At 39.8% G+C, this 144,179-nt stretch overlaps 2 protein-coding genes across 3 annotated transcripts; both read left to right on the top strand.

Moving 5' to 3' along the window:
- The first annotated feature begins 36,405 nt into the window (after window positions 1-36,405).
- On the top strand, window positions 36,406-120,362 carry CNOT2 (CCR4-NOT transcription complex subunit 2). Of its 2 annotated transcripts, XM_088522937.1 has the most exons (16): window positions 36,427-36,553; window positions 82,873-82,995; window positions 84,225-84,272; window positions 94,328-94,394; window positions 97,486-97,633; window positions 98,283-98,465; window positions 100,443-100,522; window positions 101,666-101,791; window positions 104,216-104,340; window positions 106,227-106,347; window positions 106,474-106,630; window positions 110,473-110,534; window positions 110,632-110,681; window positions 111,414-111,514; window positions 112,087-112,231; window positions 119,216-120,362. In XM_088522937.1, the coding sequence occupies exons 2-16, from the start codon at window positions 82,885-82,887 to the stop codon at window positions 119,300-119,302; spliced, it is 1,611 nt and encodes a 536-aa protein (XP_088379063.1). In that variant the 5' UTR covers window positions 36,427-36,553; window positions 82,873-82,884; the 3' UTR covers window positions 119,303-120,362. The 2 variants fall into 2 exon arrangements, with proteins under 2 accessions (XP_088379062.1, XP_088379063.1); XM_088522936.1 differs by lacking the exon at window positions 84,225-84,272 and having other exon boundaries at window positions 36,406-36,553.
- Window positions 120,363-126,456: 6,094 nt separating this feature from the next.
- KCNMB4 (potassium calcium-activated channel subfamily M regulatory beta subunit 4) lies at window positions 126,457-143,955 on the top strand. The gene is made up of 3 exons (XM_088522913.1): window positions 126,457-126,795; window positions 134,801-134,928; window positions 143,131-143,955. The coding sequence occupies exons 1-3, from the start codon at window positions 126,457-126,459 to the stop codon at window positions 143,297-143,299; spliced, it is 636 nt and encodes a 211-aa protein (XP_088379039.1). The 3' UTR covers window positions 143,300-143,955.
- The last annotated feature ends 224 nt before the right edge of the window (window positions 143,956-144,179 follow it).

Genomic DNA, 144,179 nt, shown 5'->3' with positions numbered 1-144,179 from the left:
AATGCATGACAATGACTCGTGTGCTGGTGCAGTAGGAATGAACCTACCCTCCAGTTAAGGATTGCCAGAGAAACTAGGCTCTTCCCTCATGAACTATCTATGAAGATGGCTGTGCAAAAAATGCTGCAACATTGGAAAGCAAGTGCAAGATGCCATGTGCCACGAGAGAAGCTGGAAGAGCAATGTCAGTAGATGTCTGGAGGTAAAAGTGTCTGGGTAGAGTGAAGAAGAAGGAAGCAAAGAAGGAAGTAAAGGTAGAAATTGGTAAGGTAAAGTTGTGGTAGCTGAGTTTGATTTTAATCCTAATATATTAATGTTGACTATTTTCATCATCGCTTTATTATGTTTGTCAAATAAATGAATAAGAGCAATTGGCAGCTAGCATCCTAACAGAGGCTGATAAAATAATTGATTAAGGAGAAAATTTAAAAATACATTTTTCCATACATGTAGTTAAAAAACTACAGATACAATAGCCAAACTTAGCAACAAGATACAGAGATAACACGATATCATTATGTTCTCTCTGTGAGGAGATAAACACTATTAACCTAAAACTTGCTGTGCTTTCCTGACAACTATGTTGTTATTTTTATCACCTGGCAGGATACCTGGGTGCTACAGTAATATCTTTTTTTTTTTTTTTTCTTTTTCCTCCAGGAAGAAATGAAATAAAACAAACTTTTCTTTTGCCTGTTTACTGTCAACAAGTTTGAGTTTTTACAGAATGTGTCTTCTGATACGTGTTCTTACAAATTGAGACAAGATGATGTAACCAAATAATACTGCAAGAGCTATGAATATTGTAACATTTGTGTCTTTCTTGCTATTTCTTAACCAATGCAAGTATTTTTTTTCATTGCTTATGACTAATTGTTGTTGTGTCAGAAGCAGTAGACAGGAAAATTGGTATTTCTTCCAAACATATCATTATAGTCACTAAAGTAATGAGGAATACATCAGATATTTTTAGGTCATCATTTTTTTTTGTCAGGGCAAATAGCAACCTTTTTAAATAAACTGGAAATCATTATTGTTTCCACTGGGATTCACACTGAATACACTAATTATGCTGGTACTCACAAAGTTTCAAGTAAAGTAATTTCATGGACGTGCCATTACAAACTGCAATGGGCCACAGATTTGTTTTCAGCTACACTGTGCCGTCCCTCCCCCGACAGGCTTGGACGGAGGATCAAACTAATCACAGGGGGTGTAAATCCCATATCCTAAAGATCCTTTCGGATCCCTGTGCTGGTTCTCATGCCCTTGGGCCCTGCAGCTGGAGAAGGAAGGGCTGTGCAGAGAGCCCTTTCCTCTCTGCTGGCCTGGGAACAGCTCCCTGCCCCACCATGGGGCTTCCAAGCACATCCAAGAGCAGCACTCCATGCACAACAGTGTTCAGGAGCTGCCTTTCCAAAACAGCTTTACATATAGGCCATTATCCAGGAAATTAATCTGCATTAAGTAGAGGTAAGTGCTTAAAACACCTCATTAAACACAGCAGACTACTGTGCATGAACGTTAACTTGACTTACAATGAACCAAAATAAAACTTTTTTACTCACAGCTAGGAGATTCTTGATGCAAGACAGTGGTTTTGTGGTGGTCGGTGCATTGAAGACTCTGAAATGCTCAGGCACTCTGCAATACAGACACTCGTCCAAAGCTAAGTATGCAAGAAGAAACGTCCACAGAAGCAATATTGTGGTCTGATGCCTTCTCATAATTATGTAATTATGCCTTTCAGAACCACCTCTCACTGGTTTCCCTTTTTCTCCAGGCCCAAGAATTACCACTGCATGCATTTCCCTGCTTGGTCCTTCTCATTCTTATTTTTTCATTTGTCCTGAAATCTATTTATATCATTCTAGATTTCTGTAAAGGCAGTTCTACTACTCGGAACAGTCTTAAGTGAGCACTGTATATAAAATTTCCAAACTGGAATAAAGAGTGTTGCTCATCAAAAGCGGCTAAATATTCAAAAGTACGAATATTTAATGAAATACAAAATTTCCAGAGATGGTCTTAGGAGAAACATTTTTTTTCTGTTATTCTTCATAAATTGAAACATCTATTGAGCTTTTCCTTGCTTACTCTTATATTCTAAACTAGTAACTTCTTGCCTGGTCTTGAGCAGTAACATTTTTCTGAAGCTGAAAGCATTAAAAATGTAAATCAGTGGGGCTTGTTATTTATTTAGAGCAAATATTTTGGCATTCACTGAAAACAACATGTCAGATGTTTATTTAATTCATACCATAGCCTTAGACTCTATTACTTTTAAAAGCTTAGTGGACTGAGAGGAGAATAACAAAAAGTTGTTAGACCTTGTTCATTAGCTGAAAGGCAATTCTGGAACCAAAAAAAACTATAATGCACACTTAAGAAAAACTCCTGAAAAAATGTGGAAAAACAGGAGGGTAGATTTTATTATAGTATATGGAGAAGTAAATAGGTGCTGATTCAGCTTAGCATTGCAGAAGCAAATTCATTTTACAAATAGTCATTTATTGCAATTGATGAATACTTACCTCCCAGAAGCTACCTTTCTTTTCTCCAGGTTCAGTATTTGGAGGCTCAGAATTTGGTCTTTCATTGACTCTCATTGAAGTTAAAGGCAAAATTATCTGTCAATATAAAATGTTCTTTTCTCTGGTCACCTAACCGCTACTGTTTGTAAACCTGTCTCCTTCTGCTGCGTTAGTCATTATATCTCAGTGCTGTTGTCTGGGCCGTTGAGGATCGAAGGAGCTCTCCCATCATGAAACTTTGATAGACAACCTAGGGCTTCCTTTTCTTTCTTTTCTTTTCTTTTCTTTTCTTTTCTTTTCTTTTCTTTTCTTTTCTTTTCTTTTCTTTTCTTTTCTTTTCTTTTCTTTTCTTTTCTTTTCTTTTCTTTTCTTTTCTTTTCTTTTCTTTTCTTTTCTTTTCTTTTCTTCTCTTCTCTTCTCTTCTCTTCTCTTTTCTTTTCTTTTCTTTTCTTTTCTTTTCTTTTCTTTTCTTTTCTTTTCTTTTCTTTTCTTTTCTTTTCTTTTCTTTTCTTTTCTTTTCCTTTCTTTTTTCCAGCATCAGCCTAGAGCCCTTTGGAATCAGTCTGTAAATAAATAAGCGGGAGCCACAGCTTCACTATTTTTTTGATGTACCATATCTTTGCAGCCAACAGTGAAGATCGCTGCACTGTAATTTAGAGAAGCTTGAAGACTTCTAGAAGTAAATCTTAATGAGACCTATATCCTTCCACCTTAACTTACACTCTTATATCACATATTGGCTTCTGAAGATATGACACTCTTAGGTAATATAAATTCTGTAGAAGAGGTCCAGATCACTTTCTATGGAGTACAAGGACTTCCCTACAGTACTCAGGGGCACAACACCACTTCTTGCTGTCTGCCGAGCTTGCCATTCAGATACCAATCTGTACCATTCCAGTATGGACCAGATTTTCAATCTTTTGTCCATGCATGTGAATGAATTAAAAGACAACTAAGAAATGCAAATGGATTGCCAGTACAAGTATATTCACTATGCAAGGATCTGCACCTCAACTGAATGTTATCAGCATACACTTCACTATCTGTAACCAAATGTCTTTACATCTCCAAAAATGTACTGCATTTACAATTACCTAATCATCATTAACACCCGGATGAAATCTTGGTGCTGCTGAAGTCAATGAAAGCTCTACCTGTGATTCTTCTAGGTCTTTATCATTAATATTACTTCACTTGTTTGAGGTAAAATGAAAAGGTCTGGTAGTTTTATGCTTATGTAATAACACAGGAGAATTACAAGGCTGAAAATATTAATGACAGTTAACTTAGGAATACTGTTAAGGCTGAGTATAAGACAGTATTTAGAGATATAAGAAGATGGATTAATTTCTTGAAAGATGTAGAATTAATACAGTACCCTAATAAGTGCATTTTGAAATAGATTTTCAGCATATATGTGGAATGGGAATAAAAAGAACATTTATGTGTTGTTCTTAATGCTTTGTACTTTTTACGCATGCACCTGCTCTTCACATTAATTTTCTCTCTGCTTTCTAAGCAGTTACATGAAGTGACTTCTTATCTTTGTAGCACAAATAATAAACTCTTTCAGTACTCTTTGTACTTTTATTGGACACGTGAATATCAGGAAAGCCTTGTTCAGGCCTTGTTCATATCAGAAGTTGTATTTTTTAAAAAACTGGCACCCATTGAACAATAGTCACGAGCTATGATTTAACTTCTCAGACCCCTGGAAATGTAAATAATGAGGTTTCCTGACATTCATGAGGGTTTGCAGAGAGAAGCATATAAAAAGAGGAGACACACATGATGTGAAATGTGCTAAAACTATCAAAAGTGCTAATGACATAGCCAGCTTTAGACTAAGAGTCCAGAGTTCTTGGTCTTCACCTAACGCCTAGAACATAACATCTCCCATAATGCTGGAGCCCTACCTCTATGAATAGATATAACAACTTGAAACAACACTAACTAATAATAACACTAATAATAAAACTATAATGATAAACACTAATAATAACACTAATTGCACTAACTGTGTAAAGACCTTGCTCTTCTCACATAAACGCAGCCAGAGACTCACTTTGGTGGAGGGACTCTGTTTTCGTGCCATCTGACAATACAGATGCTCACAGCTCTCAAATCAATTTATCATAGTGTTATATGTAAAAGGATATGTGATTTGGGCTTTGCTAACTGACTGCAAGGACAGCCAGCAATCATAATAAATCAACTGCCCATCTCTGCTTAAAGATGCTGTTACGTTTTCTCTCAACTGGTGTTTCTGAAATTGCAGAAACAAAACAGCAAACAGCAAGACCTGAAATCTGTAGAGGCGCAGAGGCAGCAGGAATAATACAGCTTGCTCCTAGAGGTAAATGAGAAGCGCAAATTGTACCTTTTCAGCTTATTAAGTGCTAATTAAGGGTTGCGAGCCTGGCATTCTTCTGCCAGGCATGTGGAGCCGGGGATGCAGCCACCCGTGTGTCTGGAGGTTGATTGCTGTCCTGTGATTATAAAGAATCCAATCAAAGTCTTTTCGCTTGCTGGTGCTGCTGTCATTTGCATGGCAGATCATCAGTATGCCTCACTGCCACCATCTATTATTCAAAAGCAGTTATCATCCAAGGAAGGTGTTTGACTTTGCTCTACAGGACTCATGAGACATACAGGCACTGTGCCTGTGTGTGACCCTTGTGAAGGACTCACTGACCTCAGAGGACTCACTGACCTCAGAAGAAGGAAAAAAGAGTCCTCAGCTATCTCCCAGAAAGAGTAGGAATGAGCCGATCCCTGATACTGCTGGAAACAATACCTCTCACTTTGAATGCAGGCTGTCAGCACTGGATATACTGGAAATCCTGATGCAGCTCCATATGAAAAGTACAAGCTCCTTTAAATTCTCCTCGGACTGTTTCTGTAGAGCAGCAGCTAGCTGAAACACACCTGCAGCTTGGCTGTGGTCAGGTCTTCTTTACATCAAAGAAATGGGAACTTTTAAGAAAGGGATTGTAAGAGGACCATGGAGTAGCTCTGTAGGTGTCCACAGGGAGCCTCTTCCAGAGTGGCTTGAAAAGAAGCAAGTGAATGATGGAAGTTAGCAACATGGGCCAAAAAAGAGCAAAATGTCGCCTCTTGCCGTAAAACGAGAGGAAATTTTGCAAGGGGTAGATGGAAGGCTGCAGTAGACCAAGGGAAATGGAACAAGCACTAAAATCTTGTGTGGATGCTGGGGCTGAGCCCGGGCAGGAGCTCACACCCAGAGTACAGCCCAGCCACATGCAGCCAGTTTGGTCTTGCAATAAAACATCTTCCTCCCACATTCTGACCAAAAGAAAATGCAAAAAACAGAGCCAAAGACTTTTTAGTTCCAGTGGAGCAAGTCTGAGATTAAGGGTGGTGAAATGGGTCAGGCACCACATGAAGAACTGCAAATTTCAGATGCAGGAACCAACTCACACTTGATGCTTCCCACTATTTCCAGATTTGTGCAGTGGTTCTGTGCTGCCCTGCAAAACCAGCTCTGTTTAAGCAGTATCTTATCCATACTCTGCGGATGCTTGCAGGATCTGCCTGTGGATCTCACAGGCAGGGAAGTAATGGGCATCGATCCCATGCCAACTAACCCACAGCTCGCTGAACATCTTCCACATAATTCCGAATAGTTCCATTTGACTGAACTACAAGTAAACAGAAAAAAAAAAAAAAAAGAGAGAGAAAGAATTACTCATTTTCTTCCAGTTTTTAATATTTTGTTTTTACTTAAGTTGCTTGTTTAATAAAACATAAAATTATTCCTTCTTCAGTGATTAAAACTAATGCTATATGGCTGGCTGATTTTTCAGCTTACTGGCAAAACCACCCCAAAATCACAGGAAAAAAACCAAAAACAAAAAAACCCGCATTCACTTCAAGATTCTCCAAACTGTCTTCCCTTACTGGAAAAACTGAAAGCACTTTTTAAAAAGATGTTTAAAGACAGATGAATTTTGCTCACAGTTTTATGTTTCATAATAAGACAAGGAGAATGGTTGGGCTGAAAAACTTAATGACAGTTAATTTAGGATCATTTAGAATCAACCTAAGTATATGATAGTATTTAGAGAGTAAAGAAGATGGAAGCTTTCAGGAAACATATATGCTGGGAAATAATGTTCAGAATTGCAAAACTACAGTGTGTAGTACATCCCTTAACAGATAAAACCGCAAAAATCCTTCTTGGTGAAACTGCAGTCCCCATGGTAATATTTGTATACATCTGTATTAGCTTTATATTTAACCAGGAAATAATGGAGAACATGATCATAACACTGTTCATTGGGTTGATTGAATATAAGTTGGTATATGTTAAAAAAAAAACACTATATCTAGTTACAAAAGGGCATGATTTCAGAGATGATGATTAAAGGAAAAGCAGGAATCTCTAATTGCGTAGAGTTTCTTTCCTATATTCTGGATACCTCCAACTGTAAAGCACTTAAGACTATTTGCTATAGCTGTAAAGTTGTGTTAATTGTATTCTGCACATAGGAATTACTGATTCTTACTGATTTGTAAAGACCACCACATTTTGAAAATTATAATCTGAACAAGGATAACTAAATGATTAATGGATAGTTATATATTTAACTTCAGTCAGACATTTTATTTCTATTTGTTTAAAAAAAATGAAAATAAAAGAGCAGGAATTTTAAAGCAAAAGAGAAATTTGAATTAAATAACTAGAAACATTTATTTTAAAATATGTGAAAACACAACCTGCTGACTATCTCAATTTTTGATTTAAAATCAACAAAAATGAAATAAACCCATGATGCATTTTTCAGTAGAAAATGTAGATTTTTCATATATTTTCATCCATTTTTTTTCTCCACCACAATTTATCTCTGACAAATAATGTCAGGCAACAAATTCCCACTTCCAAATTACTATAATTATTATGCCAACTAGGAGAGTAATAAAAAAGTATAAACAAACCTAAACATATGAAAAAACCTCTTTACTATGTTACTCGGGGGCAGATGACTTACCTGGCATTCAAAATATAAGTAACATCAAGATAAGTCTGAATTATTTTGAGGTGTTCAGATGAAGACTTTGATCCCAACCCAGCTTCCATCATTATGCAAGCATGAATGTAAACAAGCAGACTCACTCATCTAAATCAGTATAGGCAGAAGGTTCCATACTTGGCTTTGTCGTTTCATAGTTTTTTTCTTTAAGGCTGCTCTTATAATGCCAGGTACCTGCCCTTTGATTTTCTGTGTGAAGTGCCAATATGCCATGGGATACAGAAATGGACTACATGGTCTTCTTTAACAGGCTTTGCAATTGGGTGATTATTAATTTACCTTACCCAAGAGATTGGCCTCTTGCACCATGTGTGAATTTCCACTATAGCTGCTGCCCTTTGCATGAGGGAGGAAGAGACACAGAAACAGTGAGATCAGGGGAAAGGAGAAGTAATGCTGTTGAAGGAGGAAAATAGTCAGATGGAGAAATTCAAGTTAGACCACAATGAATCAGCCCTTCAGTGAGAAAGGATATTAGTTACTGAGTACATGTACATAGTGACAAATGACAGAGAATTTGGAAAAAAGATGAATTGTTTCCCTAAAATGTCACATTCATTGGCCACAGACTGCCCGCTCAGCTCTCACAGACTCGTGGGATGGCTGCCAGACAGCATCAGGGGCCAGGTGAGAAAAACCAGGATTATCCCTAAGGTTGGCTTCCTGTAGCCTTACCTTGCCATATCCCTGAATTTTAGCATCTTGCTGTCCCATGTCCTTAGCTTTCTGTTTCCCCAGACAGAAAGCTTTTGCATTTGAGGAATATGAAGAAATGGAAAAGCTGGCAAATAAATAAGAAAGATATTTCTGGAGAACTTCAGTATTTACACTTTCGGGACTAGTTTTCTCTAAGGAGCTTGGTAAAGCTGCTATTTTGAAACTTCTGCTTTGACCTTGACACGGTCCCTGCCCAAGATTGCTCTTTGAGTGACGCACGGCATGAAGGAGGCATTTTTCAGGTTTGTGTCATTCACAGTTAATTCTTCGGCAGATCCTCGGTTTCCCTCTGACTTGCACCACTTCTGCACTTGGTGGTTTCCTCTAACTTCAGTGAAACTACTCCCCACTTACACAGTCATCTTAGGGGAAAGGAGAGTTGGACCATGTCACAGTTGTGAATATAATTCTTATATTTGAACTAGTGGTATCTGCTATTCCTTATAGGACTAGGGGCTACTTTTTAGAAACACAAAGAGTCTTTTCAAAACCTGTCAGAGTCTGGAGTCTTGAGCAGGCAGATCACTAATGACAGCTTGTTTCCAAACTGGGGCAGCAAGGAGGCTGAGGTGTACATTTCCTCAATTTAAGCACTAGGAAGTTCTTCGTTATTCTTTTATTTATTATTTGAAATCCTATTCTTGCACTGAAAATGTAAATACCAATACCAAATAAAAAGACAAAGCAAAAATGGCTGGAATTTAAAGGGACAGATCTTCCTAAACACTGATATTATTTTAAATATTCTTGGTGAGCCAATAATTTCATGTTTCACTGGACCCCAGAGATGTATAAGGACTTGCTATGTTAATGCACAGGACATCTATCAAAATAGGCATCTTTAAGAATATATTTTTAACCCCTCTGATCTAACTGTACAATTGCAGAATGTAACTCAGAATTTTACTAGCAGGAGTCTACATTTGTCAAATTATAATTGCATCCAAAATTGTCTTTATACATGCATCTTGTTTAATCATTCCTGGGGATCAGATTCCTGTCTTCTTTCAAACAACAGAAACAGCCTTATTGCAGAAGTGATCCTCCTGTATTTCTAGTGTGATCCAAGGGTTAAGGTGATAAGGAACACAGGTAACGAGATTAGAACCTGGCCCTAAGAATTATGTTGTGCTCTTGGCTGCCTAGATAAGATGGAAGAAAGCAAAAGCAAATTGATGTGACTTTCATGCAGCTACCTCCACAGCCCAAATTATTATGGGTCTTCACACAAGAGATATGAGGGCCTAAAGGTAAGGAAAAAAATAATCCAAGAAAAGTTTGTAAGACCAGTAGTCTGTAGTTATTTGTTCAGAATTTAATGAGGTGCATACATAGTTACTTTAATTTTAAGCTAGGGCTCGACAGATTGTCAATAGGGACTATCTGTAATTGAGACTTCTTGCAAATTAAGATTTGTAAATTAGAACTTCTCACTGTGCTGCTTGCAGAGCTGTTTGATTTGAATCCAAATCTACTGCTGTTTCATTAAGACATGGGCTTTAGCTGCAGTGAGTGGTTTGATAGCTTCACCAACTTTATTATTGCTACAAAAAGTTACTGCTTTTCAGTGTCATTTAGTACTTATGGTTATTAATGAATCCCATGCATAAGGCCATCTATACTTACGCATGAGTGTTGATAGACCAGCATTACAAACCTTTCCCTTGTAGTGGTGAAGATATGTTACTTCAACATGTAATTTAATTAGCACTTTAAGTAATGTGGGGTTTTCTGCTAAATGAGTTTGGATGCCTGTCTTATGATTTAATATTATACACGTTCGGTGCCAAATTCTGCTCTTGGGTTTAAAGTTTCAAGCTTGCTGGTACATAATGCATCTTGCTGAAATGAGGCAGCTAATTAAGTGAAGCATGTACCTGATTCCCTTCCTAGTCAAGAGAGAGATTCTCAAATGGACTAATTAGCCAACAGAGGATGTTTATGTCCCTTTTTGATGACAGAGCATGACCAGACCCCTAAAATACATATGCTGATTCTGGGCCATTGACTCAAGATGATTTGTCCTTATATGCCTTTAGGATAGAAGGCAGCCATTAGTAGAAGACAGCCCTTGAATTGTTCGGTTGCAGAAAATTTATATCAAACGTATTTAAAATAGAGTCCATCTCTTTTGGAAAGAAAGTAGACAAATTAAAGTTAGGGTTGGTTTCTTCTCATGTTGCTGCCTGTGATGGTTGCGTGAGTCAAAGGCTGGTATACAAATTCTTTTTTCTTCATTTTCCTTGCTACTTATAAGTCTAAATTAAAAAGTCTAATTACTCATGGATTGTGTACTCCTATCTCAGTCCTGTGAGGAGGATGCATGTTGTTTCACCTCAGAAAGCAGAGCCGAGAACTAGGCCTCAGCATGAAAATTTCCAGTGTGTTCCTTTAACGCAAAGTATCTCGATCACATCAAAGGTCACTTAATAGTGCATCTAAAAGGAGTAATTTAGGGCTAAAACCTGACAGACAGGAAAGATGAAAACCAGCAGGAATAAAAAAACCTGTGTGTGTGTGCTGGAAACTCCCATGCAAAGTAGACACCATGCAAAAGATGATATTGCAAGCGGGCAAAATTAATAGTTAAGCGCTGTACGAAGGTAGTACTCTGGCGCACAGTTCATTCCTGGCTGTCTGATCAGCCTTCTGCAAGCTACTCTATTACAGCTCCCCACTGAATCCATGTGTTGTCTAGAAACATGCTTTGCAATATGAGGCTTTACAGCATGCACACATTCCTGGCTCCAAAGAAGAGCATGTAAATCTTGAGGTGGAGTACAGCTTGGTGGCCTTGATGGATCCCCCTGCGCTGACACCGTACGGGAAGCAGCAGGGGAGGTGGTTGGCCTCGTTACGGTCCCCTTCGTTAGTCACAAACTCACAGATTAGTATCTCTCTTCCTTGTCCTCTGTTCTAAATGACAGAGTATCAGTTAATACATAGAAGAGGCGAGGTTTGTTTTCTTGCAATCTTGGCTTGTCTTAAAAAAAAATCTCGATTGCAGTCTCTGATTTAATATGTAACAACAGCTAGTCACCATTTCCCTTGTATTTTCTGCCATTTCCTTTCTAGGATACATGGTGTTGGCAGTTCAGAAGTTAACAGATCTGTGCTACTCTAATATCTCTAAATAAACTAGACTCAGGCTTTGAGCTGCAATTGGTCCCTAGGTCTAAATGAGTTGTTTTATGAATTTCCTGACTGCCCTCAGAGTACTGAACATAGTATTTCTTTCACTCAATGCTTATAGAATATGCCAAGTTCTTAAAATCTGATAGTGCTATTTGCAGAGGTCAAATGCATTGCTTTTCTTTTCTTTTCTTTTCTTTTCTTTTCTTTTCTTTTCTTTTCTTTTCTTTTCTTTTCTTTTCTTTTCTTTTCTTTTCTTTTCCTTTCTTTTCCTTTTCTTTTCTTTTCTTTTCTTTTCTTTTCTTTTCTTTTCTTTTCTTTTCTTTTCTTTTCTTTTCTTTTCTTTTCTTTTCTTTTCTCTTTTTTTTTTGGTATTTTGCTCTTTTTTCCCCAAAAAACATGGTATATAAGAGAAAACTATGAAATTTAATGAACTGCTTCTGATAAAAGAGGTATCCTCAAAAATCCAGTGGTAGATTGGTAGATTCAAAAAAAAAATGGGTAGCCTTTCCTCCAAGTTAAGTGTATTAAAAAAAATACACTAAGGCAAGACCCTACACTAAGTCAATACACCACCATTACGGTGGACATACAGGACATTTGTTAAAGTTTTTGCTATTTTTCAAAAGGGTCCTAACAGTGTCCAGTTACTTGTGGGACATTTTTGTTCATCTGCATTTTGAATTTCATGATGCTGACTGCCTCTACCTTTTTTTATTTTTAATGTCCATACCCAAGAACTTGGAAAAGCCTTTTAGAGTTTTAATAAAGCAAAGTCTTGCAAAGTCTTACAAAAGTTGGAGAAAAGATGTATATTTTGTTGTTCCACAGGCCTTGAGTACCCAGTTACTTTTAAAATACTTCTGTGTGTAACTGCTATCAGTCAATGAAGAGAATGAAAAATATAAGATATTAGAGATGATAGAAAGAAATAAAAATCATAATTTTAAATATGAATTTTGCCCCGGACCATTGCCATATTTGTGTCTTTTAATCATAAATATTCCCTTTCCTTCTGACCATATTGATGGTATACAGGGATTTTACACTTTTCTCTTGGAAAAGAGATGTTACATTTAAGAAAAAAGCGTTCCCCATCCATATTTTTCCTTAGGTGCACACACGATTTCATGAGAGCAATAGAGCAATCTACTACACGGGAATTCCAAATGTTCTCCTGGACATTTATCCTAATCCTAATATCCCTTGATGTCAATTGGAGCTTCACTTACATGTGAAGGTGGTACTTTGTCACCTCTGCAGACTTAAAAGTGAGACTCACCGTCTTCCCCAAAGGGGAGCAGAGCATGTTCTATGCCAAGTGAATCAGAAACGAACAGCAGACTGATTTATGAATGGATAAGAAAAACAATTCCTAGACTGAAGAGGCATAAAACCAGCTGAAGCTGAGGGAAAGAGCAATACTTCTCCTAATATGGACTTCCAACATCTGGCAATATTTGTGTTAATCTTGGAGCTGCTCCTGACCAGAATGTATCAAGTTACTTGCAGCAGCTGGAATCAAGTAGCACACAATGGTATGCTAACCAGCATTTAAAACACCAAATGCATTTGCCAGTATTATGAAATACGTTTTATAGCAGGAACTACTGCATTCTTGTCCTAAACTTCTGTTTCAGTTGCTAACAATGTGGAGTTGATCAGATAATTCCTCTGCACTGGCTGGACTTTGACCCTGGAAACTCCCTGCAACAATGTAAGACTCCAAGAAAACAAATCAATGCCCATGGGTAAGAGCACTGAAACTACTCTGCTTTTTAAAGGTGCCAAGAAGTACTCAATGAAGCCATAGATAAAGTTAAAAAAATTATATTATGCATTAGTTTTCTCTTTTTTTATAGGGAGACCTGTGAGGACAAACTCAAAGGAGCCAAGGTAGTTTTTTCAAATAGGAAAAATCATCATAGGTTGCGCACATCAGGTGCACAGTGTATTTTTGATCTGGCACTAGGAACCTGACAAACCTCTTTACTGTGCTGTCCAGCCTCAGCCTGAGTTTTGCTTGTACAAGTTACATCTCCGTTCCAAAAGGACAGATGGGTAGCTCAAAAGGGAGGGTGGCCAACGCCCAAGCACTCCTAATATTCTCAAAAATGGCTACGTTTAAATACAGGTGATGCTCCCTTTGTCAGTTAATCTTGCTGTCGCAGTGTAGGCCGTTTTAAGATAGCCTAAAAGAGAGTATTTTTGACATTTGTGTTCCTAGTTTCCCTATTGCACACATTAAGTCCTTTATTTATTTATTTATTTACTTGGGTAAAAGTGGTTTGATTAGGACTGATGTCTAGCACATCCTTTGCAGGGAGGAGGCCAAGCTGAACTGTGAAATCTGCTTCTTATTTCAAGCTCTTCTGCTGCAATACTGGGGGGTATTTGGTCATGCCACTCAGATTCAGGATCTTCCAAAATAAATATATCAAGTGGGATCTGTGGTTCACCACATATATTAAGAATCGGGTAGCAGAGAAGTCAAAATGGATAAGTAAAACTAGTGATCGGGGCCTTTCAACAACTTGTCTGTAAGCACTCTCAACTCCTCCATTTATAAAACAGGGAAACAGACTTCTTTGTAAAACAGTCTAAAATCCACAGATGAAAGTACCATAACACAGAGCAAGTTTTAGGTACTAGAAGACAGCTCTCAGGGAAGGACTGTATACATTTACAATAAGACAAAGAATTTTCTTCCTTCCTGCTAAGATTACTCTGCTGCACTTTCTTGTATTTGACAAGTTTTCAGTATTTCTGAGAGGGTCTGGGAGAGCAGAGAAGATCTTACAATGGATTCTTTACAAGAATTTCAATAGTATCAAGACGATTTATGTTTAATAACATAAACTGCATGAGATTGAGGCTCTCGTCTTCACATATCATCAGCCTCACATGGAGGACTTTCCTGGGCTATGTAATGTGATTTCCCATTAGTGTCTCTTTGCGGCCTGAATCTTACCTGTTTTCATGTCCTTTCCTGCTCTTGAACACTGTGGAGGTTGTCTGAAGCCAACAGCAGCTGCCTAAGTTTTTCACTGCTGGTATCTCTTCCTCAAAGACCCATGGGCACAGCCACTTAAGTCTCTGATAGCAGAGGAAGCCTTTGAAATGCATAAAGCTCCACAGCATAGCCAGGGTAGTGACCTGCACAAAAGAAAACCCTTGGTGTTGTTTGCTTAAATTGTCAGTGTATGTAATTAAAGAGACGAGACCATCCGTGTTTGAAAGGAAGGTTACCCTCACACTGGCTTCTGCTTGTCTACAGGTTGGGCCAGCTATAGCCTGCATTATTAGTGCTTCCCAAACAAGTTTGGCTCTTGCGCCTTGGCACAGCTCGGGTATGTGCTGGCTAATCTGTGAATGTCTGCTGTAGAGTCAATGTCAGGTAGCCGAGATAGTGAGCTACCTCCTCGTGCGGGCACAAGGTCAGGGCTGCCAACTGCCTGTTGACATTAGAGTTTGACCAAGATAGGGCAAACGGAGAGCTGGGTTCAGTCTTGGCCCTGAGGGGTTCGCTCTCATTCAATAAAGGGGATAAAAACTAAAAATATCCCCCTGACCTGGTAAATAACAGGCAATGGGGCGATAGCAACAACTGTGTGTCCAGCTGCAAAACCCTTCGAGGTGCTCAGAGGTCACCACGGCTTCAGGAGAACAGCAGTGAGGACTTCAGAATTAAGTTTATTAGCCCCTTTAGTAAAGTAGCTTTAGGTAAAATGAGAGAGCATTATACTCAATCTATCGAGCTAATCTACTGCGCTAATACAATAATCTTGGAGAGACAATTTGTGGAAGATCTCTAGAAAAATGGTTTTTCCCTTTTTCTTTTCTTTTTTTTTTTTTTTGATCTGTGAAGTTATATGATAAATATGTGAAATATCCAAGTCCTGAGAAACTATTGAAATAAAAAAAGGATGCATAACTCCTGAAGAATTATAAAGGACTTCACTGTTCCAAAATGATCGTTTTGTTGCTGTTATTGAAATCCTTATTTCATACCTCATTTCAGAATGTAGTCAGGGAAGATTAGACAAATGTGCTAATAAAAGTGGAAAAATACATCAGATTTTATATGAATACAAGAGAATAATAAAAGAAGTGAGCGTTAAACAAGTGATTCTCTTGCCCTGTTCTGAAGGTTAGTCTCTCCTTGGCATCTGCTCTGCCCTGTTATATCTGAGAATCTTATTTGTAGATAATGCAATGTACAGATTCAGAGTTATCAGGATTTTTATTTCAGTGGGGTTTGAATTGGGCTTGGATAATCAGGGCTCAAATATTCTGTGGGGAAAAAAAGAAGAGATTTTGAGTCAAATGATCAAATACATCTGGAGGGAAACATCTTTATGAACCATATGGATGTGGTTACCTGCCTGGTTAGGCTTTGCCACAGGCCACCCAATGCATGGACAGGTAAACATTTTGACTCACTGGGCTTGCTTGAGGATTCCATACCTGTTGAAAGAAAAGCTCATCTTATGCTTTCTAAAACACTACTGCTATGGGTAGATTTCCTCTCACTTAACTTTTGCAGGCAAAAACACGCAATAATCTCGGTTGCTGCCTGGAGTCTCCTTCTAGTCCATGGGACCCAGCAGCTCAGAGCCCAGAGGATGGTTCAGCCCCCTTGTCCCAGATGTTCTCCTGCTTATGAGAGATCTCCATCCTCCCACTCACCGGAGAAGCACGGGATAGTCAGCTTAACTGCAGGGCCGATATTTCAGAGGGTTAACATTGGTTTGGTTGAGTCAATTCTACCGTGAATAGCTGAAAGTAGGATTCATCTCACTCCATAGTTTAGTAAACTAAACTCTGATTTAGTTTAAAAATCAAGTGTACAGGAGGTGGCTGATTTCTCTTTTCTAGTCCATGGAGAAAAGTAAAAAAGAGATTGATTTATCTGATCTCTCTCGAGATAAGATAAATTGTTTTTTGGTGGTGCCTTTTCCTCTCCATTCAATAAAAAGGAAGTCTATGGTGATGTTTTTCTTGCACAGTCTTTATTTTCTACTTCAATTCCCTATAGCTGTGTGGAGCTATCTGGCAGAGCTCCACAACTACACTGCTGAAGAACACAATTGACCACATATATAGAAAGCCACTTGGATAATGTTGTACCCTGGTCAGATCACTTAAACTAATGTGTTTCTATTCAAATAAACGTCTCTGGGATGATATTTTGAGTACTGCATGCAATGGGTTGGAGAAGCCTATCTGCTGTAATCACCTTGGCCATTCAACTATAGCTGCAGGTGCTCTTCACATGTAGCCTATAGCATTCATAAATTTAAAGAGTAGATGGATGTGTCAAAATACTTATATTTTATTCACCAGTGGTATCTGGAACTTGCTGAAAATTTTATTTTCATTAAACATGCAAGAACACTATGTACTGTGGTGTGGTTTGAATGCATAATTTAGAGGGAATTTTATTTTTTTATATTTTATAAGGGTTATTTGCTGCCATTCCTTCCCAGAGTTTATTAAATCAAATTTGTTTGTATAATCAGCTAAATCTAAAATAAGGATGCACCATTTGCATTCATAGATTTTGTTCAAAAAGCAATACCCATAATATATTTACAAAACTTGCTAAAGTCTTTGGTCAGTCTTTATGATACAGATAAAATCTATGTTTCAACAAAAAGAGGCCATAAAGTGTAAAATGCTGACAGCTAATTTTTGGTATAATATATTCAGCAGGTCAGGGTAAATATAATAAAAGTGGACTGTCTGCCCACATTTTGCATATATTATAGAGACTCACAGCTGGCTTTTGATTTCAAAGGCTATTTTGTTGGATTCCACATTCTTAGCCTCCCCATTCCTTCAAACTCCATCATTGCTCCCTTGCTTTTTTTCTGCAATGAAATCCAACAGCAAATTTCACAGTCCTTTATTAACTTCGATATAATCCTATTAGCTCCACTCAATACTGTGTTCCTCCAGACACCCAAAAGCCAGTTCTGCTGAACAAGAGTCCTATTGGGTGAGTTTTTAGTGAAGTTTTAAGATGAAAATATTCACTGCGGACAGTTTATGAATATTAATAGCATGTTATATAATGGTACTGCTTAATGCCATATCCAAAATGAAGATATAGATACGCACCATAAAGCTTTTTCTTCTTTGAAGTCCACTGAAGTAGAAAATCATTTTGAAGCTTAGCAAAGGATAATCAAATAAAATCTTTTGTTTTCAATCTTGCTTAAGTTTTATGTGATTGGGTCAAGTAACTTTCTACAGTTTACAAAAGACTAAGACCCACACAGATTAAAAATGTAAACATGTTTCAAAGTCCATCTCTTTTTTTTTTTTTTTTTTTTGCTTTAACAAACTTCTGTGTTTGTGAGTAAGAAGCTTTTTTTCACATTTCAAAGAACTTTTAATTTGTCAGGAAAATATGTCACTGTATGTCATGTTTGTGACAATATATTAGCATTTATGAGTTTTGTTATCATCTGTGGGATGAACTCCTTTATGTAAGTTAAATGACAACAGCAAAATCACTACTCTTGGGAAGAACTTCAGAAATGAGTTTGGTTAATTTATTGACAAGATTGTTACTGGAAAAAATTGGAAATTTGGTCTATTCAGGGGACCAGCGAGGATGTCCCCAGCCAGGTATGCCACGGGATGGACATTTTGTATCAGGACTCAGGTGTAATGTCATCTCCTGCTCACCTCAGCATTGGTTGAACTCAATGATCCTGAAGGTCTTTTCCAACTCTAATGATTCTATGATTCATGCCCAGATGCTCGGTGGACATCAGGTCAGTGGTGAGCAGGGAAGGCAATAGATGGGATTTTGAGCTTTAGCCTCCCAGGTTGACACACCATGGCTCAATTAACCGTGCTCTGTAGCCTCGGTTGGCAAATAGACCCTTAAATCCAACATGACAGATGACATTTCCCGTTTGTATGCTCCTAGGCTCGTCTTTGCTGAACCTTCACTGATATCCTGCACACAGACCTGTCAAAGGTCTTTTATGTGAGCACCGAGGTTTTGTCACCATGCTCTGGTGCCTGTAAACTGTGTCAGGGTTGGCCAAATTTAGCTATGTTTATCCAGTGGGGCTGTATGACGGAGTGTGTATATTCAGCATTCCCAGGCTGTAACACGTCCTGTCACAGAATTAGAGTAGTCAGTGTGGTGGTAGCTTTCTGGAGGAGACTAAAAAAGCTCAGTATGACGGAAGAGAGTTGTAACATGCTGTTAAGGGCTGGCTGTGTACCAGAAATAATCTCACCAGTGCTTCCCACTGTAATGTGGTAATCATGGGGGACTGTGCTTATTTATAGCTGACTGGGTGGTGAGCTGCAGAAATTGTTTTACACACAGAGGGAACAGGGCTCAGTCTGTTTATGTTTGAGACACCTTCAAGGAACATGAAGGAAGAAGAAATAATCTTTTGGACATAAATGATTAAGGACTGACAAATGAGTCATTTTGAGGCAGCCGATGTGATATAGCAGCTAGAGACAGGGGTCATATGTTAAATTTAGAAGCGGGCAAGAGAGCCTAAAACCAGCACCAGTCTTGTCACTTTGCATCTCCATGCTCAACTACCAGCTATGAGCAGAAGCCTGGTGCAACTGGATGGCCAAAGCACCCCAAATGCCTGGAAAGCTGTCAGCATTGTGGGCCGTGGTGACGGGCAGCCACCTGCAGTGGGACACACAGTGCAAGTATATGCTGCATCCATACGTCCTCCATACTTATATTATGTAATAGGACGGGAACATACATTTAGCTGGGTCCAGTATCCTTCCCCTGGTTTAAAAGAGCATGACAAGTCACTTAGAGGTAATATTCCACTTCTCCGGTGGCTAGTGAAACACAGCGAGGGCCACTAGAGGGCTCATAAACCGCTCAGTGGGAAAAACCACAAATCCCATATGCTGCATGGTGGGATTCTGTCATTGCTACAGCACATGACTGTGTCATGTACTGCGGGTGCTTCCTCCATTTATCATTACCAGGAGTAAAATTTATCTGCAAAAACTTTCCCACCAGTTCAAATCACCACTGTGTTTACTCAGCGATGCATGTCAGTTACCCTCTTATATTCATGGGCACACCACATCAAGCACAGTTGAAGACAAATCTTCACAAGAAGTCCACAGTAACTATTACAGGACTGACTGAAATCCAAATCACGACCTGTAAGAGATTTCCCATTTTGGAAATGTTGCTACTTTAATTTTATCAAAAACAGATGTAATGGTATGCCGAATACCACAAAGGTAATATGATGGGGAGAGGCGTCGCAGATTCAGTATATAGTGTACATGGTATTTTCTAACAGCTTTTCTCTGATTCTAAAACTGAATAAAAAGCCAAGCGGTTACTCATGTTGAAATTACTGCTTCCCGCATATCTTTAATAGTAGATGAAAGTCTGGTAAAAAGCATTTTGGCTGAAATGTGTTCTGCCACAAAGTGCTGTTTCATTAAAATCACGATATGTTGTAGGAGCATGCCAATTTCAACAAAATGAGCACTGAAAGAAAGATTGACATTGGATTTCATTATGTCAAATATTTAATTTTGATGTAGGTTTAGTAGCCCAGTGTGTCGAGAAGAGCATCTCCCACTGAATGACTAAAACTCATGTCTGCTTTTTCATATTCTGGGTTGCTTCCTGGGCCATAATTTGCTGAGCTTGTGAGATCTGACATGTAAGGGTGGGAAGTAATACAGCTCTAAAATACTAAACAAAACCCTCCCACCTAAGCAGACTGGATAGTTGTGTGTGTTTTTTATCTTCTACTCATTCTGAAGCTGTAAGTTTTATGTATAGAATCCAGAGTTTGTTTTGTCATTGTCAGTTAGGCTTTGGGAGGCATAATTGAATTGACAAGATGTTCATGCTCACTTATATGTAATACAGGTTTTTGTTTTCTATAAAAGTGAATTTGTAATGAAGATGGAGCCCAGTTAAAGAATGTCAAGCAAACTGAGGTTTCCAGCATAAGTAATGTGATCTAATATTGCTGCTTCCACGCCTGAAAAATAGAGTGACCTGTGATGGATTACATATTGCTTCTCGGTGTAAGGTGTGTAGGCAGATATAATATTTTTAATTATATCAGCTGATACAGTTGAATCAAGTGAATGTGCCTTAAGGCATCCAATTCCTGCCTCAGCCCATTATAATTATACCAAAAGTAAATGTTTCTAAGCTTGAGTTTGTGAAACTTCTTTGTCAGAGCTGATAGAGACACTGTGTGCTTAAAACTTTGTTCATTTTTTGAAGATGGTCTGACAAAAGCATTACCTCTTTCTACAGCTGTTGCTTGTCTTTGGTGTTAAACATTATGCTTACAACAATGCTGCTTTGACTAGTATTTGCACTAGTATCGATTTTTTTGTTGTTGTTGCTTGACTTTATTGCTCTATTAATTTTAAATATTCATTTTTTGTGCATCACTGATTAATTATGGTTTATTTATCAGTAAAATATTCTTTTTAGCATTTATATCCTCAAAGCAGTGTTCAATGGAATTTTAATGTCTTTGACACCTGGGAATATTCTTCTGTTTTATTAAAGTAGAAGTTATAACCTTTTACACTCTGCATCAGTGAATTTCATTTTCCGTTACATTAAGAAATATTTGACAGAAGTAGTTTGATCTAAAGATCTGTGACATAACTTACTGACAAAACTCTCACATTGAAAAAAACAACTCAGATCAGAGGCATAAAATTTAATGTATTAGGACTTAATTGCTATGGAAAGTATCTATTGACTAATTGCAAGTCACTGCACAACTTCAGAATTGAAGACTGGGATAGGATATCTTTTCAGGTGAAAACTACAAGACACTGATGATTAGAGAGTCCAAGAGTATCAAGATCAGAGACATACAGGCAGTAAAGCATGGCTAGATGGATAGAGACCCTTTGATAAATATGTTCCTGTTAGAGAAGAATTTTGAAATTTCACTCTGATTTCTTTCCAAGTCTACCAAGAAGTGTGGAAGGATTGTATTGCCAACACATGATTTTCTTGTCAGTCTCAGGGGCCTCTACTAACACCTCTTGTCATCCCAACTGGGCACTGATTCAACCACAATTCAGAAGAAAATGTGTCATGTAATGAGTCACCGGCATCACTACTTCCAGCACCTCTGTTTTAGTAATTTAGGTGTCATGTTTCAGAGGTGATGGCGCCTGACATCATCCAACCTGTGGTTACCAGTGAGGTGGAAGCAGCAGTCATGACTCTGAGGCAGAAAAAGTAGTGGAGACTGTCGGGCTACTGCTCTTAGGCTTGAAATCAAAAGCTCTTTGCACTCTTAATTTTTGTGTTCATTAAGAAGGGACAACTGATTCAAGTTTGATGTGAGACTCTACGATTGGAAATCCAGGATTGCTTTTATACTACACTGATTTCAGTATCATGATGATAGTAAACCAGATTTATCAATACCACATTACTTTAGGCTATAGGTATCAAACTGTGATTCACAGTCAGAAGAAATTGGAAAATCATGTACCATTTTCTTTCTTCTTCTTTCCACTTAAAAAAAAAAAAAACTATTCAGAACATTATCATAAGGAAGAACCAGTTTGCTTATACAGACAACTGGAAATCAAGATGGTTGAGCCATCAAAGAAAACAGAAACTGCCATACAGAAGTTGTCTCTGAGTGATATCTTCTGGTGGAGGAACTAATGCACTAAAAATCCTCTGGTTTGTTTCCTTTACCTAAATAAGTATTTCTGATTGTGGTAAAGACTTTGAGTCCTAATGACAGTTTCTGTCTCTGCATGACTAAGACAGGAGATGGATTATTCTAACTTCCCGCCATCTTTATTGCAAGTCAGAAAATGGGAACAAAGACCGAGAGGAGGGTACTTGAGAGTCTGGAAAGGGAGAGATATGTGGCTGTGATGCAACCTCTGTCACACTCCTCTTAATTTAGAACAAGCAAAGAGAAGAAGAAGGGGAAAAAAAAAAGAAAAAAAGTGAAACTTTACTCCTACAAGTGCCTTTCCAACGGGAAAGAGAAATTTTGTGTAAAACCCATTTCCTTCCTCACCTCCCTAACATCTGAGCTGTTCTCAGTAGGGTTAGGGGGGATTTTCGGTGTCCCTCTTCCCACTTCGCTTATAATCCTGTTCCAGTTTGCCTAGATCAATGCAACACCATAGCAGACATCAAGGCTATTTATCTACTGGTAAGTAAAGCAGCACATGGACATGAGTCCTAGATCATGGTCACCCACACCATTATTAGTGTCACCCTCAGCCCATGACACCTGGTGCCCTCTAAGAAAGAGGTCTGGGGGTAGCATGTTCCTGAGGTTGCTCCCTAAAATCTGCTGAGTGTGCTCGCTGCATGGTTCTGAAGGGGAAAAATAATCAGGATCGTGAATGTGAGCTGTGGGGTACTGGTCTTGTGTTAAAGCTAGGAAAGGGCTCTTTGGCCTATTTTATGTGGCCTTGGCTGAAGACAGTGCAAGCAGCCAAGATGTCAAGCAATGGGAGCAAAGAGATAGACGTGCTTCTCTGGACTATAGGTCTGGATGCTGATCTCAGTCTCCTCTTCCTCAAAACTCCCCAGCCGATCCTCTGGCGGCTATGCTCTGGAACACCTTTCCAGGGCTCGCTCTTCAGTACAAAAGGAGCACCTAAAAAAAGCCCATTTACATCTGAAATGTGTTATGTTTTTATACTGATCTAAACTCTATTTCTGGAGTAACCACCCAACTTTCTTGCTTTTTCCCCAACTGAGAGTGAGGTCTCTTCTTTTGCCATCCTTTGACAACATTTTTAGCAAACAGCCTTCCTTCTGTAGTGTGACTACTCAGAAGATACAAGAAAATACAGTAAAACACTATCAAGAAAACATTTATCTAGAAGCAGATACTTCTGCTAGCAAAATATATAAAAGAAATACAACTGGCGGGGGGATGTTAAATCTCTGAAAAGACATCACCTCAACCCAGGGCACCTATAAAAGGAGGGCATCTGCCTGCCATCAGGTGCTGGGCCACCCATGCCCTGTCACTTCAAGCTGCGGTACTGGATACAACAGAGCAAGGGCTGCTCTGCCAGGTGCTGTCTGAGATCAGGGTCAAAGCTGGGGTCAAAGAGCACTAGCAGGAGTGCTGCTCTTCGGGTAGCAGGTATCCTTGAAGAGTTTATACTCATGAATAATAACGTGCAGGCAATCAAGGATTTTGATTGTATAAGACAGAAAAAATATTGAAACATCAGCAGTTCTATGACATGCTTTTATGACACCTATCATCAACCAGCAAGCAATAAAGGCATTTGATTTTCTAATTAGAAGGGTGATTTTGTCTTGATTTCCCACAAAGTAGGTGAGGTTTATTAGTGAAAGAAATAAGAGATTAGAATTTTAGTTGATTATAATTAAGACAAACAAATTGTCTGACAAGTTAGCCATTATGCCACTCCTGACTCAATCAAAAATCAATCCAATGTTTTCAATTTCATAACTCCTTTACAAATTATTTCCACGTTTTAATAGATGGGACAAAAACATTTTCAGAAGACAAACATGGACACTTACACTGATTATCCATCGCATAAGATGGATAAGTCTGGAAAAGGTGGAGGGATCTCAAAGATTTACTGTATGTCCAGGTGTGTATATATATATATATATATAGTTATGTAGTTATATAGTTATATAGATTATATATATGTGTATAATGCGTCATCCAGTTCTTTAAACTCTGTCAAACACATAAAGACAAATATTTTGTATATCTTGTTAAAAAATATTTATTAAAAGAACTTGCTATCAATTAGAAGAGGGACACAGAAAAACATGTAGTATTGTTTATTTTCACCTTTTATCTTTTTTTTTGCAAAGATGGGCCTGGGTATATGGAGGCTGGATAATCAGCAATTTAAGGTTTTGTTTTCATCTAATCTAAGACTGCAACATATTCTTTTCCTTTGATAAAAGGAGTTTTACATCCAGTAATATTTTTTTCTGTCTAAACTACCTCAAAGCTTTATGCAGCTTTGAAAGTATCAGCTGAGAAAAAAAAGGTTGAAATACTAAGTTGCTGTGGCACACTGTGCTTGTAAAGGGCCATGGCACAACCAGGGACATTGGGCCCTGGATGTGCTCGCTGCGAGCACTCGTGCTGGCCCTCAGCCGCCTGGTACCAGCCCCTCTGGACCACCAACCTGCTGCTTCTGGCTCCCTGCACGCTCAATAGCCACTTGCCAGACAAAGTTGTTGGACATGAGCCCAGGTGAGTGAAAGAAGCTTTTGTAGCCCCTAGCTCCTTTTTGTTGCAGATATTCTGCCGATTCCCCTGAGTGCAAGCAGCCCTTTTCTCGCCCACGAAGATGGCTCACCTTGTGGCATATATAACTCCATGTCAAAGGGCGCTCATCTAAATCCCTCCTAGTGTGGCATTTGTAGGTCTGTAAACCTGGCACAGGCCGTCGTGAACGGGCAGAGTGCCATACGAACAGATGAAGAGAAAGGCAGCCATGACAGAGAGCTGGCCAACATCATCTCAGGAGTGAAGACACTGGGCTCGAAAAACGCTAAAATGTCAGAACAGGGTTAAGAGCTCTTGCGACAAACAGTTGGAGGATTGTGTTAGCATCACCACAGGCCACAAGGGGATTATTTTGAAAATTTTCTATATTGGTTTGGTACCTGGGTGTAAGCAAGTATTGGACTGAATTTTCGAATGAAAGAAAATGCTTATTTCTAAGTTTCCTATTTTGGGGAGGTTTTGTTTGCCTGTTTGGTTAGTTGGGTATCCTCTGCTTCATAGGAGAGGTTAATTGCATGATTGGTATGTGAATTTTGATCAGGTTCTTGAAGAGTTTGATGCTTTCAAACCAAAACCTCTATACAAATGTGTCTTTTCAGGAAAAATGCCATCCAGTTTGCTCATAATCAGAAGTGTACTCCAGGAAAGCAAAACCTTTTACCCACCAGACAGGGACATTCGGTTTTGGTGTAGAAGTAGTATTTTGATATCCCCGCCTCTGACGCACAATAATCAGAGTATATCCTCTCTGGAAAGAGCCACAATCTAAAAATAAACAGAAATTAGGGCTTGAGAAACACTTACGCTAGCAGATGAGTGCCAACGCTGGCTACATCCAAACAGTCAAGAAATATTGGAATGCATTCAAAAACATTTTTTAAAAAAACTAATATTTTCACTTATTTTTAAACAGGAAATTCAGGAGAGGAATTCTTGTGTGAAAAGTATTATTGGCAACCTCTTTGCCCTAAGAAATCTCTGTGAGAAACAGAACCATGTGATATTTAGTGGCAGGGATGACTACTGATCTTTCATTTTCTTTCTAGGAGATGGTTTTAGAAAGAAAGATCCAGAACTGCTCTGCTTCTCTCCAGAGCACTATAACAGTACACTGTTCACACACATGACACACATGCATGTGACAGTCTTTAAAATACAATTGTTAGTTATTTTCCTTGGTGTGAGTGGGTGAAGCCCCAGTGCTCATAAGATGTCTGTTATAAAGGAGAAGTGAAAGATTGTTTGCCCACTTTAGAGAATACAAACAAGGAATTATTCTGAACTAATTCAATTGCTTTTATTCTCCCCAAGCTACCATGAGATGCAAAATGTTTGACAGTACTGTAAAGATTTGTGTTTGTGCTTCTCCAGAGGGATCTGTAAAAGTTATTAGAGTACCACACGGATTTTAACTATACGTTACAAATGATAAATTCTTTAATGCATTAAATATGACTAAATTCTATTAAAATGTTCCATTGCTAGCTGACAAGTATAACACAAAAGTAATTTGTTTCTAGCACTAGGGTTACTTCTTTCCTTCCAGCATGGTTTTCATCCATAGCATCAGGAAGATCTACTTCAACTATCACAAGGCCAAGACAACTAATTTCCCAACGGGCTTATTCATTATATCTGTGATTGTTACTCCCTGATGACATGTGAAAATCCACTCAATAGACATTTCCTTATATACTATGGCAACAAAAAGTGGAACAAAAAGTTGAGGTTGAACATTTGTGACAGAGCAACCATCGGTAGGAATATAGAGAAAATAGACTGCATTACTGTTCCTGTGTATTGGCTCTGCCTGGGAGAAGTGACTGGACAAGCTGCCTGAGACGGTGCAGGGAAATAGCACTCTCCTCTATAACAGCAGTCTGTTAACCTGTGAACCATTCAGGGCAGATCCTGGCCTAGTCCACTGCAACCTGGACTCTGGAAAGCACATCTCTTCCACCAGGAATGAACAAATAGGATAGTAAAAATGGCACTTGCCTCCCTCAATCCTGCCTACAGACCTATACAGGAATCACATGAGAGCATATAACACTACTTAAGTATGAATCTGCTCTTGAAAAGTTACGTTAGCAGTAATTAACTTCCAGTAATCAGTGCTTCAATTTCAACTACAGAACCACACGGTTTTAATAATGGCTGTCACACACAGTGATTACTTTTGTAGCTTTAATGTCTCTCTTCAACAACCACAAGCGACTCATTGATGGGACACTAAACCCCCTGACTGTACTAGAGGAGAGAGTAGTGCCACCTTATGTCTCCCAAATGCATAAGAGAGCATTTCAGTCACAAAGAGTGGGACTAAAGCCAGTGCTAACCTTCCTCGTGTTTTGCTGCACAGCAGAAGGATGCAGATGTCACCCTCAGGACAGGTAAAAGTAGATAAATAGATAGATAGACAGGCAGACAGACAGACAGACAGACAGATAGATATGGGTAACTATCCTCATGCCACAGTGCCAAGATGCAGATCTGCGTGATGCTGGACTACCATACAGTGGTCGAAACATGGGCTTGCTGAACTATCCTGGGCTAGATCATGGTTTATGCTCATTTTTTTTGCTGATTACAAAAGGATGGATGATACATGATCTGGCATAAAGGAAGATTTTTGCTGTGGCATAAAGCCTGCTGTCACAAAGATAATTCTCAAACAAATACGAACCAACAGACAGGAGTCAGTATTTTTTGCCATGAGGCCACAGTCCTCTGGTGTCAGTATTGGGAACTCTGAATGTCAAGATTTGTTTTTTATCACCAAACTTGTGGCAGGTTCAGGGGCAGAGCAGCTCTTAGTTTTTGATTGTATTAGCATGAGAAAACTCCAATAATGCTCTCAATAAAGAAATACCTTTCAATGTGGTACAACGCAGCGACGGTACGTGCTCCACATGGGTAGAGATACAAACTGGCAGGGCTGCGTGGGGAAGTTTGCATAGCAACAGAGTGTACCTGGACAGCTGAATGTCATTCCTTTTCTCACATTGTCTCATGTTTGTCTCACTTTTGAGTTTCTTTTTTTTTTAAAAAAAAAAAAAAAAAAAAAAAACCCTGCTCAGTAGTCTTCAGCTCATATTTTATTTGGGTATTTGTATGGAACAATGTTAAAAGTCTTAACAGTTTAAGCCATGAATATGTGCTCAGAATATTCCTAGAATATTCTGTGTCCAAATGTAAACCATAATTTGTCATATCGTTTTTCTCCCTTGTGAGTCCTTTGACTAGAGAGGACCACATTAGCTGTTTGGTAACCTAGTATAAGTCAGCAGCTTTAGCCCTGTGCTGGAGTTTGAGAGATATTACTAATATCTGACTTTCAACAAATCACTTCAACTCTTTTCCATCATCTCCCTCCTTTTTGTCCTGCCTGTTCTGACAGTAAGCATTCAGGAAAAGGGCTGTCTCCTGCTGTGCATTTGTACCACAAGGACCTTGATCTCTGGAGCTCATAATAGCTCTTCGTGCCAGTGAATTTGAAATAAATGTGTCTCCTTACTAACAGAACAGGTATAATTTAATCAATATGGAAAGAGAGGATATTAGAACTACTCCTTACATTTTAAGCACTAATAACAATTTTGCATTACAAATTTTTATTCTTATTGATGATTTCCCCAGCCTTGTACGGTGCAGGGTGCTTCTGAAATACACAGTAGAATTACATAGTCTCAGAGCTAGGATTTTTCTATTAAGTTAAACCTTGTAATTGAGGCAATTCCCCTATGCCAACATAATATTTCATAAACAGATTTATTTTATAGTGCATAAAAAAACCTTCTAGTATATTTTTCATTTTCCTTTTCTGTCTTGAGCAGGAAATCTTATATTTGTGGGAAAATACGCTTTTTAGAAATTACCTCTGAATATTCAGCTCAAGTAATATTCAGGCTTCCCATCTGAGTAAACAGGCTGTCAAAGGCAGCATTTCTCCCACCTAGTATTGACTGTTGGATATTACATATCCAATCTGAAGTCAATAAAGACAGACACTTGTGCTCCAGAGGTATCTGGACTAGTAAATATTTTTTTCTCTCCCCACTGACTGGCTGCCTAGATGGATAGGGTAGACTAGGTGACTAATTTTTAGATAGTTAAGATTAGTGAGATGAATCACAACCCTAACCTTCAAATAAATCGGACGTGCCATCAAAGCGAAAATATAAAAAGTAAAATGTATTTGTGTAGGTGAGAGATCAACTCCTGTGTCAGATGACACTGTATCTGTCTGCATTCCATTGGGAGCACATAGGGAAATGGTGTTACACTGTGGTTTACTTGTAACAGAAAATGTGTATGCTGTTGAGACTTGCTGTTAGTACAAGTCACTGTAAATGTACCTAGAAAAAAAAAGAAAAAAAGGAAAAAAAAAAAAAAAAAAGGAAAGAAGGAAGGAAGGAAGGATGGAAGGGAGGAATCCTTGGCTGATTTTAGACCCTGCCACTTTTCTCACCTGCCAGCCTAAGCCAGAGGCAGAACTAGAAGAGGAGCATGGCAGAAATAGGAATTATGGCCCCTGGTAGAAGTAACGGGAGCATGGCAGGCCACTGCATTTAATATTCAGCCCCTTTCTGACAAATTTTGCTTCTGACTGAAGAAGCACCTTGGTCAGTGGGTCTTCCCATGCAGACTGGATTTATGGATCAATATTGAAAATCATGAGCAGAATAGGAGTGGAAAGAGGTGGGAGAAGTTCAAATGTTAGAGTATGTAATATTAATGCCGAACATAAGCATTATGAGACTTCATGCATGTGTTGGCTGCATGGTAAAAAAAAAAAAAAAAAAAAAAAAAAAAAAAAAAAGAGAGAGAGAGAATTTTGGGGCATGGTCCTGAACAGGTCAGGAGCTAGGAACCATTGGTGGTTTCCAAGGTTTTTGGGGACATTTTGCAATACAAGAGTATCCTGTTGGCAAAGAAGAGGTAGAAAGTAGTTGCTGTTTTTCAGTAACAGAGTCATGACAGTCCATGATACACAGGGTTTGTTGCTGAGCTAAGAATGGTCAGTCTTGACATTCCAGTGGGAATGAGTTACTGGAGGCTCCCAAGCGCTCTGGGATTTGGTTTTACTCAGGCCAGAATGGAAAGTAAATCAGTTCAGCACATTGCAAACACAGATCAGTTTTGATACACTAACATCCCTGGTCTTACCGCCTTTGGTCTTATTGCACAGCGAATGTACCCAATTCTATGCCTATGTTCTGAGTCATCCAATATGATGAAAAAGGACTAAGTCTTTGAAGTAGTTTGACATCTGACTTCCCCTGCTTGGACAGGGTGTGGGCCGGGCTGCCAGCACTCTGCCCAAGGGGGTACTGACACATTCAAGGCCTAGAGAGCTGGGCCTGTTCAGCCTGAAGAAGAGAAGGCTGAGAGGGGACCTCATCAGTGTATCCCTCCCTCAAGGGAGGGAGTGAGGAGGATGGGGCTGGCCTCTTTTCAGTGATGGCCACCAACAGAACTAGAGGTCATGGCCACAAACTGAGGCACCAAAACTTCCACAGGAAATTAAGGAAAAATTTCTTGATGGTGAGGTTGACAAGAGCCCTGGAACAGGTTTCCAAGAAAGGTTGTAGAGTCTCCCTCTCTGGAGATCTTTCAAACCCGCTTGGACGCAGTCCTGTACCACGTGCTCTAGGTGACCCTGCATGTGCAGGGGTGGTTGGACTAGATGACCTCTAGAGGTCCCTTCCAACCTTAAGGATTCTATGATTCTATGACATGGGAGTCCTCTGGCTTCTGTGGCGATGCACATCATTACATAGAGCTCGAAGAGTGTCATGACATAGGAGGAAAAAATCAAGATAAAAGAGAAAGGTGAATGGACCCCAAGCACAAAACTTGGTAAAAACAAAGCACTAGTATAGCTACCAGCAACACATGCTGTATATATGAAGCCTGCTTGTTTCAGATCCTTATACATTGTGACTTTAAACCCGGAAAGATAGAAAGGTGGCCAAGTTGGCCCCATAGAACTGTTTGAATTTGCTCAGCCTCTGACTTACCTGCTGCTGGTTTACACATCACTTCAGCAGCAAGGCTCAGCCAGCTTTTCTGCGTGAGTTTATCCTAATAAGTTGAATCTAAACCAGTAGGATGCATGTGCACGTGCAATTACTTCTCACAGCCCTGCTGCTGCAGAGATGGTAGGCCCTGGCAAAGGGATGAAGAAAGTGGTCAGGTACAGTGACATTGTCATGGGCTGCAGCTAGGCTTGCCCGTGTTTGTTTGCTGTGCGACTTCCATAAGGGAGAGCACCTTTTTGGATACTGGCCTGAGCACCAAACTTGGGAAAGAGTGTAAAAGCAGGAGCCAGAACTCAACACCTCCCGGCTCCCAGAGTCCCATTCCCTTGCCTAGCTGAAACCTCTCCTTTGTGAAATTCCTTAATTCAGGCAGATTTCTGAGTTCTTCCTTTACCTCAGATATTGTGATTACTTCCCCCAGGCTTCTGGTTATATATTTATTGACCATTTTTTACTAAACCATTGAAATAAATTTTACGCCCACTTAAAATTAGATTATGGTAAACATACTTAGTTTTTTTCTTTATCAGCAGCCACTACACTTTAATGGAAAGACTGTCATAAGCAGCACATGTTCGTATTAAGCACACCAACTGATAGAGGGAAAAGTCATGCCAGGGAAGTAAAACATCCCTGGCATCTCCTTTTAATACGACTTAACAGTTTCCAAAATGAATCAGGGTTTCTGACCAGGCAGCTCTGCAATGACCACCAACAAATGCACCGCTGATGGCAATCTTGAGAAATGAAACACTAAGGTCCCTCTGTCACCACCCCTGCAATTCCAATCTCTGCAGCGATAGTTGTGCTTGGGAATGTCAGTCAGCATTGTCTCTGGAATGGACTTGTGTTTTGCTAATACTTTTTCTCCTTTGGAAAATGTGTTTCTGTCTGTAGCATTATCCTTCTCTTTGCCTTAAGAATTACTTTGAACTGCTACCATCCCTAATTCTTGATTCATCCCCTGATTTATTCACAATCGTCATCTGACCTCTTAGCTGTTATACAGCAAGTGGGAAATATCTTATATTTGGAAAATCTTACATTTTATTTTCTAGTCTGGGTCATATTATTTTACATAATTGGCAGATTTCTTTTTAATCTTGGTATCTTTTCCTGATGCTCTAAATTAACACTAAATCAGACACTGAGGGACTATGGTAAATGTTGAGATTGGATTTCCCAATATTAAAAATATACCAGAGACAGAATTAGACATCCCCTCCTCCTTTTCCCAATATTCCCTTCTGAAAACCACAAATCCAGCAGACGAGAGGCCATCTGTGTGGATACCTTGTTTCGCATTTTAACTCTAAAACACTAATGGAGCTGCACTTCTAGGGCTTCCCTTGCCAGCAGCCATCCCTGGAAATCCCCTGTAGGAGTGAAAGGATAGATGAGGACAGTGCCATGGAAACAGCGGAGCCTTTCCTTACCTTCCCTAAATAAACCAGTAATTGCAGACTAACTTGCAAAAGTCAACCTAACTAAGCAAATTCTTCCAAATCAAAACACTTGGCGCTTCATTTCTGTGGAATATATAAGAATTATGAGATGCCTTATTGTTGGTACTCTTGGAAAAAATATATTTTAAGATCTTTATAATATCTTAAATATCTTTGTGGAGAGATCTTGAATAACACATTTGGTATAACATACTTTGACTTGTATTTATCCTCTATGTTAGAAATATTTTAAAATCAAATAGGCTCTATATTCCAGAGCAAAGAATAACATAACAGTGCGTAACAGTTGACATGTGAGCACCTGACAATTACGGCTCAAGGACTGCAAATGGGCAGAGTTTTGAACATCATGCAGCAAGAAAGCGAGAAGATGCTGCTCCCAGTTCATGGGTCTCACACATTTCTGATTTCTGTAGAAACCAGAAACCTCTGCCTCTTTTTCTTTTTTTGAGACAGTATTCTGCTGTTTCAGTTAATCAGATGCATCTTGCAACAACAGAGGGGCAGTATCTTCTTTCTCCACGAGTTTCTTCCAGTACACTTAAAACCCAATTTGTGAAAAGAGAAATTTCACCACCTATTTCACCACCATTGAAAAGCTGCTCATCTTTGCGCTAGGCAACTGCACAACTTGCTTTTTCTTAAGGCGTATAGGGGCACTCTCCTTCTGAAGAAGCAAAGACCCTTGTTGTACTCCAATGCACTTCTTTATTCTATTTAAAATGAGTTAAAAGTCTGGCTGTTCATCATGTTCTGCCTCCACTCATGGTCTAGGGTGGTAGTTTTATGATGACTGATTTAATTCTACCTTTCTGTAAGGCAGAGGGAACTCCTTAAATCCACTTCGTGTGTGCTCTGGGCAATTTCAGTCAGAAACAGGAGTGACTAGATGAGTGTCACGACTGCTTCAAAACACCCATACCAAAGTCCCAGTCTTTCATGTAGAAAACTGTACTTGATGATTAAGGGACTGGAGCATCTATCGTATGAGGAAAGACTGAGCAAGCTGGGCCTGTTTAGTCTAGAGAAGATTAAGAGGAGATCTTATCAATATGTACAAATGCCAGAGGGGACAATGTAAAGAGGAAGAGGCCAAACTCTTTCTCGGCGGTGGCCAGTGACAGGACAAGGGGTAATGGGTATAAATTAAAACACAGAAAGTTCCACTTCCATGTGAGGAAGAACTTCTTTCCTGTGAGGGTGACAGAGCCCTGGAACAGGCTGCCCAGAGAGGCTGTGGATTCTCCTTCTCTGGAGATCTTCCAAACCCGCCCGGATGCCGCCCTGTGCCACGTGGTCTAGGTGTCCCTGCTGGAGCAGGGGGGTTGGACTGGATGATCGCTAGAGGTCCCTTCCAACGTCAACCATGCTGGGATTCTTGACTGCATGAGCCTGCACATGCAAGCAGGTGCAAGGTAGGTTTTCTGCAGCTGCTGCTATCATGTATTGTCCCTTCATCTAAGCTACTGTATATATAGTACATAGTTCAACAGATGTTCTTACACTGATGAAAAATTGATGCATATGAGCTGAGTTTGCAAAATAAGCCAAGGGAAAAAAGAAAGTGTGACCTTTAATTAAATGGGACTCAAAATAACAACTGCATATCTGTTTATAGACAAAGTTTTACACATGGACTTCACACTGCATATACAATGTTTGGTTTCAAAATGGATTAGGAGTGTCCACACATGATTAGCAGCCATTTAATTAAATAAGCTCAGGACACCTCTTCAATTATGCAGGTATAACTGAGCAAAACAGGCCTTTCTACCGTGGAAAAATGTATTCAGCCAATAGTAAAAGTAGCAAATGTTTGGATGCATTATATTCATCATAACTCCATATATTTATCATCCTCAGAGTTTATTTTGAAACACCAAAATGCTAACGACTTTCACTTTCGTTAATAAATGAGGAAGTCAAACAAACACCTCAAAGTCACACTGACAATGTTCCACAATTAAACACACAATTTTAGCAAGAAAGTCATGTTAGATTTTTTAGTTAAGAGGACTTAAATCACAATTTACACAAGCTGCGGTTGCTATTTACATTGCTGTGTCAGGCTTACCAGGCTAATGAAAACTTTTTTTTGGCCTTCCCTAGCTCTGTTGAACTAAACAGACTTTATCTTGCATAAATGTTAACTGATTTGCATGTAAGCTGTTATTTTGTAATAGACACAGAGATCAGTTCACGTAGATGTAATGGAAACATCAGGTGCTCAGTTTACTTGCATCATTGAATTGGATATTTTAAGTCTTAAATGACTTCCCTCTTACTATTAACTAAGTTCTTATGTCTTGCTGGGTACATCTCTTCATAAAGTTTTACTGTATAATCTTAAATTTTGCATTTCAACTGAGTTTCTCTTTCAAAAACTAGAGTTTATTGTAAAATAAGATTCATTATTGTCTTCAGAGCCTTTATGCCAGTAATGTGGCGTAAAGAATATTTGATTCTTTTGACTGAACAATAAAAATATCCCAAAATGTCATAGATATTTTACTTAAAACAGGATGTTACTTTTTTTTTTAATGGTGTGATTACAGTAAAAGCATGAGTATTTGAGATATAAAGGAAAAGTTCTGATATAACAATAATAAAATACAGTGTTTTTCTGGGTAAAGCATATGGACATTTATTTCAACAACCTGACACCCCATAACTGTGCTCAGCAAAAAGCTGGTGGCACTAGAAACTAGCTTTCCTAGCTTGCAGAATATGTTCTTGCAGCTTCAAAACTTGCTTATGTTGACAATATATGGACTGTAGATATGAGCATCTCTGTAAAATCTTAGTGTTGTGTAACCTACTGAAAATACGTGTTTTTAAGTACTATTTGGAGACATTCAAGCCTGCTCTTTGGAGACATTAACTATGAAGATGCCCAACTGATGAAGAAAACATGCCCGTGAAGCTACTGCAAAACGCAACAAAATGATTCCTGGCAAAGCACTGCATGCGCATTTTTCTGTTTTAAATTTTCAGACCTTAAGACGATTTCTTAATTAAATTAATGCTGAAATCCCCCTGAGGGGCTTTTTCCCTGGCAGGGCAGCAGAGGAGCCTCTTCTCAAGCCTCGCTGGCCTCAGCCCCGTCGAACGCTCGGGCAGGCCCCGCCGCGGCACCGAGCCCAGGGTGGCCGCTCGCTCCAGGGGCTGCACTGCCTTCCGTGTGCATTCCCGGCATCCCTCCGCAGGAGTGTTTCCAGGGTGGTAAACTAAGGGAAGAAAAGGGCGAGTAAATAAGAGAATAAATAAGCTGTAAGCATAGAATCGTTATGGTTTGAAAATACCTTCAAGATCATCGAGTTAAGCCGTAAGCCCTTTGACACGATACCTGCCAAACCACGTCCCTAAGTGCCTCATCCACACGTTTATTGAACACTGCCAGGGTTGGGGACTCCACCACTTCCCTGAGCAGCCGGTTCCAACGCTTGACTACTCTTTCCGTGTATAAATTCTTCCTAATGTCTAACCTGAACCTCCCCTGGCGCAGCTTGAGGCCATTCCCTCTTGTCCTATGGGTAGCTGTTCCGGAGAAGAGACCTCTGCCTCCCTGCACCCTCCTTTCAGGTAGTTGTGGAGAGCGACCAGGCCACCCCGAGCCTCCTCTTCTCCAGAAGGGAGTAAATACATGAATATGTAAGTGCATAAATAAGTGAATAAAAAAATAAAGAAGTGATTAAAGAAGGGAATTGAGAATAAAAAATAAGCAAATAAGTGAACAAAAAAGTGCATAAAAGAATAAGTAAACAAGTGAACAAATAAGTGAATATGTAGGTGAGTAACAGAGTTGTGCCGCCTGGGGAACTTTCTTTCCACATTAACGGCCGCTGAAGCGCAGGGCCAGGCCTGCCTTCCGGCCGCGATGCCCGCAGAGCAGTAAAAACCAAAACCAAAACAAAGCAAAAACCAGGGTTTCTGCAGAACCGGGCCCGGGTCGCTGGCCCGGGCCTAGGCCGCAACGCGCGCCGGGGGCCGGGCCGGGATCCGCGCGGACCCCCCCGCGGCGGCGCCTTCACAAAATGGGGGCGGCCGCCGCCGTCACCCCCTTCCGCCTCCCCCCGCCCCGGGGCCGCGTCTCCCGGCGGGGGGGGAGGGGAGGCGCCGCCCCCGCCCCCGCCCGCCCCGCGCGCCGCCCCCGCCCGCCCCTCGCGCTCGTTGCCAGCCCGGGCGGCGGCGGCGGCGGCGCGGCGGGGTCACGGCGGCGCGGCCGGGTCAGAGGGTAAAGGTCGCTTCCCCAGCATCCTCCGTGCTGGATACTCAGCCATCTTGGATCGGCGGGACAAGAAAATTCATGCGGTGAGTCCGGCCCGCCGCCGCCGCTGCCCGCCCGCCGCCGCGGCGGCTCCCGGCGCTTTTGTCCCCGCGGGGAGCGGCGGGGACGCGCGGCCGCCGCCGCCGCCGCGCGGGGCCCGAGTAGGCCGCGGCGCCCGGGCCTCCCCCGCCGCCCGCCGAGCCCCGCGGGCCGCGCCGGGCCTAGCGGCGGCCGCGGCGCCCGCCCGAGCGGCCGCCCACGGGCCGCGCTGCCGGGCGGCGCCGAGCGGCCTCGCGGCCTGCAGGGCCGCGCGCGGGGGAAGGAGGCGGGGGGGGAGCCTCCTTCCGCGTTTTCGTTCAAAAACGGAGCTCTCTGTTGTTTTCCTACGCGCCCGCCGCTTCCTTGCTCCTGCCGGCGCCGCGCGAGCGGGCCCGGTGCCGCCGCGGGGCCTGGCGCGGGGGCCGCGGCCGGGGCCGCCACAGGCCCGGCCGGGCTGGGCGCTGCGTTCACCCTGCGCCCGGCTCCCCTGCAGGCATCGCCGCGGTGGAATTTATGGGTCGCTTTTTAGTCACGTTGCAGGTAACTTTGTTTCCAGGAGGTTGTAGTGTGACAAAATGACAGCCCAGGTCTGTCTGTGTTGCTGGTGGCTTTGGCTCCCTCGCAAGGGTGTTTTATTGCGGGGGGGGAAGAAAGGAAAACTTGTTTTCAGCTTAGAGCAGGTTTATCCCCATGGGAAGATGTAAACTTTCTGTACCTGGTTTGCACAAACGCGCGTGTGCAAGCAGAGGGTGTGAAGGAAATGCTCGTGGTGGCCCCTGCAGCGGTAACGTCTGGCAGCAGTGACCGGCTACCGGGCTTGGCCCCAGCTGCAGGGCGGCAGCTCGAGGTGCTCCCACCGGCTGTCACATCGCTTGGTGAAAATCTCTGTGCTTCCTGAGGCTTGGGTATGCCACAGTCTCGTCGGGCACCCGTAGACCTGTAACAGCAAGATAACTGTGGAGGTTTACATTGTAAAGATAACTTTGCTTGGGCCTGGAGGAGTTATTAGGTGTATTTTGGTCTTCTTGTACGCTGTGTCCTATGCCAGAGCTTCAGGAGCCAGTTTTATGATCCTAAAGCCTGTATGTGTCCAGTGCCTCTCTAGTTTTTGTAACTGTCACTGTTGTTTTTGTGGGGACTCAGCTGATGTGATAAACTGGAAGGTGGCAGCTGCTGCAGATTTTGAAGGGATTTGAATGCTTCGTATCATGAACTCAGTGGCTTGACTTGCAAGTGTATTTCCGTTTTGCTTTCAGGAAGCTGATGATAAAGCTGAGAGTACTAGCAGATAAACCTTGTCTACACTTATCTTCTGGAAGGTTAGCATTCGTGTCAAAGCAGTTGTTACTGGAGCTGTGCATTTGTGTGTTGGTTCTAGCCAGTAATGAAAACAAAAGCCCTCGGCTAAACTGAGAAAAATCCCAGAATTCCTGAAACTTGTTTTAAATTCTCTTAACAAATCTCTTTCAGAGAATTGGTGCTCAGTGGAAGAAATTGGGGAGTTAACATGTCTAAGTTTGACTGAAAATTGGTCCCATTAGCTTTTTACACTCAAAAGTCTTGGTCATTACCACGGTTCTTTAGTGGAAGTTATATATGCCTGGAACTGTAGTTCTGATAAAGTATATGTAGTGTTTGCCATATTTCTAAATTTATTCCTGTAAAGACAGAAGTAAGTTTTGGAATTATAACTTCATTGCATTTTTAGACTCTCTCTTATTTTTTAAGCTTATTTCTTGTACTGCTGTAAGGGCCTGTCTTTTGTGAAGTTGGAAGTTTGTAGTCTCGTTATAGCTTGAAGAAAAAGAACCTTGGTTCCTAATTCTGTTCATTCAAAAATATCTTGCACCTCCTTGTTATTATTGTCTAAAGAAGTGAGTATATCTAAAAATACACCATAGTTTAATTAAAACAGAGGTCTCTTGCATGTGACTTTGACTTGCTTTGGAAAAGCAAAAGTGTTGACTAGCTTGTTTTGTTATGAGGTAGTATAGAAAGTGCAACTTGGCTTCTGGATGGAAATTATTTATAGATTTTTTTTTTTCTGTGCTTGTAAAGCCATAACATGCTTGAATACAGACTTAAAAAATCAAATTATTGGCAAAATTATTTGTCGTATTTGTTGTGTGTATTTCTTACTGTTAGCTTAGAAAGGCTCTATGCCAGTTTATATAGAAGTACAGTACCATAATAAAAAACCAAAACACCTATTTTGTCACAAATTTAGATGGTTACTCTCTAAGTGATACAGATTAGGCTTTTTTGTTATTGTTATACACTATGTAGGGAAATCACAGTGCTTGTTGACAAGAGCCAAGAAATTCAGATTCAGATTAGGGTAACTTTGCCTCTTCTAGGCTTTTGAATTATAAATAAATAAAAAAAAAAAGTAAGTAAACTTTTTTTTTTCTGCACAACGGAGATCTGATAACGTTTTTGCTTGATGGTGTCTCAAACACACTGCACTATGAGGCAGTTTATTCAAAACAACCTGTTTTGTTTGCTGTTTCCTGAATAAGTTTGTGGGTGTGTGTTTTTTTTTTTTTTTTTTTGACATGCCTTTATGCCTTCATTCTGTTTGTGTTTGGTCTGCTGACGCAGGTTCCTGTAGATACCTATGAGGAGCTCAAAGTTGGTGGGTAGTCTCATTGACTTTGAAAGCACCTACTCGTTTGGGGACTCACTGGGGACTCGTTCTCTTGTGTGAGAATTTTGAGGATGGAGGCTCTATGCTGATGACTGAGTATATCTTTATTGAACTTTATTGCAACATTGGAAGAGTTTTATGAGGATGAATTATTGCACAGTAGATTACTTAAAGGTGTCATGGAATTATGGTGTGTTTGAGAAAGCACAAACCATGCTCGGTGTACAGTCATCTAACAGGTAAGAAATTTCTCCCTAGGGTTTAAAATATTTATGGGCTTATTTCGGAAAAAAAAAAGATGCCATAAAATCTTAAAATTACTTAAATTTGTTTTATTTGTCTTTTATTTATAACACTTCGTCTAAAATTGGTGATTTTTGCTGGAATTGTGATAGTACCTCCAGCTCATCTTCTGGTCAGTTGTGTTCCATCCTGAAAATAACATGAAAAAGGTCCCTGTCCAGAGATGGTACTGAGCTCCTCAGTACACAGACTTGTGTTGAAGGTGGTGTTGGTCACCCACAGTGTTACAGAAAAGTAGTTGTCTTTTCCTCTACCCCTTGATTTGGCCACTGTCAGCCCAGCTGCTCTCTTCACATTCCTAATACAATTAATTTAACAACATAATTTCTAGCATGTTTCCTTTCAGATTATGCTGGTTGCTTGAAGTTTGATTAATAACTGTGACTTTTCAATTACTTCCTTTTTGTGTCAAGCTGCACTGCAGGAGTCATTGATTAGAAATAATTCATTAACAAGTTAACCTTTGTTTCCTCCTGTTTTCCTTTGGGTGATTTTTGGGGGATGTATTTTTTTTTAAGTTATCGTCCTGTACCCGATGTTGCTTGTGACTAAACTTTTGAAACATTTTCAAAGCTCTACCTTCAAGGTTATATGTATTCAAAATCCATGATGGATGAATGTATTATGGCTGAAGTCAGGTTATTTGTAACAAGGTATGGTTTATTTAAAAGCGACAATAGTATAAAACACTAGTATATTTGTGGAAGGTAAAATAGAAAATCTTACATACATTACTCTGCCTGAGCAGACAAGAGTCCAGAAGATTGAACATAAGCCTAAGAGTCACTGAAAGTTTTCTGTCTTTCTGAGATTTCTACTGAAGTGATGTAGGACCCTGGATAAGTTGTTTCATCAATTTGTAGCCCAGTCCTGGTGTGTAATTTTGGGATAGTACTTTGCACAGCTTTGCTTGTTTGGACCAAGTCTTCTGTGGAACTAGATACTGGTAGTAGTTTTACATGCATAATTGGAGAAAGGATGCTTAAAAACACCCAAATGATACCAGATTTGGTAGGTTACAGTGTTCTTTGTCCTTACAAGTTTCTGTACCTCCTAACGTTTTTAATTACAATATATTTGAAACAATAGCAAGGGCTTTCCAGGCACCAAGAAGCAGCAATGTGATTAATTACATCAAAACAACCAAAACTGCTTCAAATTTGAACAGTTAATGTTTAGATTTGTAGGCAACTTTTAGCAAACATTCTTTTTCTAAGGCTGAGTAGTGCTGACAGCAGTAATCACAGAATCATACATAGCCTCTTCTGTCTGGTTGTGTGTAGATGCCCATGCTAGTACAAAATAGGTAACCATTGCATATATTAATGGACTGCATACTTGTCATATGGTCTCTATGAACGAGTGTTTTTTTTTTTTTTTTTTTAAAGCTTCAGTGGAACAGTAGTTTCTTCTTACACTTTAATAAAACCTTGCACTGTTTGATATCCTTATTATTCTTTATATCTATTTTAACACATCTTTAATGTTCTAATTGTGAAAACTCTTCTTACAAAGGAAGTGTTGCCCTAAAATTGTAACAATGAAAAGAACATGTGCCAACCTTACTTCTGCAGCCCTGTTGCTTAGGGGATTTACTGGATATGTTGTTTGTGTTTTGCCATTCTGTAGTAAGGCAATTGATGATAAATTGCTTGTTCCATATAAAATACACTTTAAAATGAGGAAAATACTGTGAAGCAAGTTGTTTTGCATAATAGGTAGCTTGAAAGAGTCTTTAGAAGGAGATCTTATCTATTGGGAACTGAACTTTGTGGTATGGTGAAGCCCAAATTTGGAAAGATGTAAAAGATATAGATATATCAGGAGATTTTATATATGTATTTATTCAAGTGCTCCACAGTGCTAGTGTTACAGAAATGACCAGCAAATTAGAACTCTACTGGTATTGCATAATACAGTGTCTACCAGTAAAAGAAGCTTGGGTATTGGCAATAAAACAAAAAATTGAGCAAATTGGTCAAGTAATTCAAATTTGTTGTAGTGTCATTACTGTTCTTGATACTATGCTGTATGTTGTGGTTCTTCAACATACTAAAAGCATCATCTTAAATAGGAAGATCCCTTCAAATCTTAATTTCTTGATTTATGGACAGTGGCTGCATATTTTTTTCTAGCAAATGTGTTCTTCAAGATCAAATTGACTGAGATCAACATTATACACCAGATCATGATGCAAAGTTACTTTTTCTTAGGAAACCTTTTGCACTTTCAGTGGTATGTTTCTCACAATAAATGCATGTGTGTTTTTGTTTGGTTTTCCAGTTTGTGAAAGTTTTTTTTTTTTTTTTTTTTTTTTTTTTTTTTCCTTGTATATAGTGGGACATCTAGGATAAATCAGAAAATATTCAGAATTTCCTGGAAGGATAAAGCATATTTTCAAAAGATTAGTCCTCTTCTGAATTCTGCTCATCTCGGGGAAGTGTTGTGACTCTCCACAGTATGTGCTTGATGCAAGTAGGATTTTCATAACAGTTTAATGAGGAGTTTGCAAGCTATTAGTATTAGCCATGATTTTAATCTTTCTTTCCTTTTTTTGCCCCAAAGACACAGGACTTCATTTTAAATAACCTGTTCTTTAAAGCGTCTCTGACAGTCCTTTTAGGGTCCTAATGGTAGATTAAATGTTGGACCCTCCTTTTGCTGCTAAATTTGATCCATTTTTATAGTAACAGCTGAACAGGTCTTGAAAACTGGAATGTCCAAACGTAGGCCCAGTTGTCAAACATGAGTGACTCAATGAGACTAGTCACCTTGAACTGTGCTTTGTAACAGCATGTGCAGAGCCAAGCATACATGGACTCTTCTATGCTAGTGCATAGCTGTGTCTGTAGATTCTTGTTTTCCAAACAAAAGCATTTTGTGAGGATTGTTTTAGATCTTAGTAGACTAAGCATAGCCCACAAGTCATACTGTTAGTGTACTTAGCAGAGAGCCTGTAGAGGAGCAGCAGTGGCTGCAAATGAAGAAGCATGGTGGTAGTGGAGTCTGTTGAGAACAGAATGCCCTCAAAGGATTGTTCCATATCTGTGTTGTTAAGAAATAGAGAAGCAATATTGATAAATTCAGGTGGAGTTGTTCAAAACATCACGCTGTTCTTCCTGAAGTTATCTGTATTTTTATTTTTTTCCCAGTAGGTTAAAAATGGGGAAAATGATGAAAATCAGAGATGGTGAAGGAAAAGCAAAGTATATTCTTTAGAACTGCTTGCCAGGTTTATTCTGCAATATCTTGTACTGTGTGAAAAAGCAAACAGGAAGTTTTGATGCAGTTTTTCTCTGGAAATCAGATTTATGATTTTTTTTTTCTGTTCCTTGTCTGTGAGTGCGTATTTGATTTTAATTCACTTCAACGCTTGAAACAAATCTGGAAGAGGAATTAAATCTCAAATTGTCACCCTCCAAGCATCATAAAATTGTCTTTAGGCAGAGGAGACGAATCCAAATTGGCGTGCCCCCTTGGAAGAAAGGCAGTCGGAACCAATGTTGGGTGTGCTCTGGAGGATGGCAGCTGCCTGGGCAGCCCGTGGGCATGCACCGGCTTCCAGACTGTCTGCGCCGCTGCTCTCTCTTGCCTGGAGCAGGGAAGAGAGACAGTGCATGTCATGGAGAGGCATGGAAAAGAGGGAAGCTGAGGGTTATCATGGTAATGGGAACCAGTAAGCAACAGAAGAGTAGATCTGTAGAAAAGCAGTTCTGCTCATGAAAAATGTGTTGGTGCATTCCAACCATAACGATTCTGTGATTGTTAGTGGTGTTTTCTTGATGAACCCCAACTAAAATTCTTTCCTTATGCTCAAATGGCTTGGTGCTTTTTAGGATGGGGAAGGGAAAACCCTGGTCTTAATCTTATCTAATGTTCTGCTTCAGTCGAGCAGTTGTTCTATGTGCGTATTGATGTAACGGTCCGTAGCTCTGCAACAGATTCCAGTGCAGTACTTAATTTTGTAATGTGCTTCTAAAAATAGGTATGTGGTCTTATGTAACACTTCTTGTATTGTTAGCACCTAGAGGCTTCATCCCCACTGTTAGGAAGCAGCATACAAATGCACCTCCATCAGTTTTGATTGTAGGTATTTTCATCTGTGAGATGTTTTCTCTGTCATTATGGGCAAACTTTACTTGTGTTTTGGAAATGTACAGTATCTTGTTTACACAGTTAGATAAGTCACTCTTCTCATAATGCAAAATACTTCCTATATTATTTTGTCACTTTTAAGCAAACCACCAGTTTGAAAATACTGTGCTGCACATTATACATTTGTTTCCATAATTTAAAGAGGCACAAAGGATTTCTGCTTACAGGTGTGTGTGCTTCAGAAGTAATTCTTTTTCAGAGACCTCTCACATAAATCTGGCTCTGTGTATAATAATTCTGAAAGTCTGTGTATATTGTAGATGTGAAAAAGAAATATAAAGGGAATATATGAAAAGGAATAATCATATTAATGAAACTTTTGTGGCAAAGTAGAGAAATGCTCAAAAATCAACCTTTTTCCTCTAAGATTTTAAATGACACTTGCAATCAAATTACACAATGCTCTTAGCTTTTTTTATGCTTCTTGCTGTAGTATTACCAATGCTTTGCTCTCTTTTAGGTAACTTTTCTCTCTTCTTCTTTTTTTTTTTTTTTTGTCCTATTGTCCTGTTTTGAAATAATCGATTTCAGTAAAATAACTTATTTAAATGATATAATGCATTATGTCTTGCTGATCATGACACCTGTACAGAGCAAACTTGAAATACGTGAATAATTTAAGGGATAGAAATTGGATGGATCACTACAATTTTAATAGACTGTAATGTGGTTTTCACTTTTCATTTCTTCTTGAAAAAGGTATTAACGTAAAGAGAGCAGCTGAGATTTTAGAGTTACAGGGTCAAAAGTCATTAGCCTCCCCCAAATATCAGCGGTCATAACGAAGACGTGTTATTTCTTCCTAGGACTGTTCTTACAAAACCTAAGTTTCTGTAGTGCTGTTTACTGTCATCCGAAGTGCTTCATTCTAAGTACTCTATTTTTTAGTTTTATTTTGAGGTCCTTTCCTGCCCATGAGGGATCCTGCAGTTCAGTGAAGAATGAAATCTGGAGATTTTAAAGTCTTAAGAAATACACACTTAAACTAAACATACAGGTGATCTCTTCAGTAGCTGCCAGTTTTGAGAATGAAAGGAGTTCTGCAGATGCTCGCAATGAAAGCATTATCTGAGCGATTGAAATGCCTTGGTTTCCCTGCAGTTTGTAACTCCAAGATCCAGAGTTTTGGGGCCAGGGAGGTGCTGTTGCCTCAGCCCAGGTTGTGACCCACAGGTGCCACCACAGTCATCTGTTAAGCTTGTAAAGCTTCCCTATTTATTGGGAGCAGCTTCTCCCACGCTTCGTTAGTGGTGGAAATGGGAGGTTTTGTCAGCACCGAGTCCATGTTCAGGGCTCTCCAAGGAGCCATGGGCTAGAGCTGGCCCTGGCGGACAGGAAGGACATGACCACAGAGGGACTTCCCAGGGCTGTGATCTGCCCTGTGCAGAGGTGCTGAGGGATGTGAGGGTCAGCCAGAGCTGCCGACGGGCACTGCTGGGAGCAGAGGCCAGGAGCAAGGGCAGGGGGAGGCCTTTGGGAGGGAAAGAGCCCTGACTTAGGCTCTGAGTTCATACTACTTTGTTACAGCGGGAGTGAAATGGTTTTACTGTGAATAATCCTTCTGTTTTCTCTGGTGGCATTTCCTCTTTTTATAGAGGAGCAATGCAGTGAGGAAGACACAGGAACAGCAACTCTCTTGCCTGTTTCAGCCTTTATGTGCCCTGTCTTGGATCATATCCCCAAGCTTTCTCCCCGTCGCTATCCGTGGTGCCCTTGTCCCCTAGTGAGACCAGAGTGTTAGGGCAGAGGTGGCCTTGGTGGTGGATGTCATTTTATTGCTGGGTGGTCTTCGCCTCACTTGAGCAGGGCTGCATAAGGAATCTGTTGGCATCAGTAGAGTCAGGGGTGGACTCTGACTCCTGTGGAAAGCATTTCCTATTTTTTTTTTATACAAATAGAGAGTGCAGACTTTTTCTTCAAAAACATCACTATCTTGTTAAAATAATTTAATTCTGTAAACTTAAGGCAGTTATGCTCCTCACACCTTTCTATTTATCAAAAGTCTATTTATCAAAAGATTTTAAGGAAGGTGGTGTCCCTGCTATACTCTTCCAGTCAAGTAAAGCTATGAAATTTAATACCAGGTTTCTTAGATTGCTGCTGTGGTGTGTGTTTTTTTTTTTTTTTTTTAATTGCAATTTATAAAATTTATGGCTAGCCTTCCATTGAATAATGCATGGTCAGAATGAGCTCACTTCCTCTAGTGTTGCCCTTTTTATGGAGTTGCATAAAACTGTGTGGGTATGTTTTGATCCTTATGGAGTATGAATATTTGGGTTGTGAATATGTTTCTTATGAAAACTCTTAGTCACTAATAATTGTAGTGACAGGTTAAAGTATCTGTTACTATTTTTACTGGAAAAGAAACAGTGTATAAAAATGTAAAAGAGTGACAGATTTCACTTAGGAGGTAAACTTCTTATATTTACGTGCATTAAGAGAGGTTAAAGTAATCCACTTGTTAAATGCTGATAGTAAGATATAAAAACATGTGGATGGGTCTTGCCTGATAAGTTGCCCTCATGCTGTAGGCTGCAAATCCAATAAGTTATATCTTGCTTTGACTTATTTAACAAAACCAATTCCCTTTAGTACTGTTTCTTCCTTATAGCTGTATCTCCTACTACCAATCTTGACATTTTCTTTTTTTGGTGATTTTTTTTTTTTTCTGATTTGATTGTATTTGGGGAAGGGATTTGCTTGTTTTTGAAGAGCCACTTGGCATTAATTTGTCTTAACTGACAATCCACCAGTATTGAGGTGCCTTGCTATCTCGGAACAAGATGAATTTAACATGTGTGCAAAAGCAAGTCCCTGTCATTCACCAAAAACCTCATCAGTTCCTCAGTGAGTTTCATGTTGTATTAGCTGTTTGATCTCTGTGGTCAAAATAAAATTTGCACAGATTGGAATTACAAAAAGCTCAATTACTAAAGTAAATACATTTCTTGAGTAAAAATGTAACTTACTTATAATTTTGAGGTATTATGTGCTCTGAACACTCATTTAAATTTTGAGCTGATGTCCAATGTGTTTCATTTTTTTTTCTAGTGTAAGTTTTGCATTCTTTTTCATCTGTATTTTTTACTCTGTCTCTTCATTTCTATTGTCCCTAGCCAGAAATCAGCAATTTAAGATTGAAAAGCATTTGCCCTTTTGCAATTTTCCTTTTTTATTTTTTCCCCCCTTTTCTTCCTTAGTCTTTGTATCGCTATGCCATAAGCTTGTCTCACTTTCTTTTCAGGTCGTAAACTGAGACATTGGCAGGGCCAATGTTTATATGAGCATTTAAACTTTTCTTACATTAAAAGCAGACAACCCCCTCACCTACTCAGTATGTAAAACCCTGTTTAAATGAATGTTAACACTGCAGGCTTGAAGGTTTCTGAATTCAAGAAAGAATGGAATGAAGTTGAGGTTGTTGGTTGGTTGGTTGTTTTTTGGGTTTTTTTGTTTGTTTGTTTTTTTCTTCTTAATTTGAGCTCCTAGTACATGTAATTATTATATAGGGTTTGTTTATTTGTTTATTTGGAATCTTTTTTTTTTCCTCCAGAGGACTCCAGCCTTGTTTAATGAACAGTGTATGTGGTATTAACTGCTACATACTTAGATTTTCCTTTGTTAATGTCATTGTTGAGTTCATGCTTTCCAAAATAGTAAATGAATATTGAATGAATTTTTCTTCCCAATTGCTTTAATATAGCATCATAAAAGTGCTTTATAATACCTTTATTTTTTTTAAAAAAATGTATGACCACACAAGCCATACAGCAGTTTCTCTGTATATGTACATCAGCTGACTGTGGATACTTCTTAATACTTTCAGAACAGAAGCAACCGTTTGCAGTTGCAGATTAAATGAAGGTTAATGTTTATGCAAAGCCAGACTCTTGAAATATTCCACGGTGAAGGCACTCCTGAAGATCTGTGTTTGTCCAACACCCTCAGAATTATTTTTAAAAAAGTATCCCTATCACAGGAGGCTCAAGTCCTGCAACCACAACAACTTTGACAAAAAGTTAAAAGTCTGAAGTTAAAATGTTGTTCATTTGAGCAACAAATTCAAAATCTGTCCGTTTCCATATGGGTAAGGTTTGGCCTCTTCAGTTTTGTAGTAAGGTTGCCCGCTGTCAGAGCTGCTGGAGTAGCTTTTGCCCTAGCAAGATGTTGCCTGAACCATGCTCAAGAAGCAGAGGAAGATGCACCTTGGCAGTGGTCCCCAGCCAGTTGGCTGTATAGCGAAGTAATGCAGGGTTCCTTACGCTCCTCTAATTATTATCATTATTATTTGCAGTTTCTTTTTCTTTTCCGGCTCTGAGCTCATGCTTCATTGTTGGTTTACTTCTCCTCCTAGCCATCTTAGTGGCACGCAATGGATGTTTGAGAAAATTAGTCTTTCTCAGTCTTTCTGAGACTTTCTCAGAAATTAGTCTTTCTCAGTCTTTCTCAGACTTTCTGAGTCCTAGGATGAAGCTTTCCTAGCCAGTACCCTGCATCTCTGCTTAAATCTACACTGTTGCATAAAGCTCTGCTATAAGAAGATGAAATTTGCCTTATAGAATCAAACAGTAAAATTAGTGAAGTTCGGCACGGCTCTCCATGTGACTTGTGACCTGGTGGTATAACAGGGCCTTGCAGCTGAAGCAGACTCGAGCAGCTCATCGTTGTGAGGATATATGGTGAACAGCATTCAAGTGCTAGAGCCTCCCAACAGACTAGTCTGTAGAACGTTTTCAGATGGGGGGAATATTTTTTCTATTAAAAACACTCAAAAGTGATTTGATCTGTCTTGAGTGACTTTAAAAATGATCAGCTAGAATGGTGGTTAAAGGAAGTGTTTGGTCGTTAAAAGGCTTATGCTTCCAGTAGTTTGGTGACGTGAGTTAATACATGGTCTTACAAGCAATGATTACAGTCACTCAGCATAGTGTTGGTACCTTTAATAGTGTAAATTGTTCTTAAAAACAAATCTGCCTTCATAACGTCTTTCAAAATAATGTGTATGAAAGGCAACCTTAAGCAGTGCCCAAGTGACGTGCAGTTCACATGCACACAGGTTGTTGTGCAGTTGTTTGAGTGTGAAACTTAATCTGCTGTAGACAATTTCTAGAGAACAGTCCATGAGCATTGGATAGACCTAATATTACAGGATTATTTTCAGAATTCCTAACTTCAGATATCTATCACACCTACGTACATGTGTATGCATGTATATAAACATTTGATACTTTTGGAAGTGAGTTATAGGCTGCTGATTTCTTTTAAACAATGGTACTTGAAAAAAAAATGTGAAAAAAAAAAAAAAAAAAAAAAAAAAAACAGTTTCCACAGGGTAGATTTTGGCCTGTAGAACTGTTGGGACTTGGCTTGAAAGTGGATTTGAGAGGGAGATAGCTGCAACCTAATAATGGTGGAATGGCTACTATTCTACATTTAAAACAGAATGAAACAATAAGACTATCAGAAAAAAGTACCTGAAGAACAAGGTAGTGTTTGTAAGTGAAGGTATTTTAGTTGTGCATGCAAGGGAGAGTTGCGTAACGGGAAAAAGAGGTGATGCAGTCAAAAGGGAAAGTGAGTATTTGGAAAGGAGTTAATGTTCTCAGGTGACATGAAAGTTTTAATTCTAATTGGCGTGTTCCAACCTACATTAAAACTAGCATGAAAATAGTAAAGGTATATTTAAAAAAAAAATAAAACTCTTTCTCCTCCTCTTCCTATTTTACAAGTGAGGCATTTAATATCCAGACTTGGCTGTAAATTTTCTGGTGTTAATTTAAGATCCAGACTTAACCCACAGTATCTTCTTCCTCTTAATTTCAGTATTTGCAATGGGATTTCTTTTATAGCTGTAGCTGCCTAAGAAGCAGTAATCTACCTCTAAAAGTCCAGTGAAAGAAGTGAAAGAACTTGCATACATACAGGAGAACACCAGAAATGGATAGAGCAGAAGTGCGTACACCAGACATGAGCATTGCTCTGTGAATGAGTAAGCATAGCTGAGCAGAGTATATATGTTCCTCTAATATATATGACAGTCTATACTCTCAGTGTTAGAAGTGCTGTATCCTTTTCCTCATTTCTAAATTGAGAAGCATGTAGTTAGGGTGACTTTGTGGTTGTACTGGGGTATCTGTGCGTGCAAACAGCTGTGCAGCAACATATGGTCACTAAAACTGCTTTTTCTGAGCGCTGCTTCTTTGTGACTGTAGCAGTAGTGTTTGAGGTTACAGGCTAGAATGTGGTTAGCAGATTTTCCTGTAATGAACTCGTACTGGATTCTGTCTTTCAGGCTTGTGGTGGTTGTCCTTTTTGGTAAAAGAACATTTACGTTTGGTTGCTGGATGTTCCACATAGGCACACTGTTCCTAGGGTCTTTCCTCTTGCACCTTCTTTGTTATAGAAGGTCTGAAACTTATAAAAATTGTCTGAAAAATGTAATAGGAGTGATGATGTTTAATGGGTAGTTCTTAATGACCTATACTGTTCATGCATAATTCTGTTAGCTTTGCAGATGTTCAGCGTGTGCTTTCCCCCTGCCCCCTTTCAGAGGCATGTGTTAATCTGCCAAGTCTGCCTCTCAATACATTAGAGTTTTGTGCTTATTGTTAGGGAACCAGAATGGTATAAATTGGATTTGTTGTAAAATATGTAGTATAAAAGTTTTGTAAGCCTTGTAATCTTTGTAAATTACTTGGTGCACCCTAATTTTGCAGTTATTCTCCTACTTGTGAGAAAGCCCTTACTGGACACATACTCTAATCTTTTTAAGCCTAGACTAAGGCCCTGACTTTTTTTAAACACAATTCTTTAGTTGAAGTCTTAACTTACATTTCATGTACGTTTGAAGATCACTGAAGGGCTCATTTCAGTGAGCTCTTAAAAAAAAAAAAAAAAAAAAAAAAAGATCACTCTTCTTTAAAAGTTAAATTTCTTTTATGTTAAGTACAGTTCTTACTAGATTCAATTTCAGTGTTTCAGTGCCAAATACTGCGTTTTTTCAGTGTTAGAGGTAATGGTTTTAATGGTGAAGATGTTTCTACCCTCTTTCCTCCTGACTCTTTACAGCGCAGCCTAAAGACTTCCAGAGTATTCCCAATTTTTGAATCTGGCAGTGAACGCATATTCCTCACTTGCAAATATGAATCATGTTACGCACTCCAAAACTGATGATGACACCAGCTATATGTATTGCAAAATTGGGCAACCACAGTGCATGTAGATTTCTTACGAAGGGCACCATGACCCAAGACTGTGGCTATACTAAATACTTGTACTACACTTGGCATTCTCGTAGAAATCAGGGTTTAGTCCTAAAGTGAACTTTTCCTTTATATATCCTTGCTATGGAGAGAGCAAAATTTAGGATTATGAGTTGAAAATAGCCCAAAACAACTCCTCCAAAATACAGGCAGTGCCCCTTTCACCTAACTGAGTGAACAGAACAAGTTCTAGGGAATACTGTACCGCAGCAGTCTCAAGCAATGCAGAGAAATGCCTGTGGTGTCACAGACCGATTCCTGTATCCAAGTTGGAAAGGTAGGTCAAGGGGATACTGAAATAAAAGGACTATATTGATTTAAACATACCTTAAAATGTTTCTAAACAGTAGAATGACAGTACTGTCTGTATTTGCTCTGTATTTTTTTTAAGCAAACCCTTTGCTGTATTGGAGTGCTTGGAACTTTTTGAGAGACTTCCTAAAACACATCACTGTCAACCCTTGATCCAACTCTAAGTCTGGCTTTCCTTAGGTAGCTCAAAGGAGCTTCTGTTAGGGATATCATGGAAAGCAAATATTCAAACCCAGAGGCTTTTCTTACTCTGAGAGGACAGGACTAATTCTAGATTTACCATTTGGTGCATGAGGTGTCCTAGAAAGGACGACCCTGTGCTTAATGCCACGTAAGAGACTGTAGCAGCGTGTCCCTGAGGTGTATTCTGAGCGTGTACAAGGAGACATCCATTAAACTGCTCTTCATTTACACCATTCCACTGATTTCTTATAGCAGGCCTTATAGCTCCTATTCCAAGAACATAAATGTTAGGCACAGCTTATTTCTTTGTTTTCCTTCCTGGACTTCTTGAAAATAACTGTTATCATTCATAGCCTGTGAAAGATTTTTTTTTGTGTAAGGAGTTATTATGATGGAGAGATCTTAAAAAAAAAAAAAAAAAAAAAAACGCATAGGAATGGAAAAAGAGATGAAAGTCTTGGACAATATGGACCCTTCAGGAAAGGGATTTCTTTTATCCTGTGATTTAAAGCAAGAGGCAGAAACAATTTATGCAAGGGGCCAAATTCCCTTAGAAAGATGTTATCCTGGGAAGAGCTACCTAAACTGACTCTACTTTACCTCTGTAGTGTCAGTCTTCCCAAGGAAACGTCAGCCTGCAAAGAAATAGCTTTATAGCTTTGACGCCATCAGGTTTGAGCAGACTAGTTACGATCATCAGCATAAAACACTTTGCTCTCCTTTTTTTTTTTTTTTTTTTTTTTCTCTCCCCTGTCATTCATAAAAGCTTCCAGGCAAACACAGGCCTGCCAGCACAGGTATGTGTATGGAAGGGAAATGACAAAATAAACATAAACTGGAGAGTTCCTGCCAGTCTCTGCGCTACAGTGCAGAGTTCCTCTGAGAGCTAGTGGAGAAGTTAGTGGGCAGAGCTTGCTCTGATAAATCAGGAAAGTTGTTCTCTTGCTGCTAGCCAGGTTTGCAAGTGTCGCCTTAGGCTCTAACAATTATCTCTGATTTCCAGCAAGGCAACTCAATCAGAGAACTGCTACATCAGGAAAAGACAGAAAGAAGTTTCTAAAGAGATCTTCCAGGTGCTTTACTGGGCTCTTCTCCAGCCTAAACCTCAGATAGGAAGCTGTTGCTTCTCAGTAAATTAGATTTTGGAGATCATAGATCTAATATTCTGTAGATGGGGTAAGATATTCTGTATCACTAACTGATTTAAAGATGTCACTGAGGTAAAATGTTGTGCATCAGTTTGAGGTGAATAATGTGATGTTTCAATAAGTGTCCATTTGAAATTGCCTGGGTGAAGGTGAAGTCCAAGATTATTATTATTATTATTTTTTCCAATAAGGTGTCTTTCTCTGGCTGAACATATCCTCCTTTTGCACAGCACTTTCAGAATTCTTACATTTCCAGTATGCCTTGTTGGCTATTTTCATGTCAGTATTACTTTTTTTTAGTAGCAGACCCTTAAAAAAGTGACTTGATGAGCAGTAACTCAATGTAGAGGCAACCTATAGTGCCAAGTCTGCAAAATTAATTATAGTAAAAGAAAATTTATAGAGGGAAAACTTTTGAGTCTGTGCTGTTAGAGGCTCCTCTAAGTTTTCTTAATTTTGTTTTTGTTCTGTTTTTATATCTGTCTTATCTGAAGATGGTTCTCTGATACTTTCCGAAGAGCCAAATAATTTCTTAAGGTTTGTCCATTTACAGGAGCCAGACCCACTGTTTCTACCACTCGGTAGAATGCAACTAGAGAGCATTTGCTCTCTTGGATAGTCAGTTTGTTAGCAATTCCCCATAGCTTTGGTTGTTGGTGTTATTGCTCTCAACTGGTTACGTTCTGTATAGTTATGTACATATATTCAGTACAAAATTTTATCTTTGGCAATCCCTGATAATGTTTGAAGGAGGGAGAATGCAAATAACTCATACCCTGTTAATTCTAGTTGTCAGTCTATTAATAGTGTCAGCCACATTTCCCCTGTCTGTTGTTTTTGGTGTTTAGTTGTGTCTGTGACTTTTTTTATTTTTCCTCCTAGTCCCAGTTCTTTCTTTCTCTTTGGAATGAGTGAAAATGAATACAGGGCTTGTCCAGTTGAGCTCAAAGAAAACTGTAAAAGAGAAAACCTAATATTTAAACATCTTTTCATCTAAACATAAATCATTCTAGGGTACTCTTTTCTAATACATTAATATGGGACTATACTGAACTTTCAAAAAAAAGAAAAGTTTTGCATATGATATTGTGGCTTTGGGATGTGTTCAGAAGTCCAGATATCCACAAGACCAAAGATTATTCCGTTTATTATTTTTTAATTGATTTGTTATGGAAGGCTTTCAAGTACCTTTTGATCTTATGTTATTACAAGAGCTATTTGTAAGGAGTAAAAGGCCAGAAAATACATAGCAAGAAAAATCTGAATATGAGTCTCGGAATGATGCCATTGGGAGAATGGCAATATAGATTGACATAGATTTAAGTATAAAAATTTACAATATTGTAAATATTGTATTCCCAACATCAACTTTGGAGCATTTATGAATGCTTTATTTTACATACATATCTTTTAATCTTAATTGCAAGTAGTCAATCTGGAAGATCTCTGGGTGCTCATTCCTAGAAGCTTATAATTAATTTTAAATAAAGTACTTGAGCAGAAGAATTTAGCATACATAGTAGCAGTTGTGATGTTGACATTTGATGTAAAGATGCATGTATTCCGGTGTACCTTCTCTTAAAAGAAAGACTCTTTACTGTGATGGATTGTTTTATGTTAAATTGAACTCCATTTAGAAAACTAATGTCACATTTTAATTAGAAGATGATTATATTTTCAGACATACCTGTGTTTACTTCAGAAAGAAGCCTTCCTCTTAACTGCTTCCTGAATCTTGCTAGTGTCCCCTAGGAACTGGAGAGCAGGGTTTTTACCACAGGTCCCTCAACAAAATTGCTGTTTCCGTGTGTAATGCGATGTAGGCAGTGCTGTGACACAATCGTCACCCAAAGAGTCTTCCATGATCATCTTCAATACTGTAAAGAGCAAGTTTGCCACTTAGATCTTTAGATTTAAAGAACGAAAGCTGAAGGGTTTTCTGATGTGAGAGCCATGCATATTTACAAAACATTATTTGGGAAGCAAATAGGTGTTGTGCTGTTTGTAGATGTTCTGGACTCTCTGTTCTGATGGAACTTCTCTGACCAAAAGCAGAGGAGCCTGGGCACTGAGCAGCTAGAAGACCCTGGCTGCTGTAACAGGAGATTGCAATCAGCATGAGCTTTACAAGGTGTAGTTTTAGCTGTGCTTTTGCAGGTTAAATTTAGTTAGTTTTTGTGGCCTTTTTTTTTTTTTTTTTTTTTTTTCATCTTAATAATGGTAAGTATTCTGCAGGGAGTGAAGTGTTCTGTGAAGAGCTATAAGTTCTAATCTGCTTCCCTGTCTTGAAGCTTAAGCATTAAAATGCAGGGTTTTAGCATATCTGACCATCGTGACAGTTATGCAGGTGAATGTGAAGTTTTTTTAAGTTTTTTTTTCTTTTTTTTTTTTTTTTCTTTGGGGGAGGGGTCAACAACAGTAATGAAAGTGCTCCCTGGCTGGCGGAGCAAAGATACTAAAAATATTATCAGTTACTTTCGCTAATGGCAAGACCTTTGCTTGCAAGCGGAGCTGGCAAGTGCCCAAGCTGCTTTCTCGTGGTTTTACTATAGTCCAAGGTAGGTATTTGCTGAGTTCATGTACTCTTGTCTCTCTAAGGAGCATTATGCGTTAGGAAAATATTTACTCAGCTTGTTCTATGCCTCCGTTCAAATTCTTCATTGAATGTAATGCTACTATAGTGATACTAAAAAAGTGTATATAGGTATTTCTGTATCTATTTTTTCCCCAAGTTGCTCATAGATGTAATGATTCTTCTATCTTTGACATGTGAACCCCACGTGCCTTCATGTGAGAACCATATACAGGAGCTCGTGACTACTTGAGACCAGAGACTCTGGCAAGCAAGATCTGTTCTCTGTGACTGGAGTTTAGGTGGAGTGATTTGGTGCCATCCAGTTGGCTGAGAACATTTTGCTATTTTTGTTTTTTTCCCTGAGCTGAACTGTACAGTTTTTTCATACTATTTTTGGCCTGTAAATATCTCTGCCCTACTTATGATTGGTTTTTACGGCAATGGGTTTGATGGGCTCCTCAAGTTCTGTGTAGTATAGGACCAAAAGATGATGGTTAGATGCAGAAGCTTTCTACCTCTTTCTTTAATAACTGTACATCCCATCTGCAGTTCGGGTGGCCTGTCTTGCCTTGTAGACTTCCCCAGATCATCTGGGAGCAAAATAGTTTCTCTTCACACGAGAGGTCTTCTGCCATCCTTTACTTCAGAGACTGCTCTGCCTCAGCTGTGACTATGCCCATTCTTTTCAGGAAGTAAGTGCAGAAGTTGCCAATACCCTGTTTATTCCAGACAGAGAGGAGAAGGGAGCCATCCCACACCATCACTGCAGCAGTTGGGATATTCTTTGCCTGCTGGTGTGGCCTTTGCGGACACAGCTGTGCTTTGCTGCAGATGTCTGCTTCATGTGCTGGTGAAAAGAAAGATCGGAAGCTCCCCATTCTGAAGAGGGTGTTTTTGGTCCTGCCTTCTTGTCTGCTTGCTTTGACACCCATCAGAGAAGTTTTGGTGGTTGGATGTCATGGATGGTCTTAGCTTGTGTGTGTGGAAGTTATATGACAGTAGATGGCCTTTAGCAAAATGCTTCTATTTGTTACAGGTGATTCGTCTTCTAAGAAACTTGTTCAGAGTAGGTTTAGTTGATCTTTTATTATCTCGAGGATTCTAGTTTGCAATGAAGCTACTGAGCATCTTGTCTTTTGCCTCTTAATTTTCTTCTGCATTGCTTGAAGAGCTAAAGCTTCATCTTGTGCTTTTTCTGTCTTCAGGCTCCCAGAAAAGTGTTGCTGGTGTGAAAGGCTTCACAGGCATTACCTCTAGTATCTCTGACCTGTTATTTTCCCTCTTAGGGTGCTGCAACAGGTTCATGTCTCTTGCTTTATTCTCCCTGCCTGCGGTTTCCGTTCTCGATATGACCCGCTTTCTGTAACTTGTAGCCTTTCAACGTATGATAGAGAAAACTTCACTGCACTGCAAAGGGAGAAGGCTTTAACTTCAAAAAAGAGCATAAATATGGATTCTCATTAGATTTAAGTGTTCATCCTGCCTCCTTCACAATAGCGGTACTGGCTTCTACCTTAGCCAGTCAGTGGTTGATGTATCTCTTCAGGATACCCAAATGGAAATCGTTCCTCTGCGGTGCTTACCTACCTATCTGTATTCACGGTGGTTCAGATCTCCTAACAGTAAACATCTTGCTGGTTGATGTTTTTATGACAGCATGCTGTGGTAGTGTATCTCTTTTCATATAATGGTCTTTTAGAGGTTTGAGAAGCTGTACTTACTGACTTGAAACCTCTGTTCATCTCATTGGAAAATAGAACTTCAAGCCAAGTGCCTAGAAATTTCGTTTAAGTTGTATCAGTTTGATGCAGATCATGGGGGTGGTTCTATGAAGGCCTTTCTGACTAGGTAGGTTCAGAGCCATTAGATCTGGGCTCCCTACATGCTTTTCCTGTCACTAGAGTAAGATGTTCTTTAAATATGATGTCCCTTATAATTGTCTTTGTAAAAGGTTACTACTTCCAATTTAACTCTCAGTTTGAATTCATCTTAAATTAAAATTCAAGATTATGTCAATGTCCTTTACTGAGAGGAGAACTGCTGAAAAACACCTGGAATGCTTTAGGTAGGCCTAACTCTCTGGAAAAGGAACAGTTATGTTGCACCATAAAACCATGCAACATAAACAGGAAACTTAGTAATTTTCTCTGACATTTAAGCATTTACTTACACTAGTCCAAAACAGATTTCTTTTTAGTATATATATACTCCTTATTGATGGTGTACCTTTTAAATTCCCTTGGGAACGTGTGTTTATACTTGTTATATGTGGCAATCTGAAATCTAACTAAATTTAGTGCTTTATTGGTTTTAATCATTTCTGTTGATTGTCAGGAGCCTTCCAATACATAGGAAATTTGCTCTTATTGATGAAGTCTGCAATTAATATACCTATACATTAAAGAAGATATCAGTTGGTGCAACGTAGTAGGAAACATGGTTTTCAAGGTTACTTTGTTAGAAATATAGTATGAGAAGGAATTAAAATGATATGTAAAAAGGAATTACCAAATCAAACCAGCTAAGGAAGAAATTTGAAAGGAGCAAGTTTAAAAATGATACTATGAACATTGTTAGCCAGAAACGGAATACCTGCTTAGGATTTGCTGACTTTGAATTCCCATCCATTAAACTTTTTCATAGACTTTTGATAGGAAGAAAAAAAAGTAGGATCAGGAAACTTTCTTATAGAAACCTTGTATTTTGGAGTTTTTGCAATAATAATTCTGTGAGTGCTGCCAATTAGAACAAGCATGCATGTGTATTTATTTTTTGGTTAAGTGACCTGGGCAGAAAAATAAGCAAAGTGTGAATAATTTAAGGATGATCTTCCCATTACTCTCTTAAATTTACAAATTAATTTAAACTTTCCAATGTATTTCTCTTCATTTAAAAAAAAATCACCATGTAAGTATTTTGAATGGAATATGCTACTGTATTTTAGATGGAAAGAAATCTTTCGTTTGGTCCCTAGAGGAAAAAAAAATAAAGGGGCAAGTGTTAATAAAACAGACCTCTCAGTGTTTCAGAACTTGTCAAGTATGACACCCAGCTCATGAAGGAGAACCCGTCTGCAAAGCAGAGGCAGTGGGGTTTTGGTAGCCTTCACATGCTGGAGATTATAGTGGTAGTACCTATGGTGAAAGATAATGCAAGATTATGAGTCTTTTGTGTTTAATGTTTATTTTCTACTAACTGTCTTTAATGTAGTTTTGTGCTCCTGCCAAGGCTTTGCATGTTTGAGCAGTTCCTGAATTCCATTCCATTATTTTCAGTGCAGGTTGCTGGTGTCTGTTCTGCTTTGAATTTCATGTGCTGTATCCTGATTTCCTAATGGCAATTTAGAGCTGTCCCAAACCAGCATAAGGTGCAGCTGGCATAGAATATGTGAGAGCATAAGTAAAAATGCTGTAGGTAAATACAGCAAGTGGTGAGCTTTAGTTTAGTCTTTCATCTGTGGTTCAAATTACTTTTGATTAGTAGTTGCATTTCTGTGTGACATGTAGAATGATATTGTCCCTACAATAAGCCATAAAAGTTACCATATAACAAATTTAGGATTACTATTTTTGTTCTAATCCATAAGATCATAGCAAATTTCAAGTATGTTCAGCTAGATGTAGCTGATCAATCCATCTCATTTAATTACCAGCAAATTTAGAATCTGGTTTTACCTAGTTGTATAGGCTTCCCTTATAGTTATTGGATAGAAAATATTCCAGAGGGTGATTCCTCTCATCATGCTTCTCTCAAATGTCTAACGCAAGCATTGAAGTTTTGCTTTTGAAAAAGCAAGATTCTTCATGCAACTGTCTGTTCATGGATCTGACATGTTACTGTCAAGGAGCTTGCTTGATTTGGTGGAAATAGAAAAGGGCCTCAGTATCTAGAAATTTTTTTTTCCCTCCTCCTTTCAGTGTTTAGTGTAAACATGAGTGGAGAGGGATTTGTGTGTAAACAGCAAATTCCTGCAAGTGACCTTAAATAAGTAGGGGTGAAGGTGACTGGTCAATTGAAAATTTGTTCTGTAGGTATTTAAAGTTAACGCAGAAAAGGATTTGAAAGAAGATGCCGAAATGAATTCTATTTTCAACTATAGTCATAGCAAATCAAAGGTGAAAATATTGACAGTGTATATCAGTCTGGGCTAATGAAAGTGAGACTGCAGAGAAAATATCTTTCAAATAATTATACTACAGGAAAAAGAAGCAAGTATTCAAAATGTAAATATTTAAAGTGTACTAATTTATCACAAATAAAAGTAGACTAGCTTGGATTTATCTGATCTTGGTTACACAAAATGACATATGTACGTGTGTCTAGATATACACCCATTTTTTTTTCCCGGTATGAACACAGTTTTTACTAGGATTCCTAAATTAGATAATGAATCTCTTCTGATAATGAAATACTTCCCGTTGCCTCACTGTGCATAACCTAGGGATTCAGCATCTTTGGTTTAGTTATGTTTTTAGTCCATGTTGAGGTTTAGAATACTTGACATAGAATTTTTCCAATTTTTCTGACACTTTAATGTATATACCAAACCTAATAAAAATCTGTGAAAGAAGTTGTCTATGCTGTCTCCAGTATTGAAAGGTGACTGGTCAATATGCTTACTATACAGTATTTCTGAAAGTCAAGTAAAAGAAGCATTCAGGGCAAGTGGTAAATATGACAGAATCACTTTTTAAATTATTAGTATCCAATTTCTCTTTTCAAAATAATTTTGTTTCGGCTCTTACTCCTCTGCATTTAGCTTCCTTTAAAAATAAGCTGACTTTTAGACTATTTGATGTGGTTGCTTTTGGGTTTGTTTTTTTTCCCCTCTCTCAAATTTTTGTTTTCAGTTTCTTTCGAGTTGTGTGGTGCTAAATTGCATTGCAGGCACTTCTGTGGTTACAATGAAAAGCAATTTTTTTAAGGCCTTATAGAAACTGAGCTTGTTTGACTTGGGTATTACTTCTGAAGCTTAAACTAAAGACTATTAATATAAAAGCAAAGCCGTGCTAAAGCAACCCAGTGTCCTTAGATCCAAGTACAGGAGAAATAGTAGATAGTATGTATCTTAAGGGCATTTGACACACTCTTGCATGATACATACACATACGTAACTAAGGTGAGGAAATATGGCCTTTGTGGATGCTACTGTAAGTTATTGTCCTGTACTGTGTTGTACAGTAGTAGCAAGTTATCTTGCTGTACTGTGAGCAGTTCACTGTGAAACTGTAAGGATGCATCTTGGTAAAGGTTTCATGTTTGCTTCCTTGAGTTCTTGTCAATGTTTTCCTGAATTATTGGATCATAGCATGAGAAGCAGATGTGCTCCTTTTGCATAAACAGGCAGCTACAGAACTGGCTGTGAGCATGAACAAGCCAGTTAGCTTGGAGCAATCTAGAACTCATGCGTCCCTAGCCATTCCAGTTAGGAAAGAGAGAGAAGCAGATGTTGTACCAGGATGTGTAATAGGAGTGACTGTATAAAAATCATGGTGAAATCATGGTGTATTCAAAGATGTTAGGATTTCACGTGGTATAACATAATCAAAGAAGTATATGGACCATTAAAAAGACTGTAAAGAAAGGTGAGTCCAAAAAAACAGAAGCAAAGTGGTATTCTCTTTTCTAGGAGAGAACACAAGAAGAGAATCAAGCTTTGAGAGTATTAAAGGAAAGGGATAGGAAAATTGTCCTTTGTTCTCTGGGAATGGGTAAGATGGTCATGGATGTTTGTAGCAAGGGCTTTCATAAGTGGCACGAGGCATCTTCCTTCCCCAGGAACCAAACCCCAATCTGCCTTGGGGCAGTTGGCTCAGTGTGGGGAAACGAGAGGGAGGAGGTGAAATAGGGCCCTTTTCTAACCTTATTAAAAGAGGCTTCGCAGCTGAAGGGCTTTCCCTTCTTGCATGAGAAAGGGGAAATATAGTTTTGTGTTGAAGTTACAATACACAGTTTGCTGACTATGCCCTAAGAACAGTTGTTTACTGCGTGACTAAGTTTATAGTAGCTATTGGAGGAAATAACAGAAAATTAGGGACGTTAATATTATGATTGTATTGTATTTGCATGTTGAATATGGTGCATGCTCCCACTTATACATTTCTAGGGCTGCATGTAAGATCCATTCCACAACTAGCAATTCTAAATTTAACAAAATAAAGGAAAAATAGTACTGTCCAAATGGTTGCTATTGCTAAATGTACAGATGCTGGAATGAAAACCACTATATTTTAAGATGAGCAAAGAAACCCGCATTACTAAGCGTGGGTGACGTAGTCTCAATTTAGACTCTAAGTGGAAGGGAGTCTGTGGGCAGCTGTGTCTTGTGGTATTGAGGCTCTCAGGATTCAGACACCTGCCAGATGGAAGGGATCATCATGTCTGTGAGACTTTAGCAATGCTTTTCAGATTATTGTGGCAAAAGTAATTCTTATTCTTAAAAAAAAAAAAAAAAGGCATGTGGTTTTCCTGCAATAACTTGTACCTTTAGCGATATTTTAGCATGTTGTCATAGTAAAATAGATTCCTAACACCCCTTCACTGGCCATCTTTCCCCCAAATACATGTGGTTTTCCCAGTATTTTGCCCTATTTCTGTTCCCTCTGGTGAGGAATTGGTTATTGGACACATCAATATTCCACCTTAGCCAAGTCCTACTCACATGGGTCTCTCTCTTTCTGCTTGCTGCAAATCTCCCAGAAGGGAGAGTATCTCCTCATCGCCTAGCACGGGTGCTTGAGTAGGGAGGCTCCATCCCTTTTATACAACCAGTGAAATCTAAAACTTTCTGTTGATTTTGGTGCTGCTCTGTGATGACTTTGCAGGCTTTGGAAGCAGAGGGAGTGCAGGGCAGCCTGGCTGGTGTCCTGCTGACGGGATGAGACTCGGTGCGGAGCAGGGCAGCGTTCCCTATAGAGCGTCCTCCCTGACTTGCCCCTTCCTGTAGCCCCTCGCCGGCACACGAGGCTCTCGCGTCGCGCGGCCCTCACGCTGGCTCCGCACCTGGCTGATTCGGGTACATCTGCGCATCGGTGTCGTGTTGATGTTGAATTCCTTAAATCCGAGGAAAATGTTTTACAGGGGACAGCGCAAAACACTGTGTAGTTGTCGTGTTGTAGTGGCCGAGTTCCTGCATGAGTTGAAGCCAGAATAAACTGATTTTGATGATCCACAAAGATGAGTCTCTGCTTTTGTAGCTTTTTTTCACTCCTGTGTTTCCTTCAGTGAATCAAAATTGTCTTTTAAGAGATAAATTCTGGATTATTTTTAGAATAAGTTGTCCTTGCTGGTTGAGGACACCCATGCTCTACGCCTTTCTACTTTGACAAAAGTTATGTTAGATCCGTAGCCATATAATTCATGTTGTGAGCCCCTTTCTTTTTCAAAGTGGGGGGGAAGGCTCGTTACTCTTAACTGTTTACTTTTTTAAGTCTCAAATACTGCTGTAGAAGTGAAGTTTTGACAATTATTTGACTCTAGTAGGGTGTGTGGTTGCTGCTTTTTACTACATTTACTTCTTTCTTTAAAGGTATTCAGAACTTTATTGTTTTTATTATATTTTTATTCCATGTGTAGCATTTTGTAGTGCATGTTTGTTTCATGAATGAAACAATGAGAATAGTAAGAACAAGAAGAGCGAGCAACAGTGTATTTTACTAATAACATCTTAACAATCTACTTCATTTACAGGAAATGTTCGTCGGTCAAAGCTTGCTTACCTCAGCAGAGACAAAAAAATTAATGGGCAGAAGTGCAGTGTGTAGGGCAGGTAGCTGTTTTCAGTGCGCTTAAGGTTCTTTGAGGAGGACCTTGTTTTAAGGTAATGGAATAGTCATCAAAACATAAGATCTTAATGTTTTAAAATATTAAGGCGGTAGGTTGAAATATGAGGTATTGCAGAAAAGTGACTTTGAAGTATTTTCATGTTTCCCACTTTTATAATGAACTTGGGTTTTTTTTTTTTTGTAGTGGAATAATGTATGAACATGTATGTGCCAGAGAAAGTGAAATTATTATTTTTAATATTTAAATCATAGAAATATTTTTTCCAATATATGTAAGTAAAAATTACCTTTCTGATATTTTTCCCAATTGTTAACATGCCTTCCCTAATTCAAATTTTAAAGGGACTGGACATCTTTAATTTGCCGGCAATCAGTATTTTAGTAACTTTAATTCATATAAACATACTACAATAGTAGTTATGCTTGAATAAACTCCTTTCTTCTGTAGTATTCTGTAATCATAGTACAAGTCAGGGTACGAAGACTGTAACTTTGCAGCAGAAGTGCATACAGTGTGGGTGGATGAGTTTTGAATTTTGGCATCTAGTTAATACTTAGATTTTTGTTTTTTACTCCCTTTATTAAAATAGATCCTAGACTTAAACATTTTCTATTAATACAGTGTATTTTGGAAGTAGGTGTTCTTTTGGGTTGTGTTCCTTCAGCTCAAATTGTAAAAACTAAATAATCCTTTAAAACAGCCTTTGCTGTTTAATCAGAAATATATTTTAATAGGGTGTTTCTTAGATAGGATTGCATTTAATTCAGTAAAATCATTTTTGAAGTGGGAAAGTGTAGTTTGGGGAAGTGTTGTACTAAGTTGGCATCACTAAAGTAAAAAGTCTATGGCTTTGGTTTTTATTGTAAGTTTTATAATTCATGATGCTCTATCATACAGTGCAAAAGTAGGAAAAATAAACATTTCTGAAAGCTTGACTTTTATGTCATTTTTAGAAGTAAACTTGGTTAAAATTACTATTAGGGAAGAATTTCAGTGGATCACAAATTATAAGCTCCTGGGGACCTTCAAGTTATTGGGAAAGAAAATGTTTTGAATGTGGCATGAAGATGAGAGAAGTTAAAACCATGTGAATTAACTTCATGCTTTGCCAGGCAGAATGTTAAAGTAGAATGGACATGTTCCTAGGAACATGTCATGACATGTTTTAGGCTCTCCAAAAGTAGTATGAGCGTTAAGAATTAGTAAGCCTGAAGAAAAGCTTATTTTAGTGCCTATTTCATTCTACCTTTTGGCAGATATTTATTTGAATTAATTAATGTACTTTGGATAGTCCCAGAAGTTATTTTTAAGTGTTGTTTGTTGTTGTTGTTGTTAATTTATGTTGTTTGTGCCCAGTTACACGTAAGTATTAGTGCTTGAATGTGAATATGGACTTTCCTCCTAACTCTCGTAGCAGAATTCCTGGTCAGTTGGGAAAAAAAATGCTTGCCTTGTTTCTCAAAGCAACTTTTCAGAGTTTGCTTTTGCTTCCCAAGGCCCTCTCCACTTTGTTTTGACTTTTCTAGAGCAAAACTGGGTAAGTAGTTTACCTCCTGGTTGCAGAGTGTGCCTTTTCACAGGTAGCTGCTGAGAGTGGGTTTTGTTTTACAGCGTGCTTCACTTCAGCCTCCCATACAGTAGTTGAAAGAAGCTAAGGTGTGCACAGCTTCTCGTGTGGGGTTGCAATTCCATATGCTGGCCAAGGCTGTTTTGTGACCAGCATTTAAAGCACAGCTTCTATTAAGCACAAATTGGAGAAATTGCACGCTTTTAAAAGCAAAAAGACAAGAGTCATGCTGACTTAATTGCTGTTATAAGGGAGATGAGTGTCTGCGCTGGTTTTTGAATGAATTTATTTTTGAATTGTGGTGATAGAACCACTTTTTATAGTACAAAATACTTAGAAAAGGTACGGACACCAGGATATGGGAGTAAGGACTTGTATAGCTTGTGTGCTCCTAGTCATGTGGTTGAGGAGTGGCTGCTCAGCCTGCTTATTTAAATTTGAACTAGATCTGATATTTTATGAAGCAGTACCAGACTGACCTGTTTTGAAATACTGGATTCGTAGATTTGCGAAGTCATCCACTTATTGACAGCAATCTTCAGCTCTGCTTCTAGTGAAGTGCTCAAATGGCTTCATGTTGTGGGAGAAACCTGCTTTGGTTGCGCACTTCAAGTTTTCACGTGTTTCTGTTTTCCGGTTTCTCTAATATCTTTCATACCAAGAATCTTAGAGAATCTTCTCATAGCTATAAGATTATACTTGATGCATGTTTTATTTTCCTTTAAAGGAGGTGTTTTACAACAGACCTTAAAACATAGAGATGCCCTCATGGCAGTGTTACCGGTTGTCTGTTTTTTTGTTTTGAGTCTGTGAGAACAAGTTTGCTTCTTTGCTCAAAAATGAGGTAGATATTTCAGAGATTCTCATTTAGAGGATCTGTCAGTCCCTATGAATGCATATGGAAAAAGACACACTGCAAAATTCAGCTTTTATATAAAAATGCAAGACTAATTTAAAAAGTTAATGCTCTTTACAGAAAGGAATTGGAGAATCTTTGGAAAGAACAGCACATGTGCTTATATCTAGATGGGAAGAAGCAAGTGTCAGTGCAGAGCAAAAGAGGAGCTGATAAATGCCAGATGTCACTGAGCTCCCAGAGGGTCTTAGGGTTTTGTCTTAAATTCCATGAATGTTTAGGCATAAGCCCCATTCCCTCCCCGCCTCCCCAGCAATTTGTTGGATCACTATGAGTAAGTGAGATTTGAGATAACTTTCCTGTGAAATTCTTCAGAATTGTGGTAAGAAAGCAAGCTACTAAACTGTAAAAACAACAGGAGGAAAATAGAAATGACCAAGGAAGCAATATTCACCTAGAAGGTAAAAAGCCTCAGCAGGTTTAATATTTGTCAGTTAATTGGAGTGCAGATGTCACAGCAAGCTGAGGAAAAATGAATGCTTTGAGGGTACAGAGAATACTTTAAAAGTTCAGAATCATAATATATTAAAGATCTTTTGTAGAATCATTTTCTGAAATAACCTGAAAGGCAGGGTTTTTTTCAAGTTTTCTTTTAAATTTTCCATCCTTTTAAAAGATAACTTTCACTTCCTCAGTTTTGTCTGCTTAACCAGGGCTGAACCTTCCTAAACCAGCTATCTAAGCACTTATCCAAAGCTGAGCAAAACTATCTTTTAAAAAAAGCTTTGACTCATGTATCTTTTTCTATATATATTTTTCATATCTTGCTAACAGATTCTGTTCCTTTAGCGTTATTTTCTCATGGCACATTTATTTTAGTACTTGATATATAGCTTAACTGGCATTGTTCAGTAGTTTCATCTGGAAAAAACTTAAATTTTAGACTGAAGGTTAACACTTTCATGGAATGTACGTGGATAATGGTGATTTAGGGATCTCTTAGGATCTATGCACTTACGATTTTTTTGTGTTGCTGCTCTTCTGTCACACGCAAAAGCTGATTCAGAAGCTGAAGGAAAAGAGCATGTGCTGACTGGGGAGAAGTGTACTTTGAGGTGAAAAGTGGGATGGCAGAAGTGGTTACTGCCTTCAGCTGTTCTTCTGCTCCTGTCCCAGAGGATGGAGCAAGGGCCTTGCACAGAATCCTGCTGCAGATCAAATCCCCTGCTCAGCAGAGCTTGCTTGCAGTCACTTTGCAGTAGCTGCAGCCCTGGAGTAGATTATGGTTATGAGCAAGTGAATTGTTAAAAAGCTAATTTTAGAATATCCTAAGTTCTCAAATGACACTGAGTGTCACTTCTACCAACCATCACTAGTATCTTTATTTTTCCTCAAAGTTTTTGTTGGGTATTCAGTTTAGTAAATGAATTATCTAGACTAGTAGATTATAATGTGTTCTTCCTTCGAGGAAAATCTGAGACAAATGTTTCCTGTCTGTAACAGAACTTATTTGACAATTGTATAAGTTCATATTCCCCCAAAATCTTTTATGATTCTAAGTGTTTTCTGTGCTGTACTTAGATGTGGGTGTTGCAGCAATCCAGTGATTTTTTTTTTCTTTCCCCTATTCATTCTAAACAGAAAGCTTTTGATATATGATATGTTTTCCATGTATGTGGATTTTTTTTTAGTCCTTTTATGTTTACCTGCACACATTTAATACTTTCTGAAACTACTTTAGAAATATTAAAATATATTTGGTTTAATGATCAAAAGAACTAGGAAAAAAAATATGTTTGTGGAAAACTGCATATTTTGTAAATTCTGCATAATGTTTCTCCACGAAGTGTTTAAACATGCTGCCTCCAGGAACCTTTAATGACAGAGTTCAGTTCAAGCACAATGAGTACTTCAGTTTTTGCCACGTACAGTTTTTGAGCTAAGTATTGTATACTCTGTCTTTGAAAAACAGAACTGCATTAGGTGAGTAGCAGTAAAATAAAAACTGCTAAATTAAACAAAACAATGTATGTAACTCGTAACAGCCTCCAGTTATCAAGTGTATAAATTTGTGATTAAGTGCATCACTGGTTGATGCTCATAAGACATATCCTTACCTTTAATTAGAATGTTGAGTGCAAATGTTAAAATTTTTCAATACTTAATATACAAACTAGATACATTTCTCTGAAAATTATTTTACATTTTGAAAACATGGCCAAGAAATTACCCTTCTTCCACCCAGTACTGTTTTTCCTGAACAAGATTTAAGGTTGGAATTATGTTTGATTTTAAAATCAAATGTCTAATAATTTCCTTCTGGGTGAAGAAGGGGAGGAGTATCTTGCTTAAGAATAACTTTTTTTTAGGGCTTGGCTGGCCATAAGAAGATTTGGAATAGTTTAGCATCAGATTTTGGTGTCATGTTTTCAAATCCTTGCATTTTTCCCCAGCTGCAGTACTGACAAACTAGGTAGAGACTAAAACTGATTTGAATGCTTTGCTGTTGCAAGTCTAGACTAAGGTGTAATAGTGCTGCTGATCGGGAACCATCTTGGAATTGAGGCCTGCTGTAGAAAAAGAAATCATGATATTGAGGTCTTCCTTTTGCAAACACTTCACTGAAAACAAAGCTTTTGTTGTGAGCAACATGATAACCTATTTCTCTGTATTTGCAACTTCTGAGCTAAAGATTGGCTACTCTTATCTTTAAAATATGTATTTTGACGAGAGCAGTAGATTAGAGGAAATAATACACTATTGTTTTGCTAGGCTTTTGACATGCTAAAGTTTGCTGTCTTGTCTTGGAACTCTGCAGTCTGAGCTTGCACTGCTCAGACTGTTTGGGGTAGCTCTGTTTTAAAATATAGTGACATAAAGTCTGTTGCGTCAAAGGAGAATGCTTTAGAATGAAATAAGGCATTATTTCAGTTTTTGGTATTAGCCTAAAGTTTACAGTACACACTAAAGTCAACATTTTAAATTGCAGGAGTCTGTCTGAAAGCTACATCCTTAAATGGTGGTGTGCATAGTTGTTGAGTTGATTTTGACAGCCCTAATGGGGAACAGGATGACTGAAGAGATTTAGTTTAAACCTGTAGAAGATTAGTTCAGTGAAAAGGCTTCATTTGTGTTTACTACTGTCTTAGCTTTAGGTGGTGGTTGCATTGGTGACAGCATGTTAAGGATCTCATCGAGTGTGTGGCTTCTCTTGCAGCATTGAGTAGTATGCAATTCTACAAATTCTTTTATAAAATGAATAATTTTAAACAATGGGTGCAAAATTGCAGTTTAGCAGTGTATTTAACACCTTAAATGGCTACCTTTTCATTATCATCAAAATAAATTTAATTTTCTTTTTTCTTTAAGAAGGCTTTTTTTCCTTGTTCTTTAGGTGTGACGTAAAATACCAGGGAGTTACTTTGCCATTTTTACTTTATTTCTGAGTGTGGTGCAGCAGTAATCACAATGCCATTTGGCTTTGCAATCAGAATGCTGCAAAAAAAATGGGCCCTGGAATATTTTAAGAACCATGCTGCTTAACGCATCCTACTGTTTCCATTAAAAAACAAAAACACCCCCCCCCCCTTTTTTTTAAAAAAAAAAAAAAAAAAAGATTCCTTTCTGACCTTCAGTTAATGTTGCATTTATGAGTCTACCAAGAGTCACAAATTCTTAAATATGTTTTAGGATGGCATACTAAAAAGCCACATTAATTTGACTGTAACCTGCCTATGGTCTGGGGAGACTTCTGCATTTGCAGAATGTACTTTCAGTATTCTTGCAATGCCTGCAGAAGGAGAGTCCCCGAGAGGCAAGGAGGCTGCCAGGAAGTTGTAGCAGCTCATAAATATTTCTTTCTCGTCAACAATTGAATATACTAAATGTTCTTAGTGTTTTGAATTTTCTGGTTTTATTTTAAGGTAAGACAAGGTGCTTGACATGTGGTATGTACAGAGTGAGTCTTTTGCCGGGATATTCTTAGCCATTTCTATTTTTAAAACCCTTCTGGGGAAAAACAAAAAAGAAACCCAAATGTAAAGGCTTCTAAAAAGCCTTAATATTTTCAGCATAAAATAGAAATAATGGAGTTAGCTGTTTCTTGAATATATAACATTCATATATATATATTTCAAATTCATAACCTGCAATTCAAATGCATAACCTATGCTTTGCATTAATGGTTTTATGGGCAAACATAGGATTGGATGCATCTTTAAAATGAGTTGTGTTGTCTTGCAGTTGTCCTGTGTGGGTCTGCTCATTCATAAATAAAATAAACCCTGAACAACTTACTAGTTCATTTTCTGGTAGAAACTCCAGTAGAAAATGGGCCCAGTACTGATTTACTTAGTGTCAACAAACTCCATTTGACTAATGAAAGAAGAAAGTTACTCTTGCTTCCTGTTAGTCCTCATCCTTATCTTCCTATGCAGTGTCTTAACTGCAGGAAATGCTTAGGAAACCAGGGCTTGGTTCAAATAAAATGTTTCAGAGGAAGCAAGCCTCCAAGTTTTGACTATGTCAAGGAGGGCATGGGCAGGCATTTCAGCTGTCTCCAAAAGTAAGTGGAACATGTTGTTATGCAAAATATGATAAGTGTGCTGCTCCTGAAAGAGTAGCATGTTTAGAGTCAACTTGGAATTGTCCTGACCTGAGGGATGGTTACCATTTGTTATCGAAAGCACAGATCTGGACTGTTGGCCAACATTCTCAACTGAGAGCAAGTAAAAAATTAAAGAAGTCCTATTTCTTAAGATTTCTCCCATAATAGAAAAACTTTGTGATGGATACTTCTGGAAACTCTAGATCTTGAGAACATGAGCTAGTTTTGAATTACTTCAGAGTTTATTCTAACCTCTCAGTTTATAGTCTTTATATACTTGCCTAATTCATAGGTTGTAGAAAAAAAAAAATAAATGATGTATGATCTAGCAAAAATAGTGTCTAGTGAACAGTTGCAGACTACCTAATGATAGTTGCTGTAGAAGATTTCATTTAATGAGGCTTAATATATTACGGAAGTACAAATGTAGAAAACTTTTCTACATATATTTTTGGCTTCAACTGAATAGTGTGTGTAGGAACTGTTAAGAAACATTAAACTATGAAGAAATATTGAACTATATGTAAAGTGATGATTTTGCAGAGAAAGCTGGAAGATGATACCAGTCTGGCTTAGACGTAACGTGAAAGATACCTCAAGATTTAAGAGAAGGGGAAAGAACATTCTTCCATGATGCAGATGTGCAACTGATCTCACTTGCAAATATTTTGACATTGTTTTTGCTCTGCTCAAGGTCTTAGCTGCCTGATCAGCCTAGTGCTTCCCTGGAGAGTGAAGCTCTATTGCCTGTTAACTCTCCTACCCGTCCATTCTCATCTCCATACTACCTACCCTCCCTTGCCTTGCCAGCATGTCTGCTGTCAGTCCTCAGCTTTGTGCCCTGTGAATGGATAAAGCCTCTCTAAAACCTTTGGGAAGGCCATTTTCTCTTTCTTTGCCCTCGTCTAAACTAGGAAGGGTGGAAGTGGGAGAGAATGACCAACCATTAAGAAGCGGTGGGTGGAGCTGGCAACCAAAGAGTCTGGTGCGATGTAAGCGGAAGGGAGCTCTTGATGAGCAAAATGGGCCGAAGTGAAATCACCTCAAGCATATGCAAGTAAATAAGGAAGTGCCTACAGGACTAGTTTGTGAGGGAAACTCTCATGCCCTGTCTAGGAAGACTGCATGCCAGGGTGCCTCTCTGATGTGGCTCTGTACTAATGGGAATATTGCATGGGGAAAAAGCAGGGGAAATGAGAAGTATCTGTGTAGTTACAGGGCTACAATCCCATTGGGATCACAGAGATGTGTTGCCTGCACCCCTGCAATGCTGCAACGGATGGATACAGGCTCCTTACAATGGACAGGCCGTGATGGAGGGGAAGTTGCCCTTTATGTGAGAGAGCAGCAGGAGTGCATGGAGCTCTCTCTGGGAATGGGTGAGGGGGTTAGCTGAGAGTTTTTCAGTCAGGATTAGTGGTCAGACCAGCATGGGGGATATGGTAGTGAGTGTCTGCTGCGGATCACCTGATCTCAAGGAAGAAGACAGGGCCTTCTTCATACTCTGGCAAGAAGCTTCATGTTTGCAGACACTCCCCCTCATTGGGGACTTGCCCTTGGTGGAAGAGGACCAGGTTAGGAAGCACTTAGACTGGCCGTACACAAGTTTGTGGGCCCTGATGGGAAGCACCCACAAGTGCTGAAGAAGCTGGCCCATGTCATCATGAAGCCACTCTTGATTATCTTTTGAAAGATCTTGATGATCAGGAGAGGTTCTTGAGGACTGCAAGATAGCAAATGTCACTCTTGTCTGCAAGGATCTGGAAACTATGGGCCAGTCAGCCTCACCTTGATCTCTGGAGAGACAATGGAGCAATTAGTCCTGGATATTGTTTCCAGACATGCAGTGGACAAGATGGTGATTTGAAGTAGCTAGCATGGATTTATGAAGGGAAAGTTGTGCTTAACCTTGTAGCCTTCTAGGATGAGATGACCAGCTTCGGGATGTTGTTTATTTCTGTTTTAGAAGTTTCACATAACCTCACAAGCTGGTAAAGTGTAGGCTAGACAAGTCATCAGTAAAGTGGATTGAAAACTGGCTGAGCTGCAGGGCTCAGAGGGTTGTGACCAGCAGCATGAGACGTAACTGGAGACCAGTTACCGGTGGTGTCCCCAAGGGTCCCTACCAGGGCCAGTACTGCATGTGGAAGGAGGTAGGGGTTCAACCAGCTGGAGAGCAGCTTTGCAGAGAGGGACCCTTGGGTACTGGTGGACAGAGAGCAAGTTAAATACGAGGCAGCAATGCACGCTTGTGACAAAAAAAAAAAAAAAAAAAAAAAAATGCTGGCAGAGCCCTGGCTGCTCTAGGCAGTGTTGGCAGGCTTCTTGTAGGTGCTTCTTCCCTGCTCAGCACTGGTGAGATCACTCTAGGGGTGCTGGGCCCGGTTTTAAGAGGCTGAGGGAGCTGGGATTATTCAGTCTGGAGGGAAGCTCAGTGGGATCTTACCAACGTTTATCTGTTGAGAGGGTCTAAAGAAAAAGGAGGCAGATTCTTCATAGTGGTGCCCAGTGACAGGGTTAGAGGCAATGGGCAAAAGCTGAAACGTGGGAAATTTCACTTGAATGCAAGAAAGCACTTGCTGTGCAGATGACTGAACACTGGAACAGATTGTCTAAAGCAAGGCTGGGGAGTGTCCATCCTTGGAGATGCCCAAAACCAAGGACGTGGTCCTGAGCAACCTGCTGCAGCTCACTGTGCTTGAGCAGGGGGGTTGGACCAGGTGCTCTCCAGACAGATCTGGTTTCTTACCCCAACTGTCCTGTGATTCTGTGATTGTCCTGTATAAAAGTTCATGATTCAGCAACTGCAAGAAATTCAGCAAATGATATCAAGCAATTTCAGGAAATGATATAATACAGCAAAATACTTGGGTATTAAAATGTTTTAAATTGTATGAACTAATAAAGTGCCTGGCTATCAGCACATGAAATAGGTTTCCAATATATGGGTGCCATTTCCATTTAAGACTATTTTAATTATGTCATCATTTTGGAGGCTTAAGCGTGTATGTATATATGCAGGCATATATGCATGTACAGTGTTTTCCTCTTAAATATGTCAAATTTCACTCATGTGTAACTTCTTGTGTATGTGCTTAGATAAGATGTGGTCCGTGGGCAAGCTTATAAATGAATTTGTATAGCAATATGTACTCGTCTATGATGAGGTACTGAAAAATGCAATGCTTGCAATGAATTTGCACTATGAAATAGAGTGTATATGTAGTCCAGCAAGAGTTTCTTGCTTTCTTTTTAGAACCTCTTGAGGGACTCATCAACACAGTAAAGAGCACCTGAGAAACCTTTTAATGCAGTAACTGTCATTTCTCTAATTCTAGGAGCAATTATCTCCCAGAAAGTTGAGTAAGGGAGTAATTAGCAGACTTTGGCTGGGTCAGCACCTGGTTCTTTCTCCAGGTTGAGCTCTGTTTAGCCCTGGCTGCATCATGTGCGTTGCCTGCTTTGGGGAAGAGGTGCTGAGCGGCTAGGACGGGTATTGAACACCAGAGATAGTGAAGTATCTTCCTGTCACTTTCGCAGCAGTATCTTAGTAAAGAAGAAATATTTCAGCATGGTGGCAGCATACATGATCTCTTTATTGTGAAACAAAAGTCTCTCTTCCTGTTCTAAATTCTCTTTGAAAATCTATTTGAGTGTCTGTTGAATATCAGAGAAGAATGAAAACCAGATAGTTTTCTTTTATTTTCCATTGAGCTTTTAAGGTTTTCATGAACATGCTTCGGAAAACATAATTTCTCTCAATTCTTTATGTTGTCCTCTCTAGGGATACTGTAAATCAAGATATTAGGACAACAAATCTGCCTGATTATTGCTTACTCTGCTTAATTCTCTCTGTAATTAATTCTCTCCATAGGAGAGTGAGTGTGTGTGTGTGTGTGTGTGTACAATATAAATATCCCTCGACTTTTTCTCTCTCCGGCTGTGTGCCCATACACATATTGTGGAATATATACTAATGTGACTAGATCACTGTCTGGTTTCGCTGTGTTCTAGCAAAGGGGGATAGGGTAACAAGGCTTTGGCTGTGTATCTCGTGTCCTCCTTCCCGCCCTGTTAAGTTTTCAGTTGAAGCTATGAAGTTCTCTAATATATAGATAATACCAAAGCCTATTTCATAGTATTTCATAAAGGTTTTTTGTTTGTTTGAGTAGAAGGTACAGACTTGTTTGATCGGTGGCATTTGTGTCATGTTCTTATTGCCTCTGCGAGAAGTATGTAGAATCTGTTACCATGCTTGGTATGGGTATTTTTTTGTTGTTGTTGTTGTTGCTGTTTGTTTCTTTTCAGAGGTTTCTCCACGGATTACATGCATTTCACTTAGTTTCACACAGAGTATATTTTCCACAAGTTTGTTATATCTGGCTGCTAAAGCAATGTGAATGGGAGCCAGCTGAGATCAAACAGAGAGTGGTAGTTGAAATGAGATCCTTTGGAAGGAAACCTTTGAGGCAGAATGAGAGAGGCCAATCTCGGATCCTGAATCCTGAGAGGAGACAAGACTATGCTCCCAAAGACATGCAGTGAAAATGTGTTTGGATATGGCACTTAGATATTGCTAACAGGATAGAAAAGACTTTAAAGACTTCAGTTCTTCCTCAGAATTGAGTTTAAGTGTGTGTAAGAGCATAAGAGGTAAGACTACACATACAACATATCATTTTGTTTTGTCCCCCTAGCTGCAGGTGCCCAGTGGAGGAAAAAGCTAAGAGATACTGCAGTTAAAATATGTAGTAGTGTGCTGTACGAGTGCCTTACCTGTGCTGTTTTTAAGTCTTGAATATATATCTTTAGAAGCATTTGTTTTTTTCTGACAGTTGTCTTTGTGAGTGAAATGTATATTTTTTTTTTCCCAAAGCTGCGAAAGCACAGGTCCTCCTTTCAAAAGTCAGGAATAGGTGAGTCCAGAATGTACAAATGAGGATATGAAAAAAAAAATTGAGAATCAGCAGTCTTCTGGGGCAGAGTTTTCTCATTGAAATATGTGCTAACAACAAACCTTTTTTTTTTTTTTTTTTCCCTCCCGTCCCGAGTTGCATGCTTCTGGATATCTTACTCTTAATGGAAAACACTTAGGTCTGTCCAGTGAGAGGATGGTTGAGCTACACATGAGGCAGTTTGAATAGTTGGCTCTCAGGAGGTCTAAAACATGGCAATTTTGTGTATGATGTGAATTGGCTCTGCCCTGTGTTCTACCTGTTGCCAAATGAGTACCCATAACTCAAGGATTGCATTAGCCAAAAAGACATGAACCTGGGAAGGTAAATCACCTGGGAAGGGTAAATGTCATCTGAATTTTGCATGTTCATGTAGTGACTCTTTGGTATGCACCTGCCTGTGTTTATTGGAGTTTACTGGGTTGGAGACAGGAGAGAGAGCAGTTCTGAGGTCTCAGTTGTCTTGCTAACAACTCACATGTACTCACTCATACGGTTGCCGTTAAGTTCATTAGTCTGTTACTCATGTGTTCAGTACAGGGGGCTCTTTTGTTCCTCCTGGTTTTCTTTCCTCATTCTCATGACCACACCATGATATGCTCGTGGGCAAGTGTGGTGGGTTTTCAGGCCTAGCTGCTCTAACTCTGCTCCTCTCCAAGGCGGCAGGACCAGGCAGACCAGGTTTAGAGCACCTGGGTTAAACCTGGTTTAGAGTTTGGAGCCAAACTTATCTGGGGCACATGCTCGTGCCCTGAGCTTTGGTAATGGAGAGGGAATGGTGGGAATAGGTTATTTATTTATTTTAAACCTGAATTTAGCATCCAGACTTCAGACTATGTATTACGTGAGTCTGGCCTCACAAAGAATTTGCTGGATGTATTTGTCTTGATATGCCGATTGTGATAAGTCATAAAGCGCATTTTTATTAATTTAAATTAATTATTAGTTAATTTATTTTGTTATAAGAATATTTCAAGCAAATTTGATTTACCTTTCCTCAACTGAATTAGGTGACGTCATGATCTGCACTGTTTCATGATCTAAGTGTCTCTTCTTGGCATTAGATTATCATTTTTCTTTCTTCCCTTCCCCTTCGCATCTTTTTGAGAAGGACAAAGAGGTTTTGCTGTTAAGTTAGTTGAAAAGTCCAGATGATGAGTGAACTCTGAAATTGTGATGGTCTGTGTGTGGGGAGTTTTTTAATTTATAATCTTGATGGCTAGCTGAATTTGTCATTTCTAAGACTCCAATTTCTAAATCAACAAAATAACAGTTTTTAAAGGCAGGTTTACAATAATAGTTGTCTAGAAATTTAAGTGTCTGTTGACTTTTGTCCTGGTATTGTGCATCTAACTTTTACCCTTGACAATATACCTACTCAGAGGCCTCTTTGATTTCTTTATTTTGTTTTAAGTCAGGCTCTTTAACAAATAATTTTTGCTTTGATGGTGTTTGTGATATAAGGATGGTGTATGTTTTTGGTAGTTGTCTAGATCAGCCATCAACAGAGAACATGCTTTAAAAGTTTATTTTTTCATAAAGTAAACTAGCTACTTTTGGTTTTTAATGGTGCATGTCTCTGGGAGTATGAGTAAGGTGACATGAATATGCCAGTAAGTATTTAAACTTTTCACTGTTTTTCCCTGCAAGAATACTTAAAATGGTATTGCCTTGAAAAGCACGAGGTATGTGAGCCAGCATACTGCGTGCTTAAGTTATTGGCATGACTGTCACTTGCTTCTAATGTGTCTTTAGTGGTTACAGTTTGGAATTGAGTGATGCTGCACAGCCAAGTGTATAGCCTTTTATTTTAGGAAGTCAAAAGTAGCATGTTAAATTAAATGAAGAGCCAGCATTAGGTTTGAGTGGCCTGTAATTACTCCAAATGACAATAGGAAGACACTGCTTCTCTTTTATATAGGCTGTTGAAGGGACCATATTGATTTGTTTTCTCTTACTATTGATTAAGCATTATCAGGTAAGTTGTTGTTGTTCTGGGCTCGCAGTTCTTCAATCCTGTCTGTAACCGCTCCCCCCAGCACGGTCAGAACGGGGTGCGGGGGCGGGTGCCCACCGCTCCGGCCCAGCCACGGTGCAGTGTGTCCGGCGCCTTCGTGGTGTCCCTACCCTGGCACTTTGGCTGTTTTCCTGGTTGCTTCTGCGCATGTCCTTTTCCCTCGTGCCCAATCCAATTTTTGAAGCATCTTCATAGAATCCTTAAGGTTGGAAGGGACCTCTGGAGATCATCTAGTCCAACCCCGCTGCTCCAGCAAGGGCACATGGCACCGGGAGGCATCCAAGCACCTTTTGAAGATTTCCAGAGAAGGAGACTCCAGAACCTCTCTAGGCAGCCTGTTCCAGGGCTCTGTCACCCTCACTGTTAAGAATTTTTTTCCTTAAGTTCCTGTGGATCTTCTCTGTGTTTGTTTAGATACTTTCGAGGGGCATGTCCAAAGATAATTTCCTGAATTTTCCTCTCTTCGTGAGTACCTAACATGGACCAGGTCCCTAAAGCCATCCACGTAGCTTAGAGGCTAGTTGTAATCCCAACCTCTCTAGTTTTCTCAAATCTTGGACCTGTGATGAGAGGGACATCTGTCCCAGAGTGAACCTCTTGTCAGCCTTGTTATGAAACCAGATGGAGTTGCTTATAATCTAATTTTGAAGTGTAGCTTTAGTAATTTCAAAATTGATTTATTTTCATGGATAGCATTTCTTGTTCCTCCTATGCTGTTTTTATTTCAAGTCTTTAAATGCTTATTTCATAATAGTTAATCAGTGTTAGAAGTTGAACAGTTTGTTGATCTTTGTTATAGGAAGTTCTGTGGCTTTTGATTTTACTGATTATCACTTCAGTGATTTTAGTGACTTATATGGCATAGTGCATATACAACAGAGATTCACAGTTTTAGTGAAGGTTTTGAAAACATTATACTTTGTGAAGCACTTGGAAGACTGTAGCTTGTACATGACTTTGGAAAATAGCAATGAAGGACAGGCTAAAATGATACGTTCTTCACTTTCTTCATGCTTAAAATTTGGGTCTGCAGTTACTACGTAAAAGATGGTCTGTATCTCATCTGTCTTATTGTTTCCTTTTGAAAGAAGACACCACGCAGTGTTTCAAGGAGACAGGCTGCATCTTGAATCTTGAGTCTCTTTAAGAATTCTCCTGAATAAGTTTGTAAAGCACTGGGTGTTTTATGGTTCTTTTTCTTTTTTTTTTTTTTTTTTTTTTTTTTTAAGCATTCTATGAATCTGAAAAATAATCCATTTGTGAGATGAGTACAAGTACTAAGATTATTCCAGTCTTAAAGCTTTTTGACAGATATCTCAGGTGTCTTGTGGTGTGGTAGTCTTTATTTCAGTTTTCTATATTTCTGAGATTAAGACTTGAAAATACATAAATTACAAAGGCAGCAATGAAGATGGGCAAAATCTGTATTTTACTGTTGTGTTCTTTTAGTGACCACAAATCAGTACCAATATTAAGATCCTCAAGGAAAGACTTTTTAACAAAAAAGTAATTAGATTTTTTTTTCATTCTTATGTGCTGTTGATGCTGTAAAATTGTTATTTTGTCAAGGACTACCGTATCCAAAGTGTACGGCATACTCTCCTAGAGTCAGGTTGTCGGTCACCCTGGAGAAATGGAATGGCTGTGACAGAGAAATAAAATGAGGAGACAAGTGTATCAAATTCTTGTTTTGTTTTCTTTTGGTTTTCATTTCATCCTAAAAATGAAATACAATTTTTGTTATTTGTACTTATTCCTTTCATGCACTTGTTTTTTTTTTTTAATAACTACAAATTATTACTAAAGATTTGAGCGTTCTTCTGCATCTAGCAAGCTGGTAGTTAATTGGCAGTCTATAGGGCATCACTTGCGGCTTGTGCCATGTTGGAATTGTCTTCTGATGCTGCGGGAAGTAGCATCATAAACTGTAGCTGTTGCCACTGTTAACTGAATTTATGCCATCTTGTAAAAGTGCCTTCTGGTATATTTATAAATTCTATGTTTTGACTGAAGGTACAGGGTGATTCAGTAGCTACCAGTATGTGACTTTTTGTATTTATTTGAATGGATATGTTAGCTTTCCCTGGAAGGCTCGTTAAATACACAACATAACATTATCTGTTAAAGTGTTTATGTCATTTGTTATGTTTGTAACGAATGGTTAGTCTACCAGTGTGAGGACTGACTTCCCCCAGCAGAACAGGGCAGTTTGTCTTCTTACAAGATGAGAAGAAAGCTGGGGGTGAATTTGAGCTAAGAAAAGTGCTTTCTTGCATGTACGAAGCTCTTGCTTCAGTCTTCAGTTCTAGTTCCTACCTTTGCAGTTGCCAGGCCTAGTGGCTGCCCCCGGCAGGAATGATGGCAGCGTGAGGGGCAGTGCTCGCGTCTCAGGTGTGATTCGCGCTGCGGGTCGCCCCAAGAGCACGTGGCAGCTCTTGTGGGTAAGCCAAACCCTGCAACGTGGGTGTGCAGCTGCCGGGATGCCCTCCAGCTCCCCCAGCGCCGCCCCCACGGGAGAGCGCGCGGCCTGAGAACCTGCAACTGCCACCCTGGGCAGCGCTGAAAAACACAGAAATCCTAGAAAGCTGCTCTTGTGAAGATGCACCGGTGTCTTTGCAAAAAGTCATAGTTCCTGCCCAGTTTGGGGGCAGGATCTTCAAAGCAGTCGGATGCATTGATGCCAGCAGTGCTCCTCCAGGCTTTCCCTCTCCTGGAGGAGGTAGATGCATTCTAATGAGGTGGCTCTAACACTGGAGTCGTCAGCATGGTCGGGATATGAAGAAATACGTGTTGCCAAGAACAATTTCCATACTTAATTAAACTAATTATTAAAAGCTTTCTTAATTTCTTTTCTTTTTATTAACTGCATTCGTAAGCCTCCATATTAATGTCAGTGTGCTTTATCAGCCTGCAGGGCATAATCTCGATTAGTTTCTGGGCTGCTTTCTTATACAATCATCAATATAGGAAATAGTCTTAGAAAATTCAATTTTAGCTGAGAGCCTAAATATACATATTGAGAAGCCAAAAGATATTCCATACTAGGGCTCCATTTTTCATAAGGTTTTCCTTTTTCTTTCAGTGGCTCTAAGCATGTATTTTATGAGTCAGTGGAACAAGGTCAAAGCTGTGAATCACAGGTCTTTACAGTGTATATGTAGTCAGACAGCCATGTGTGTGTCTCTGTGAAAATAAGATCAAAAGGTACAGGCTTGAAGGCAGAGTTGTTTTCTCCTGCATAGAGTTATAATAGTAGATACGAGTTAGATATTATGTTTTGAATTTATAGTGTACATCTCAATGGCTCTTGCTTCCTGTCACAACATGTATATGTTTATTAGGTTTGTTAAACGAACAGTTATAGTTTGTTATTCTGATGATGGGGCTGATCACAAGAGCAGATAAGTTACATGACGAAACGTTTTCTTCTTTTGTCCCAAGCATTGTAAGAGAGCATCAAAAATTCTGCGGGGCTTCTGAGAAACTCCATTTTCCCTTTTCCAAGAGCTGTAGTTGGTTGATTAGCTCAGCTTCTCCTCATCATTGCTAGGGATAGCTTCACCCAAGCGTTTCGTTATCCTTTTTGCAGTGGTTAAAGCCAAGTGCTCTTCCCTTGGCGCTTTCCTGAGGCAGAGCAAGGGACGGGCTAATCCCCTTAGCCTGTTAAATGTCCCGTTCCATCTGGTAGCTGATAATTGCGTTCTGTGGGGATTAGCGCAGTGGGATATGCTTAGTGTCATGAAAGCTTCACCCCAAGTGTGAAAGTCAGCTGAGTACAGGCAGGCGGTTTGGGATCTTTCTTTGGTGTTTTATGGCATTTGGTATGGGGCATTTTATATATATATATATATATGTGTGTGTGTGTGTGTGTATAATAGCTATCCATATCTGTGTATCCATTTGTCACATGCAAAGGTGTGTGTGATACCCAGGACCTTTACAGGCCTTTGTATGTGTGAAATAGATTATAAATTTATTTGGAAACATCAGTAGTCTAAATATCCTCCCAAACTCCTTTTAATGGGTAATAGAATAGTATAACTGTATATGCTTTTGTCTGACTTTTAGGGGGAAATTCCATGATTTATAAATGTACTAAATATATCCTAAATGCTAACTCTACTTTGACTCCAAACTGCTATGGCATGGAAAGCATGGGGATTAGTTGTTACTAGTCTAGCGGCAGTAATATATTAAATATTACTCAGAAGCCTTAGTCAGTAGAGATGGAATTTGAATAAGCTCTGTATTGTGCACGCTCTTTAAGAAATACCAAAGTAATTTGGTATTGGCAAGGATAAGAGGATTTTGAGCCAAAAGCAAACTATTATTGCAGGCAAACAGAATGAATGTGGTTTTAAATTTGGTCAGTTTAAAGCAGGAGCTTAGCGTAGAAGAGCTCTCACTCTCTCTAGCTCTCTCTCATTCAAAACTAAAAATCCCCTTTTTTCTTTTTAATTTAGCTAATGCTGTCAATTGTGTGGATAGTAAACCTTGTGGCTCAGAACATTTCAAAAGCTAAATGCAATTTAAAGATGTGTTTAAATGTTCATGATATATAGAACAGTAATTCAGGTCTGATTAATATCTTAAAAATCTCCATTCTTTCTAATCTTCCTGTATCCTGTAAAAAGGGATACAGGTTGCTCTGTCCTGATGAATACCTGCGCCGTTCAGCTGGTTTGGTAGGTTAAAACAGGATTTGCTTGGGCTGCACTGTGTTGTTATAGTAGAGTTTCTAGCCAGATAGATGAGATTGATGACCGTGCATGTTTGTATAAAAACAAAAGCCAGATGTATAAATACACAGTGTGTGCACGAGGTCCTTCAGCGACATTGTGGCATCGCGCTGGCCAAAGAGGCCCTGGGAACACCTGCGTGGTCGGGGCTCCCCGAGCTCCCGTCCGTGCCCTGGCAAGGGTATTTGGGCTCGTGTGTGCACGAGGTGATGGTTTGAATGGCCTCCTGCAATCCCTTCGCCAGCCCTAGGGCATCTTTGGTTGAAGCTCAGCCTTCTCTGACTTAATCCTGGCTGTGACGGGACTATGGCTAACAAAGAGCCCGAGTTGTAGCAATGGGCTGCTGGGGTGGTTTCATGAGCCCTGAAGGTGGGAAGGGTGGCACAGGCTGAAGAATATTTTGTTATCTTTCTTCGTTACCAGTGAAATTGTTTATGAGGGGAGGGAAGGGAGGAAAGATGGAGAAATCTGTTATTTTTGTCTAATGTGCTGTTGTTTCTAAATAAATCTGTGTGAAATGTCATGGGGTGCAACTCTTGCAACCTGGCCCACCAATGCTTTCCCCAAAACAAACCCCTGTGAGTTTCTTCTCTTGCCCAGCTCTATCACTTCTGGGTCTGTCAGATGAAAACCCCAGTGGGAAGAGCTATGTACCCACTAGGAACATAAAAAATGTAGAGGGATTTTTCAAATTTTTAGCATTTTTTTTTTATTATTTATATATGTAGGTATGTATCTTAAATTACCTCCAGGTAATTAGTGTGTCTTTGAATTTATGTTACTTTTAGGAGAGTAGTGCTTTGGTATCCTCTGAGCTAGAAAAGAGGAAGGAATACTGATATTGCCTACAGATGGGAAAATTCATGTTTCAAATTAGAATTTCATTTAATCAAATCTGGTGCTTGTGAAGGTCTGATATATGCTGAATATTTGAAACTCTGTTGAAATTATGCTGTCTGGAGGAAACCTTCATTTGCACGGTGCAACTTCATGATGATGAGACTCAAGTAACAAGTAAAAGTCATGTTCATGCTAACAAACGTGCAGATGATTTCAGGCACAATGACATATTTTCCAAAAAACTGTATTTATTTGGCCATCTGTATTTTAGAATATTTGTGTAAGCAAAGCTGGAGTAACAGCAGTAAGTAGTTCTAAAAACAAGAAATATGTTATATATCTTTTTTTAATTTATTTGTTTGCTTGTTATTTAGGTGACAAACAGCATGTTTGGTGCTTCAAGGAAGAAGTTTGTAGAGGGGGTTGATGGTGACTACCACGATGAAAACATGTACTACAGCCAATCATCGATGTTCCCACATCGGTCAGAAAAAGATGTAAGTTGAATAAACTTATTTTCAGACTTTTAATAGCGATTTAGTTCGGAGTAATTTATGTGAGGAAAGATGTCATTTAGCTGTGTAAGACAGTTTTCAGAGGCAAGCACTTTAGTTTTAGCGTGTTAATGCATTTAAAAACTTCAGCTATACACTTGTCAGGACTTCACTAATTCATTTGATTCACTGCAAATTAAAATGGATTATTGATTATCTTTTGTGCTTACATCTTGTCTGAAATGTTTTTGCCATGCTTTTGCATAGTATCTTCAACTCTCTATCATTTTGGATGATGCCTTGTGCGTCTTGTTTTGTCTGCCCAAGAATTCTAATTTAAGTTTTTCTCCCATTTGTAATGATACAAAATTATCAAACAAACATTCACGCAAAAAAGTGCTCTAGATAATGCATTATTGCCTGGCAAAACTGCATTGAAGTTACTCAACTGTGTTTATTATTAGGAGAAATAAATTAGAACAGTATCTCAATCTTACATGGTGTGACGTGGGAGAATATTGAAAGCCTGATTTTAACTTCATGTCAACTGAAGGAGAGTTTAGACTGTCAGAGCAGGCTTGCATTTAATATGTGTAAGCAAGACTTATGCCAGATTATTATTGTATTTAAAAGGAAGAAAAAATAAAACCCTTTCCCTTCAGATTTCTTTTAAAGAAAGAAGTCGTTTCTTTAAGTGTAGTTCAGTGATTCTCCACATAAATATGGTTGTTCGTGACCTATGCACATATAAACATTTTCTAGTCTTTTTGATGGTTTAATTTTTAACTCAGATTTTCAAGGATAGAAAGAAATAAGTTTAGAATAAAAGACTTAAAAATATCTGTGCTGCTTTCAGATTCAGTTTCATAAACTATTTCAGTGAGATTGAAGAGAAATTTCAGGTGACCCAGCCTTTTCTTCTCTCTGAAGAGCCCTACTCTTCAGATGGAGGAGTATTACAGTGAAAAATTTCTCATTAAATAGCCTCCTCTTTTCTGTGCATGTACATGTATCCAAGATGCCCACAGTGCTGCTTCTCCAAACATATTCTTGGGTAGTCTCAGATATTACATACCCCATGGTAGGTTCAATGTATTGAGAGAGAGATTAAGTAGTAGTGAGAAAGGTAAAGTGAGAGTTAACACTGTGCTAGAATCTACACAATGAAAGCTGATGCTTGGCATGTTGTTGACACAGTGAATGAATGTTTTAGTTGCCTACTCTTTCTGTAGGCGATGTGGCAGAAGTGGATCTTAGGATGGGACTTCAAGAGAAGGAAGGTTGGTGTTCCAGACACCAGGAATGACAAACGAGAAAGCGTGAAAGCTTGTGGGAGAAGTGGACAAAATGGGGCATAGAAGCTGCTGTAGTTGTCAGAGAAGACTGATGTCATATCAACATCAAGTGGAAGAGTATTTTTTGCTGTAATTTTTTTCAAGTTTTATTGGCAGGTTCTTGTTAAGGTTTTTTTATTATTATTATTATTTTCCTTTTTGGGGTGGCTTCACATTTTTGAGTTTATGCTTATCAAATCTCAAAAATATATGCTCTTGTAACTTTTTTTTTAAAAAAAAAAAAGTTAAAATAAATATGTGGTGGTGATGCTGACACTGTGTCTTGTACACCTCTCTGTATACCACTCGTATAGCTAAATGCATATTATGTATTTGCATGTTCCTTTTGGCGTCTTGTCTGTCTTGCAGTAGATGAGAAAATGCACAATGGTGATTTTATTTTAGTTTTCTTTATGTCATTCCACCAGTTTTGTAGCTGTAAAACTTTTTCAAATTAAAAAGACTACTCTTTCAAATAGTCTTTCAACTGGACTCCTGATGTTATATGTATGAGGACACAATAAATATATTGACTGTGTCATTATTTGGATAGTGCTGACAAACAACAATAAGTTTGCTCAGAATTTCTTCTGAGCAGACTAGTAGACTAATGTTCAAAATCAGGGTCTGGTGTTGTGAAAATGCAGGATGAAAAAACTTCCAGCATTCTGGATCTTGAAACATCTTTTCTGTCTTTTTATCTTTGAAGTTATGTTGAATGGAGTACACAAGTATAGGAAAAAGTAAAGATAGAGGAAATGGAAAGGAGATAATAATCCTTTTCTTATTCAGAAAGTGGAACTGTAAAAAAAAAAAAAAAAAAAAAAAGGGGGGGGGGAGTCTTTTTATAATCTTATTAAAAATGGCCTTGTGCGTTTCTTGACAGCAGATAGTAGAATTATCAAGCAAGTTATTAACGAGATGCAGCTTTGCATCATTCAAATGGTTGCCTTGCTTTTTGGTTTCATATATATCTTTATTGAGAATACATAAAATTAAAATTATTTTGAAGGTTTTGGCTATCAATTTACAAAAATTCAGTTTAAAGTTTGGGATTTTTTTTTGTTGCCCCTCCAATGCGTCATCTGTACACATGAATCTCACAGTAATACCCAAGTTTCATTTATGCTATAGGATCCTCAACACAAAATTGAGTAGTTCTGAAGGAAGTTCTCTGTGAACAGTTCCATAAATACTACTCCATGGGAAAGGTGTTCTGAATTAAACTTTACAAGAAATGATTTTTTTTCTTTGTCGCTTTGTTTAAAAACTGATTAATTCTGACATCAAAGTTGCTACTTTTCAATGAATGTTTCCTGAGCATTTACACGTATGCTCTTTATGAAATTCTGTATGGGTGCAAAATTTCAGAATGACCCAGAAGAACATGCTGAATGGTGAAAACTTCCTACAATTTAGAGTGGAACAAGAACTGTTATCGCAGGCATATTCTTAAATTTTGAAGTCTCTTTACAGGCAGGAGCAAATACCAGAAAATAGTCAAGGAGATGCTATTTATATTTTAGAATCTCAGTTTAGCTACACACTGAAAGATTTTAATAACTTGTTTTCAACACTATAAATACAATTATAGATATTCAAGATTGATATAATAGTTGAATGAAGAAGTTGCATGTTACTCATCTACCTGCTTGCTGCCAAATTCAGGTGGCTGCTGCATGGGTCTGTTGTTTTAGGCAGTGGATAGTAGATCACTAAATCATCTGACATTTTCCTTTTTAGTAAATGGATGTCTTAGAAACATTCAGTGACTCATTCAATAGTCGTCGGAAACCTTGCTGTGATAAGTAGGTAAATGGAGCACATAATAATCCTGAATGCTCTTTTATGATTTTTGTTGCGCTACAGGCACTGTATAGTAATTGGTTCAACTATCTTTTGGCAAGGAAATTGCAAAGATATTTTATGGAACTTGTAGAAATCAGAACAGTTGGAGGAAATGCACAGTTTAAGATTTGGTTTGAAACTAAGGTGTTTTCAGTGATTTAAGATCACAATGTTGTGCATATGTAAATCCTGCAGAAAAAGGATTAGATATATTTTAGTTTGGATAGTGTGAGTAACCTCTTTTTGAGGGCTATAATGTATACTATATAGCAAGTCAAAATTTTGGTATATTTTTGGGGCTACCACCTCAAGATAAGCAAAGAACTGACTGTCAGCTGTGGGAAGAGCTTGGACTCATTTAGTCTCACCTTTTTGGGTTGCTTATGTATTAGAATATAAGAAAATCCACCTGAGATTTAGCTCGTCTAAACCAAGAGTGGTCCACGCCATTGAAGATGCCAATAGGGGAATGTAAAGAGCAGGGCTGGCAGTTTCTCCAGAATATAACCTACCAGCCTCGGAGGCTTCTGGTTAAGAGAGGGTATCTTCCTACCTGTGAAGATTCTTCTTCCATGAGTTAGTCCATTTGTCCATTTGCATTTGAAGCCCTTTTTATTACCTCTCTCTCCTTTTGGGGAGGAGATCTGTGACTGAAGTGTGTCTTGCCTGAGTAGATATCTTTTACTTCAGTCACAAATCTCTCTGTGGGCAGTTGTGCCATTTAATGAAGATCTGCCAAAATATGAGAGGAGCTGGTAGAGCTTGGGGGCTGAAAGCTTTTGCCATTTCTTGGCCCAGGGCCTATTCATTTCCTCTCAGATTTTGAGATCTGCTCTGCGTTTGGGACCTATATCTTCTATGGCTCTTTCTGTAGAAGTTGTGTTCTGAAAGAAATCAGATGGCTTTTGAACACTGAGGCAAGTAATATCTAGCCTGCAGGTTAAAGATGGCACATCACAACTGTTAGTCTGGCTCCCTGATACTACCTTTCCTGCAGAAGGAGAGAGCCTCAGCTTTGAATATGAAGTACCATGAAATAGCTGGTGGTTTTGGGTTCCTGCTCCCGGGTTCTAGGATTCAGCTGGTCTTCTCTTTTATGGAATAGTAGCATGTCTGTAGTATGAGTAAATTCCCATACCCCTCCATCACAAGATGGTCGCATATTTAGTTGCTTGAAGGGAAACGTCTTTCTCCCCCCCGCCCCCCCCCCCACATTTCCCAAGTTGTTTTTTCTTTTTTTTTTCCACCCTAAGTTTCTATTTAAGTAATTTGTGTGTTTTGAAACATTCAGCTTCGTAAAGAGGCAGTACTTTTATGATAGTTAGAACCCTGAAACAAGACTTAGGTTATCAGAGAGACTGAAATCCAGAATCTTGCAAAGTTTAAGAAACTAAAGATGTTCACTCGCTTTTCTAGAGACTGCTTTCGTTTAAGGTTGCTTCATACCACGTTATCCCAGGTTGATCTATGCACTTCCTAACACTGTTAGGACTCTAAATAAGCCTGTGTAACATCGTTCCCCAAAACATCTTGCTTAGTGTTTGTCTTAGTCATTCTAGGAGAGTCTCTTAGCTTAGTCACAGTCATAATTTAAGTTCAGATGCTGCCCTTAACAGCTGTGACTAAGTATTTAAGAAAAGTTCCCAGGGAATTTGCTGGTATCAGAGGAAGCAGTAGAAGCATTAATGCTAGTGCTGGCTGGTTTAATAGAGCTATTTTGCATTAAAATTGCATTTCATAATTAGAGTAGTTTTGATTCATCTGTGTTTAAAAAAAAAAAAAAAAGTAAAGCTTATTTTAGGGAAAAGTACATTAACATGATGTGTATAATGTTAAATGGAAAACGAGTATTTTCCCACATGTTGTATCATCTGGAAACATATATTCGATTGAATAGTGGGTTCCCTTGCAATGTTTGCTTTGTTGAGGGCATAGCTAAAGTTTTATTTACCTGAAGTGTCATAGATTGTTAGCATGCAAAGAAATGGAGTAGCTCTTTAGTGTCCCAGAGTGTGATCAAACTCACCTGGCATCTTTTAGGCAATATTTAAGATACGTAAAATAAATAAAAAGGAACTTGAGAAAAGTTGAAATGCTGTTAGTTGAATATATTTGAAAGAACTTCTGTGGGCTGAAATCCCTGGGCAGAGAACAGAGAGGGAGCCAAAAGCATAGAATACAAAATTTCTGCTTTTACTATTTCACCTATAAGATAAATATGTATGGATGGGGATTTCAAATGAAACGCTGCATAATAAACTAAACTTTCCTTAGAGAGAAAAAATGCTTTTTCGTATTCTCTCATGCAGTTCGCAAAGAAGAAACATTTCTGAAATACATTTAAAGTTATTTCAGATGACTTTTTAGTCTAAAATATATTTTGCAAAGAAATAATTTTCATTTCTGATTGCAGTAGCTAAATATATTCAGTGGTATTTAGAATTAAAGTTTTAAAGAAGACCTAAATTATTGTGCTAAGTGGTGTTTCTGTACTTTATCTCTTGAATAAAAGTGCCATATTTAATAGATTTCCACTTAACAGTATAAAATCATAAGTGCGTGTGCGTATCAGCATTAGCATTTGAAGTGGTTCCTTGAACCAGATTTATTCCATGCATAAAATCATCTGGCCCTGCTAGAGCGGGCGGGTTATGGTCTCATGGGCAATAATTCCATTCACTGAGCTTACTGTATTGTAATACTGGTGCTTTGTGTGCTCAGCCTGGGTTTTTTATTTGTTTCTAGTTAACTTTGAATATGCAGTGGTTATTTAATTTAGAATATTTGCTTTGTTATCTTAGTATTTAAATGCTTATGGAACTTTTCTTAGCATCTTCTGACAAGCTTTCAGTAATCTTTCGGCTCATTAATACATCATACCATCACAGTGAATGTCTCTTCATTCTCAAGAGAGAAATCATTCTTAAAGTTTTATTTTAATAGCCCTGTTAAGCACCAACATTAACACTGGCAGTTAATGGCCTTGTGACTCAAAGGCAGCATCCTTGAGATCCTTGGATAATGCTGCCAGCATCAGAGAATTTCCAGATAGGCTCCGTGCAAAAAGCGCGACATGTGTGGTGCGCTTGGAAGCGCAGTCGGCTCCCGGAGGGTCAGTGAGGCAGGAGGCCCCAACCTTGAACTGTCACATCTGAAAGATTTTATGCACTTGCAGGTACCTTTCGGTATTTGAATTGGCTTTTCTACTTCATGTATTACATTAAAAAAAAAAAAAAAACTTGCAAATAATCTGCCTCCAAGTACTATACTTTCAGAATTACGTCATTCATTTCATAGTTTTGAGATTTGGAAAAAAAAAAATTACAATGCATGCGTTTTGTGATTACTCTATAAATACTACCATGTAATATAGAGCAGGACTGACAAAATTACTGAATTTCAAACTTACAAATTAGGCCTCTTACACTCTGTATCCTTTAATTGTTGGCTTTTTCTTTTTTGAACGTAGATGCTATAGCACTTTCTCCTTTTGAAGCTGTGGGTCAGCTGTTTTATTACTAAATAGTGCAGCACAGATGGCAGATGCCAGAAATAAAGTAGTGCAAATACAAAATGCTGCTTATGTTTGCACCTATGAGCAAACCCTCATTTATTAGCCCAGATATTAGTGGGACTTATCTGCTTATTCTAGCACGCTCTGCTCGGGAGAGTTGACTTTCCCATGCTGAGTGCGTTTGTTTTAGCTTCAGCTTCCTTGGCACTTGAGAGGGGTGCTGGGATAGAGCTGTGTGTGGTAGTGGCTTTGGCAGCACTAATTTGCTTTAATGAACTTTCTTTGGGCCTCCATGCCAAGGTGTGCTGCGCTGGCAGTTGCCTTGGAAGAGGCAGGAGAGAATAGAGGTCCCTAAACAAACCTAGTGCAATGAGCCCATCAAGAGTTAATAAAAGCAAGTACAGTAAAAAATCTGGTTCATTAATAGGAGTAGGAAATTTTTTGATTGATATGTTAATATTTTCTAGTTTTTGGCGTAGGTCAGTCTGTAGAAATGGAGCCATCTGCTTGGCTCATCAGGTGATTTGAGGTTAGAAGCAGAATCTTACGTGGTCGGAATTGCACTGTGCATCGTTTGCACATTGCATCATTTAGACTTGAGAGTAAATAGAGTTTTCTCATCTCAGCTGACTACTATCAGGTCCTTCAGTACTGCAACGGCTAAATATTGTTCCTTCATTCTGCATGTTACACAAGGTGGTGTTTACTTATTTGTGCCTTTGGCCTATTGGAGTTGATAGTCTTGGGCATCCCCTGTCCTCCAGTGACATGTGCCAAGAAGGCCAATTGAAAGAATTTTTTTTTAATTAAATCACACTGAGTTAGCATAAGAACAAAATTTGTGTTATTTCACAGCTGTTTTTTGTAGTTGTTAACCACTGGCAAATTGATTAAACTCTCAACTACCAGAACTTGAAGAGTAGGGTTTTCTTGTATGTCTGCAGCAAAAGCTACTGGTGTCATAATCTAGATTAACACTTCCCTGAGCTCTGAGAGAAGGTGACTCATTACTCAATTTAAAATGTTGTTGGTGCTAAATACATGCTGCTGGAATATGCTCTTCATTGACATGAGTTCAGGAATTCGATAAGTTTTAGTTTTCATAGGCTGCTACAGATTTTATATATATACACCTATGGCTTTTTTCCCTAAAGCATTGACATAATTGGTTAGCTTTAAAGGTTCTTAGCACACGGGAGAGGCCTTGGTGACCTGATGTGTTAGACTGCCTTGGTTTTATTAGCAGAGTCAGGGCCTCTGGCTGGTGCCAACCAGCAGGTATTCAAGAGTGACTGTTAGTCACCTTTTAATGTATGCTCTTGGAGAACTGATGTATTTTACTTATCCCACGGCCAGTAATGCAATCAGATAAATTAATAAATGCTGGCTGCTGGAAGGGGTTTTCTTGTTCCTGTTGACATTGTTCATCTTGCATCTTTGGTGTCTGTGGCAGACCAAGTTCAAGCAGGCCGTAAGAGCGACTTGGGGATGGTGAACACAAGTTAGGAACCTGCTAGCCCATGTTCACGTTTTGGCCCATTTGGTATTTTTGTTGTTAACTTAAATGGTATGGAAATAGTAAAAAATTAAGGCAGGATTTTAGACTGCTGCATACTTAGCTATATGGTGAGGTTTTTGGTTCGTACTGGTGAGGTTTTTGGCATATTGCAAAATAAGCTAGAGACAGAATAAGAGCTGTGTCTGTAGGGCATTTCCCTTGTCACACAATTTGAAATGCTGCACTAATCTCCTGGAACAGATCCACCAAATGTTTTTTAATTTCATCTTTCTTTTTGAGGCTTATTAGCCTTGATGATTCTACGTACATTACGACTTTAAAGCTAGTTCTGTTAGGCTTACTGAATTTAATACTTGGTCTTTATTGTGGTTGTCTATAAAGAGTTTCTGTGCAAGTCATCTTGAATTTAACTTTTTATATAAAAGCAAATGGCACAACACATGTGACCTACTTTGCAGTGTTTAAAAGGAAAATCCAATTTTTAATAAGTATTGCTAATTAAATGTTGTTTGCCATTTTTTCTTCTAACTAGATTTAAAAATGAAATAGTAATCAGTATAGAACGGGCTGGATCATGTCTTCCTCTCTTTCAAATAATTTAATACCTCTTAAGTCTGTGGCTCTTTTCTTATAGGTATCCAGTGTAACATTATAAATATTTCTGTGCTGTGATTTTGTATCATCTTCCACTCAGCATGTCTCTCGAATATCACAGAGCAGGTGTTTTTATGGGATCCTCTTACTGATTTAAGCTGTTCTGCTTCTCTGTGGTTCTGCTTATCTGTCCCAAAGCTGCTGGAACTTTGTGGCTGCTCTTTGGGTCTCAGTGTCCAATTGTGGCTGCCCCTGCTGCCCGCTCCTTATCCATGGGGCATCTTGGAACTTTTTATCCCTTGTTCTTCCAAGGGAATCACAGTTCGTCATGTCTTGAAACGTGTCATAAGGTTTTTCCCTGTTGTCAGTATTCATTGCTCTTTATTATTTATTTTCAACCTTTTAGTTCTCTGTCCTTGCTTTAACAGCTGCAGTATCACCTGGTTTTATCAGTCTTTCTCCATGCTTACTCAGCGTTGGCAAGGAGTGTGCTTTTGAAGTGTATTTACTGACTCCCTCCCATTCCCCAGCGCTTTGGTTCACGCTGTAGATGACTCTTGGTATGACTGAACTCAAGTCCTTTGAGGTCAAAATGAAACAGAAGATGCTCCTTTCCAACCACCGCATGCAAAAAGGGGTTTCATATGGGGCTAGCTAGTTAGAAATGCACGTGTATTTATGGTCTGTATTTATAGGCAAAGCCTCTCCTCTTTGGGCTGCATTGCTTGCTAATGTCATGGCTTATGAACTATACATTACTATGCAGCACCTATACAGTATCTGTGTTTAAACCAGAGTACCTGATTTAAAGGGTCGCTTTGTCCACAACCAGTTCTCCACAAAGAAAAGACCTTTGATGCAGCTTGGCACAACTTCTAATTATACATTTACTGTAAAGAGTTTCTGTCCTGCTGCTTTAGACCTTTTGTATATGCAAACTGCATGACTGTTTGTGCATGTTCAAAATACCTGTGAATGCATAGTATTTTTCAAATAATATTTCTCATGCTCTTCCTGATGGCCTCTAGTAAAGGTCTGTTTTTATTTTTCCATTCATTTGTGTATATTAGAAAAAATCAGTGTCTACCCTGCATGTCTTGTTTCTCATTTCTGCCATCTAGATGTGGCCCCCTCTAGATTCAATCTGTCAAGTTTTGTGTGCGCTTTATTCTTGTCTAAACTAAGACAACAAAGCAGTTTATGCCGCATCACATAAAAGGTATTTTGTTAGAAACTCAAATTGGTACAGGTTAGAATTCCATTACGTGGAAGAACTCAGGCATTTCCTCTCCCTGAAGCAATTCCTGCCTGTGTTCGCTCGAAGGCCAAACTAGTGGAGTAGGGAAGCAGACACTGGCCGTGGATGGGGACGTGTTTGGGCAGCGTGTCCCGCGTAAGGCGGGTGGATCGTGTCAGCTAAGGCACCCTCTGGCTACGACGGCTCTACCTGACTGACGACCCTTACCTGTTCTCCAGGGACTGAGAGCTGCTTGGAGTGTTCTAGAGCTTAACTGTCCTTACGATTGCAAAGGTTTTTTCCAAATATTTAGCCTAAATCTTCTGTTCAGTAACTTGAATTCATTTTCATACTTCCCCTTTCTGCAGCAGCATGGAGAACAATTCATTTATTTCCTCTTACAGTTATGATTTCAATTTCGGTGTCACATTCTCCTTTCAAATACCTTCTTTTGGAAGTATACAATCCAAATCTCATTCTTCTTCTTCATAGCTCAGGGAATTTTTTTTAGAAAGATTTCCTTTTATAAAGATTCTTCTCTAGAGTGACTTTAGTTTGTCTCTTAAAAAAAAAAAAAAAAAAAAAAAAAAAAAGCCCCCCAAAATGGACAAAAGAGGTTGTAGTGGAAATATTTGGTAATACTTGATGTCCAAAATTCACCATAACAGTGTGAGAAGGATTATTTTATTTGCTGCTTGTATATTTTACTGGTTTGTTTGATATATGCAAGCAAGAAGTTAGCTTTTAGGATGGTATGTCAAAATTCTCATACTCATTTCTCATCTGTGCATACCTGTTTTCTATATAACTTCTGTTAGCTAGTAGCTTGTTTTCCAGCTTTGAGTTTTGCAGCTGGTTATATGGAACCTTGTACTTGCTGTTAATACTTTTAACAATGATTCTAATTTGCTGGTATGATGCATGTTTTGCAGGGGAAATAAGCTACCTCTATTTAAATAATTGAGTATTCATTTTCCTGTAAAACGGCACCCCTTAGTTGAAAGGACAGAAAATCTCAAAAACATTGCTTCTGCAGTTTGTTACTTGGTGCCGTGTGTGAGAACTGAAAGAAAGCTGTTTTTATACACCAAGCCTCCTAACTTTTTACTGGCATGGAATATTCTGTTACAGCTGTTCCTGTACAGATGTTTGGGGGATATCTAAAACATTTGCTGATTGAAAGTGCATTTTTTGCCTCTTCTTGGCAAATGATTATGCAATTACAAAGCTTCAGGACAAGTAGTATAATACATTCATGTCTACTAAACTATTTTTTTTTTTAATTTTAGATGCTGGCATCACCATCAACATCAGGTCAGCTGTCTCAATTTGGGGCAAGTTTATACGGGCAACAAAGTAAGAATTACTTTTATTGATACATCCATTTTATGCTAAAGATGTTTTAGTTTAATGCTCTTTGGGCAGACAACATGCAAATAGTTTGGGGTTTCACTGATCACAAGGAACACCTAGGATGTCCTATTTGTGTGGTGGTTTTGCATTGCTTCATATATATTAGTATGCATTTTTGCATTGCTTTAGTATGAGAAGTGTCACATGTTGACACTATATAGCTGTTAAATATCCACATATAATGCCAATTATAATCCATCGTCATATAAAGAAAGTGTGCGACTTAACCATGGCTCTCTAAGGAAATTAGACTAGACCAAGATCAGCCTAGAACTGAAAAAAGAGATAATGACTGACAAGCAGTAGAAGGAACAGATGAAATCGTAACCGATATTTTATATTGCACAGGAGCAAATTAAATCTTGTCTGTGCTCTTGGCAATTCATGTTAGAAAAAGATTTAGGTCAATAAAATTGTTTTTTGTTGCTCTTTTCCACCTCTTGAAGTCTTTTTCTGGGTTTGCAGAAATTTGTCTAATGTTGCTGTAGAAGACACAAATAAATAAACATACTGCTTAATGCTAGGCACCTCGTTTAAGTGCCAGAGTTAAGAAGTGGTAGCTGGCATACAGGTGCCCCCAGAGATTGCCTCCCAGTATACAAATAGGATGGTTGGGCATGTAAGAGGTTGTGAACATGCCTGTTATCACTGTGCTCCTCTGAATGTCTGCAACTTACTAGCCAAGTGCATCTGATACCCCACAGACACTTTTCCGTGGTCTCTATAGTTCAAAAAGTGTGGATTTTTTTTTTCTTATTTTTTTTAGCTGAACAGCATAAAAGCTTTATGTCCTAGATGCAATGTCTTGGTGAGACATTACTGAAGGAGAGTGATTTCTCAATGGCTGTTGAGGAGCAGCGGTGTAAAATCAACTGCAGTTTCTTTGTGCTAGTGAGATTTGGTATGATCAATTTTTGGCCAATCTGAGGGTCATGGTTGGCTTGTGGTTTTCTTGGTCCCAAAACTGGCACTGTTGGAACTTTCTAGGCTCCACTGTCTCTACTTATGGAGGGAGCTCGTTTATTTAATTGAATCTGTTGCTTCTGTTAAGGTTAACTTGTTTTTTGTTGTGACTAAAATACTTCTGAGAGAAGCAAAGCTGTTAATGCCCATATGTATTGGTAGCTGTCAATCATTTAGCGAGATGTCATGTTGTGGAGTGGAATCATCCTAATCAAACTTAATTTCAAGGCACAAAAATAGCCACTATATTAATCAGCTTCCAGCATTACCTAGGAGATCTCTTACCTCTCTTTAAGAGAATTTTTTTAAAAGTGGAAAAAAACACAAGAAAAAGATATTCACTTGCCATAAGTAAAAGTTTTAAATGTCCATACTTGTTTTCAAGAGCATACACTCTCACTTTGCTGTAATAGCCCTACTTTTTAAAAATTATAATCTAAAGATATACAACAACAAGAATAAAACATCAATTAAAATGCAGTTGTGTTAGAACAAAGTTAACCTGAATACACTAATCCTGTTTTTCAGAGTACTGTATTTAGCTCCTAAGCCTATGGTTTGCTTTATCATTTTATTTTAAAAATTTCACCTAGTGGCTAGTTGGTGTGAAGTGCTATTTGTAATATATATGTTTATGCTCACTGAAATTATTCTGACACAGTACATTGCCAAAAATATTTACAGCAAACACCTTAATATAATCAGCATTTAATAAAGTCTTATGAGGCTCACGTATTGAGCTTCATTATGTCTTAGTTAGAATATATAGAAATAAATCTGAGTGTTAACCAAAATTTTTCATTGCAAAAACCTTGGATTGAGAATTGTGATATAGAACGGTAGACAAACAGCAGTTTTCAAAGTTTGGAAGCTTGAGATCTTTGCGGTTTCTTCAGAGCTTGTCCGTAGCAACAGCCTGAACCTACCTACTGCTTCCGTTCTTTGCGTTCTTAGTATTAATCATCTCTTAAACCAGCACGCTCAGCTCTTCTGACAGGGTGATCTATCAGCAGAGACTGCTGATTCATCATGACTTTTAGCTAAAGTTGCCTGTAAGATAAGAATTTGAATTTCTGTCTGCAAGTCTGCCCCAGCAGCCTGATGCTAAACCAACAGGACAGGTATTTGGAGCTATCACATTTTATGTGCCAAGTTTGTTCCTATCGATAGGTTGCATTAAATGGAATTTTCTCATTTGGATGTAATTCTAAAGCTTACCAAGTACGGAAAGATGATGCGAGATTAGTAAGAACATGAAGTCTTCAGACCTGTTTTCAGGCAGGACAGATAACTGGGTATTTCTGTCTTTGTAAAAAGTGATTTTTTTTTTCTCACTGAAGTGTTTATTCTGTCACACCCAAATGCTTGTGAAGAGAATATTTCTGATCACAGTGTTAAGTCATCTGTATGTTTTAATTGTTAATAAAGGGCACTTCAAGACCTAATCTTTAATCCTAGTCCTTTTTTTTTTTTTTCAAAATATTAGACCTGATTTGTTCATAGATGCTGAAGTTGTGTTATCACAAAGCAGCAACTTAATCTTTGCTAAACTTTTCTAAAGAATAAATTTACTGTTGTCCTAGAAACAATGCAGTAGGGAACTTTTTAAAAATATTTGCTTTACTTTTAATGAAACAGAGCAGTGTTGTAGACACTTGTCAACTATATAACAGCTTATTTAAAAGTAATAAAACTATTTATTTAGCAGTGCTCATTTTCAAAAATGCACCAACTTGCTGAGATAATACGTAGGTTTGTGTGTCCTTGTCGAAGAATCAAACCTAAACTCTTCCTTTACAGTCACATCTTAAAGGGAATGCAATTTCATCAGTAACCCAGATGCAGAAATTTCTTAAAGATCCTTCTAACGTTTAACAAAAAGGGAGAGATATTGGATATAATTGGGATTCTGTGATTCAAAGAAGGACTTAGGTTTTACACTGCACTTGCTTCAGTATTTGCACTTTTTTTTTTAGGTTGTCAGCATAGATTGTTTCCATCCACGCTAGATGGGCAAGACTTTGTTCCTGACTGCAATATATTTCCACCCCTCTGAATTTTTTCTCAATAGGTGCACTAGGCCTTCCAATGAGGGGAATGAGCAACAATACCCCTCAGTTAAATCGCAGCTTATCACAAGGCACTCAGTTACCGAGCCACGTAACGCCAACAACAGGGGTACCAACAATGTCACTTCACACGCCTCCATCTCCGAGCAGGTATTTATTGATAGCCAATATTTCGTGTCTTTTTGCAGAGCACCTTTGAAGTGTTCTGCCTATTTTGCCTCAACTACTTTACAGTCTAATTGATTAAAAAAGAAAAGTAATTTCGTTTTTACCACTGCCTGTGTTGGGGAAATAATACTGTAAAACAGTAAGCTAGGACCTATTGCAGGGCAGTATTTGTTTTTGTGTGTTAGAGAAATTGCTGGAAAATTCTGCTTCAGAATGTAAAACACTTTTTTTTTTTTTTTTTTTTTTTTTTTTTTCCCCCCCCGGTAAATGTGTGGTTAAATTTTCTTTATATGCATGTTATTCATGGTTTAGGGTACCAAGGTAGTAGGTCTGAAGCACTTATTTAAAAAAATATATAAGGAGGGATGTAATTCCTTTTCAAATGCATACAATTTCAGTATTTATGGAAAATTCGATTGAGGATTTAATTAGTATGTAATGGGCCAACTGGTATTTCTGAAGAAATCAAAAACCTACACTATTTACACAGAAGTAATAGCCCAAACATGCTTTTTTTGATGCTAATGACAAATTCTGTTAAAACAGCCAAAAGTCTGTCCTACATCACTTGAGTGAGTGACCAAATACTACTCTGCAGTTTAATCTTTTGGGGATGTTTTTTCTTTTTCAGGGGGATATTGCCTATGAATCCTAGGAATATGATGAACCACTCCCAGGTTGGCCAGGGCATTGGAATTCCCAGCAGGACAAACAGCATGAGCAGTTCAGGGTTAGGCAGCCCCAACAGAAGCTCTCCAAGCATAATATGTATGCCAAAGCAGCAACCCTCTCGACAACCTTTTACTGTGAACAGGTAAGAGGATTTCTTCAGATCTTCCCCATAGAGCTCTGGCCATGCTTTAATATATATATTTAATTATATATATATATATATATATATATATATATATATATATATATCCATTAGACTAGAGCCTAAAAGTATGTTTTAGTCTCTTATCAGGAAACTTTGAAGCTGCTCTGAAGGTTTACATAATTAATTTTAAAAAGGCTTAAGATAGAATGTGGCATTAACTGTTGAATTTCCACTGCTACTTCTTTAAAATAGGTGATATTTGTAATCAGTTCCCGCGTTTCTGAAACAGGTCGTGATTTTTTGTGTATACAAACATCTATAGGATGAATGCTTACTAAGGAGTAGAGCAAAAATTAGTAATACAGTCATTTTTCTGGAAAAAATAACTGATTCAGACACAGTAGAAACTTTGTATTTCACCTCTTCAAATTCTAGAATAACATGGAGAGGCTTGCCATTTGATTAAGGGTTTGATGCTCATTTTGATGCCAAAAGTGTCTCAGTCACTTCTGTTCTTTTTCTAACCCTGAGGGCAAGACTTTAGCATAAGAAATCATTAAGTTTTCATTTAGGTTCTGTAGCCATGTTTATGCTTAATTTATATTGATAAACCCGTATTTAAAATTTTGTTCTTTCTATTTAATGTGCAAAATCACAACTTTGCACAGCTGACTTCTTCTGTGCTTCCTTCCACAACTTCATGGTCCCTGTGCTGCCTGTTACTTCTCTTTCCACACTTGAGGGACCCTTCCTAGAGGACTGTTTTCTACCCGGAACACAAAAAAATCTTAGGGCAGTCAGATGCACAGTCTGCCCAATCCAGTATTTTACGAATTGGGTAGAGGAGGATGAAAACTAGTGTCTCAGTTATCCGAAAATTGATCAGTCTGTTTAATTCTGTGTTTTAACATAATGATAGAGGCATAAATAAAATCTTTCCATGATGGCTGCAGTAGAGACCTAGTAGTAGCAGTTTATGGTCTTGGCATGTGGAAGACATTGTGTCTTGCCCTCCAAATGGATTGAGTCTGCCAAGAGAGACCAGAAAACTGTTTCTTCAAGCGGGTGAAATGTCAAAGGTCTGCATGCCTCAAATTCACCACCTTGCTGAGGCAGAATAGGGCCATTCTTGACGGCCTTTCTTGATGTCTCCAAACAAAGTGAAAGATTTGGGGCTATTTTAAACTGAAATAAAATGCTTCAGATTCACAGTTGTGAAAATATCTGTTTAGATAACACTTCCATTCAGGAAATATGTATGGGATTTTTATTCACAGCAACTTCTAAAACATCCTGGTACAGAGGAGAAATGGATATTGGGTTTTTTGTACAGGGCAGAAATCCTGAATTTTGCTCATCCCTGGGCTTCTCAGCACCTCTCTAATCCTGCGTATTGTTTGTGAGGGAGTTTCTCGGCCAGCCATAGTCCTATCTAACATTGGGATGTTTTCGAAAAACAAAACCCTTTTCCTTGGCTCTTTAGAACTGCAGTGTCCCCTCCGTGGCTCGTGGTGACAGTGATGTCACCCGTGCATTGTGACGCTCGCACCGGACACTCTTCCCCTCGCAACGGCCCGGCCGGCAACGGAGTCATGACGAACGTGACCGCTGTGGCGATCCGTCCCGCCGCCTGCAGCGAGCCCCTTGCAGCCCGGCCCCCGAGCCGCGCGTTCGCTGCTCCTTCGTTGGCTCGCGGTTCCGCAGGGATCACGTTTGTCATGACCCGTTGAGGCTGAAGGCACTGCCGCTATTAAGAGTTCAGTTATTTTAGAATTGCTCGAGTTGTCTTCATTCAGCAGTGCTTGCTGCTGCCCTTAATTTTCAGTAGTATAAAGGAAAAAAAGCAAAAACTGAATTTAGACTAATGTGGGTTGCTGAGGTGTTCTGTGTCTTAATTTTTTTTCTTACCGTCTTCCGCCAGAGGATACAAAGCTTGTATTTCCTTTTGTGTGACTTCTTGGATTTTTTTCACAGTATGTCTGGATTTGGGATGAACAGAAATCAGGCATTTGGAATGAATAACTCCTTATCAAGTAACATTTTCAATGGAACAGGTGGGTCTACTCTGACATCTATAGATCTTACAATAGAGAGTGGATTTTGGCTGAACAAGACTGGATGAAAATAGCTTGCTCTGAGTGCAGTTTGGCCCTAACTTTGAATTACTGCGTAGAACTACTGCTGCTAGTAGAGAATACTTCTATTCTTAGGTAATATCTATGCCTTTTAATCCTCAATGCGGGAAAATATTTTGCTGGTTTACTTCTAGGATTATACAAAAGAATATTTATACTTTTTTTTTTTTAAGTATAGCATAAAGTAACATCAAAGCAGTGCTGTTTGTAAATGCTTCCTAACATTTTCTGCAAATCGTACAAGCATATACCTAATTGGTTAGAAATGTGCAATAACTTAGCAGTTCAAAGAAAGCCATTGCTAGTTGCTTATTTAACAGAGAAGAAAGTTTGATTGGCTTTCTGTGAAATTACTGCAGGTTTGTTAGAAACCTCAAGCTCCTTTTGAGCAGCCAGGTTGTAAATAGATCCTTTCAACCAGTTGGTGCAGTTGTGATTCCACTCCCCCACCCCTCCCGGGAATTATTTCTCCACCTGAATTTAATGAATTGTATCAATATCTGTGTATATCTATGTCTCTTTCTATAGAGAGAGATATGCCTCACTGATACCACAAGGCAGGGCACGAGCAAGCTCCTCGCCCAGGGCACGAGCAAGCTCCTCGCGGCCGCTCTGCTGCCTGCACCGGCCTGTCGCAAAATGCTCCCCTATAGCTTGTGCTGCAGCTGCCAGGGCTGCCACCAAAACCTGCTACCAGTGCAGGTTTCCTTCTCTGAAACCTTCTCTTGATACAGCTCCTTGTGTTTTAAACAGGTTACCTGTCCTAGCACTGCAGTTGTGATTGTCCGTATTTTACAGGCCTCAAAATGAGCAGGCCTTGCTACTACGTATTACTGACTAGGCTTTGTTTTAAGACACTCATCTCACACTTCTTCAGAGTAATGCCATAGCACCAAGGTTACATTTACTCTTTGTAACTATACTGAGTGTTACCCATTGTAAAAAGACCAGTTTGGAATGTTTCTGATATTTGCCACGCATGTAATTATTTTTTTTTTCCACTTGATGTAATTCTTCGAATAAAAATCTTAAGGGAATTTAAAATATCTGCTTTTATTGTAGATGGAAGTGAAAATGTGACAGGACTGGACCTCTCAGATTTTCCAGCACTAGCAGACAGAAACAGAAGGGAAGGAAGTGGCAATCCAACTCCATTAATAAACCCTTTAGCTGGAAGAGCTCCCTATGGTATGACTATACTTTTGTAAACTTGCAGTAGTATTTGCAGCTTCTTCAGTGCTGCTGTTCATAAGACAATAGGTTGCCTCTTCAAAAATGCCTCGCGCTTGGGCTCCTAACCCTTGGTTTTGAAAATAATCAATAACTCTGTGATTGGAGATTCAACTCGGCTGTTTTAGGTTCATCTTCAATAAAAGCTGTTGGGGTTTTCAGTCAAGATAGTATGCCTGTCTGATCCCTTTTAAAATTTCTTATGGGGTAGATTGATTTTTAGATGCCTTTATACAGAAATTGTCAAGGTATAAGTAGAAAATATTAGATGACCAGTACAGATGTTACTATGTAAAAAGTCAGCAGTTGTAAATATCACCATATATTTCACTGTTCATTTGTAGTACTGGCTGGAGGCTGTTCATTATCACTTTTACGACAAGCATCAGTTTTCAAAAAATTAACTGTTATCTGTCAGATTCCAAGTCTCTTTTATATAAGTCTTGCTGGACAGTCTAAAATATTTTAAAAGACGTGCATCTTATGTGGGTCAAAAAGAATCAAGTAAAGTTAACACTAAGTACGATATTTCTTTTTGTTACTGCTTCAGCAGATTTTGTAATGGATATTACTACTACTACTACTGCTACTCTCAGAAATTGCTTTTCTAACTTGAAGTTCTTCTTAAGACACTTCTCAAATTTCCAACTAAAAAGGCTAAGTGTTTTTCAACTTAAAAAGCCAGTGTTTTTCAAAGATATCTTCAGTTTTAATTGGAGAGAAGTGTTAGGTACTGCATTATCAGGAGAAAGGAACCTTGTGGAGTGGGTGTAACCACTGCCCTCTGCTCAAGATAGCTGTGAGAAATGTCTAAATTAGTTAAATTGAAGTACTCCTAAATACAGAGTTGCTTCCAGAAACAAAGGTATAGAAGAGTCCCCTGCAGTGGAGAGCTGATATGGCTTGTAGTGCTGTGCAAGTGAAACAAGAAATGTGAGGAAAACTGATTGACTTCCATAAGGAGTTTGGAAGACTGCGTTGGAGGACTTACAGCAGGATTATGGGACTGTGGTTTCACCTTCAGCAACATGGCTGTGTAAAAACCTGTAGTCGCTGGCCTCCTTGTGCTTGCACCATTTCCACATGTTGGTGCTAGTGTAGCTGTTCACCAGATTTAGTGAACCAGGAGGGGAATTTCTAAAGTTATGCCTAACATCTGTTTAATGTAGGGTTTGGATGCAGGACAGAAACAATAGAAAAACAGGGGTGGGTGATGCACTAACCACAGTCTTCAGTAATAGAAAGTAGAGAGTACTTTATGGTCAAGAAATAAGAAGTTTGGAATTCTGAGCAGGGTCATAGTGTCTTAATGCCTATCTTATTTCGGAAGCTTAAGACCTCAAACATGTTTTAGGTAGAATGAGTATATGTAATATAGTTTGTTATCAATTTTCTTTTTTTGTTTCCACTGGAAGAAACCTAGTAACTCTGGATGAAAAGGGAGATTGGCAGAAACAAGATTGACTCAGTATTTTTCTAAAACAAGGAAGTCTGACCTCAAACTTCAGAACATAAGAAAAGTCATATAAATTGTCAGCTAGTGAACCATTCTAGCTATTATGCATTTATTAAGAATCTTTGAAAAACACAAGCCCTACACTTCCTTCTGTCTTCCCTTACTCTCGTGCTATATAGTTTGCCACAAAATCACTGTATTATTTTTCTGTATCTCAGTGAAGAATATTTGCCCTTGGGCAGATGCGGGGTTTTTCTTTTTATGCCAGTAAGAAAAAAACGTTGCTCTTCAGTAGCTGGAATCCTTGCTTGCTCCAATGTGAATGGCCTACTTTTTATAAATTAGGGTCAGAGCACTGAGAGTTGCAGGCTAAATGCTTTCAGTTTTTTTATTTCATATGTCACAGCAAGTATTTCATTGCTGATATGTTCTGTTGCAAGTTAGCTGGATGTCTTTTAAAAATATGTGATTCTAGCCAGATTGCGTTCAGAAATTCTTTATACATTTAGGGTAAAGGAGGAAAAATAGATCATTTGCAAGATAATACATCTTTCGTTCATCAGTGGATTTCCTTAAATACTGTTTTAACATTGCCTCTAAATATTATTTTGATTATTTAGACATTCAAAACAGGTGCTATCCATGGTAAAAGTTTTGGGCTTAAGTCTTAAAGCAGTGGATTTATCTAAGGTATGAATTTAGCCCCATATGTTTCTTACGTTACCCTTAAAACATCCATACGTATTCAACTAAAATTTCTTATTTAAGTGAATTATTTTACCTGTTTTTATTTTAATTGCTCTTTGACAGTCATTTGTATTATACAGTTCGCATATAATGAAATTAATAGTAAGCAAAATCAACAGCAAAATTATTTTTTGCTTAGATGTCTTTTAATGATGTCTCTGCTTTCACTTTGGTGATAGTTGGGATGGTAACAAAACCAGCAAGTGAGCAGTCCCAGGACTTTTCAATACACAATGAAGATTTTCCAGCATTACCAGGTTCCAGCTACAAAGACCCAACATCAAGTAATGATGACAATAAATCTGTAAGTAAATATTGTAGCCTCACTTGTTTTCACTGTTCCTTTTTTTTTAATGTAATTATACTTTAAAATGGGCAGTAATGCCAGTTGAATATATTTGTAACTTAAGATCTTCAAATTTGCTGCTCTGAGTTGGTGAAATTTACATAAGCACCATTTCCTACATAGCTATGTAAATGGAATTTCTCGGGAAGCTTTTTTTGTCCCAGTAGTCAATGTGACCTTCCTTGCTCAACTTCATAAAAGTTCTGTTCATCCAACATATATTTTGGGGTGGAGGGGGAAGGGGCTTGCATGAAAACATCAAAATTAGTTTCTAGAACTGAAATCTGTTTTTCAAGTTTTGCAATTCATATTTTTTCCTACCAATTCCAGCTCATTCTTTACTGTTGAACGTGTTATAGGCTCCTCATCAGCAGTAGTAACTTGCACATTTTAACATCTTTCTTCAAAGCTGTCAAATCCTTTAATGTTAGGTGGTACAATATCACTTCAAGGTAAAATTCTTGATGGGGGAAATGAAGGCACAGGGAACGACCCATTTTAATAGAGACCACTGCATTCATGGGTATGTTGTAGACTAGTTGTATACGTTTTATCTCAAATATTGTAATTATTACATGTTAGATGTATAGGTTAACTGTAAGATTATAGGTTTTTTCCACTGTTTTCTCTGAAAGATATGTGATAGTTTTTCATTTAAGCAATTTCTGCTTTAGATGACAGAGGAACTGCATTGAATGCAGTATTTGACAAGATGTTTTCACAATTGTTTTGTTACTTATTATTGCAAATATATATATTAATCAGTGAGTACTACAGTGTAGGCAGTGGATGCGACTACAGACTCATGATGAAAACTGAGAAATGTAGCTGTTTAAAAAGAAAAGAGAGAGAGAGAGAATTCCAGTCCCCAAATGCTGTTGTACTGTTTATATTTCAGAGAATGTTGTGATATACTTAGAGTACAGTAAGGAAAGCAGAAGTATCTGTGAATACATTGTGTTGCTGCAGATTTATTTTAAAGAATAATACAGTGTCAGGAAAAAATAGTTATGGACGATATATTTTGTCAGAATGTGGCTTTCTAGAAAGAAATCATTCTTCTCACCACATGTGGTGTTTACATCTCTGCTAATGGTTGCAAGTTTCCCAGCTGTGTGTTGCCTGCTCCTGAAATTGCTTGAGTTATTACCAACTTACTGCATCAGAGTGTTAGGGGCTGCAGCAACACGAGTGTTTTGGGAAGATACATGATGTGGGGAGTCCGAAATACCCTCTAGCCACAGGCACTTGGACATTCATTGTGTGCTCGTATTCAGGTGTAAAATATTTTCTTACCCTTTTCAGTTTGTAAGTTTGCTTAGTAATAGCTCACTGTATGGGAAATGCCCTCTAGGAAGTTGTAAATATTGACTAAGGTTTCTCAATAGAAACATGAGGGCTTCAGCTTTGTTCTACTTTAGTGCCCGCTAAATTAGTGTGACTGACATATTGCTAATATCTAAGTCCTAAAAAAAAAAAAAAGGAAAAGGGGGCATTCGAATGTGCTTAGTTGTATTGAGTATTCCCATGTGCAGAAGTATAAACTGTGGTATGATAGATGTTAGATAAATGATGCAAATCATATTTCCCTTCCCCATCACAAAAACTGAATGATGGGAAACATTTAAATTTAATTTATTATTATGTATTAGTTATGTATGTAATTATTTGAATACTAGAACTGTCTTAAGACAATTCTGTAGTATATATTAAAATATTTAGTGTATCACACAAGAAATGTGTAGCAATTCCTACAATTTTTGTTGAACACTGAGATATGGTTAACCATTTTTTCCGTTTTGGATTGTTTTCATCGTACTAAATCTACAAATTATTTTTAACAGAATTTGAATACATCAGGCAAAACATCATCCAGCACAGATGGGCCCAAGTTTCCTGGAGATAAAAGTTCAACTACGCAAAACAACAACCAGCAGAAAAAAGGGATCCAAGTGTTACCTGATGGTGTGTGCCATTCCATGTTTTTCCCTTTAAAAATTCTGGCAGTCCTTTAGAGCATCTTGTTGATTCTCCCTCCCCCCGTCCCCCTACTTGCTGAAAGGAGAAAATAAATTTGTTCTTGTCACCTAGGTCGGGTTACCAACATTCCTCAAGGGATGGTGACGGACCAGTTTGGAATGATTGGCTTGTTAACATTCATCAGGGCAGCGGAGACAGATCCGGGAATGGTACATCTTGCATTAGGAAGCGACTTAACAACACTAGGTCTCAATCTCAACTCTCCTGAGTAAGTTTCTGGACTTGAGTACCATCTTCGTTTTTGGTTTTATTATGCTGTCATTTGTAATAATAGGCTTAGTTAGCTGACATGAGTATCAAAAACACAAGATATTTTGCCAAATAAAATTTGAAAATATAATGACAGTAAACTAGAACTTTGATAACCAAAAGAATTGTGCTTTGAGGCATACTGAGATCTTGTCTTACAAGCTTTCAGTAAACCCTGTGGCTTCACTTACTCTCTTAACTTCTTAAAGACTTTCTTCAAGGGACTAACAGTACATTGTTAATAAATTTTGTGCATGTTATACTTCATATAATAATATTCCCTGAAGATATCTACATTTAGATGACAGCCATTTGGGGAAAAAATAGACTGATGGAAGTGTAGCAGAGAGTAGTGTATCTGCAGTGTTACCCTGCACCAAAGATTAACTTAAATGAAAATGTAATTTTATAGTTAACTTCCAGTCATTCAGTTCACCAAAGTTTAGTCATTTAGGTTTCCTTTAGAGGCAGTGGGGAAAAAGTCTGGCCTCTATAATCACTGCAGCCACTGAAATATAAATGCTTAAGACAGGTAGGAGTACCTCTCTACCCCCGCTTTCCCATTTCTGAAAAAGAAATTTAAATGATCAGTTCAGGCAAAAATGCCAGTCTCCTTGATAACTGAATAAGTCTCTGAAATCTCTGGTGCTCAGACTTTCAACTGGGAATCTGCTGTCTTGACAGGAAAGACTAAGGCCCTTATTCCCTTTGACTTTTCAATGCCACTGGAGTCTGGAGGGAAAATAGGCAGTTACTTTCCTTTTGTATTAAAATACAGATGGTAGCAAGTACACACAACATAAATCCTTTTCATATTAATTCCGTGTCCTGAGCTACTGTGTTAAATTGGTCACCATCTCCTACTTCCCTTTTGCTGCAGTGTAACTGCACGCTTTCACTGTGATTGTATTTGTGCAATTATCTGAGCAGTAATTGAAGTATTTGGCTGCCTTGCATAAGGAGAGTTGTGACCGTTTGTTTTGGCAGAGTTGCATAACATTAGTGTTGTTAACACAGCAATGTGCAAATCTGCTACGTGCAAGCTTTGCAATGCATAAAGCGAGGACAAAACGTCTTACACGTGGGGTTTCTGTGTTTCTCAAATCTATATGCACCTGAACTATGAATGTGTGAAGAAAGAGTGAAAAATGGGGATAGCAAGGCAAGAGGGAAAGCATGGGGAAAACGTGGCTCTGAATTTTGCAATCTTGAAATAACTAGCATTAATTTACATACATGTTTCTAGAAAGGGAACACTTGAGAAGTGATCGTTTCTAAAAATCCTTCCCATAGAGTTTGCTTGAGAACTTACTCAAAATGTGACATCACTGGCACTTATTTCAAAACTGTGTTCCAAAGCCAACCCTCACTAGAAGGCACATATGTGAAGCTGGCAGACCGTTATGTTTACAGAGTACCTTCCTTAGGTGTAATGTTGCAAATCAGTTTTTCAATAGGTTTTTATAGAAATCAATAGTTTTTTGGTTCCCACCTCTTCCTCCCACACCATATTGAGGATGCATCAAGCATATTTAAACTGACCTAAGGTTATTTGTTTTCCTTGGTAGCTCAAGAACTTAGAGCACTTGTTGGTAGATGGATATTCTGAATATTCATGTTATTAAAGTTATTTGTTATTTTTGGAACAGGCAGTACTGAAAGTAAAATGCTTTTGCTCTAAAAGAATTTAAGATAGATCTGTATCTAAATTCTTGAACTTCTGTCTCACTGTTCTTTAAGAAAGATGAAATCTGATTATGTAACATCTTTATGCAGCTGTTTTCTCTTGGTACAGGCATGCAGAACAGTAGTAATGGTTTTACTTTGGGTGACTGATTATTTCGTTCAGTGTTTTAAGCTAAAACTTAGCCTACCTATATGGAAAATGTATGTAAAAGTAGTTCCTCGCTGGGCAAGAGTACCGAACTGAACATGCTGTGCAGTGGCTGTGTTAAAGCTCTTTTGCAGCTCCTGAGCGCAGCGTTCAAATTCATGTTGTAGGATTGCATGTGTGTATATCTGAAGTAATATGTATATATTTTTTCGTATTATATGTATGTAATGTGCTGCCATGTTTCCTTACCGTGCTTGCTGAAAATAACAAGTTTTTAAAAGGTTTTCACCATTAAATTGCTGCATGTAGGATATTTATATCTTGAAAGGAGGAGATAATACTTAATTCAGATAGTTTTCAATCATAAAATCAGTTTTATTTTATAGTACACTAATTTTGCAAAGAGTATGTACAGTCCTCAGTATCCAGATGTAGTCTTGCCTTATGTGTGTGTTAATGAATTACTATTTGAAAAACTAAAAGCATTTTACATGTGAGAATCTGAATCTTTTTGCCTTTCTGGTACTTCTGATGTTAAAGATACGTATTTGACTTAAACAATTAGCATAGTAAATGTGCTTTTGGAAACAAAATTTTAGAATTCAGTAATATCTTTCCAATTATTTAAATTAATCTCTGTAATTCAGTTTTATGTATATTTTCTATATAGGTAAGTAAAGCTTTACTTTAGTTGCTGGAAGAATGATTATGTATTGCCTATGTTCCTCTGCTATGAGAAATGCTTTTAGTTCTCTATAGTTTATGTAGCGATTTGTCCTTGGATTGGAAGAATATTCTGAAATATTGGAAGAGTATTCTTCTAATAATGTGCATGCTGTCCAGTCCCTCCTTGAAGAAATATTAGTAGATTTATTTGTATCACAGAATACTTTCCACAAACCCTTCAGTCTCTCTTGCATTAAGAGGTGCAGTTTGAGGTTTTAGATTCTTCGCTCTTTGAAGCCAAATCCCTAGGGCTTGTACCATGTGACCGAGTTAAAGAAATCTCTCGTTTTTGGGGCAATGCCTATCCATATTTTCAGGAGAAAGAATGTTTTAGTTATTTTCAACATCTGCAGATTTTACCACTGAAGTCTTCCTTCAAGCTGGCAAAGGCTCTTGCCAACAGTGAGAGTAGTAACCGATAGTAGGACTGACACCACTCGATCAGTGTTGCTCATGGCCCATATAGCTCAGTTTGGAGGTGGATATCCAATTTCTCAGCCTTCAGATATTTTTATAGCAGCTATTAGAACTTCAACTAAAATGAAGATAGATTTTAATTGACGTATCCTAATGCTCGTTTAAAAAAAGTCATAATATTGCTCTGTCGCGTGTAATTAGAAGTAAACTGTAGCTACCTGCCAGAAATATTTTTACTCCATCCTTTTCTTGTTTTTTTTTTGAATTTATTTTTTATTTTTTAATCTACTGATTATAAAATTCATTGTTCCTTAGTATATCAGTCATTGTTGTAGAGTTGGAAGGTTCATCATTTTCTTTAGCAAAGAAGTCTTTTTTTTTTTTTTTTTTTTTTTTTTTGCCTTTTTCCTGACATGTTAAAAAAAATGTGAAATCTGTTAAATCTACTAATTTTTGTGCATTTTATTTCCATAAATCAAGACCTGGTGGGCTTACGATAGTTGTTTCTAGGCAAATTGAAATACTAAATAAACTTTAGTTCCTAAACAGGGCTGCGATACCGAGCACTTCAATTGGAAGAATAAAAAGGAAATCTCGGCTCCACAGGCTCTTGTGGCAGTTTAAGTACAATTTGAGTATTAGAAAGAAAGAAGACAGTTTAAATAACTGTTCTAGGAAAGTGGGCTGAAGAATTCCTTCTCTTCTCATCTCAGGCACTGACTTTGTAGAGTGTGCGCTTTTTTCTTTTTTTTTTTTCTTTTTTTTTTTTTTTTAAAGATTTAGAGGGTTTTTTTTTTTTTTAATGTGTGGTTTTCTTTCTTCAGAAATCTTTATCCCAAATTCGCGTCACCCTGGGCATCCTCACCTTGTCGACCTCAAGACATAGGTAAGAAAGAAACAGCTATTTAATTCAATATTAGTAGCTGCAAGTTATATTCATGTACATGTCTTAATAGTTGCATCAATTCTGATTCTTTTTTCAGACTTCCATGTTCCATCTGAGTACTTAACTAACATTCACATTAGGGATAAGGTGAGTGTGTGTATGTGTGGGCATAGTTTTGGTAGATGTATTACCAGTATTTTGCTAAATTTTCTTTCAGATAAGTATTGTTCTTCAAAACTTTATATTTTATTGATGTCCTCAATTTCTGTTTTAAGAGGTTTTCTATTTCAAGCCTAATTAGACATATCATGCACCCTTTTCACCTTAGATAAGGAAATTAAAACAGGGAATTGTCATGGTAAGCTAAAAAATAACATTTGTTATGGCGACTGTGCCTTTCATGCAAAATAGAACTCTGTTATAATCCATATACCGTAATATTCAAAAGCTATATTAAATGGAGATACTTATTGTAGTTCTGTTGGAGGAATCTTTGAGAAATATTGTGAGAAACTGCAGTAATGTTACTCAGTGTGAAGTAAAAGTGAACCAATATCCACAAATGTAAAAAAAAAAAAAAAAAAAAAAAAAAAAAAAAAGATTGATACACACGCAAATGCAGAGGAAAACTTTTATGGATTTGTTACCTCTGTTTATTTTCTGTTTTATTTCTGTTTATATATTGTGTTCTGTAAGCTGGAAAAGTTAAACTCAAGAAAAAATGGCTTGTTTAAAAATTTTTAGATTTGTCATTATTCACAGCCTATTTAAGAAGGAAGCATATTCTGAATGTATCCTTATGTTTTTTAAGTGGGGTAGTATGTTTTACTATATATCTGTTGTGATTTTTTCATCCTCGTTTTCTTTGATGTTTTGTAGCTGGCTGCAATAAAACTTGGCCGATACGGAGAAGATCTCCTGTTCTATCTCTATTACATGAACGGAGGAGATGTATTACAGCTATTAGCAGCAGTAGAGCTGTACGTTCAACCTATTTTATCAGTTTTATAATATGATTTAATGTATTTCAATAGTGAAGTAGTATGTCCCTTTAAAAAAAAAAAAACAAAAACAAAAAAAAACAAAAAAAAACACATAGTCGACCTAACACTGGAAAACATTTTTTTTGAATATCTACTTCAGCTTTGGCTTCAATTTGTGTGGATTTACAGTGGAAATAAGTGAATATATTTCTAGTGAATTTAGCATTATTATAAAGCAATGTAAAAAAGTGGTATGCAGATACTATCCATCTAAATTATCCATCTTTAGCAAAAGGAAAAAAAGAATAAAAAGAAATATGTAATAAGAGTTGGTTGATTGTTATAACCAGACTTCTTTCTTAAAATTTCATACATGATTAGTTTTTGATGTAATAATTGTATGGAAGGGGAATGAGATAGCAGGTGTAGTGATGCTTTAGGATTTTTTGTTTGTTTGTTTCTGAATATGTTGTAGAGTTTTGATAAAGCCTTAGAATTGTAGTTGATGATGTCAAGATTCGAGTAATTAACGCTTAAAAATATTTTTCCTTCCTATTAAAACTTAAAAGATTTAACCGAGATTGGAGATACCACAAAGAAGAACGAGTATGGATCACCAGGGCACCCGGCATGGAGCCTACAATGAAAACCAATACGTACGAGAGGGGAACATATTACTTCTTTGACTGTCTTAACTGGAGGAAAGTAGCTAAGGTATCTCTTTTCCCTTGTGCAGATTTTTTAAGTCTGGCAACTGCGTATTTTTAGAAAGAAAAAAGTAAAAACCACTCTCCTCCCCCCAAAACCCTGCACTTTACGACCTCTTATTTAACTTTATCTTAAATTTAATGTGGGAGGGGAATACCAATTCCCTAAAATCCTGATTTGTTTGTGGAAAAAGAGAGCCGCCTCTCTTTCCTGTTTTCCCTGGGAGGAACAAGCATGTAGAACTTGTCACTTTTTGAGTTTTGTTAAAGCAAAATTTTTTCTCTAATAAATTGCAGAATAACGAGTACTGCTCACCATTTTAGAAACTAAGCATGCAAATATTTAATTTTGCTTTAGAAAATTAAGTAGGAAGCCAACACTTTTTGAATTAGAAATGAGGTTTCTTCTTCAGATATAGTCTCTCCTGCAACACACTATAGGAATTTTGTGCCCTGTTGTTTGAACATCAGAATACTTTTAAATAAATCACTTCTTTTTGTGAGAGAAATATATTTTCAAAATGCTTGTTTTCTGTATTGTAGGACAAGAAGCATTAAAAGAAACTCGTAGAGCAACAGTCTTTCCCAGTTTGTTTCTTTCTGTCCATAATACAATTAACAAGGTTCACCCTTCACTTGCACAGTTAGCATAAGAAATTTAGAGAACTCCCATCCTCAACCAAGTATAATTAATTTTCAGTATCTTAATAGCTTCCAGATTTTAATATCATCTTATAGAGTATCCTTTCCATGCTGGGTCTTGATTTCTGTGATCATCAAGAATGTCATTGCCCACTCAACTATTTTTGTACATGAGAATTTGTGGATGTGCCATGATTTGCTTGAAGGTTTAGCTGACTTGTCTGTCACATCCATGACAAAGCAAACGTAGAACTTCAGTGTCAGACATTTGATAGAAAGACTGTATCAGGCCCTTCCTTTTCTCTGAAGAAGACTTAGCAGATCAGGCCAGATTAATCTTGAAGCCTTGAACCCAGCAGATGTGATTCCTGCCTATTGGAACTATGAGGCATTTCAGTTCTGTGATCACATTGCAACTGTGTCCTTTGATGTTATGATATATTTCATTAAATATTGATATATCTGTTAGTATGTTTTTAACCTTCAGTTTTAAATTAAAGGGTATAGACTTCAGTACTCTCCCATGTGTTAAATGCATTACATTTCAAATCCTGGTTAGGAAGAAGTTTGCTCTTTAGACTAGCTACATATGATACTCTTATTTTTTTCTCTGTTGCACACAATAATTTTGCTTAGTGTGAGGGAAAGGGTTAGGACTGAGTCATTCTCATTTTATTTGTCTCAGACTTTATGGGGAGGCTCTTCATTTTCCATCTGTGCCCCATTATTTCCATGGCTATAACACAACCAAAGTTTTCTTACTTATGTCATTTGTCATATGTGCAAGTTCATTTCAAGACCTTGAAGTAAGCAGAGACATCATTGCCCTCAAAAAGCCTTAAGAAAAGCTAACTTCTAGTTTTCACTTGAATTACTGGTTTGTTACTTGCTGTATACTCCCTTAGATTTCCTGAGAATCTGATTAAACTTATTTTATTTATACTTGAGATCTTCAGAGAGGGAAAAATTACCTTTTTAAAACCTAGGATCCTTCAGAATCAACTGAACGTGCTTCAGTTATTAATGAATAATAACATCCTCATCCCTGCTCATGCATCAATGGATGAGCCTGAGTTTGTACCCAAAGTGGAAATTCAGCATGGCTTTCACTAGAAGGAAGGCAGTGCCCACTTTATACAGGTAGCAACCTCTCCAGTGTCAGTCCTTGCACTACCTGTAGCAGAAATGCATCAACCTGCTGATGTTTAAGCCTTACTTTTGAAGTGTGTTCTCCCTTTGGAGTGTGAAGTGCTGTCCTGAAACGTCAACATCCAGTGCTTTGCTTGTTTAGTATTTGATACCTTCTGCTTTAGAGAGGAGCTGCCTGCCTGTAATAGGGATGCACCAGGGTGCTGAGGTGAAAGAGATGAACGAATGGCTCTTCTCCAAGTGTGCTAGCCCTGAAAACCTAAACCGATTCCTGCTCTCTGCTTTGCACGGTGAAAATAATTCTCCCAACATTAAGAAGCAATTAATGGCTACTGAGGGGGGAGATATTCTTACTGGAAATTCTGCACCTTCAGCAATAAGCTAATAGGATGCAGTTTTTGAAAGTCCATAGGAGGAGACAGTATTTATTAAAACAAAAATTGGAACTGGAACATTATGGAATTGGAACATAATAAAAAAAATCTTTGCTTTTATTTTTCTTTCGTACTTCATTTTAGTTTGGTGCAACATACCTCAGGCAAGCTGGCTATTGATCAGGGGAAGCTAGAGAACAGTTTGTGAAAGAAAATGAGATTTTTACATAGAAAAGGAATATCCTGGAAAAACCTTTGTGACAATTTTCTATCTATGATAAGCAAAAATTTCATGCATAAATATCAAGTATGATCTTTGCAGTGTATGTTAATGATGTGTTACCTCTGGTATTAATTTGGGGAGCTAAGATTTCCTAAGAGAAGGAGTGATAACAAGAATGGCAGGATTGGACTAAATGTTGCTTTTATTGCAAAGGGAAGATATGGCCAAATATATATATTTTTTCTTTTCCCTAACAAACATAGAAAGTATTACTCTTTCAGGAAATAAAAACGCAAGAAGCTCTTTTAGAAAGTATCCTGGTAAATTGCAGTCTCTTACTATAACAGGTGCATTATTAGTGAATCCTGGGAATATCATTTCCCTAGGAGGCCACAATAATAATTGCTATTTAATAGTTTCATTAATGCTGCTTTGAAACAGACCAGAGTTGTTTCTGGTAAATTATCGCTTTTGTGCAAATTATTTTTTAAGGTGCTTTATAAACTTGTCTTGTTCTACTGTATATGCTCAAATATACTGCAGAACATGTTCCAGTGTGTTGTACTTTGCAGATTTGTTGTATTTTGCAAATATGAGCTTGTGTTTTTATTGTGTCTACTATTAACTCAAATATATTAGCTATTTACTTTGGATAATATGCTGAATATCAAGAAAGCTTGTAAAAGCATAAAGCTTATCTGGATTAACAGATTTTTTGACAGTATCTGGGATTGCTTTTAACAAATCTGAAAAAATTATTTCAGTAAGATAAGAAATAACATTCTTTACTAAAGACTAGGCTTTACATTCACAATAGATAATGGGCTAAAGAAGGAGATGCAATAACTGAGTAATGGGACAGTTCCTAAAATGAAATCAAATTCATGCTATGCTGAGGAGTCTTTAAGTGGCAAGAAAAAATGAATGGCACTATTTTCAAAATCAACTAATGTACAAAACGAAACTCAAGAAGCTGCTGATTATAGATGTGACTATGTATATGGTTTTTCATCCTAGGGCATGTGGAAAGTACAGTGTGGTTAAGGACACTTTGATTTTTCACTGAGGATCTGGCTATGTAGTTTGCTTCTGTTGAGGAGACGTGAGACTCAAATGAGAGAGGAAGGGAAGTGGAAATGAGACCAAAAAGGCCTTCTGCAATTGCACATTTACTGAAATCCTGGTATAAATTGTCCGAAGTAAACTGTCTGGAGTTTCTCCTTTGAAAAGTACGGAGAGATGATTCCTTTTAAGGAACAGGATTATAAAGCCCTTACGCTTTGACTTTGTATTTATAAAAGGTGGAAATTTTTTGGGGACAGGAGGTTATATTGCAGAGTGCTTATTTGCTTGTAAGAGTTGCTGCCTATAGTAAATGATTTGATAATATTTTAGAATCAATATTAATAACTTTATAATTGCTAGAAAGTTGCATTTGTTCTATTAATAAAAATGTGCTGTAGCATTTTAATTTAAGTTTTGGCTCTCTGCATCCATCCTTAAGTTAGCATAAATACTGCTTTTCCGATCCCATTTTCAATTTAGAGCTGGCCGTGGCATTTCTACCTTTCTACCTTTGGTGGTCCAGAATATTTTGTCCCTGGGACACTTTTTATTTGGCTTAATTTTTGTTTTGTTTTACTCTATCAAAGCTTTGGATCAACTTAAACAGTTCTTTTCTATCTTTAATATTGTGATGTATTGAAGTTTGTATATATGCAGGCTGATGCAACTTTACAGTCAAAACAATTTACCAAAATGACCTGATAAGTGATTGATTTCATTGCATATAACAATTTACTTAGTGTTGCACATGCTATACATTTCCCCACACACATTTAGTATTCATTATTCGTGGTTAAATATAAGTATTTAATTTTAATAATTACTTCCATATGGAAAATAAAACAATATAACAAGTGTTTGTCAATAGATAAGTAGCATTTTTACATTTTATTTGTATCTACTTCCCATCCAAAAATATCAGCACTACTGTTCCCATCCTAAACTATGGTGGCCCTGGCATTAACAAAAAAAAACATAAAATCCATGTAATGAAAGTATTTTTCTATATGTAATAAATAATTGTCTTCTAGTTTTCAAATATTTGGTCAGTGAGTTCTTTATCGACATTGCTGGATATAACTCCAGGTGTTCTTATACACTAGTGTGTGTTGGAGTTTAGCGTTGCTGAAACCGGAGGGCAAAGCAGAAGGGCTCTTCTGGCATCCCGTATACCCGCTTATTTTGAAAAGCGGTGGCGATAACAAGTATCAAGTCACGAGCTGCTAACGAGAGATCCCGGTGGTTGTTCTAGGCGAGGGGCTTCCGATGTGCGGTGCCCCAAGCGCTGCCCGGGTGCCTGGAGGCTCCTTCAGACACCGCCTCGCTGGGAGCCGCGGCTCTCGGTGGTGGCACACAACCACGCTGGGGTTGGAAACCCCCTTTCTAGGCTGCTCCTGCTGCCTTTCCAGTTTTAAGTAGCCATTTTCTGTGTGTAATTTTGAAGGCATTTCAGAACAAGCGGAGGTTCAGGTAATTCATCTAAGCTTGTATTATTAACCCTTTCTTTTGTTTACAATTTTGTTAAAGAAGCAATTTCCCAACAGCTGACCATAGATTGATAGTTTTCTGCAGACCCTTCCATGATTATGTGCAAAATGGAAACTTTGAAAGCCAGGAATGGGAGAGAAGTTCGAGAGGTATTTTTTTCCACTTTAAAATGACTTTAGAATTACTGAGGACCTTAACCTAGATCAGCCTCTGTCGCTCAAATACATGCAGAGATTTCTACGCATGGGTCTTGCTTCTGACAGAAGAGAGCTGGTGCCTCTCCAGTACCAGCATGAGTATATGTATCTGTGTAAGAGAACGTACATCAACTGGCATGCTGTGTTGGTTAGAAATGCCACAAAAAATAATTTATATAATCAACTTAAAGGCTACAGGTAGTATGCTGTAAAAAAAGCCCTAGGCCAGAGAGAGCGGGAACCAGAAATGAGGGATGTGAGCAAGTTTTTGGTACAGATGATGTGATCTCACCTAGCCTTTTGCTAGAAGTTTCTAGGTTTATAGACGTATTTCCTGGGGCGTACAGTTTTAGTAAATTTTGAGCATTATTCCCTAATTTGTTTCATTACTGTGCTCAGTGTTCTTTCAATGTAAGATAAAGTTCTTTTACCTTAAATAAGAGAGGTCTGTGAGTAATTTCCTGCAGCTCCAATCTTGCCTTCACTTGTTCCTTAGTTTGTCTACCTGTAAAACTGAAGTACCACTGTTTTCAACCCCTTCATAGAGTTTTCTAAATATCTATTCAGCACGCTGTGTTTTCTTCAGTGTATAAAAATAGCTGGACAGAGTTGCTCCCCAGATAGAAATTACATTCTGCTGAAATTCTCTGTTGAATTGGGCTAAATAAGTTACAGTGAATGTCCAAGGCAGCCGTTGTTAACAGGAAGAAGCCCTTAAAGAACAATTCTGAAACTTCCACTCACGCTAATTCTTGAATGAAAATAAAATAGGGATGAGATGCAGTTAATCTTGAGTAACGTAAGATTTAAACAAGTGCGTGAAGATTTTTGCATATATGAATTTACAGGCCCACAGTGTAAAAGTGGCTCCCTCGTTAGGGGTTTGTGCACAAGTGAAGGTCACAGGAAAGCAAGAAAACTGATTTTTTTTTTTTTTTCTTTCCTCACTGTAATAATGAGGATGCATTTAGACATCGGGGATGCTCACATTCTGATTTGAATCTGCTGCTACAGTCATAATACAAGTGTATGCTGGCTTACTGAAATATCTGGTGATTAAGCAAATCAGACACTCGTAAAATTCAAATGATGATGCAAGTGAGACAATGAAGCTGCTTATTTATAAATCGTAGCTTGTGTGACATCCCAGTACAACACAGCAAAGAGTGCCATTCTGCGAGTTGCTTTAGAAAACAGTATTTCCCATGAAAGACACTGCCAAAGTTTGATAGACTATCAAGGAGCTTTTATTCCTTCCTCAGGTTGTTCAGGAGGGATGGGTGAATCTGAAGCTTAAATTTAAGTTTAAAACATGGTAGAATATTAAATTATGGGTTAATAAGTTTTCAATATTTTATCATTTTTTATCTTGTACTCCAAATTTGTAGTAAGAAGAAGAAACTTAGCTAGTGTAACTTAGCAGAGGGTGTGATAGCATTTCACAGGATGTCCCAAAACTGCAGATGCTCCAGGTCTCTGTTTGACCTGTTGAAGGACAATATTTTCTTTGGAATTCAGGTAGTGCCTTAATGGGGTGTTTTTCTCTAACCTGTATATGTGGTTGGGGTCATACGTAAGGTTCTGAGAGTAACGTACCATCAAAGGACAGGAGAGCTGGTGTCCCTGGCAATATAATAGCTTAGAATATTGCTGCTTTGTTTCTTAAAAAAACAGAATCTAAATAAATGATCCCAGATAGCAAAATCTTGTTTTGCTGCTTCCTTCCTAAGTTAGGACTCGGGTCTATCCTATGCTTGAGCATTTCAAGTGTGGCCTGTAGAAGCAGCAGTTACCACCATTTAAAAGATTAGCTGTCTGATTTTGTCTGGTTTTGTTTTTGTTTTTAATTGTAGGAGTTCCATCTGGAATATGATAAACTAGAAGAAAGGCCTCATCTGCCATCAACCTTCAACTACAACCCTGCTCAGCAAGCCTTCTAAAGACTTCCCTTTTCTTGGGGTATGGCTGTCTCAGCACAATACTCAACATAACTGCAGAACTGATGTGGCTCAGGCATCCTGGTTTTAATTCCTTGAGGATCTGGCAATTGGCTCATGCGAAGGGTCACCATTTGAGGTCCTGCCTTACTAATTATGTGCTGCCCAACAACTAAATTTGTAATTGTTTTTCTTTAGTTTGAGCAGGGTCTGAATTTTTGTTTTTGTTTTATTTTTGCCAGCAGACAAGCTTGAGTCTGTAAAGACAAGCGAGTACACTGACAAAAGTTTACCACTTAGTTTCCAAAATGTATAAAAAAGACAAAAAATGACAAAAAAGACAAAAAATTAGACAACAAAATTTGCATTGTTCATTGTAGCACTATTGGTAATAAAAAATGTTTGTGCATTTTTATGTGAAGATCCTTCTCGTATTTCATTTGGAAAGATGAGCAAGGTTTGCTTCCTTCATTTTACTTCCCCTTCTGTTTTTGAAAGGCAGTTTTCGCCAAGCTTAATGCAAGAATATCTGACTGTTTAGAAGAAAGATATTGCCACAATCTCTGGTTAGTTTCCAGAGTTGTGTATTACTGAGCTTCATCTTTCCAGAATGAGCAAAACACTGTCCAGTCTTTGTTACGATTTTGTAATAAATGTGTACATTTTTTTTAAATTTTTGGACATCACATGAATAAAGGTATGTATGTACGAATGTGTATATATTATATATATGACATCTATTTTGGAAAATGTTTGCCCTGCTGTACCTCATTTTTAGGAGGTGTGCATGGATGCAATATATGAAAACGGGACATTCTGGAACTGCTGGTCAGGGGACTTCTTTGTCGCCCTGTGCACTAAAGGGCCAGATTTTCAGCAGCCAAGGACATCCATACCCAAGTGAATGTGATGGGACTTAAAGAAGTGAACTGAGACAATTCACTCTGGCTGTTTGAACAGCAGCGTTTCATAGGAAGAGAAAAAAAAAAAAAAGATCAATCTTGTATTTTCTGACCACATAAAGGCTTCTTCTCTTTGTAATAAAGTAGAAAAGCTCTCCTCACTGCAGTGTTGACTTTGATTTGAGATTGTGAAATTATTTCTTCAACAATGAAAATGGAAAAAAAAAGTTGAAGTATTAAAGCTATCAAACTGTACAGTGGTTAAGACACTTACCTTGAAGAGTCTTTTTGCTGCTGACAAGTAATTTTATGAGATACGTCTACTTCTCCACAGTTGGCCAAAATTTTTGGTTAACCTTGCTTTTGAATAATAAAAAAAAAGTGTAAAATAGCAAATCATCTTTTATAAAGGGGGTTGGGTAACATGAGGTGATACAAGGTTGCTTCAAGAACTCATCACACAAGGAAACCTTGTAAGAAGCAGCTTGGTTTAGAACTGGTCACAGTTCCAAGCTGATATTTTACCACTTTTACGTAGATTCCATGTGATGGTCGTTACTGCTTGAGCTTCTGAGCTTGAGCAAGCATGAATATGGTGTTTCTGAAAAACACTGTAACCGTCCTCAAAAGTGGAAGAGGAAAATCCTGAACCATTTCATTAGTTTCCTCTTTCTTGATGTGACTGCTGTTACTCATTCGTCTGCTTCTAGTGAAGCAGTTTCAAAATAGTAACCTGGGGTTACTAAAGCAAGAAAAAAAAACAGCAAAACCATGTCAGTGAATCTTTTTTATTTATTTATTTTTAACATATGTCTCTTTATAGTACAGACAGCCTGTTGACATTTATGAAATTATATTTAGCAGTTGACCTTTAGGGACACCATTGTGTTTCCACATCAGGTGCATAGCAACTTTAAATTACACATTTTTGTATTTCTTTTAAGACAAGGGACATAAACACATAAACCTACTGATTATCATTCATTATCAGGTAATATAAATTACATTAAAAAGATATACTATTAAATACCCTGTGATACCTCTAAAAACAATTAAACTAAAATTGAGAAGCTAAGTCTTTAAAAATGTTATTTTAATGACACAGCTACATTCAAGAGTATGACACTTCAAAAAATTGAGATGCTCTGAGTTGTAATCCCTGCAAAATTCTCAGCTATTAAAAAGGAACTGATGATTTCCTCCTTCAAAGCAAAAGACTGACCTGGCTCTCGCTTGTCCTGTCTCCTGTGAGTAAAGAAGAATATTATACAGATATGTTAAAATCTGTGATTTCATTTCAGTTTGCATTTCTGAAGCAAGAGAAAAAGTTTTAAATATAAAAAAACATATATAGCATAAAACATACCTTAGCGGGTATTAACACAATAATTAGGAAATACTGCTTTATTTCCTCTCTGAAAGGAAGAAAATCTCAACACCTCATGGTGTATTTCAGTGACTGAATTGAACTGGCCCTTTATAAAACTTTACATTTAAGGTGCACAGTTCTTTTTTTTTTTCCTTCCAGTATTACTGATTTACAAAGGAGAATAGAAAGCTATTTTGAAATATTTTTATTTAAGCTTTTTTTCAGTTATGTGTAGCATGAAAGGTAAGTTCTGAATAGTAAAGCCAGCGTTCTTGCAAACAGAAGTATTGAGATTTCTGGTCTGGTTCACAAGCATTCACAAACTTGTGTCTCATTGCTGCATATTAAATAACTCAAATATTTTTAAACAGCTTCCATTTCTTTGGGCAGCCACTAGCCTGGATTTCGAGTATAAAATGGATTGTACCCCCTTGCTGCAGGTTTAGGAATCAAAGGATGAGGAGGTAAGGACAAACCACCAAAGAGTTTCAAAAGACAAAATTAAAAAAACACCCACCCAGCTCTTGTAATCACAGCCCCTGAAGAACCTGAGCACCTTCACGTGCATCGCTGGGCAGCTGCAAGCACCAGGAACGCCCTGAATCCTGGAGCTGGCCGCGTGGTGAAACTGGGCCTGCCTCTGCGCGGGGCCGCGGCGACCAAGGGGCAAGCGGCACCCTGGGATCCGGGGGTCGGCCCCACCACTGACTGCGGCTTGATTCTGTCTGCGGCAGCGTGCGATTGCATCGTTGGTACATGGCGCGCGTGAAGGCCCTCTCTCTCAACTAATATTTTGTACTTGTAAGGGAAAAAAAACAATAAAATATTGCTGATCCTCTTCCGTTTAACCTTAAACTGTCTTTGTCATGGCTTAGGCAGTACTGAAAGGCACAGGGGTCTGTGCAGCAGTCAGCTGGATGCTGCGCTGATAGAGTCGGCAATGACCCCTGAAGAAAGGTAGTCAATTCCTAAGTAACATTAAAGATACTTCCCACCTAAAGTGAAAAAAAAGCACATAAACCCACTTAAATTTAGTTTTTAATTTGCTCCTAGCAAAGTATTTTCATGACTGGATGATGAGGGACAGAAAACATGATTGCCATCTGCCACGCTCAAGAAGAGTTAAAATGCATAGTTGTTAAGTAGTTATTTTAAAATAAAATTTTGTTTTCAAACATATTCATTTATCATGTTTCTCAGTATTTTCCTTAAAAACTGTGCTTGTAGAATTGAAATTTTGGTAAGAAATGCAGATTGGTGTAAGCAGTTGTTCTGAATTTCTGGCTGAAGTCTGGATTTTTCCTATAGTACAAGAATTAAAATGGTACAGCTGCTTGGTTTCTCCTTACCTTTAATAAGCAGCTATAGTCCTCCTTTCCACAAGTCTGAGAGCTTCAAGTGTATTTAAAAGACTAGAGGAAATGCATCTAGATTACGTATTTTAAAATTACGGTTTGAATTACTTCAGTAAATTAAATTTTACCTTTTAAAACCAGTTAATTATTGCAATTAAGAGCTTATTTTTGAAGATAACATTGAACAACTATATTCAATGTTACTAATTCAATCAGCTTCATGATTAGCAGTGCTAACTGAGCTTGAATCTCTTTCCTAAGCTTTGGATTTGCAAAAATCATGTTGGAACTATTTCCAGCGTACACTTCATATTCTATATAAGATGTATGCACACACAGAGGCTTCCTGTACTGCAGGACTATCCTTTTGGCAGAAGTGTAGACTAGCCGGTTGTGGTGATGTCCTGCACCGTCCCTGGATCGCAGGGAGCTCAAAGGCAGGGCAGCCTGGGGCACTCCCGCGGCTGCGGGAAGCTGATGCCTGGTTTCCGAGTGTGCGTGTTCCCTTTTCTTCCCTTGGAGATGTGGGATAAAGCGCATGAATTCTGTTTTGCTGACAACGTGAAATTAAAGTACATCTACCATTGTAAGTACTGAGTATCTTTGGGTCACTAAACTTATATCCCCCCAAACTGACTTTAAAGATTTCATGAAAGCTTCCAGGACTTCAGCCTAATTTAGTATTGCAGAAACACTTCATATGCAGTTGCTTGAACAGTAGCTTATAGAAGTCATGCAAAGCCAAGCGAACATTTTTATAAAAATGTTCAGATGTTTGCAGCCTTTAGTTTGGACAAAGATAAAAGTCAGCAAATTCGTCCTTTCTGCCAACATACCTGAAATTTTGTAGATACACGGACACCACAGCCCTGTTACGGAAACAGGGTTGGGTTTTCCTCCCCTGCCCGGGTGAGTTTTTGCCAGCCGGGTGTGACGTTCCTCCCTCGAAGCGAAGCTGCTTCCTGTTGGGGACCACGGTACTGGTTGCAAAAGGCAGGTTTTAGTCTGTTCCTGGTGCTTTTATTTACACGAAGTGGTTCTCCCACACAGATCCACGCGGAGAACCAGCCTCGTCCCTCACTCGTGCTAGACGAGCGTCTCGTTGCCACGTGGTGTCTGCGGGGCAGCGAGGGCGGCTTGCGGAGCTACGCGCTCCCCCGCGTGTCCGGCGGGCCCGGCGTCACCGTGCGACACCACATTGCCCGAGTTAAGTGCCGGCACGGGGGCATCGCGCTGCCTTCCCTGCTTTCCTCTCTACGCTAGTTTTCTCGGCCCTGGTTACTCCTGATACAAGCCCTGTTTTGGATCGCAGAGTCAGCGTGCTGACTTCTTGCCGTCAGCAGGACCACAGCGTTTGCAACCAGGCCCTGCGGTACCCAGCTCTGCCCTTACAAATCTGCCACTAACAATCTCGTATCACTTCTGACCGATCCAAATGAAGAGTTCTGGTTCCGACTTTGTTTTTAAAGTTAAGGGCAAATACTTTGAGATTTTCTGGTAAAACTCACACGCTGTTTCTGCTAAAATATACTCTCACCATCTCCTCAGATCACAGACATACAGATTTTTAATATAACCAGGAAGACTAACTCTTAGGGTTACTGTATTACTTACACGTGGTGAGCTCTTCCCTTAATTTCAGCTGGCAGCACCTCTATACAGGGGACAGCAAGAACTCAATCAGGTAACAAGTGGATTGAGATTTAATATCAACTGCTGACATGTTAAAATTTATGAGAAGGGAAAAAGAAATGAAAAAAGGAAAAGAGAAAAGAAAAGAAAGGAAAAAATAAAAGAAAGAAAAGATAATAGAAAAAAGAAGAGAAAAAGAGAAAAGAAGAGAAAAAGAAAGAAAAGATAATAGAAAAAAAGAAGAGAAAATGAGAGAAAAGAAGAGAAAAAGAAAGAAAAGGAGAAAAGAAAAAAGACAAGATTAGGGCTGGTGGACTTTTGGGAGAGGATCCAGGTGGCAGGCAACCAACTTATGCAAGCAAAATTTGTGGCTTTGTATGATAAAAACAGAACGGAAAGGTCAACCATCAAAGGTTGCCACTGCTGAGAGTGCTAGCAGCAAAGGGTGACTGAAAAGAACCTGTGAACAGAGCCAAGAACTAGTCAGGAGGAGTTGTGTTTCTAGTGTAAATACCTCTTGCTGGTGAAAACTGCTTCAGCTTCCCCAGGCTTACAGCTGGAGTACTTTTTCTGGAAAGCTGTAGTAGTAGAAGTGGCTACTATACAGCACTGAGCCTGAGGACAGAGTGGTTGCACATTAGTGCAGCCAAGAACAGTATTTGCAGCCATTTATATTCATATCACAGTGTGGATTCTCAAAAGCATTCCTGCCAAATGCTGCTGAATATTCCATTTGAGGAGTCTATATGGCTCAACTTTGTTTTTAAAAGTTTGACATTGTGCTCTGCTGCAGTGGAGAAGTGACTGGAAAAACTGGCTGGAAGAAAGTACTTTTTCCCATATTCATTTTTCTATTATTTCTGCACCACTCCATCTGCTGTATCATCAGCTATCAGCATAAATTTTATTCTACGTAATTAACTGTGCTAAAGACTACAGAATAGAAACGCAACTCTGAGCTAAGGCACTTCGGTGTCGCAGAGCGCGTTGCACTAGTTGCTGCAGCGAGCGATGCTCAGCAACAGTAGAAGTTCATTTGTGAATTTTCTTGGCTTTGGTGCCCTTCTGCAGCCCTCTTTTCGAACGGGGCATCTTTCAGGGCTGCCTTTTCGAGGGCAGCGTCTTGCTGAGCAAACCCTCCTGACAGTCGCCCTCCCGTTTACCCTTGTCTGTAAGCGACGGGCAGCGACTGGGTCTGCCTGTGCGCCGCTCTCTCGGACCCGCTCGTCGCGGTCTGCCGAGTCACCTGAAAGTCTTGTTGGGGAAGGATAGCCCCAAAGCTCAAGCCGAGCTCGGGAAGACGAGGCTCGCAGTTGCTCCCGCGCTTCCAGGGACCCCGTGTCTGTCCCTGCGGCTCCCACCGCGCGCACAGCGAGCCCCTGAGGGCCTCGGCACCGCTCGGGGGGCCGCCCCACGGAGCTCACGCTCGGGGCACGAGGAGGGGGCAGTCACCCTGTCACCACAGCCCTGTCGCAGCTCTGCAGCGCCCGGCAGGGCTCGCAGCAGCCCCCGGGGGTGCTGGGGGCCACAGCCGCTCGCCTCACCCCAGCATGAGCAGTGCCGGGGGCGGCGGGAGCCCCCGCAGGAGCAGCGGGGGCAAAGCCCTCCGAGAGCGGCCGCGCGGGGACAGGGAGGCACCACTAATCCGGACCAGCAAATCCCGCCGCGGCCGGATAATCCCGGCGCAAGCTGTCCCTGCCTCCCGCCGCAAGCGGGTCAGAGCGCGCAGATAAGTGAGTAACCCGGCTTCCCACACACACTCATATAATGTCTATATATATTTATTTATTTATGCGCGTGTGAGTGTGCCCGCCCGCTCTCCCGCGCGCGGGCGGGGGGCGCTCAGGCGCTCACCTCATGGCCGCGGCTGCCGGGCGGCGGCGGCGGCGCAGCGCGGCCATGGCGCGGAGCCGCCCGGCCTACGAGTACACGGAGGCGGAGGACAAGAGCATGCGGCTCGGCTTCCTGCTCATCGCCGCCGGCCTCCTCTCGCTGCTCGTGCTGGGCTTCTGCTGGCTGCGGCCGGCGCTGCAGGAGCGGCGCGGCGGCGGCGCCGCCAACTGCACGGTGCTGGCGGTGCGGCAGCTGGGCGAGCGCTTCGCGTGCTCCTTCTCGTGCGGCGGCGCGTGCCGCGGCACGGCGCGCTACCCCTGCCTGCAGGTGCTCGTGCGCACCTCGCGCTCCGCCGCGCCCGCGCTGCTGCACGAGGACGAGCGGCAGCTGCGCGCCAACCCCAAGGTGAGGAGGAACGGCCGCGGCGGGGGCGGGAAACGGCCCGCGGGGAGAGCGAACGGCCGAGGCACGGGGAGAAACGGCCCGCGAGGAGAGAGAACGGCCCAGGCGCGGGGAGAAACGGCCCGCGAGGGGGAAACGGCCCGTGAGGAGAAAGAACGGCCCAGGCGCGGGGAGAAACGGCCCGCGAGGGGGGAAACGGCCCGTGAGGGGGGAAAACGGTTCGTGAGGAGAAAGAACGGCCGAGGCGCGGGGAGAAACGGCCCGCGAGGGGGGAAACGGCCCGCGAGGGGGGGAAAACGGTTCGTGAGGAGAAAGAACGGCCGTGACGGGGGAAGAAACGGCCCGCGAGGGGGGAAACGGCTCGTGAGGAGAAAGAACGGCCGTGACGGGGGAAGAAACGGCCCGCGAGGGGGGAAACGGCTCGTGAGGAGAAAGAACAGCCGAGGCGCGGGGAGAAACGGCCCGCGAGGGGGGAAAACGGCTCGTGAGGAGAAAGAACGGCCGAGGCGCGGAGAGAAACGGCCGCGAGGGGGGAAACGGCTCGTGAGGAGAAAGAACGGCCGAGGCGCGGGGAGAAACGGCCCGTGAGGGGGGAAACGGCCCGTGAGGAAAAAGAACGGCCGAGGCGCGGGGAGAAACGGCCCGTGAGGGGGGAAACGGCCCGTGAGGAAAAAGAACGGCCGAGGCGCGGGGAGAAACGGCACGCGAGGGGGGAAACGGCTCGTGAGGAGAAAGAACGGCCGAGGCGCGGGGAGAAACGGCCCGTGAGGGGGAACGGCCGTGGCAGGGGGGGGAAACGGCTCATGAGGAGAAAGAACGATCGTGGCGGGGGAAGAAACGGCCCGCGAGGGGGAACGGCTGTGGAGCGGGGGGAGGAACGGTCCGTGAGAAGAGAAGGGTCCTGGGAGGAAGAAGCGGTGTGGAGGGCGGGAAACGGCCCGTTGAGGGGGAAAGAAACGGTCCGTGGAGTAGAAAACAGTGCTAAAAGGAAAACGCTCCCTCGTGGGGGAAAGATAACGGTCCGTGAGGGAAAGGCACGCCGGGGTGGCGGGGAGGAGAGGGACGGCCCGCGGGGAGGAAAGAACTGTCGGTGGGGAAAAAGAATGCCCGTGGGCAGAAGAGGGTCTGTTGGGGGAAAAAATAGTCTGTGGAGGGAGAAACAGAAAAGGGCTGGTGGAAAAGGAAAAAATGCCCATCCGTGGGGAGAAAAAAGAACGGTCCGTGAGGATAAAGAACGCCTGTGGTCGGGAAAATGGCCTGTGGTGGTTAAAAGAAAAAAAGGTTCATGGGTGGAAAAACGGTCTGTAGAGGGTAAAATGGTCCGTGGGAGGGAAGAAAGAGGAAAGAAAGGAAAAATTGTTGTGGGAAAGAAAAAACACGTGCTTGGGAGAGTTTTTTTTTGTGTGTGTGTGTGTTTTGTTTTTTGTGAGAGTTTTTTTTTTTAAAAAAAAAAAGGAAAAAAAAGGAAGGATGCGGAAAGTGATTGGGCAGGCATCCCTCGCAGGGGAGCACTTGGGCCCCAGGCGGGATGGCTGCATTTAAGCAAAAGCTTTTTCCATGCAAGGGTTTTTCTTTCCTTCCTTTCTTGAAAGTTTGTGTCACCTGCACGGAGATGGACTGAGCAGAAGTGTCCTTAAATCAGAGGAGCAAATGTCCTCTGTCCAGCACTCTGGCTGAGTGGAGGAGAGTTTGTTAAGTTGTTTCCACAAAATAAAGGAGCAAAATCCAGAGGGGACAGCAGGATGATTTGCATGAAATTGGGTGAGCAGAGCTGTGGAGGTGCCAGGCTGTTCCCAGCAACAAAACAGGTGCCCGCGAGCTCGACCAGCCCATGGCTGCTGGATTTGAATTCCCGCTGCGCTTGAGGAGGGATGCCTGGAAATGTGGTTCAGGAACCTCCATTTATTTAGCAACTAATAAGCAGACTCGGGCCTGCATGCCGGCAGCGCGGCGCGGGGGATGCTCTTACACATCTAATCCGGTTACCTCGAGCGCCGCGCCGCTGGGTGCGGGTTGTTCACCACAGGATACGGGCTGCCAACGACTGCATCTAACCTGCTAGATGGGGTCGAGCAGAAAGGATGCAGTTTTTGATGTAACTACGTTGTGTGGTATAACTGAATTAAACTAAATGGAAGAGAACATGGAAAGGAACGTGCTGCACTTATTTTCCTTACCTTAAGGAGTTTATGCAAAACCAATCGAAAATAAATCTAAAAGTCATTTAGTTCTCAGTGGGAAAGCATTTCCTTTGGGAGGAAGGAAAGGATGTATAGCTATTGCTTTAGTGTAGGGCTTTTATTTTCTCTAGTTTAATGTCTGTGTAGCTGAGCAACTACATTCTCCTTTTTATTTTTGTTCCAAAGTCTTACTGTCTTTAAAAGCCTTCTGGATTTTATGCTGAACTGGATTAGTTGTAGCAGCAGATTAGGAACCTGGTGATTTCATTATCCGGGTCCGATACGGATTTATGAATGGAGCCTGGTTAACCCTGCCGTTCCTGTGCTCTCCTCGGAGCACACTCGCTTGTCCTCACGCAGTTACACATGCTGTGTGCCAGCTAATTCCAACTAATGCGAGGGAAAGGGGGGGAAAAAGAGCTTTTCTTTGGGACAGTCTTAGACTCTTAGATTCTGTATAAAAGCTCCCCTGTGCAGGGCAGCTATTCCTCCTGGGAAATCAGTGCTGTGAGAAATGTGTGTTTAGGACTCGCAACACCACACAAGCAAAAGAGAGTGGGTGGCAGCTTCACACCACTCCAACGATCCCCAGTGTGTCAGCTGAAAACTGCTGCTTTCTGTAGCAGAGCGGGAGGTGTGTGCGGTTATAGATAAGGGGGTATCTCTGGTTACGGATCTGTCTGTTCTTGTGAACTCTAACTGTAGGAAATGTTTTATTTTTCTTCTCTTCCTTCATGAGATAATCACATCATTGCACAGCTGAATCCAGTTTCATTTTAGCTCTTAAAAGATTATATAGCTGGCTCAGAATTAATCCAGAAATGTAAATATGAAGCACTGCACGCAATTACATTTGCCTACAGTCTGGGTGATTTGTGGGCTTCTTTTTTGTTTTTCATCACTGCCCCTGCAGAAGAAATTGCAGTTGATGGAGCCTTTCTTCGCCTGCTCTGATAGCAATAGTAATCTTGGAGATAAGGTTTAAAGGGGAATTAATTCCAAAGTCAATTTGTCAGGATCGTCTGGCTGCACAGCAAGTTGGTAATGTGCGCGGCGCCAGGGACAGGGATATAGGTTTGGCTGGGTAAAATATGCAGCCAGGGTGCCATGTCCCTCGAAACAGGGTGGTTTCAAGGGAGATACCTGCACCCCGGGTTGACTCCCTGTGGATACGTGTCCAAAGCAGCCACAGCGGCCGTCGAGGCTGTGATGGGCCAGCGTGCGGCTGGGAACCTGGGAGTTCAAGTTGCCTCTGCAAATCTAATTGATTCGGCCCTGTTTTGTCCAGATGTGGGGCCTAAAGGCCTGATGACAGCATGACAACCCTTTCGTGTGGCTTTTTCCCCTGTGCTTTGCAGGGATGCTGTGCAGACGGCGTATTGCTCATTTTGCAGGTGCTGCACTAAGGTATGGGTTCCTTCAAGGCCTCTCTCGTCTGTGTGCTGGGAATAGAATTGCTTAAAATTGTTGATTCTCTCAAAGATGAGCTGTGGCAGAGTAAATTTAAGAGCAAATTATGGCCCGATCACCAGTAATGTGAGGGAGAGGTCCAGTGAGGGGTGCAGCATCCCATGCGTGTGTGGGCTGTGGTTCGTGCTGTGCCATGCACTTGTTTCCCAGGGTTTCCTTGGGGAAACCCTCCAGCTGCTGCAGATCAATCCCCAGCGCCCTTGGGCTGCCGTAAGAAATTGTGGATCAGGTCACTTTGTGGGTGTTCGTCTGCACAATGTAGGCATCAAAAAATCAGCCATGAGCACCAGCTTGAGCTCCCTCAGTGTGAAGATGGTTTCCATGTGGACCAATGGGAGCCCACAGGGATTAGCAGAGACCTGGACATCTCTCTGTTCTCCTACTTTGTGTAACGAGTGCTCTAATAGCATCACACCAAAGGCAAGAATCAGGATCTGCAGGGAGTCTAATTTGCACATAACACTTCAGAGAGCTTGAGCAGGACGTGTTGGCAGAGATAACAACCTCTATGAGATCTGTCTTTGTGAATGCAATACTATCATCTGGACTGATGAGGAAGAAGGAATTTGTTTGAAATGAATGTTGGCTGGGAAAAGTTTGCTCGTTTTTGTGCTGCCAGCTTTATGCCCTTCTTTGGTGTTGGACCACCAGGATTACAACAGAAGTTGCTGCTTTAACCACATTGAAAGCTATTTCTCAGCACAGGGCCAACTACAACTTTGGCACTCGAACCTCTTACTCTGATTATCAGAAAACTTTGCTGTGTTTTCTGAGACCCTGTGTTACACTGGTGCTTTAACATCAGCTTCCAGATAATCTTCAAAGTACTCCGGAAGATCAACAGACAGTATTCAACAGCTTCAGCCTGTGTTGTAATACGCGGGGTTGTTTATAAATACAGAGTCCTTCTGTTGTTGCAGTTCCTAGTTAGTGATTCTGAGTGTTTATTAGCAGATTTCTTGCCCAGATATCCTGGCTGCCCCAGAGCTGGTGAGAGGAGGCCCAGGCTTAGTCACTGTAGTTTCCTTTTCCTGGTGTATCTTTTTTCAGCGGGTGCAGCTTGGCTGAGTTTGAACCTGGGGATGCTTGCTGTGGGGCAGACTGCTTTTTCCTAAGGATGGTTTTGGATTAGGCAAGAATTAATCTCTGAAAAGTATGAAACTCAAGCTGGATATAAACCACAATCAAGAATTCATTCCCCTGTCCCTTCTCCATGAAAAAGGAGGAATATGTGCTCTGAGGGAATGTTCAGAATAACAGGGAATAAGCAGCATCTGCAAAGACACTGAAATGTCAGTAGTCCCATGCCAGATTCAAGTCTTAAAAACCCTTCCTGTAAAGGTATCTTATCTGCTCTCTGGCACTTTTACTGAATTGAATCCTGACTCATCTATCCAAACAGTGGTTTTGATTGAAGGAGAAACATTAATAACTTGGTACTGATTTTGAGCTATGTTGAGCCTGTATTTGAATTGCACAATAGTTTCATCATTGCTACGATATAGTGTAGGTTCTTTGATTTCAGAACCATGAAGAGCTGCTGCAAAAATCTCAACTCCATTAGATTTATTCTGAACATCAAATATTAAGTGCTATTCTTCATCTTCAAAGTAATAAGAGAGTGGGATACTGGCACTGAAAACTGATGTTTCTTCTTGAGTTAAATATGAACACAAAGCATCCTAGCTTACTGTCTAACACTTGGTATTTATTTTTTCATGATGGGATTTCATGCACTGTACTGAGGAGTTAATCTTTCAGAAATTGGCTGTTGCCAAAGAAAGTGGTCATCCATCCAACTCACATCAGTAAAAAATTGTCATGTTATCTACATGTTGACTGTGTTGTAGAAAGTTGTGTAGCTGATCAAATAAAACGCCCAAGAAGTGTTTTTGCAAGGCTAAGGAAAGATATCCCAACTCCCTCCTTGAATTGGAAGGAGTCAAAATGAACATCAGGTTAGTGGAACCATGTTGACATCGGGGGACAGTGGCCTCAAGGCCCTCATTGGATTGAGAAGATGCTAGGGCTTCCCGTGGGATTCAAACAACGATTATTTCATTTCAGGCAGAGACTACTCTACTCCTCAGGGGTGAGTTTGAACTCACTCCAAGCCTTAACAGTTTCAGTTGTTTCTAAGGCTGGGGATGCAGGCTGGGGGTGAATAGCAGTTTGCCAAGTCATGAACTTTGTGAAGAACTTGCTTGATTATGGGGAGGACTTGGAAGGATCCAGAGAAAGTTTGGAGTGCTGGGTAGGTCATGCTTTTGTAGCAGAGGAGAGAAGTGGGCTCAGCGATGAGGAAACAGCACTTTGGATGAGAGAATAAAGCTCTGTGCAGGAGCTAATACTGCAGGAAAAGGAGTTTTCATTTTGCATTTTGTATGCTAGCTAAGTGTAAATGATCTGGAGGACACTTTGTGAAAAGCTCTGAAAGGTCATGCCCAAAAATGCTACCAGCATCACGAAGGCTGGGAGTGCTCAACCCCACCTCGACCAAGGAGCCTGCACAGCGAGACTGAGGGAACCCAGGTGAGATGGTGGAAAATATCAGTGGCCAGAGCCAGCACTGCACTCGGGTGTTTATGTGCCAACTTTGCTAGCTTGGCCCAGCTGCTGAACAGATGTGCTCAGGCATTGGGAACGGAGGGGAAAATGCATAAAATGAAATAACAGTGTGTGAAAAATTCTGATCTTGAGTTCTGTGTTGTTTGTTGTTTTTTCTTTTTTTGAGTGGTGCTATTTCTTTTATTTTTTTAGTTGTCAGTAGCAGAGGTATCCTGTTTTAGGATGATCCAATCAAGGATTTAAAGGGAGCTCTGTGCCATAGCCCCCCGAGACGTGGGCTCCTGTGAAAATGGGGGCACTTGTCTGTGGGGAAAAAAAGTGAGTTTCTACTTGACAGCAACAAGTGAAAATTTGCAGTTTGGACTATGGAAGGTACTGACAGAAGTGGTCAGGTTTTACATGATCAAGCCAATAAAATCCTGAGATTTCTTCTATCCTGGATTGGCAAAGCTTCAAGAGCTTCAGGCTGCTTTATGCTGGAGATCAGCTTCTAGCTCCACAGAGCTGGACTTGGTGTGCAGCTAGGGGCATGGTAGGTCTGTGAAAACTCCCCAGATGAAAAGGGAGAGGAAAGCTCTCACCAGCCAGTCAGACCTTTTTGTCCTGGTGATCTTTATTTTCAGATTAGGGAGGGCAAATCTCTCCTTGTTGTTACGGCTTCCAGATGCTGCAAAGAAACCTCCTTGTCATCACATGTGAGGATTCCTGTAGGGGTTTCCCATGCTTGGCATCTCCTGCTTCCTCACTCTACCTAGAAGTAGGAGGCTTCATAGCTACCTTCCCAGTCACTTATTTTGTGCTTACAGCTCCTTATTTTAAAGAAATTACATATCACTATTTGTGCCCTTTGGGCCTTGCTGCCTGTGCCCCTTCCTGCATGAAAAGCCAGGATACTGAAGATAAGTTGAGCAGTATCACTCACTTTGGAATAACATTTCCATTAATGATCTCCTTTAATCACCTCCTGCAGATGCCTAATAACAGTGAGAGGAACAGTGCTCGAACATTGGGGTACTTACAGAATTACATTCAAATGAATATTGATTTTATTCTGTTTTAAATTCCTAGTGGGTAGGAAGGAAGGGTGGAGGGTTCCCTGCAATCTAGAGCTGACGCTTTAAAAGCCCAGTCTGAAATGCACCGTCGGCAGGAGGGCTTCTCTCCATCTCCGTGGCTTTGAAGCAGATGTTTGCGGCTGGGAGCTCACCACGCACTCCCATCTTACTGACTCCGACGGTTGAAGCAGATACTGAACCTTTCTGCTGGAACAGGATTTTTAGCTTTCTGTGCTTGTTTCCACATGCTGTAAAACTGGAGGAATACCCATCACTCACCAGCAGATATCAACATGGGGAAGTTTGTTGGCATATTTTGATTATTTATTAGCGTGGTCCTAAACGAAATTTTGATTGCATGCCTTCCTGCAAATAGGACTGTATTCAAACACAATCCAAGCAGCTGAACAGAAATAACTCAAAACTGAATCATTTTTGCATTAATCCTGCAAAACAACAGGGTGTTAATTAGCAGGTTGGTTAGATAAGGGAGTAAGACATGATAAAACCTTTAGTTTATTTCTGAATACTCATAGATTCTTTTCCAGTACATGTAAGCAGTAACTAACAATTCAAGGAAAGTTCAGATGCATTTCTGTTCTTCAGATTTTTGAAGCTTGTACTAATTATTCTTTGCCCATTTTAATAATATTAATATTACGAGGAAAGCAGAGAAAGTGATGCCTTGTGTTTGTGAGTGTAGAAGTAACTCCATTTTGCAACATGTCTTGACAGTGTTCGTACATCCCTCCTTGTGCAAGAGACGATCAGGAGAACTCTGAGAATGTCACGTACAAGCAGAAATACTGGAAAGAGAAAGTGGGTTCGCAACCATTTACGTGCTATTTCAACCAGCACTTAAGGTAAGTAATCACCTACGTTTGCATAGTCTTGAGTGTTTATGCATCTTTTTGACAGCTGTCCATTGGTTCTGTTTGAAAAAATATATATATATAGCTGTGTGTATGCGTGTGTGTGTGTGTGTGTATATATATATGCAAATATGTAGTGGTATATTTTATTGTATATGCTTACTTACTTTAGACAAGTATTTTATTAAGGCAGTTGTGACTATTGAACAACATCACAAAAAGTGAAAAGGTATCTTTATCCTCTTTATCCCTTGAAGAAAAAATATAAATCTTCAGGGAAATTCTTGCTTAAAACATTCCATTCTATGGGAAAGAGCTTTTTTTTTTTTTTTTTTTTTAACGCTCAGGTGACAGTTTGCTGACTTGGATATTAATGTTTGTTCCCCCAGGAGGAAAGAAATCCTGCTGTGTTAATAAAGTGCTGGAGAAAAAGAGAGACCAATAAACAGTACAAACTTACTCAGGAATTGAATTCATAGACAATTAATGAATCGGATGTGATTACAGAACATTTTTAGAATTACCACTTTTTATTCATACTTTCAGAATGGAAAGCTGTAGCTTAAAGCATCTGGCTTCTGTGTTGACTCTTGCTTTTACTACCACTTACGATGCGACTTGCGTACGTACCGAGGGTTTTGTGTGGTTTGCTTCCCTCTGTAAGTGGGAAGAAGAGGGATTTCTCTTCTCTCGCTTGTCTCTCTCTCTGACAGTGGTGTACTGGGAAATGAAGATGACGTGCTGGCTCCAGCTTAGCTCTGGCTGCAGCATGCAGACGTGCTGGAGGGAGTTCAGGAAATGTGTGTGTGCTCATAGGTCCATGTCAACTGACAGGTGGAAAGGAAATACCTGGGATCTCCAGATCAGCCAAGATTTTATGGGATTTAGACGCCAAATCTGCAAACATGTGACACGTGCTAAAGCTGATCAGCCTGAGTAATTGTGTTAGAGCCGAGGAGACTCCTCTGGGTATCCAAGTTCAGCACTTGTGTAAATGTCTGCAGTACCAGGGCCTAAAGGAAGAAGGGAGTCCTATCCTGCAAGAACTTAGAAATTGTACAGATGAGGGAGGTTCAGGTGGAAATAACACAGGGCTTATTAGTCTAATCCAGGGCTTTTCTGGGGAGTGTTGACATCAGATATTTGGATTTACTAGGAATTGCAGGGAGGAAGTGAGGAGGTGGGGCAAGATCGAAGTGAGATTTTACAATCACTGAGGGGAAATAGGAGCAATTTATCTTATGCCAGTATAAATGCCTAATGCAGCTTAGGTGGAACATGATCTGAGGTGTCTAGTTTCTGCATGGACTATCAAATTGAGTGGGAGCTGAGGGTGGTGCTCAGGGTGCAGCCCCGTGGCAGGGGTGAAGAGCTGGCTGAGGTGACTGTCACATCACGTCTGCGGGTGAAGTGGGGACAAACTCACCACAAGGTCACGCGCAGCCCAGCACCACCAGGGCTGACCAAAGGCATTGTGCACTCCGGCATGGTATTTTTCCTTAGTGGTGCCGTATCCCATAGTGTTAAATTTTATTGCCAAACACTGTGGCAGCCTTAAAGCACTTTGCATTTTGCTGATCGAACAGCAATTTATATACAGCAGAAGCAAGGCTCATTGCCAAAGATGCTTGAAGATAGTCTAAGCTAAAATGTGTACGCCATCTATTTCCTTTTGCAGAGAGGAATGAGTGTTGAAATGTAAGTCCTGCTGACTGGGAATGTGCTTGCTTAGGTACACTTTTACAGCTCTGATACTTAAACAGCCTGTCAAGCAGGAAGAAACATGAACTGAAGGGAAAATCTGCTGACTTTAAAATGGAACAGTGCACATTTTCTGTCAGTATTTTCTGGTCTGTGGGGAAGAACTAACTGTTTTATATAAGCCTCTATAGAACAGTATACAGGCTATAGTGGTACCTTCCTTGGAAAGTGTAGTTTTTGCAATATTACCATGTTAAGCATGCTAATATTGCATTGTTAAGGATTAGCATAGAATCCAAGGTAAGTGTCTGGGCAATGAATGAACATCTTTTCCTCTTTATGACACTTAGTAGCACTCTCAGAATTACTAATTTATGTGACTTCACAGCTATGGATCTCTTCCCTTTAGTTCAGTGAGGCTCAACTGCGATAGTCTTGTTTGAAAATAAGAAAAAAAGTCAGGGCAGTGTGCACGCTGCTAACATGTATCATAAGGAACCAAAGCACAATGTAACTGGGAGAGAGAGAACCACTGAAAGCTGAGGGTTTGCTTTGCCACTGCAGGCACTTCTCTTTAGTGTCCCACTTTTCCCTGGTTAGCTTTGGGGCAGGCACTACAAGTTGCTTTTCTGGATCCTTAGTTGTGGAGCCTGTTGGCATCATGATCCCCCCACTGTGCGCAGCAGAATACAACCTTCACCGACTCAGAGTACAAAATAAATGACAAATTAAGAAAAAGTTCTCAGGCTGTTGCCAATATTTTGAGAAGGTGCAAAGTTCTAGTGCTTCAGCGTTTTTGGACTTCATGGGATTTAAGTGTGTTATGGGCTTTTTCCCGGGAGAATTCCAGAGAGCCAGAGGACTTGAGGTCAGTAGTCACGGCCTCATGCAAACAAGGGTCACATCTGGGGTCCCAGAGAGGGAGGCCTGGGGGAACAGGCCAGCGGGAGGATGCGCTGCCACTTTTTCTTTGAGTTAAAGGTCTCATTGACAACAGCAGCAACAGAAAAGAAAGACACCAAGAGCTCTCCTGGCCCAGCCCTTCCACCTCATGGCGTGTTCCTGCCTCTCCGCAGAGACACGCGGAGGGACCCGTGTCAGGCCATTCCTCCTTCGTGCCTCCTTTACATGGCACCGTTTTGTGTTTTCACTGTGTCCACCCAGCATGGTTTTCTGGTAGCAAGACCATTCATTTGTAAAGGGAGGCACGGCAATCTTGGTTTGCTTTAGTAGTTCACTAACTTTTTGAAATTAATTCCCTTAGATCAGATGATCATGTTCTCTCTTATCCTTCCCTTTACTTGTAGGGCTGCATTGGACCAGAGAGCAATTGCTAGTAAGGAACAGCAGAGACAGTCCCTGCTTGCTCACTTCCAGCTGGGGAACCTCTGTGCTTTGCAACAATAGGAAAAAGTACTAATTAATGTTTGTCATAGTGAAGCTTAAGGCATTTAAGTCTATCTGTGGGCAAAGTAAGGGTATACAGATTGCAAACACCATTAAATCCAGATCACTTTGAATGCAAAGAAATTCTTGTAAGATGCCTCCCATTTTTCTCCCCTAGCCTCTTGGCATCCATCCCCCACATAAATGGCACAGTGGGGCAAGTGAGAGAGAACCAACACGCTCATGTGCCTTCAGCTTCTTGAGCCCCGCGACTCCTTGGTGGCCTCCGCAGTGAGGTTCTTCCCACGCTGCTCCGGAGCTTCTCCAGAGACCTGCCTGGGAGCGCGCAGCGGTCAAGCGTTGTGTAACACAGGGGCTAATCCAGTTAGCCCTGCTAAGAGCCCCGGCAGGTCACAACCCTGAGCTCAGAGTCCTGCTAAAAATACGCAGGACTTTCCACCTTTCAGAAACAAAACAGAATTCCGCCCCTCATCGCCTGCTCGGCGAAAGGGAAGGAAGGGTCTCGGTTTGGCCTCTGCCTTCACTGCACCAACCAGAGTTGTGTTTCTCTTCTCAGATGCACATGGAAGTACAGCCTTCTCTCCTTTTTGCTGTCTGCCATGTGTGTTTTCACATATTTTTTCTCTACCCCCTGCCACCATCCTCTTGTTCCCTCTGCCCACTTCTGTAGCCTCCTCTGCTGCTTCCTGCCTTCCCTCAGCACCTCTGTGGCTCCTCTGTACCTCCTGCTTGCCTTGTTTCAGCTGCTGATGAAAGTAATGGAATTAGAGGTGGAATTCAGTGATTCCATCTAGTGTTTTCTACCTTGGTGGACTCTGTGTAGCTTTCCTTGGTGCTTGCATGATTTTCCAGACACTGTGGGTTTCTCTTTCGTGTGCGGGTAATAATCACTACAGGACTGTTCTCCTGAAGACCCAGCAGTGTGTGGGATTTGTGAACTTCTGGTGGTCTCCTTCATGGCGCCAGGACACCCATAGCACAGCCTGGGAGCTCCCCTGGACTCCTGGCTCCGTGTGCTCTCGTGTCACGGCTCAGCCGTGATGCCCGCGCTCAGGAGTAGCAGTGCAGGGCCACAAAGTGTGGTGGGTCCCCGCGAGCGGGTTTGCTTTCCCCTGTCCGTGCTCGTCGAGATGGGTGCCTTCGTGTCTATGCTTCTGATTCACGAACGTGCATCATGCGCAGTTCTCTCAAGTTAGTGCAGCCTCACTTCCTGCTGCGTGTGCCTTGGGGTGAAAGCCAGAGATTTTCACACTGGAATGCCAGAACTGTTTCAATGCACCCTGAACCCTAAGCTGGGCTGCTGCAGCGTTCCTTTTGAATAGTGAATGATTAGTGCTGCTCATCCTGCAGTGAGCTGCTCTGGCACCTGGGCTGTGGCCCATGGGCCAGGAGAGGACCATGGAGTCCTGCTGAGTCCTCTGGGTGTCTTTTACAAGCAGATTTTATTTAATATCCCTTTTCTTCCTGTCTTTTTTTTTTTTCTTATTTTCCCAGAATATCTTGCAAGTTATCTTGCAAGTTTGGGGTAATGGGTACAAGCTGAAACACAGGAAGTTCCATCTCCAGGGGGCTGGACTAGATGACCTCTAGAGGTCCCTTCCAACCTCAACCATTCTGTGATTATCTGGGGGTTGTCCCCAAACATTTGGTATTTGTTTGTTTTCCATATTTCCAAATTTCCATAGACAGCTGTTTTACCACAAGCGGTCCTCTCTGAGGATACCTAACAGATTCCTTCAGAGATTGTCATGTTTATGGTAAGGTTTCTTCTCTGCATAATGATTAATTTCTTTAGGAGATGGAGAATAGTTCCTCCAGTCACATATGGAGAACAAGTAGCCTGGAAGAAGTGAAATCTGGCCTCTATAGACTAACCTGCTAATTAATCACTAATGACTTTTCTGTATTTAATTCATCTGATTAATTCTGATCACAACACCCCTCCCCCTTGATATCCTTTCTCCCCATTCTGTTTTCCTGGAGCTTACTGATCTTGCATGAAATAACATACTGTTTTATTTGGCACAAAGTGTCACACATGAAAACAAATGCAAACACAGCCATTCTTCAGATCTGTGGCCAGAGGGTCTCCTTGCCACGCACACTGGTACACACCATGGTCCTGGCTGCTGGGCTGGGGCTATCACCTCATTTGTGTGAAAACAGGATGCTGAGTCTGCTTGTCTCGTTGAGAGGCCGCAGTGTTTTGGGGCTGGGATGATTCCCCCCGCTCTGCATGCGCTTCCTGGGGAGCTGCGCAGCCCCCAGGGCTCCAGGCTCTCCATGGCAGAGGAGGCCTCGTCCCTGCAGCCGCTCTGTACAGTGTCTCCTCATCCAACTCACAAGTGCGGCACAACGTGCTGCGTGTTGGGGCTCTTTGGGGTGTTGCTCTAGCTTTGCTGCCCAGATGGTCTGCTTTAAAACTCCCTCCATCTTTTCTTTGTGTTTTCCCTAACTCAACTTTCTGTTCTCCCCGGTGGCCCGGAGCGTGCGGAGCGGCGCAACGCGGTGCCGCGCGGACCCGAGCGACCTGCGCCGTGCAGGGAGCAGAAGGGATTCTCCATCTCCGCCTTGGCAGCTGCTGTTTCCTGTTTGCAATCTCAGCACCAAAGAGCAGGTGTAAAAGGAGTTATCGTGAAAGGAAAAGAGTAAACGGTTTTTCTTTTTTCAACTGCCCCTCTTTAAGCACTTCCCTCTGTTGCAAAAGCTGCATCTCAGAGGGCCCTCTGTTGCCTTAAGCTATTTTCCAGAGCCTTCTCCCTACCTGCCGACAGCCTCTGTGATGGATGGGCTGGTTAGGGCTCCTTCACCTGCGACTGCAGCAGCGTCTGTGCCAACTCCCATCCTCCTCCGCCTCTTGGAGCTGCCTTGGCACCTTCCCACTCCTCCCTCGTGAAATCCTCGTGCTCTGCAGGTGTAGCCACAGACGAGCCGCTCCCAGAGGGGGAGGGAGGGGATTATGCAAAGGCTGAGCCCTGGCATCGTGCACCGCGGCGGTCAATCCCGATACGTTTCCTGGGGCTGTTGCCATCCCGGAGCGAGCGATCGTCTCCGGGAGCGCTGCCAGGCAGTGCAGCAGGGGCACCCTCCTCCCTTGCGTTTGCCTTCCTCAGTGTGGTACCGGTAGCTACGCAGTAAGTGCCATTTTTGGGGGCCTCAGCATGACCCTAACACGTTTGCTGGAAGCACAATGTCAAAGTCAGCAGTAAACTGCTGCCTTCCCTTCTGCATTGCATGAACTGTACAGAAAAGGCTGCTGTAGCTAATAATACCTGTCTAAGAACAGCACTCAACCTGTGGCTTCACTGAGGGTCTTTGTAAGTCTTTGACTCTTTTCCAAGAAGGAAACTCTTTTAGATTGCCAAGTTCCAGGAGGTAAATTCCTACCTACAGTGAGTGTTTATAACTCCTTGCTGCTATGCAATGCTGCTGTGGTTGGCACAGATATTTGCTAATCATGCCTTTTTTTTTTTTTCTCTCTAATTGAATCTAATTTTCTAGCCTGCTAGCGTTCAATCCTCTCAGCTCTAAACTTAAGAACAAACACTTAAACTAAACTTATCTTGTGAGTGGATACTAATCGAAGAGTACAAAAATAACGGGAAAGCACACAAATCTGTTTATGGTCTCACTGCCAATTAGCTTGCTGTTATTCACAGAGGATGATACAGTAAATACAAGGAAAGCAGTATTAGTCCTCCTGTGAAAGCATCTTCTGTTTGCATGCTAACTTTTATATACTGTAAACTGGTGAGTCTGTGCACCTAAAATTAATATCATTTTATTCAATTTATGGTCTCCGCATGTGCCTGACTATGTGTTTGGAGGATCTCAGGTGAGAAAACTTCACACTCTCCTCCTGGATGCACCTGGGTTTCTTTCAATTGATTTTTGCATTACCAAGCCTCACCTTTTATCTTGCTGAGCTACTCACAAGCAGAGTCTTCCTCTGTTTGTCACTGTACAGTTAAGGAAAGAAGCACATCTGCAGATTTACACACTCTCCATTAATTTCCCAGTGTAGGAAAAGGGTTTCTTCCTGTTGCCCTGACGAAGCCACGTGAGACTGGAATAAGCAACCAACAGAAAGCTAGCACGAGTCTGGACAATGTGCTCTTCCTAATTTGAAAAAGTTCTGTGTCCTTCTTTTACAGACAGTTTTTCAGCAAGCTACGTCTCTGGCTCTAGATGAGGAAAAAAGCAGAAAAGTGCAAGTGCCATGAGATTGATTTAATAACTCTATTAAACTGCAGGCAAAGCAGAAAGAGCCAGACATGAGGAAAAATTGCCATCAGATTTCCAGACCAACCTTTCAGACTTGGAAGAGGCAGATGGACAACTGATCTTTCAGACATTCTGGCCCGTCTGAATTTCCAAGCCTCCTCAGATTCCTCCTCCACCTTGCTGTTCTCCCACACCCTCCTGCCACTTCCCTGGGGGATCTTGAGGGGCAGTTTCCTCAACCATCAGGTCAGATGCGTAGAGCGCTCAGAAATGCAAGGAAAGGGCTGGCTCCTTGCCCAGATCCGGGCTGCAGCTGAGACTCTTGGTAGGATCCTCCACATGCCCCATGGCTGAATCAAAGCTTGTAGTTAAAAGGGAAGACCTAATTGCACTTAAATTCGTTGCACAGTTTCTAATGCCATTTGAGGCAGATAAGTGTAATTACATCTTACCTGTTTTCATTTGAGCCATTTTTCAGTCTGCAGCCTGATATTGTATCTCTCATTGCTCTGTGTGATTACCCTGACCCCAAGAAGAGCAATTCTTCTAAAGTACCAATTCTTTCTTTTTTTTCATATGAATGAACTTTTTAGTCTATAAACACTCCAGATGCTACGCCCTGGTGGCCTGCCATGACTGCTGATGATAGGTAGGCAAACAAATGCCATGAATGGAAGAGAGCAGCCCACTTAATCATTTTCTAACACTGCTGCAAATAAAATGCCTGTATTGTCTTCATGGCAGCTGCCTTCCTCTAATGATGAAGTGATAATGTCGAGATGCTTTATTATTTTATTTTATTTTATTTCATTTCATTTCATTTCATTTCATTTCTCCCTCTGCTCTTGCCCCCCCTTGCAGGCCGGATGACGTGATGCTGAAGCGCACCCACGACGAGACCGTGCTCCTGCACTGCTTCCTCTGGCCCCTCGTCACGCTGCTGGTCGGGGTCCTCATCGTGCTGCTCACCATCTGCGCGAAGAGCTTGGCCGTGAAGGCGGAGGCGCTCAAAAAGAGGAAACACGCCTGAGCAGGAGAGGGGAGGAGAGGAACACGGTGCCAGGAGGGGGCAAGATGGGCGACCCAACACGCCTGCCCTCCTCTCAGGGGCCCAGGTGTTTCCAGCGTCCCTCCGAGCGCGGAGCTGCTGCGGCCCGAGGATTCCTCGTGGGAGCCTGCCCTAGGAAACGCCAGCTACTTGCTGCTTCTGCTATGACAATAAATCAATATACTCCACCAAAAGAAGCTGCACACACCAAATACGCTGTACTCTTACTAGTCTCGAGCAACAGCCACCCAGGCCCCAGCTGCACTGAGAGACAGTTCAGGAAAACCCCTAATGTGATTTGTTTTGTCTCTGCAAAGCAATCTTTACTATTGTTTAATATTAACTATTTAAAATATTAACTTTATGATAGACTGTATTTCCAAAACCATGAAAGTTGGTTGTTTTGTTTTTTACCTTTGTTTTGTTTAAAAAAAGGCTTTAAGACAAAAATAACACTGTGCTGATTGTTTTTTTTCACTGTATAGAACTTCACTTTAAAAATCAAACTTTAACTTCTGTCTAGACAAAATCCGTCATCATCAGCTGCTCACTGTGAAGAAATGTAACAGCCTGTTAGAAATATTCTCTCAAAACCCCAAACTTAGCATTTATTGGAAAAGGTGATTAAATCCTGGATCCGATTTCATTGCCTCAGTGGTATTCAGTCCCTGCAGTTTCTCTTGTACCTTCTCCATTACCGTCTTTGCCAAACGCTCTCTAGCTTTAAGGAGCAAGAGATTTCCTTTGAAGTGTTTTCCAAGTGAGTTTTCCCAGGGATTTTCTCCAAGCTGGGGCAGGTTGTTTCAGGTGCTTGCTTAGAGAAGCCTGTGGACCTTGGTGTCTCTTTGCGTGGTTAAACTGA

Source organism: Tinamus guttatus, unplaced genomic scaffold, assembly GCF_059628265.1.
Source record: "Tinamus guttatus ecotype Peru unplaced genomic scaffold, ASM5962826v1 Tinamus_guttatus_pri_ptg000171l, whole genome shotgun sequence".
Classification (NCBI taxonomy): domain Eukaryota; kingdom Metazoa; phylum Chordata; class Aves; order Tinamiformes; family Tinamidae; genus Tinamus; species Tinamus guttatus.
This window is presented reverse-complemented; position numbering and strand designations above follow the sequence as displayed.

What these genes read in the sequence shown, in the direction of transcription:
- CNOT2 (XM_088522937.1), top strand. Translation starts at nt 82,885, where the DNA reads ATGTTTGGTGCTTCAAGGAAGAAGTTTGTAGAGGGGGTTGATGGTGAC. An exon ending in GATCCAAGTGTTACCTGATG is followed by an intron (nt 106,348 to 106,473) that starts GTGTGTGCCATT and finishes CTTGTCACCTAG; the next exon opens with GTCGGGTTACCAACATTCCT. An exon ending in CTCAATCTCAACTCTCCTGA is followed by an intron (nt 106,631 to 110,472) that starts GTAAGTTTCTGG and finishes TTCTTTCTTCAG; the next exon opens with AAATCTTTATCCCAAATTCG.
- KCNMB4 (XM_088522913.1), top strand. Translation starts at nt 126,457, where the DNA reads ATGGCGCGGAGCCGCCCGGCCTACGAGTACACGGAGGCGGAGGACAAG. An exon ending in AGCTGCGCGCCAACCCCAAG is followed by an intron (nt 126,796 to 134,800) that starts GTGAGGAGGAAC and finishes ATGTCTTGACAG; the next exon opens with TGTTCGTACATCCCTCCTTG. An exon ending in TATTTCAACCAGCACTTAAG is followed by an intron (nt 134,929 to 143,130) that starts GTAAGTAATCAC and finishes CCCCCCTTGCAG; the next exon opens with GCCGGATGACGTGATGCTGA.